This window comes from Fistularia commersonii, chromosome 33, assembly GCF_037954325.1.
Source record: "Fistularia commersonii isolate RoL2024-O1a breed Wild chromosome 33, RoL_Fcom_v1.0, whole genome shotgun sequence".
In the NCBI taxonomy this organism is placed as follows: Eukaryota; Metazoa; Chordata; class Actinopteri; order Syngnathiformes; family Fistulariidae; genus Fistularia; species Fistularia commersonii.
In genome coordinates, this window is record NC_141316.1 from 2,054,134 (window position 1) to 2,198,312 (window position 144,179).

General features: G+C 40.7%; 7 protein-coding genes, 1 long non-coding RNA gene and 1 other non-coding gene across 15 annotated transcripts; 5 read left to right on the forward strand and 4 right to left on the reverse strand.

Moving 5' to 3' along the window:
- The first annotated feature begins 6,392 nt into the window (after positions 1 to 6,392).
- On the forward strand, positions 6,393 to 15,458 carry mettl9 (methyltransferase 9, His-X-His N1-histidine). 2 transcript variants are annotated; one of them, XM_086140831.1, is made up of 6 exons: positions 6,393 to 6,736; positions 6,935 to 7,074; positions 8,300 to 8,490; positions 8,564 to 8,773; positions 12,914 to 13,098; positions 13,204 to 15,458. In XM_086140831.1, the coding sequence occupies exons 2-6, from the start codon at positions 6,979 to 6,981 to the stop codon at positions 13,455 to 13,457; spliced, it is 936 nt and encodes a 311-aa protein (XP_085996957.1). In that variant the 5' UTR covers positions 6,393 to 6,736; positions 6,935 to 6,978; the 3' UTR covers positions 13,458 to 15,458. The 2 variants fall into 2 exon arrangements, with proteins under 2 accessions (XP_085996957.1, XP_085996956.1); XM_086140830.1 differs by lacking the exon at positions 6,393 to 6,736 and having other exon boundaries at positions 6,755 to 7,074.
- Positions 15,459 to 16,069: 611 nt separating this feature from the next.
- kdelr2b (KDEL endoplasmic reticulum protein retention receptor 2b) lies at positions 16,070 to 20,540 on the forward strand. Its single transcript, XM_086140896.1, has 5 exons — positions 16,070 to 16,309; positions 17,782 to 17,882; positions 18,060 to 18,218; positions 18,825 to 19,077; positions 19,439 to 20,540. Exons 1-5 carry the CDS (start codon positions 16,219 to 16,221, stop codon positions 19,471 to 19,473), a joined length of 639 nt encoding a protein of 212 aa, XP_085997022.1. The 5' UTR covers positions 16,070 to 16,218; the 3' UTR covers positions 19,474 to 20,540.
- A 2,952-nt stretch (positions 20,541 to 23,492) lies between these two features.
- LOC147214656 (uncharacterized) lies at positions 23,493 to 30,157 on the forward strand. The gene is made up of 7 exons (XM_086140794.1): positions 23,493 to 23,630; positions 24,823 to 25,025; positions 25,630 to 25,722; positions 25,828 to 25,926; positions 26,614 to 26,724; positions 26,807 to 26,927; positions 27,786 to 30,157. Exons 1-7 carry the CDS (start codon positions 23,603 to 23,605, stop codon positions 29,708 to 29,710), a joined length of 2,580 nt encoding a protein of 859 aa, XP_085996920.1. The 5' UTR covers positions 23,493 to 23,602; the 3' UTR covers positions 29,711 to 30,157.
- A 1,201-nt stretch (positions 30,158 to 31,358) lies between these two features.
- On the forward strand, positions 31,359 to 40,287 carry LOC147214657 (uncharacterized). The gene is made up of 7 exons (XM_086140793.1): positions 31,359 to 31,531; positions 33,207 to 33,409; positions 35,619 to 35,720; positions 35,904 to 35,999; positions 36,157 to 36,267; positions 37,244 to 37,367; positions 37,955 to 40,287. Exons 1-7 carry the CDS (start codon positions 31,504 to 31,506, stop codon positions 39,979 to 39,981), a joined length of 2,691 nt encoding a protein of 896 aa, XP_085996919.1. The 5' UTR covers positions 31,359 to 31,503; the 3' UTR covers positions 39,982 to 40,287.
- Positions 40,288 to 41,978: 1,691 nt separating this feature from the next.
- trnar-ccu (transfer RNA arginine (anticodon CCU)) lies at positions 41,979 to 42,051 on the reverse strand. Its single transcript has one exon. It is a non-coding gene; the product is annotated as a tRNA-Arg (tRNA).
- A 414-nt stretch (positions 42,052 to 42,465) lies between these two features.
- wdr45b (WD repeat domain 45B) lies at positions 42,466 to 55,348 on the forward strand. The gene is made up of 10 exons (XM_086140814.1): positions 42,466 to 42,644; positions 43,667 to 43,741; positions 45,724 to 45,825; positions 45,904 to 45,991; positions 51,281 to 51,375; positions 51,785 to 51,975; positions 52,059 to 52,144; positions 53,312 to 53,413; positions 53,963 to 54,084; positions 54,746 to 55,348. The coding sequence occupies exons 1-10, from the start codon at positions 42,578 to 42,580 to the stop codon at positions 54,850 to 54,852; spliced, it is 1,035 nt and encodes a 344-aa protein (XP_085996940.1). The 5' UTR covers positions 42,466 to 42,577; the 3' UTR covers positions 54,853 to 55,348.
- A 2,888-nt stretch (positions 55,349 to 58,236) lies between these two features.
- foxk2a (forkhead box K2a) lies at positions 58,237 to 70,195 on the reverse strand. Of its 2 annotated transcripts, none has more exons than XM_086140813.1 (9): positions 69,706 to 70,195; positions 68,314 to 68,508; positions 67,600 to 67,741; positions 66,388 to 66,534; positions 65,126 to 65,319; positions 64,840 to 65,042; positions 64,295 to 64,552; positions 64,015 to 64,212; positions 58,237 to 59,700 (listed from the first exon to the last, which is right to left on the reverse strand). In XM_086140813.1, exons 1-9 carry the CDS (start codon positions 69,999 to 70,001, stop codon positions 59,492 to 59,494), a joined length of 1,842 nt encoding a protein of 613 aa, XP_085996939.1. In that variant the 5' UTR covers positions 70,002 to 70,195; the 3' UTR covers positions 58,237 to 59,491. The 2 variants fall into 2 exon arrangements, with proteins under 2 accessions (XP_085996939.1, XP_085996936.1); XM_086140810.1 differs by having other exon boundaries at positions 58,656 to 59,703; positions 69,706 to 70,178.
- Positions 70,196 to 81,094: 10,899 nt separating this feature from the next.
- LOC147214661 (transmembrane protein 238-like) lies at positions 81,095 to 91,902 on the reverse strand. The gene is made up of 2 exons (XM_086140833.1): positions 91,277 to 91,902; positions 81,095 to 81,377 (listed from the first exon to the last, which is right to left on the reverse strand). Exon 1 carries the CDS (start codon positions 91,820 to 91,822, stop codon positions 91,280 to 91,282), a length of 543 nt encoding a protein of 180 aa, XP_085996959.1. The 5' UTR covers positions 91,823 to 91,902; the 3' UTR covers positions 81,095 to 81,377; positions 91,277 to 91,279.
- A 36,807-nt stretch (positions 91,903 to 128,709) lies between these two features.
- Positions 128,710 to 140,076, reverse strand: LOC147214662 (uncharacterized). Of its 5 annotated transcripts, none has more exons than XR_015104301.1 (6): positions 139,819 to 140,076; positions 138,012 to 138,149; positions 135,792 to 135,938; positions 134,558 to 134,623; positions 129,392 to 132,370; positions 128,710 to 129,288 (listed from the first exon to the last, which is right to left on the reverse strand). It is a non-coding gene; the product is annotated as an uncharacterized LOC147214662 (long non-coding RNA). The 5 variants fall into 5 exon arrangements; XR_015104303.1 differs by lacking the exon at positions 139,819 to 140,076 and adding an exon at positions 138,356 to 138,543 and having other exon boundaries at positions 129,392 to 129,614; positions 135,885 to 135,938; XR_015104302.1 differs by lacking the exon at positions 139,819 to 140,076 and adding an exon at positions 138,356 to 138,543 and having other exon boundaries at positions 135,885 to 135,938.
- Between the last annotated feature and the right edge of the window lie 4,103 nt (positions 140,077 to 144,179).

Here is a 144,179-nt window from a genome sequence, read left to right on the forward strand (position 1 = left end):
ATTATAGCTAATAAATGTTTTATTTACATCTATACAGTATATACAACCCTCTCCACAATAATAGCACTCAAAGTACTTTACAACATTGTCTCTCATTTATATATACACAGGAACTTTGGCTCTATCAACCTCCTCTGTGAGTTGGCTGTGGGACAGCATACTAGTGTAGTTCCAGTTGATCCCAGATGTGCGGTAACATGCTGCTGTAGTTCACTAAAATATTTAACATTAGTTCTTTTAGCATGCATTTGTACTATGCAGATAATTACAAAAATAATATAGTGACTGGAGCCTCCAGAGTTCCACATTTCTCTACAAGTTACATTGTCTGGAAATATCTTCAACTTACTGCAGAACTGAGAACTTGTTGTGGTACATATACCATACCAAAAAACAGATCTTTTCTATTTTCTGCAAAGCGTGATGATCCAAGATTTGAGTAGTGACCTGCCTCCCGAGTGGGCCAGGCTTAAAAGTGCTGACAAAACAGCTTCACCACCCTCCAGAGGGGGGCCAGTACATTAAATTGCATTGAATACATTTCTTTATTTGTATGAAGATTGTAGTTTTACATTTGTATCAAAATAAAATGGATGAAATCCATGTTTTTTTTTCTTTTTTTTAGATTTATAAATAGACCGAACATTTAATGTGCCTCATTTGCATCATGGAGAATGTCAGTAGGCCACAGAGGATCCCTAGAGCACAATGATTCAATCCAAACAGTGCTCGGTTTGGGTTTTTTGGAACTGCGACAGGGATCGCAAGAATGGCAAACTTGAGCTGGGGGCATCGGTGTGCTGTCTTCAAAAAAAATTGGAGGTGCCAGAGATGGGCCAAATATCTGCTGAAACAGAAACATTGTTTCTTCCATCTTGTTGGACTTAGCCTCTTTGGCCAGGCTGGCAAGGATGGCGTTGTGGACTTCTAATAGCTTCATCGTCCGGTAATACTTGCTTTGCGCATCCATGTGACATCCAAGTAGATGTCACATGGACTGGATTGTCGTCTTTGTGAGTTTCTTGCGGCCCGTTGTCATACCAGCGGTGGCCCGTTGTCATCCTTCGTGTGAGCTTTGTCGTAGTGGCTGGTCGTGAAGTTGACCTATGGCAAAGGATCAACCTCTACCCATTTTTGCCTTTTTATCTTCACCTTTACCTTTACCTCCTGAAAGTTCTTCTTTTTACCATAGATTTCTTCTCGCCTAGAAGTTTTTTATCGCTATAAAACTCTTGCAGTTGTTTCTTTGTATTCTTTTTGAACTTTTCTGTCTGTTTTTCATATGTACTTAACAGATGTTGAATGTCCGTATTTGGGTGTATCCTCTTCATATCTTCTTGGAGGAGTGACAAGTCTCCCTTGCTCTCCAGTTTTTCCGGAAGATTGTTTTTTATGGCCATCATTGCCTTTGTGATACCCATCATGAACTCTTCGGGATCGTGCGCAAGCTTACATCCTCTGTGGTAAAACATTAGCGCATATTCAAATTCTCCAATAAAATATAGGACCTGGGCCTTCTGGTACAGTCCCTCGACGAATAATTTATCGCACTTGAGTGAAGCCTCTGCGTCAATCAATGCTTTATCGAACATCCCAAACACGCAGTACAGTTTTGATCGCGCCACTAGGATATACTTATCATTGGGCCTCGAACCGAGAACTTTTGTGAGTGTCTGTAACACTTCTTCGTACTTTCCTTTGAGGGACATATGATTCACATTGTGAAGGAGTGGATGAACACGATTGTCCTGTTCCTTTTCTGTGCCTCTGTATGCCATTTGTACCTTCCTGGTGGTTGTGCACCCGTATCAGATGTGGTCAATATCCGCTCTACATCAAGTACATTGTAGATTTGAGTCCCTAATATGTATTTTCAGAATTCTGATGCCATAAGAAAACACAGACTGCATTGTGATTGAATGGACGACGGCTGTGAAGTGAATTTGATACACTCACACAATCATATGTTGGCACTTGTGAAGTCATAAACTCACTCAGATGTTAACATCATAGGAATATTGCCTTATGATTGAATGCTTTACAGCTGTGATGTAATGATTCATTCTCATAAATCCACCATGCAACTGCAATTTCTCTATGATTTTGGCATGCTATGTGGACAGGGGTGTTATTAACTCAGATGCTGACCATCATCTGTCTGGTGGATGTTATGGGTTGTCAAACCTCACAGAAAATGAAGCATCTGAATCTGACTTTGGAGGGATTACACAGCAAAGAAGGTCTATGAATGTGCTACCAAGCTGTATGTGTTTGTGATAGTTTTCAACAGATTTCATCACAGGAAAAATAACATGGTAAGGAAGACTGGCAGTGGCAATGCCCACACACGACAATTGTGAAACAACTAGAACTTAGTTTCTTGACTGTACTATGTCAACCTTGCTGTCTTGTGTGATTTAGGGCTGGTTTCTACTTCTGATCCCAGTTTTCGCTTGTCCTCGCTGTCCCTGATTTGACCCAACCACACACACATACGTTCGTTAGATAAAGTAGACAACCCTTAACTGGAATGCTTTTGTGTTGAAATTGTTGTGATGGTGCACCCGCCTAGTGACGTTCAATCATGTTCAGTGAAGTGAAAACCTGTGACATCACCATGTCTGCTGCAACAGCATTACTATTGAAGGAGAATTCTTTGCAGGGAGGAATAGCCAACAGGGGAGTCTGTGATGATATTTAGGAACGCAAACTTTCTTTGTTTTTTGGCGGAACCGTGGTGTAGGCAGCGCAACAAGTACAAATCCAGAAAGTATCTTAGCACAGTGGAGAAGGGGCTGCAGATAACCACAATGTAAGATCAGTAGCTTGGATATCACATGAGATCACATGAGTCAGTTTTTGCCAGACTTCAAATTTAATCTGTACTACTTGAAAGGTGCTTTAGTCAGTCCTTTGGCCACTGGTTTTGTCACAGTTGGTGAGGATTTCTTTGCTAAAAGAAAAGCAAACAAAGATTTAAGGGTTTTCTCCACGGGAAGATGTTTTTCCTCCTTCTCCAGCCTTCAGCACTGACCAAGGTGTGCCTGCATTTTGTTACACTTGTAAAAGGGCTACTTTGAAACTAGTACTATATATTATTTCAAGTATCCACATGGGTATAAACAGTGGGGCAAAAAAGTATTTAGTCAGCCACCAACTGTGCAAGTTCTCCCGCTTAAAAAGATGAGAGAGGCCTGTGATTTTCATCATAGGTACACTTCAACTATGATTTTTTAAAGAATTTATTTGCAAATTATGGTGGAAAATAAGTATTTGCTCAAGAACAAACATTTATCTCAATACTTTTGTTATATACCCTTTGCTGGCAATGACAGGTCAAACGTTTCTGTGACAGAAATGTTACACTAGTGACAGGCAAAGGAAAAAACAGCACATAAATATTCATGCTAAACTAAAAACAGGTTGACACAGTTGGAACTGAACTGGGGACGAGGAACAGGTTTCATTGTTGTTTGGTTAAAACCCCTAAACCACCAATACATTAATCAATCAAATCTTGTGTTGAGAAAATCAGGGGTGGTCTGATTCAGTTGGGAGGAACAGAATAATCAGTCTATAATGTGAATTTTCAAAATTGAATTAAAAAAAATTGTGCAGAATTTATTGATATCTGAAGTTATGTCTTGGTGTAATTCTCTGTGACAATATGACAGATCTGCTTTGACACAAATCCTCTCTCCCAAAAGCTGCAAAGTTTGCATAAAAATCCACTCCCCCAAGATAGGACATTTGACATCTGTGTACTTGGGAATCATTACCAAGAAAGCCTTCTTTTGAAATGGATAAATCTCCTAATTTTCATTTGAATGCAAAATAGGTTATCCAGTGCATCAAAAATAAATTCAATCTGTGATAAAAAGATTAGGATCCTAACACTTTGTACCACTTTGTACCTCCCTGGCGTCACAGCTGGATAGGGTTGCTAAAAACTTTACAAACATAAACACACACTTTATTCACAGCAAGACAGATCTGGAACAGGACCGGAAGGCAACTATATGGAAACAATCTGCAGTTGAAACTGATCTCACCTATTCAAACACAGAGGACTCTTTAGAACAACTGGAAATACATTTTTAACACATACCCTTAGCTGTAAGACAGTGGTGCGGGGGGCTGTGGGTGTAACGGAGAAGTTCAAGGTGGAGGTAGGACTCCATCAGGGATCAGCTCTGAGTCCCCTCTTGTTTGCAGTGGTGATGGACAGGCTGACAGATGGGGTTAGACAGGAATCTCCATGGACCATGATGTTTGCAGATGACATTGTGATCTGTAGTGAGAGCAGAGAAGAGGTTGAGGAAAATCTAGAGAGGTGGAGGTATGCTCTGGAAAGGAGAGGAATGAAAGTCGTAGCAAGACAGAACATATGTGTGTGAATAAGAGGAACCCAGGTGATCAAGAAGTTGGAGGATTTCAGATACTTAGGGTCAACTGTCCAGAGCAATGGAGAGTATGGAAAAGAGATGAAGAGACGGGTTCAAGCAGGTTGGAATGGGTGGAGAAAAGTGTCAAAGGTACTATAAGATAGAAGACTATCAGCCAGAATGAAAGGAAAGGTGTACAAGACAGTGGTGAGACCTGCGATGCTGTATGGACTAGAAACAGTGGCAATGAAGAAAAGACGAGGCAAAGCTGGAGGTCACGGAGATGAAGATGTTGAAGTTCTCTTTGGGAGTGACCAGAATGGATAGGATCAGGAATGAGTCTATCAGAGGAACAGTACATGTTGGATGTCTTGAAGGAATAGTCAGAGAAGCCAGACTGAGATGGTTCGGTCATGTACAGAGGAGGGAGAATGAATACATTGGCAAACGGATGCTGGAATTGGAGCTGCCAGGCAGGAGGTCTAGAGGAAGACCACGAGGAGATTTATGGACGTGTGAGAGAGGATGTGAAAGTAGTTGGTGTGAGAGGAGGATACACAGAATAGGGTTAGATGGACAAGGTTGATTCACTGTGGTGACCCCTGAAGGGAAAAGCTGAAAGGAAAAGAAAGGGGAACCCTTTACCCAAATCCAACAGTGGGCTAGCCTTGGTGGGCAATGTTTTGTGTAAAAAAATAAACTCTGGAGGTCAATGAATTTCAGGACCCATGATCTAGAGCGATTCCCTTAGTTGACAGCAAGCTTTTACTGAGCAGTCATGGGGCATTATTCATGGTTGAAAAGGACAGGGATTTAGCCTCTTACTTCTGACTGATTCAGAATAAGCAACAAAAAGTAAGTACACGAAAAAAGGCCCCCAGCATAATAATGAAGCAACTGAAATTCCATCCACGTGAATTGCTCAGCTAGTTTAAATTACAAAGGAGAAGGAAAACAGACAGTATCGAGGGTCTTTATGAAAAAGAGTCCCAGTCTTTAAATTGTTAAAGTCACACAGCAGCACATATCTCCAGTCAGCTTTCTTCACAATGTCCAGCCCAGTGTTCTATGTTCCATGACTGGTTTTGTTTGTTGATCTTTTCCTGGGAATGTACGTTTACAGTTACTTTGTTATGACATGTGCCCCTAATCTATTTAGAAATGGGGACGGGCTCTGGTATTAGAGAAGCTGTCTTGAGTAATTTAAGGGGTTTTGTTTGAATCCCTAGCTGTCCAGGTATGAGAATGAAGCAATGGACAATACAAACCCCTTTGGCCACCACTAAGATACACTAAGACCAGTGACCACCTGAATGCACTATAGTCATCAGTAATGCTACCAAATCCTCTGTTTACTGCTATGTTATTTTAAATAAATGACTTTGAGGAGGGTCTAAAGAGCAGCTTTTTGCACCCCAAGAAAGGCTGAGCAAGTATGAGCTTGAAAAATTAGATTAAAGCAGGCAATTTGTTACCTCCTTCTTCCATTGTCTGTGTGTGTGTGTGTGTGTGTGTGTGTGTGTGTGTGTGTGTGTGTGTGCGTGTGTGTTTTTGCCACATGGCAAAATTGACCTCTTTTGCCCCACATTTCCTGTCACTCAAATGGTCCAATTCGACCCTTTTGTCAATTGGTGCATTGGGAAAGTTAGTCATTATTTGTTTTAACATTGTTTATTTTTTAGTATTCATTCATTAAACGATTAGTTTAATGAGGTGTTACTTTACATAATTCATGATGCAGGGCTGGTTTCTTCTGGTTTCCTTAGCCCATTTGATATGGGTGGTTTGCACCTTTGACATCGGATCAGCCAGGACTGGTTTTATTTTTTTTATATTTATTTTTATTTAGTGTTAGGCACAGGAATTGGCAAGTTTAAGAGAATTCCGGCTTGACTTTTACACCAGTTTAGACAAAACATCAAAATCTATTTTATCTATCGACTCTACTTACAATGTGTTTCAGCCACCGCTTGATGGCGGTAATGCGCCATTTTCGTTGTTCGTCGACTAATTTCATAAAGACCGTAGAGGAGAAAGTAGTATTTACGAAGAAATATTTGAGAAGGACTGGTGTTCAAAGGTGGTATTAATGTAGGCAAGGGGTTGGTAGGGCGTCAAAAATATTTTGACAGCAAAGAAACAGAAGAAGGTGGCGACGCGAACGGCCGTGAAAACCCCCGAAGAAGAAGCGCGGCGTTGAAAAAGAATGCGCTTTTGTGTTTGCGGAAGTGTCAGACGCCGCACCGTGAAAAGAACCCTCCGGTTGATTTTAACGCATTTTAACACAATGGCTTCGCGGGATTAAGATGACGAGTAAATAACACCCGTCCTGCGTCCAGCCCACCGCACCCGTAGGTTCATTTGCTCTGTTTGCTTGTGCTTTGGAGGACTAGAGAGCCGTCCTTGCGTGTTGCTTCACAATTGGCTGGCGTTCGGTTTTTAGCCTCCTGACGTCCCGCCGGTCGGCACGCCGGTCCCTCCGGAACGCTCTCATCCCCACCTGTTGTACGTTATGTGCCAGCTAAAGCTGAGGACTCTGTTTTTTGTAGCCTGGGTGTTTGGCTACGTCGCCTTCCTGCTCGCAATCAGGAGGATGTGGAGCCGAAGGTACGTCCGGAGTCCGCTCGCCCGGTCGATGTTTGCTAACCTGGTGAGCGAAAGCGAAGCGGCCGTCGTGGAGACACAGGAGGTAGAGTTACCGTTTCCTAATTTCACCGATTTCATTGAATCTCAGGAGCTGATGAACAATAATGGCTTATAAATCAATGCAAACCTCTTATTGCTAATGATTGGCATCACTCCGAAAAGCACAATCTGCTATAAGCGGCTCTAAATTTGGTCTCTTGTGTGGATGTTCATATTTCATATAGACTAGAAATGTCAGCTTTCGAAAAACTGAGGGACTCACCAACATCAGTTGTGTTTATTTTAAACGATCTATGGTTGTATGCAGGAAATTACTCAAGATGTTCCCCTTAAGAAAAATCAGTGCTAAGCAAAGTTTGGAAACACAAACACATCTAATTGTCATAATGAGATCCAGTCGGTCAGATCAGTTATATGAGCTCGGTAGGGATCCATGCCAGGTTCATGAAAGTTCACTTAAAAGGTTAGAATGACAGAAATCCTCTATTTTGTCACATACAGTTGTACACCAAGTCCACCCATGCCATAGGGTTGTGTCATTTCCCAGGGGACATAGCTTGATTTACTGCAGCAATTTCACCAGGCGCTCACCATTGTTTTTGTTTTCGTTAATAGAAGCTATCTTTGTATTATTTCAGCTATTGCCATGGAACTGTCAGCGCTACGAGTATAAGTAATAAGAGGTCATTTGTGCCAGTATCTCCCAACCGTCATACCTCATGCTTGGTCTCTATCAGACTTTTGCTGTCTATCTCTGTATCACCCTCTTTCTCTTTCTCACTCTTTCTTTTTACCTGAGCGGATCAAGTCAGAAGGGTTACCCTCTCTGAACTTGTGTCTGTCAAATGTTTCTGCCAAGTTAATAGGCACTTCTTCCTTTCCACTGTCACCAAGTGCTTGCTCATGGGACAATGTTGGGTCTCAGTTAATAATTTAAAATTTTAACTCTACATGTGAAGTGTCATGAAACATTTGTGTTGTGATTTGGTGCTAGATAAACAAAATCACAGCATATCAGCTAAATGTGTCCTAAATTTGGCATTTAACCCATAATGGATGAACCATGGGGAGCAGAGGGCCACCGAGCAGCACTTGGGAATCAGTTAGGTGTTCAGTGTCTTGCTCAACAACCCTTCAACAGACAAGGAGGAGCTTGGGAATAGAACCGTCAACTTCCTTTTCCAAGCCAACTGCGACCCCCACGTGGGCCACACTGCTCCTGGGAGGGCAAGGAACTGAATGAGAATGTTGCTTGTGGCTTGTTCTAGTGGTACCGTTGTACTCCTGACTTACTTGGAGAATCAGTGCTGCCCCTGTTGGTCCAAAGCCATTTGGATTCAGACACAAAGGCTTTTCTGAAGCAGAGCATGGAAAAGTCAGGCTGGATGCTCACACAACTCTACCACTCGTTTGTCTCGACCGTCCTGAGCCCCATGGTGTCCCGAACGTCCATCAATGGGTGAGTCCAGTGGCGGTGTAGACACCTCTTACTTCTTGCATTGTCTCATCAACCGACATCCCCTCGTTTTCAGGTTTCTGGGCCGGGGTTCCATGTTTGTGTTTTCTGCAGAGCAGTTCCAGCGGTTGCTCCATATTGGCCCTGACTGGAGGGCCCAGAGGCTCCTGGACCTCGGGGCAGGGGACGGAGGCATCACAGAAGTGATGCGAGTCCACTTTGCTGAAGTCTACGCCACTGAGGTCTCACCCCCCATGAAGTGGCGACTTCAGAGAAGGAATTATAAGTGAGTGTCTTTGATTGACAGCTTATCGTTTTTGTTATCCCCTATGGGCCAGTTTCGCAATCAGGGATTAAAGCCTGGTTCAAGATAATCCCATTTTAATACAATATTCTCAGAAATTGTTTTCTCAGACATGGATAAAATAGTCTCCTAATTCCAAGTTAAATAATCTAATTTCTTGAAGGAAGACTAGAGCTAGTGCAAGACTGCCGGTAAATGTGGATTTAAATTTAACGTGCCGAGGGGCAGGTTTAACTTAACATTAAAGGCTGTTTTCCCCACAGTGCATTGTGAAAATAGATTATCTTGACTATCTGCTTGACTGTCTGACTGCTTCAGACAATTGTTTTCTGCTAAGGGAACCCCGATACCAGGCGTGTCAAACGTATGGCCCGCGGATCGGTATGGCCTGCCAGGGGGTCCAATATGGACCCCCTGGAATAAATCTAAAATTTGAAAAGATACATAAAAATCACAAACTCCTTTTTTTCTTTTTAAATAAAAATGTTCTTCTTCTCTTCCTTTTGGCTTATCCCTTGAGTGATCGCCACAGCAAATGAACAGTTTCAACCTATTCTCTATATCCTCCTCTCTCATACCATCTAACTTCATATCCTCTTCCACTACGTCCATAAATCTTCTCCTTGGTCTTCCTCTAGACCTCCTGCCTGGCAGCTCCAATTTCAGCATCCATCTACCAATATATTCTCTGTAATTTTTTTAAAATAAAAATGCAGTTCCTATATTGTCTGCTAGTGATGCACTGTTTTAGTCAGTGTTAGCAACATGGCACAACACTATGTGACTCAGAACTTTAAGCAGATGGCAGCAATGCAGGTTCCAGGTCTGTAAATAGAATTTTCACTTCTTGTTAGAAATGTACCTGGTTTTCTGTTGGCCACGACAGCCTCATCGGCAAGATGTTGCTGTCAAGAAAGAGAAAAGTGGAGATCGAGTGTAGGGTTTTCCCAAAAAAAAAACAAAAAAAAAAACGGACCACTTCTTATTTATTCATTGAGGTTAATAAGAAACCTATATGCTTGGTGTGGATGCAGCAAGTTTCGGTGTCACTAACAAGACTCACCATGGTGAAAAATACAACAAAATGCAAGGAGAACTAAGAAGACAGAACTAAGGCATAGAGTTGCTGAAATTGCACTTATTTTTCTTAATGAATCTCAGGTTTTTTGTCATGTATTTTTTAAAGAACAGTTCATTACATATAAAGATTTTTACTCCTTTACAGTAAAACGAAGGAAAATTTTGGACTTGGTATTACTTCTAGGTAATTACACTATGTGGCCCCCAGACCAAAATGAGTTTGACACCCCTGCCCCATACCTTCTTCCTTACTAGTACTTATCACCTTGAGGTTTTTAACACATTGAAACTTCTGACACAGTGGATTTGCATGGCGTAAGTGAAACAATTGTTTTTGCTCTGAATTGTAATTGCATGGTAACAAACATATTTAATTCACAAAGGCATGTAGTTGGGAGGAACATAACCATAATGCTGCTTCTTCATATCGCTCTCTGGCTCTTTGATAGATAACGCAATATTTTCATCTTGAGTTCATGGTCTTCCTTAAAGTATTGTAATTCACATTAATGGAACTCTACAGCAAGTTTCCCATGAATGATCAGCTTTTTCCTTTTTGTCCTACTGCCTGGATTGGAGGTACTTGATGCCATAGCAACAGCAGGCCTCTCCACCTGAAACTGTTGAGATGGTCATCTGGTCATCTGGGTTGTTGGCTTTCAAAATGTCTGTCAAATAGCTCCCATGTCATGGTTCTCTGGTCAAATTGGAGATCATCCACCTTTTCTTGAGATGTTCCCCAAGAACAATGGCAACAACGAACAGCATTCTCACATTCACTTAAATTTTTTGAAAGCTTTTTTTTTTCTCTTCTCCATTCTATATCAGGGATCAAACTCCCATTACACACGCTTCTAAAGATTTTACTGAAATATTCCAACCCTTTGCAACCACCCTTTGTACCAAATGCACATTGTTAATCTTATTAGTTTTCAAGCTAATGATCTGACTATCCTTAATTACCTCAGTCTGAGCCTTCGTAGTCTGGAACTAGCTGATCTGAAATAGAGTAACCTCACAGTCAGCTGTTGGATTTGTGTAGATTAATTAATTCCATACTATTTTAGTCTGGGTTTTGTTAGAGCTGAACACAAAACAGGCCCAATCAATGTAAGATGTGTAAATGCTTTCTTAGTGGTGTCTAAAGACATATTGCAATTAGAGCCAGAGTATTAGAATCAGATCATTGGAATAAAACATAAACCCAAATATGTGGAAATATCACAGGCGCCCCCCTGTGACTGAAATTGTGTATTGCAGATAAAAATATTGATGAACGACATTGCCTGAAATTATGAATACTTTTTGGACACCCAACAAAAACATCCTGTGGCCCACAACCCAGTCTATGGGAAATACTACTATTTTGTGAGCGCGTGTGTGCAAGCAGGGAGAATTGTTGGTGAAAGGGATGCGGACCTATTTCTTACCTGCCATTAGTTGCTGTCAACAACCTGATTTAAACATTGGAGCAGCACCTTGTGTGGCTTAACCAATGACACTTTTCTGTTGCACAGTTCCAGCATGGTGGTTTTCTATTATTTCACAGCTCAGCAACACGCCAGCTTAGAACTGCTGCAGTGTAGTCGAAGGACGATGAGGACATGTACTCGCTGCATGGTCTATGGATTTTTGGCACACACAAAAGCCAGAGACGGGAGCCAGAGACTGCTATAGGCTCTAATAGTAGCCAGGCTAACCTCTTGGGCTCTTGTAGGCTTTTATTTATTTTTTTAATTACAGGTTTGAAGGTCGCACATTGGTTAGCACTTTGGCCTCACAGCACAAAGGACCCCCACAGATGAAGGACCATTAAAGTTTACATGTTCGCCCCGTGTCTGCGTGGGTTTTCTCCGGTTTCCTTCCATAGTCCAAAAACACGCATTTATGGAAAATTTGGAAAATCACCCAGATTTGTGAATGAGAGTGAATGGTTGTCTGTCTGTATATGTGGCCCCATGATTGACTGGTGACCAGTCCAAGGTGCGCCCTGCTTCTCGCCCCATGGCAGCTGGGATAGGCTCCAGTATCTGCCTCAACCCTGAGTAGGATAAGCAGTGGAGATGGATGGATGGATTGCAGGTTTGATCCTTGTGTGGATTGCTGCACTCAGTGACAACATTCTCTGGCCAGTAAGTGGCTGGCAGACTGATGCCATATTTTCATATTGGCTCGGTTTGTTTGGAACCTCACCAGAGGGGGTACTAAAAAGTTCCAGGTACTATCCCTAATCGATATTCAACAAGCAAGTAGAGTCATGCTGTACTATGAAGTGGAACACAGCAAGACCCCTGCTATGCAACCTCATGGCCTTACAATTCAAACAGAGAATTTGAAGCCCTCTCCAAACACTAACTGGTTCTTAGAGCAGAGCAGTCCCTAGAGGTGCAACGGAAGCCACTTAATCCACCAGCCACCACCCCTCTTCCCTAGGACTGGAGTCCCGGAAGACAATGACAAAGTGAGTAAATGCTTTGAGAAACCCAATATATGGGTGTTCTGGCATCCCCTAGCAGCTGCAAAAGGTTGCGAGCAGCCCTCTTATCTGTTGACTTTATCCCTTAAAACCTAGCAAAGTGGTCACTCTTAGGATGTGGGTGTCGTCTGGCTTGCAAAGACCCTTATTAAGCAAGTTTTCTCCTCATTGGAGACTCCAACAAAAGCAAGCTCAAAGACTTCAGGACTTTGCATTGCAGAATGAACATCTGCATCACAGAGTGAGGGGTATAATTTGGAAGTGTGTGTGTGTGTGTGTGTGTCAGACTCCGCAGGGGTCAGTATTGGATATCTGTCACAGGTTAGCAAGCATCAAATAAAAACGCTGCTCTTGGTTTGTGCTTCAGTTGTTAGAGTTAATAAGACTGTTCATTATTTCATAGGCTTCAACTTAACATTAAATTTTATTCCAACAACAGCATGGAAATACACTGCCCGCCTGCATTCTGTTCATGTCTTTCCTGCTTGACACTTAAACTGCGCCGAAATATACATTCACGCCATCTAAAAATGTCTCTCGCTCTGTATTATTCCCCTTTGCATTAGAGTGCTGGGTATAGACGAGTGGCAGCAGTGCGGGTTCCAGTACGACGTAATTAGCTGCCTGAATCTCCTGGATCGCTGTGATGACCCCCTCCGCCTGCTTCGTGATATCAGACGGTCGCTTGTTCCACTCACAGGTCGCCTCATCTTGGCTGTAGTGCTTCCCTTCCAGCCCTCTGTGGAAGTTGGTCAGTCTGGAATCGGCGGGGCCTTGTGGGCTGAGGCTCCTCTTAAAGTTATAATTCCTCCTCGGTGAATGAGGGGGCTAATAAAGCTCTATTTTTGTTTCTCAGGTGGGGGATGGCAACTCCCAAAAGAGCATCTGAAAATAAAAGGCAAGACATGGGAAGAGCAAGTCACTAACTTCTCCCAAGAGATTTTCCAAAAAGCTGGATTTGAGGTGGAGGCTGTTACTCGGCTGCCATATCTCTGTGAAGGGGACATGTACAATGATTACTATGTCCTTGACGATGCAGTTTTTGTTCTCAAGGCCTCTGACAGTACAAACGCAGCAGATGAAGTAACAAGTGCAACTAATGGACACTAGAGTGTCCTATTTTGCCATATGGCAATGTATCTTTATAGGGTGGATGTTTTCTATCATACTTTGTAAACTAATATTTCTGAAACATATTTTACGACCAGACACTTGTAATAAGAGTAAATAGAAGAGTAAATAGAGAGAAAATTCAAAGTTGAAAAATCATGTACCTTGAAAAAAAATTACTTTATTTAAACTCAGGAATAATTTAAAATAATAGCAAGAAAGCTTTATTGCTAGATTTAGAAGCCTTGCACAAGCATTTAAATAAAATTACAATTCAACTACTTGATATGCTGGAGGCAGTATCAGTTTGTGGCATTTTTCCACAACTAAGCGGATATAGTTATATAAGTGATATCATCAAACAGTTGACTAACTATCCTATTTTTTTAAGTTTCCTCATATGGCACAACCCTCTCTGAAAAGCTGTTTGCAACAATATATATGCTGCCAAAGATCCTCAAACATACAACCATGTTTTAGCAAAGGTGTTTTTTATTGAAGTGAAATGTTTTTTGTCAGTTTCCATATTTTTACTGTACCAATGGGTAGATGGGTGGTGGAAACCCAAATTCCATTTTTCTCTGTCTACTGCAAATGATCATTGTCTTTTCTGATTTTTAATATTTGTTAAAATCTGGTTTCATGGGTAAAAGAAACCATGAAAGGAGTTGGATGAAAGGCATTAGGGCAACACAGCTGTTATGATGAAAACTTCTGTTACAATCCATTGATTTTAGCTATACAGACTTTTTAAAAATAAAATTAATCAAGACCATTGTACAGATACACTAACGGAGAGGTGGCTAGCTTGTACACAATGTCAGGTTTTGGAAATCAAACTTGGTACATTGATAAGTAGTTTTTTTTTCTTTTATCCAGATTGTTTTTCATTTGTTTTGCTTTTTTTTGTCCAATTTTCTCTTTTCATTTTGCTCCTCCTGGGTCTCAATCATCTCCATAGTAATACTTATGAATGTCCTTAAGCTGCTTGGTACTACACTTGAGTTTCTAGCTTTTTTTTTTTTTTCCATTTTATTTTTATATTTTTACTCAGCTTTTGTGACATAATCATGTTCAGGGTTGCCACAAATACTATGATTACCACTAACTGGAAGACAATCGTTTTCAAATCCACTATTCAGAAAGTGGTAAGAAATAGTTGTAACACAGCAATATCTTGCTACAGTTAACTAAAATGACCACATTCACAGTGCTATGGCAGCATGGTGGCACAGTGGTTAGCACTTCCGCCTCACAACAAAAAGGTTCCTGGTTCTAATCTACAGTTTCCTCCCCGCAGTCCAAATATGTAGGATGGAGTTGAGGATTGTGTCTCCATGTGTTGCCCTGTCCAGGATATACCTCTTCTGTTGTTTAGTGGCAGCTGGGATAGGCTCTATTACCCACGTGACCCTGAGTGCAGGATGAGCTGTAAAGATAATGAATGAATGGTTTTACGGAGTATGTAAAACAATGACATGAAATGAATACCTGACCTTTTTTTGGTGATATTTGAAAGGCTCAAGAGCCTATCTCAGTTTTTCTTTGAAAAGTCACATGGTCTCACCTTAAATTATTGTTGTACACTAGTTATGTTACCGTGCAACAGTGTGTTTAAAATGTGACAGACCAACTTGAATAATATTTGTACTGAAAGAGTGTAACCTGTTCAACAATAAAGATAATTACATTTTGTGTCCTTTTACTGTAATTTACATGTAAATGTAATTACTTGAGGTTATTTTAAATATTGAAAAACTGTGAGATCTGAGGTACTAAATAGAGTATGCAGGCAATTGTTGCTCATCTACCTCTATATGAAGTTGAGGACTGAAAGATTGTTGTTATTCCATATATAAGTATTTTGCACTAGAGAGTTTCACAGTGACCACAGATGATAAGGCTTGAAGAGACATGTGGCCCAGTGACCCTCACTATCCCAGATTTGCATAAATGTAGTTTTCATCACAGATATACATTAAATTATTGAAAATGCTTTTCCTCTGTCTCATTGTAAAGTGATTTTTGTAATTTTAAATGTCATTTGCATTCTTTTTGCAATACTTTGCACACATTGACAAATTAGTCATAATTAATTCTTTGGTGATCATCTGTGTTTATTGGTTTGGGGTTGACAATTTGGTTAAAAAGGGAAATAAACTTTAATAATAACTAAAAAAAACTTCTGACTTTTCCTCATGGATTTGAAAAAAAAGCTTTGAATTTATTCCAAGTAGTTTTTGTGGCAATGGACTTTATTTATTTGCTAACTGTCCTAAAGACCCTTAATTGCTACCCTGACTTCAAGGTTTTCTATATTTTTCAAAGCATTATTCAGTTTGCCGTCCAGTTAGGCCGTAAGCCAAAGTATAAAGCAAAAGTGGTGCGTTTGTAAAAGGTGTGTTCCCGTTATCCACACTTACAGTACTTGGTATATTAGATTTTACTTTGCATTTGTATTTGAGAGTTCCCATCCCTGCACCGAACCTAGAAGGCATCATTTGCATATCATTCTTCTCCTCTGATTGGCTGCGCCCAGGAGCATTTTGCTTCTCTCATTGGTCACTGTTGTGTCGAACACGTCCCCGAGCCACGTCGCGCTTTACTCGCCATTTTCCCATCTGCCAAACCAGATTCTGTCTAATCTATTGTTACGGTGTTACTTAAACCCTCTTGAACTACAAATTAATCTTTACCGGAGAGGAAAAGTGCTTTTTAAAGAGTCTTCAATCGGCTTGCCTGTGCTGGAGCTCCCACAAACATGAACATTTTTAGGCTAACCGGCGATCTGTCCCACTTAGCAGCCATCATCATCCTGCTGCTAAAAATATGGAAAACAAGGTCCTGTGCCGGTGAGTAGCCGCATGGATTCAACTGCACTTTTTCCTGATTTGTTTCACCAACATAGCATGAGATGCTTCCACAATTCAGTCATACATGACACGCTGTTAGGGACTGAGGTTGAAGATCATTAGCTTGTGCTCTGCTAGTTGCAGCTAGCCTGCTCCTGTAGCTCGCGTCTACGCGCTGTCACATTAGAATTTTTGACGGCGTCAATGTTGCTGCATCGAACATGGCTAATATGTGTTAAACCAGGGCACAGTTTATTACCAAGAGGCGTTTAAGTGAAAGTGTGGCGAGTAGCATCCGAAGGTTTTATGCTAGGGAAGTCAGCCTTGGCAATGATATGGGCCCCGAACTAACGTCGTGATATATTCCCGGGCCACATAGCTGCAGCATTTGTTGGTTTACTTTGGGTCACTGGGCGTCCTCATATTCCGTTATAGGAGGAAAGTTAGTTCGCTTAACGGATCCTGTTGGTCTCCCGTAGTAACCGGCGTAACGTGTTAGCTTCGTGCGCAGTCTGACGTGGCATCAAACTGAATCTGCAAGTTGTCCTGTGAAATGCAAAGTCGGTGACAGAATGCATTACACTATATCAGCAAATGTGGAGTGAGCACATTATTGTTGCACGCTTCACTGATGATGTTTTGCTGTTCTTTGCTTGTTTGTCCTTTGGTCAAAGGTTGGGATTGTATCTCTGCAAGACAATCACCCGAGTTATGTCTTTACTGCTGTGTGCTGGAAACGGAGTCTCCCAGAGCTGCAGGGAAATAATTCAAAACTTTCACTTGCTCGGGCTGTTTTGTCAGTGTGTGTCTGAAGCTTTGAATTGTTCAAATACAGCACCGTTGCGAGACTTTCTTAACTCTGTACTCCTTTGTTGGTTGCATATCAAGTGTTTTGCAACAGTTTTATGCATCCAATGACCTCTTATCCTATCATCTTGTGGCACCAAACAAACCTAATTGTGACTAAATCATTTTTGTGCATGGTGTGAAAATTTGTTTACTGTACATGTACTGCAAAATAACCCACTGTTTGCTGTGATGCAAGGGGAAAGAAAGAATACTGCAAAACAAGTTAGTACAGTTTTACATATAAGAATAGAAAACCAAAAGAAAAACTACATTCATGTGGTGTTACCAAAGTATTTGAAATACTTGTTTGTTTGTTTGTTTGTTTGTTTTGTTTCTTGTCTGCATTTTGTCAAACCTTTCTATCCAAATCTGGTGATTACATGATTTTATCGTTGCTGACCGAAGGAAAAGTTTGTGTTTACTGACTGTCCCTAGATACTATAACCACATTGTGTTGACTGTTCACAATGGGAACATGTCTTAATGCCTAATCAGCTATGTGATAATTACTAATTACTGTTAATACTTCCATGATATCTCATGATACCTTTTTTTCAGTTTTCTTAATATCTAATGTTTGTGATTGTAGTAACATATGAATGTGCTCTGCTTTCTCTTCTCAGGTATTTCTGGGAAGAGTCAGGTTCTGTTTGCCTTGGTGTTCACGACTCGTTACCTGGACTTGCTGACGTCCTTTATCTCTCTCTACAACACCACCATGAAGGTGCAACACGATGCTCACACAGTCTGCAGCATTACATTCATAATTATCTGCTGTTTGAACAGTTTCAAACATCGTTTTATTTACTAAAGGATGAAAGTGTTACACAAGTTGTTACAATGCTGCTAGAAGAGCTGGGACTACTCACTTGTGAATACTCACTTGTAACATGTCTTTCAGATAATCTACATTGGTTGTGCGTACGCCACAGTGTACCTGATCTACCTGAAGTTCAAGGCCACTTATGACGGGAACCATGACACATTCAGGGTGGAATTTCTGGTTGTCCCTGTCGGTGGTCTGGCTTTCCTGGTGAACCATGACTTTTCACCCCTGGAGGTCAGAAACTCAGCATTTATTTAAGCCCCGGAAGTTTAGTTGCACCAATTACTTGTTTCAAAGTTAATTTTTTTTAATGTGTTTTTTAACAAAAAAGGGGTCATCGTCATTTTTTTAACTGCCTGATAGTTCAACCAGACTATTAAACATGTTTTTTTTTCTATTGTTATCATTTTGATGTTCGTTAAGGAAATTTACTGATATTAAATTGACATCCAGTGCATTCAGTCGTCACAGAGTATTCAGTGGTACTGTGTTGAAATTACCCTGACAAAATGTGGGTCTTATATTTTAATATTTCTCAATATTGTATTTTTTAGCTATCAGTTTGTTCTACAATGTCCTATATCTGCTGCATTGCAATCCCGATTAACTTATGGACCACATATTTATCATTACTATACTGTACATTATGCAAAGTAGTATATTTTAGATAGGTTGACAATTTTGATAGCAAACAAAATGTAATTAAATGTCTTGAGAGAATAAAAATTGTAAATTTCAACAACTGAATCGTCCACATCACCAGACTGACAACTTTCACTAGCCAAATCCAAGCCACTGAGTAAATATGCTGTCCAAACTCTCTGCCAACCCCTTGTCTAGATCCTCTGGACGTTCTCTATCTACTTGGAGTCGGTCGCCATCCTGCCCCAGCTCTTCATGATCAGCAAGACTGGTGAGGCGGAGACCATCACTACCCATTATCTGTTCTTCCTGGGACTCTACAGAGCACTTTACCTCATCAACTGGATATGGAGGTTCTACTTCGAGGGATTCTTTGACATGATAGCTATCGTCGCGGGGGTTGTGCAGACCATCCTCTACTGCGACTTCTTCTATTTGTATGTAACAAAAGGTGAGTGTTGGGCATTTTCTGTATCACACATGTCATCAGATCTGTCTCTAGAGCGACATGGACATTTGTATTCTCAACTCATTTTTGTGCTAACCATCTAAGTATGGTAAATATGAAGAAAATCCAATGGGAGAACATCAGTCAATCAAGAAAGTACTTGAAAATTCATTTCAAATCTTATCAGAAATGTAAGAAAATGAAAATGCAGATTAGCAAGAAATAGGGTTGAGATAAAAAAATAATTAACTGATTTTCAAAATGACTTGTCTCTCTGGAGGAATTTAATCTAAAAACACTTTTTTCATAATCAAATCCTTACTGCCTTCCTGTGTATTAAACAGCCACTTGTCTCTGCTTGTAGTACTGAAAGGAAAGAAGTTGAGTCTGCCTGCCTAAGTGCCAAAAGTGGAGCGAAAGGGCAGACTCAGAGGGCGATGGGCGGGGGTGGAGGAAAGGCAGCGAATGCCTCTGACCCCCCACCCAATACCACCACCACCACTTTCTCCTGTCCCCCTCCTGCCACAGTAAGATGCCTGAGACAGAGAGCGAGCGGGACGCAGTGCCAGCTGCTCCACGGCTGACGGATTTCTGTTTGACGCATCTTGCATTAACTTTTTTTTACTCTGTATAAAGGAAGAAAAAAGTGAGCAATGTTTTCTACATAAAAAAATGTGTACTGAAGATTTAACACATGCCAGTTGAAGATGTAAAATTGCCTCTGATTTGGCCTTGTATGATACTGAAGCGGACTACTTGTGGTGGAATATTATTGACTCAGCTGTTTGAATAGTATTTGCAATCGGAATAAATGTGCTTTGTTTTCTTGGAGTTTATTTCAAGGAGAAATTTGTTGTACTTCAAATGGACAAATGATTCATTATTACTCCCTTTTGATTCCCCCTCCCCGCCATATGCATTCCCAAATATGAAGACTATCAATTTTTACTACTTTCATGCCATGATTTTAATATAGATGCCATTACTGATGGTTCGGCTCTGAGATGTAATTAGAGAGACTTAAGAGTTGTTTTTTTTTTTTTTGTTTTGTTTTTTTTAATTTCAAATGCCTTCAAATGAATCGGTATGTCTGTGTCATCTTGTTTCACACTGATGACAGATTCCTTTTTAACAAAAACGAATAGGAAGCCAATTAACGACACAGTGAATGGTTATTTTTTCCGGTTTCACCTGTATTTACTCTTATTGTTCTGCCGGGAGATTTCTCTGTGTTTGTGCTGAAGCACCACTAAAGAAATCTTTCTGGATGCAGGTATATTTATTTTTTATCCTTCTTTAGTCCATAGAATTGTCCGCTTGTTGTGTGTTATTGTAACAAAGAAAGAAATGAAACCTCACAAAACCATCAATGGCTCTAAAGTGCATAAATTTCATGCCAGTCATGACAATTCCCTTTGATTTCTTTTACATTCTGTTGCCACCACAAATAAAGACTCTATGGGAAACCTTTGTCTCCATGTGGTCCCAATCAAGGTTGTGAAATATATTAATCTAAAGTTGTTAGGCTGTGTTACATTTTGTTGTGTTAGTTTTTCCTTTTATCAAATTGTGATGCATTATATTCACCCCCACCCACCATCAAGACAGGGATTGTTAGTTGAAAAAAAAGGATCTTCTTCCTCTTCTTCTTTCGGCTTTTCCCGTCAGGGGTCGCCACAGTGAGTCAACTTTCTCCATCTAACCCTATTCTGTGTATCTTCCTCTCTCACACCAACTACCTTCACATCCTCTCTCACTACGTCCATAAATCTTCACTTTGGTCTTCCTCGAGACCTCTTGCCTGGCAGCTCCAATTCCAGCATCCGTCTACCAATATATTCACTATCCCTTCACTGTACATGACCGAAACAATCTCAGTCTGGCTTCTCTGACCTTCTCTCCAAAACATCGAACATGTGCCGTCCCTCTGATAGACTCATTCCTGATCCTATCCATCCTGGTCACTCCCAAAGAGAACCTCAACATCTTCATCTCTGAAAAAAAAAGGATCTATAAATTCTAAATCCTGGACCTCATACAGTACCTTCCCCCTTAGCATTTTCTGTTTTTATGTATTTTACAAAACTTGTAATTACAAATTACATTTGGAATAGTGATAACTTCATTTGCACATCCAGACAGGATATATGTATGTGAATGAGAAGAACCCAAGTGAAACCATGAGGCTGCATCGAGCGGTGATAAAGAAGGTGGAGGAGTATTTTAAGTACTTAGGGGCAGCAGTGCAGAGCAATGAAATTTGTGGAAAAGGTGAAGAGACAAGTTCAAGTAGGTTAGAAAAGTCAGGGGTAATTGAAAGTATCAGTCAAAATGAAAAGGAAAGTGTACAAGACAGTGGTGTGATGAGCAATGCTGTGTGGTTAAGAAACAGCAACATGAAGGAAAAGGCGTTTTGGGAGTGACTAGGATGGATAGGATCAGAAAGGAGTCCGTCAGAGAGAAAGCTGCTAGATGCTCTGTTGATAAAGTGAGATTGAGACGGTTAAGAAATGTATAGAAGAAGAAATAGTGAATATATGGGTAGAAGAATGCTAATGTTGGCAGGAGGCCTAGAGGAAGACCAAAGAGAAGATTAATGCCTGTTGTGGAAGAGGACATGAAGTGAGTTGGTGTGAAAAGAGGATACAGAGAATAGGGAAGGAAGTTGATTAACCGTGGTGACGCCTGAACAGAGCAGTTGAAAGAATACATGTATTCGTATCTTAAATCCTTTTTAAAATAAATAAAATTGTGACGATGCATCACACTGGATTAAAATTTTGGTTATCCTTAATAACTGAATCTTATTAATGTAACTTTAATGACTTTTGATGCAAATAATGTTATTTGCTTTGTGTAAACCTTAATGCACAATCCCTCTTACTGTTAAATGTCAGGAATATATCACCACTGCCTCTTAAAAAAAAAAATCCAAGCTTCCCACCTTATTGTGAGGTTTATATGTCCTAATGATCCTAGGAGATCAGTTGATAGATGATGGCTTATGAAGAAGAATAACCATGGACCTAGCTATCCCTTACCCAGATGTGGGTCATTGTAGACCCCTACTAGAGCCAGGCCAGACATGGGGTTCAATGGTGAGTGCCTGGCAGCCAGGTCTCCAGAGATAGGGCCCAGCAGAGGACAATTCAAAACGAAAACATCTTGGGTCTTGCTTTTCATGGGCTCACCAGCCATAGGAGGGGCAAGTATGTTGGGTGAAGAGTGAGCTGGGTAATGGCCGAAGGTGTGGGCGCGGAACGTCACCTCTCTGGTAGGGAAGAAGCCTGGTCTTGAGTGCAAAGCCAAGAGGCACTTGCTAGATATATAGATAGATATACTCGCCTCCACATGCTTGGGCTCAGGAACCACTCTTTTCCACTCTGGAGTTGCCCACAGATATAGGCACAGAGGAGATGTGGGCATACCTATTGGCTGCAGGCTCAATACCTAGAAATAATCTAATCTAATCCAGTGGATGAGAGGGTAGCCTCCTTCCACCTTTTGGTTGGGGGTGGGACTGTTGTTTGTGCTCAGAGTACCCATCCTTTCTGGAGAACTTGGAGGAGGTGCTACAGAGCACTCCCGCAAGGGACCCCCACTGTCTGCTGGAGAACTCAGGTACTCTCATATGCAATGACAGAGAGATCTGATAGGCCATGATTAGAAGGAGCCCCCCCCCCCATCTGAACCCAAACAAAGTTTTTTGTTGACGGAGTTCTGTGCTCATCATAAACTGTCGATATCAAACACCAAGTTCAGTCGTAAGGGTGTCCTTATGCAAACTTGGAAACCAAGACACTCTAAGTTGCATTTTGATGACGGACTTAAAAGTTGTGTAATTGGACTTGCAGATGCATGTCTTGGGCACCTGGGTGAAGAGAACTGTCAACTCGACATCAGTTGATCTTGATTTAAGGAATCGGGTTTAGTGGCCTTAGATTTGAATTTGTGCTTTTTGCAGGTGCTGTTGTTCGGTTGGCTTCGTCTGATTGTGATCTCACTGGAGTGTTTCACAGCCCATTGAGAAGTGGCTGGGATGAGAATCAGCACCTCCAGATCCAAGGCCATGGTCCTCAATGGGTAAAGGTGGAGTGATTCCTCTGGCTTCCCCTGGAAGGGCTGGGCGAAGTGGCTGGAGAAGGAAGTCTGGGCCTCTCCGCTGATCCTGCTGCCCCTGTGACCCGCCCCCTGATAAGGAGCAGGAAATGAATTGATGCTTCTAAAAATGCCTTCGTGTCAAGGGTAATCTTTTTTTTTAAAGGACCAGATATTCCTTTTTACAACATAACCAACCCCCTACCCCAGCCAAATGTACTGTTATGTTAATATTTATAAATAAAATGAACGTCATGTTAATGCAGACGAGAGGTAGGAACCTTTGACGAATGCAGCCGGAACAAAAATACGTTCGGAATGAACGTTGTGTTGTCAGCACACGGACACGGTCTTGGCGCCACTCTCACAATAGAGATTGGGAGAATAATTCAACAATATTTCTCCATAATAGGTTGACGATAACAAAAGAATGGAGGACTCTTGTTCAAGGGGAAGTTGTGAGTAAATTTATTCACTTACCAAGGTTTAAAAACACTGAAGTCAGTGGCTAAGCTAGCTAGCAAGCCAATAGCGAACATTGTAAAAGCTGCCGTCAGAACGGAATTTCTCCCGTTACGGCGATATTGAGAAAACCAAACTATTGGTAAATGACAGAAGCAGTTCAGAAGTTTAAATTATCCAAACGGTTGACCAAAATCTTAGTTACTAAAAGTTTGGACAGTAGAAACTTTTCCTCGGAGGGTGGAAGTTTTCGGACTCGGGTTCACGCATCCTGAGTCGATGCTTACGATGATAGGCGTTTCGACCCTCTCTAAATAACGACCCTCCTAAATTATGATTATTATTCATTATAACTGGTCAGATAGGGAAACTAACATGTTGGATACACAACATGAAGAAACTGAGTCGATTTCCAGCTCGACGACTACTTTTAATTCCACTTTTATTGATACGTATTTAAGACATTTCAACAAGCAGCTGCGTCCAGAGGTTTTCTTCATCGTCTGAGTGTAATAAGCTGACATTGCATGACTAATAGTGCATTTTATTTCAAGGTGCCTCTCTAACGGACCAATAGTTTTCAATCGTTTCTAATTTTCGTTTTATACCTCCAGGATTTTAGAAATATCTTGCTGATTTTTAATTAATTTCTGTTTGAATGAGTTTCTTGAATTTCTGATTAACTACTTTTTTGTTTTGATCTATTTCATTGGATAGTAATTCTTGCCGATCTACAGGTCATAACCTGAATAACAAGTTCTTATTGTTCTGATTTTTGAAGGTGACTAGACTCAAATTAGATGATATGACAACTTAACAAATTATTAGCAGAACAATAAAGAACAACTTAAAATGAATCCCAAATCCCCAAAAGTTTTTTATAATCCTTTTCTAGTTTGTGGATATAGACAGTTGAGTAATGTATGTATTGTCATTTTTCAACTTTGTTTTAGTTTTAGTGGATATTTGATGTATATTGACAGATTTGTTGGCCCAAGTTATTTCACTCAGGGCAACTGTCATGAGGACAGATAAATGTAACATTGTATTAGCCACTTATACGTGGAGAGCACTTCGTGCAACATATAGTGTACCTTTTTTTTAAAACTACAAAAAACTAGGTACGACACCGAAAATAAAGTGGGACTGTCCCAGCTGTTCAAATGACCCCTATTCTATTTCCTCCAGGTGCTCCTCTTCCTTTCGCCGCACTGCGCCTCCTTATCCCTCCTATCCGTTTGCTGTCCGCTGTAGCCTGGCAGACCATCCAGCGCCGTCTTGTGGCTGATTATGGGACACTTGAGGAGTTTGTATCCATGATAACAGACATTGTTCCAGAGCTTGTCAGCAGTCGTCATAGGGCTCAACTCATACTGGGCCTCAGAGGGCGGGTGAGAAGCAGCACTTAAACATTATTATTCACAGAGGATCAATACATTGGGCTTGCTGTGTGATTACAGCTGTCTGTTCATTACATTGACGTGCTCTCAAATAGTCTTCATGAGGAATTTAATATTTAATCCTCATCATTCAAAACAGAAAACTTCAATGTACAAAGGCACTCCATGACGGACCATGACGGACAGTATGACTATCTGTGTTAGACATTGTCTAAATGTGATGGAGTAATGTTAATCTCTAAATGATCACAAAATTGTCTAAAAATAAACAAGAATACATGTGAAAACCGAGTTTGAAACAAATAAGTGGCACAAAAAAGGTCAATGAAAGTATTGCAAAAGCATTTTCATATTTTTGATCATTGAAATGGTAGATTTAAAGGTCAGCTCGGTGACACTGTGTCTATTATTTTCAGCATTTTAACACAGAGACTATATCAGTATTTTTCCATATTTTTGAGGTCTAATACTTGTTAATAGTGTTGTTTCCAAAACATCTTTTGGTTTCATATAACTGGTCTGAAAGGCATGTGTTAAATGAAAGCTGAGACCTGGTTGTAACTGCATGATTATCTGTGTGTGCATGGGTGTATAGCTCATCTTGGAGTTATGTCAGTGTGAAGAAACAGCCAATGCTGCTGTAGTTCAGCCCCACCTGGACAGGATGCACACCCTGATGGAGGACTGGGTAAAAGAACATGACACGGCAGTAATTTTGTTTCAAGTATCCATTTTTTTTCCTGCTGCGTTGTGTCGCTTGTGAGGTTCACTGTCGTCCGTGTCCTCTGTACAGACAGGAGCAGCAAACCAGGACATCAAACCATACCCAGAATTTGTGAATATGATTAAGCAGTTGCTGGACAATCCTCTTGAAAGACAGTTATTTTATGAGGTCAGTGCTCTTTGTCTGATTGTGGTCAAGACATCAAGAAAATCCCCAGGCACAAATTAAATCTCCGGAAATAAAATGACTCAAGAGGGTTTTCATTCTGATTTGGCTGTTTTTCTGCTGGCTTTGTTTGATGTGCTGTATATTACAAATTCTTTATATTGATTAGAACATGCCCAGTTCCATCCACATCATCCTCTGTTTAACAATTTCTGACCAAAGTGGTGATGTGGGATTTTTGTTGATTGAGTCGAAGAATTGGGGGTGGAGACAAATGTGTATTTGTTTTTTCTCCCATGATGAGCGTCTAGTGAAATTGCCTTAAATTGTTTATCTTTTTTGTTGATTTTTCTTGTAACATTTAACTGATTTCATGCTCACTTATCCCTTGCTTTTTTTCTATCCCAATTATATAAACTAAATTAATAAAGATATTATTATCAAGGAGAAAGATCAGCATTTTTTCAAGACAGTGTTTCATGTGGTAAAATTAAGTTTCACAGTCGATGAAATGGAAATAAATCCATATTGTCACATATGGTGTGTATGTGTGTGTGTGAGTGTACACACACACACACACACACACACACACACACACACACACACACACACACACACATGCTTGATATAACTTTCCGCCATTTTTGATGTGTTTTGTCAAAGTTAAATATTATCCTCAATGTTCTTTAGAGCACTTTTCCTGAAGCCTTTGGGCCTGAAACCCATGAAGCGCTTCAAAGTTTGATGTGGCAGTTTCTGTCAAGCCTTGAGAAGCTTCTCCCTACTCAAACAATCCACCAGGTACGGGCCTAAGATAAAAAGGAAACAAGAATATTATTTTGGTATGTATTTCTGAGGCACGTTTTCACGTTTTCACTCCAAGGTCGCCTCCATGATTGGTGAGGCATTGGTTCTGAAGGACTGTCTGAATTCAGTGTCTGGATGTGAGCAACTGAAAACTGTTCTACGACACCAGAGGGACTGCAACCAACAAGATCATAATGGTAAGCTGCAAGCACTCCCTAAAATCTTTGAGCAACCGCCCTGGACATTGTAGGGACTTAACATTTGGACAAAACTGCAACCATATCTTGTATGTAATTTGGGAACTGTATCAAGTGCAAGTGTTCTGGAAATGTTTAAAGTTAATTAAGATTTTTTCTTAACCAGTTTATTCAGTTGAGTCCACTTATGTCTTGTTTGCTCACATTGCTCAACATATATATTCAGGGGCTCCAGTTTAACCATTTACATGACAGTCCTTATTTTGTTGTATTGACCCATTTATTATTTATTACATTATTGAAGAGCTGAGGCATATTGGGTCAACTTATAATTGAGATAGTTATTGCTCAAGGGGGCTGTAATGTTGTGCATGGTGAGAGAGGGCAGTGATGTAAGAGAGAATATCCTACGTATCTGAGTAGAACCCTTGAATAAATATGGTAAGATGCTGTGATGTCACAAGGAGAACTGTGTGTGTGTGTTGTGGCGGGGGATTGATCACTTTCTTGGAATTTTTTGTGTCAATCTCTGTAAAGTTGAAAAAAGACAGTTACTGACGGACTTAGCCTTGCATCAGATCATCAATGTTGTCTCAGGTTACACTGTTGAAAAATGACAGCAGATTGCTTCTAATTCCATTTGCTTTTATCATCTCATATTTATTGACAGTCATATTTCACTCAGACTCCTAATATGTCTCTATTACTCTGCTGAATTATGAGTTGACTATTAGCTATAAAGACTAAGGAAATGTGGGAGAGGCTTTGCATATTTTATTATGCCAAGTGATTAAATTAAAAACTGTTAACTTACCACTTAATAATGATTCTTAATTTTTTCTACTATACTATTTTTAGGTTCTTCTGTGGAGGATACATGCACTATCTCCCCTTTTGATATTTCTTCTATTGAAAGAATGGAGACAGAAAATCGACATCCACCAGCTCAGTGCTTGCAAATGGTATCTTCATGTACACAAGGGACAGATAAAAAATCTACTGCATTGTCTTGTCTAACCTTGGTAAAATCTGATGCAGTCCCAGAGAATCAAAACCAGATAAAGACTGACATTGCTGCCCGGGAGGCTGAGACAGTGGAGTCTTTGGAAGAATTCATAAGTGCAGAGCAAACTGCAGAAACTCAACACGATCAAGTTGGTGTCATTAAAGATTGTATCGTTCAGCTTGAGAGACTTGAAGTACCGGTTCTCTCTGAGTCTCGTTCTGCGAGGCCAAATAGAGGCCTTAGAATGAAAAGGATTCTGCTGGAAGTGAAAAGAGGACATCGGCGAGAGGGGGATGCTTTTTCTGGGTTGAATAGCTCTGATGATGAGGATCCAGGCAGCAGAGACTCCTCCTGGTCTTACTATTCGGATGAGGAAACATGCTGGAACACCAGTACTTGTAGTTCAGATTCATGGTCTTACTACTCTGATGACAGCTCTTCCTTTGTGTTTCCAGTTAGTTCCCCTCAACCCTCTTCACTGTCAAGCTCTTTCACTGATGAGCCTTTCTCAACGAGTCTTCATGACGTAGATGGATTTCTGACTATTGGCTCAAGGCAAAAAAATGGTACTCTGCACAACAAAGCCAGCTCAGCCAAAAAGCCTCGTAAAAGCCAGTGCTTCCTGTGCGGCGAGCAAGTGACAAACCAGACAGCTCACATGAAAATTCACTTTCCCAACGGGAGCTATGCCTGCCCACGTTGCGACAGCAGATTTAAACGTGTTGATTCTTTGAAGTTGCATTTAAAAAGGATCTGCTTCGACTACAGGCAGCAGCAGCAGTCACCGCAGCAAGAACCACAGCAGCAACAGCAGATGTGTCAGAATAAAACCCAAGAGCTTTACCAGTGCTCCAAATGCAGTGAGGTTTTCAAGTACAAGCTTTCACTTAAGGCACATGAACGCACCCACAACGAGCTCTATTGCACCGTTTGCCGGAAGGTTTTGCGAGACGAAGCCACATTAGCGAGACACAAGGAATCTCACACGCCGTTTCAGTGCACCCGCTGTAGTGAGACCTTTGCCATTTTCAGGCCTCTGCTCAAGCACTGTGAAAACTTCCACAATATCAGTAGACCCTTCAAATGCAACCATTGCCCTAAGACGTTCTCCCGGCTGCGTATTTTAATCAGACATGAGTGGAAACACACAGGTCACCTCCCCTTCAGATGCGCTCTGTGCTCTCTGAGGTTCAGAAATGACACAGATCTCATTTGCCATCAGAGAGTCCACACAAGAGAGAGACCTTATCTTTGTGCTGAGTGTGGGAAAACATTCACCCAAAAGTCTAACCTGCTGAGACATTTACACTTCATCCACAGCGAGTCTCGGAATGAGAAAAAGTATTTCTGCTCTAACTGTGAGAAGTCTTTTAAAGAGAAAGGTGCCCTGATTAAACACCAGAAGAACAAACACAATAACGGAATGTCCCGCCATCCATGCCCGTACTGTGGAAAGATGTTATCCGCCTCATCACTCGTGCGACATAAACTGATCCACACGGGAGAGAGACCTTATAAGTGTACTGTTCCAGAGTGTGAAAAGTATTTCAGGTCAACCTCTGAGGTGAAGAAACACTTCTTAACTCACCACTCCACTGAGCGGCCGTATAAATGTGACATCTGTGGAAAGGGCTTTATAAATATGTGGATACTCAACACACATTACAAAATCCACTCAGGGGTGAAGCCGTTCGTCTGCCCAGCCTGTAACAAGACTTTCTCCAAGCTCAGTAGCTTGAAGAGACACAAAAAGTTTTTACATACAGTTATGAGTTAATCACATGTACAAAAGAGGCTTGCTTACTCACAGAGCTGATGTTTTATCACCAAAGAATTGAGAAAACATTGAAGCACAGATGAAAAGTTTGTATATATACCTGTGTTCTCTTAACAGGATAATTAAAAATATTGGTCCATCGTGGCATGGTCTGAAGTTTGAGATTAAACTCAATAAATGTTGTGAGCCCTATGAGAAAATATTTTCAATGTCAAGATAATAAACTAATTTTTAATTTTGTGGATTTTTTTGTTGTTAATTTCAGTTATTTTTCATTGTTATGTCTACTTGATTTGCTTTTCTTTGAAACATAAACCTCTTAATGAATTCAAATGCAGTCCTGAGCACATTGAGCAGATTGTCACATGTCAAAGCACCAAAAAAACCTCAGTAGGAGCCATCTCTCATGAATAATCAAGATGGTTGTCTGACGAATTTAAGGCTGGCGTCAAGGTATACTGTTTGGTTTGGAATAATTTCAAAACCACAAATTTTCTCCCAGTCACTTCTCTGTTGTCACAAAGAAAAAATGCAGGGACTCGACATTCTATAATACATTATCTCTAAGCACAGTTTCAAATGCTGTAGACATTATTTAAAAATTAAAATTATGTTTCTAAAAAAATTGGTTGCTGAGATTTGTAGCAATACATTTTTGAACCCAATGACCCCAATCCCCCATCAGGCTATGTTTAATTTGGATTTGGCCTTTGAGCCTGTTTGCTCACACATTAACTCTTCTGGTACTCTGATTTATATTGTCCGGAGAAATTATTTAGGGTTTTAAATCAATGCAGAAATGCAACCTTATACATATTGTCATCAATGCTGGGTTTTGGTTAATCAGTGACAATGCAAACCAGATGATTATTTTTTTCGCTGTTATTATGCACGTTGTCTCGTTGTACAGTGCCTTTTTTCTAAAAGTTTTACAACTACAATATTTAACAAAGTAAAAAGGATAAGTATCTAGTAGAAGAATTTCTAACAACATATTTGATAATGTTCCATGTATTTATCCAGAAATGGATCTTTATGGGAAGAAAAAAAATTAAATTGAATAGCACTTTTATTCCCCAATGGTCAATTAAAGGACACATGAAGTAGCATGTACATACAATGAGCCACACGACTATAAAATGAATGGTACGTCTATATAATAAACAATGCCTCTGTACAATCGACTGTAGATTTATCCAATAAATTGGACATTTGTACAAACATTTATAATGTTCTTGCCAATCTAAATGTATCAATATTATTATTGAAATGAATTTTAACACTGAAACATAAGGGTTCTGTGTTGCAGTTTAACTTTTTTCCCCTGAAATTCTTTATGCATTAATTACAATGCTCTTCTCATACTTATTAAGTAATATCGTACTTCTCTTTACGTCCCATTGACTGATTGACGTTGTTGTCTTATTGATACCACCAATAATAATGTGAGTAGTAATACTTTAAGTGTTATTCGTAATACTGATGATACTATTAAATATGCTACTCTAATTGGCACGATCAAATACATTCAGTAGGAATCAGGAATTGATTTTCTATTTATATGATATTGGAGCGAAGACCCCAGGAGCGATGTAGACGCGGAACTAATAAAAACGCAGACACAGCGTCACTATCGGACTGTTATTCCGGACGGAACGTGAAGGCAACCGCTGACGCACAGTGATACGCTCCTCCGGACTGCCAGACTGGACAGTTTAAACACAACATTTGTCGTCAACTGAGCCACTGACATAATTTCTGCAACTGTTATGTAACTTCAGTGCATACACAGGATGGATGAAGGAATTTCAGATGTACCTGGTGAGTTTAAACTGTTTGTAGACAGCTTTGTTTTGCTAGGCCGCAGAATAACCCGCGCGCGGGAATAGCATTAACAATCCTTGTCAGAAAACCGTCATTATTTTAATTTGTTGCTTTTTTCAGCCCTTCCAACCATAGTTCTGTCATTTGACTCACACTTTTCTGGAAGTAGTGAACTATTGATACGGAAACACACTCAAGTAAGGGGCAGTTTCGTGATGCACGCTAATGCTAAAAGAACGGATCTGCTACCATAGCTAACTGCAGCTAAACTACATGAAGCATATCATCCCAGTCCAGTTTCTCTCCGTTCCGCTGAACTTTAACGCCCGTAAATACATTGATTTTTCACTCGAATGATTTCCCCCCCCCAAAACATACATAAGACACTCAATTTGATACAATATTGATGTATGTATTAATTTAATCTAGTTAGCGTTTAATGGCCTGAATGAATAGCTTGTTCAATATGTTGATCTTGAATGGCGTTGATGTACATTTTAATCAGTGACCCCATTCTCAAATGAAATGTTTGGACGTGTACCGTAAATCGCTTTGAGAAAAACTTAACATTACTCATTATACGATTTTTGAATATGTCAACTCATTTAATTGAATCATGTCTGGCTTTTAATACATTAGCTTTCTTCATGACTAAACATATCAGGCTTTTAGGGGTTTGTCAACATGAGAGAGCGTTTTTCACATGAGTAATACATTGCCTTGCAATTGCATTTTCTCATTTTTTGCAAAAAAAAAACCAGTAAATGTATTTTACCTCTTGGCTTTACCACCTGATTGGCTCAGTCGAATTGAAGTAACAGTATTGATTGCACATGCATACACATTAAATTTGTAATATCTGCCTTCATGACTACCAACATAATGTAAATGTTTTATATTCTCCAGTACTACATTTTTACAAAGTATCAGTAACAGAGTTATTGTCAATCACATAATCATGATCAATTAGGGTGGGTTAATGTGGAAACAGGAACAGTCAGAAGCCTATATATAATTTTGACATATCTTCTTATGCGTAAAATAATTACATCTCAGGCACAGTGTGTTCTCAGCAAGCAGAGAAATAGTTTAAAAAGATGTCCAGGATTCTGCTCGTGGATCTAGACTCCGATCTTAAATGTATATAAAATGCTAAATATTTATATCAAATTAAGCTACCTCAAATGTTCACATGTTCGTTTACTCATTGTTTTCTTTTAGCGGCTTAAAATATGTTAACATGTTAATATTGTTAATAATCATATCATCGTGCTCATTTTCAGGCCACTTTGTTTATTTTTTGGCTTTTGGGGGGGGGGGGATGACATAGGATTTCTGCCTTAATGTCTACAATGATGATGATGGTTTTAAGCTGACTAATTGCAGTCACTCTCATATTTTTTTTCATGACTGAGAACAGTCACATGGAAAACAGTGATAACCCATTATGGGAAAAAAGGAAGAAAAATGATCCATGTTCTCATGTAGTCAGTAAAATAATCATAGAAAAAATCTATGTTGACAGCATTTATTATACATTGATGTATCACTCTGTTCTTGTTTTAGGACAGTTGTACATTCATGTCCCTAATAGCTGTTTTCAGTTTTAATTTTACGTGAGTGTATCATATTGTAAAACAGTTTTCTAAATGTTTATTTCCCTCATTTTCAGGTCCCTCTCTAAATCTCTCCACTCTGCGCCTCCTTGTCTCACCAATTCGACTGGTCTCTGCAGCCATCTGGCAGACAGTGGAACAAAAGATTGTGTCAGATTATGGCCTTCTTGAGGAGTTTGTGTTTATGGTTACAGAAATTGTTCCTCAGCTTCTCTCCATGCGCCAGAGGGCTGAACTTATTTTGGGTCTCCGAGCACGGGTGAGAAATACGAATTAAATATCTCTGAAATGTATCTGTTAAGTTTCTGTCATCCAAATAAAATTAATTCTATAGGACTTTACAACCTATGCAGAATATGATACTGTTCTTGGAGGCACAAAAGATATACTCACAAACTTAAAGTAAAATGCATTGCAGCTATGATTAAAGTTAAATATTTAGGAAAAAGTCAATCACTTGGGCCTTCAAACACTAGTGACCCACCAGTCACCAGTGACCCACCAATCACCAGTGATTGAAGGGCTTGGTTTAACAGTTCTGATATCACACTTGTGGGTTGTGGCAGTTGATCGTGGTTTTATATGCCCTTCCCTTCAACTGTAATTGGATGGCTTAGTAAGAATGAAAGTGGCAAATACAACATTTTATAGTTAAGAGGTTTTTCAACTGTGACCAAAAGAAAATAACAAGGTTGTGTTGCATAGTGAAATACATAGTGCTCTTAATGCTTGATATTGTCAAGACACACTGGACTTGGTAGAAAATGCTTTGGATGGGCAATCTCCAGAAAGAACTTTAACATGGAACAGGTAATAAATAGTGGAGAAACCCCTTCTCCAGTTAAAACGAATATGCATGTTACACAACAGCCTATGTATCAATTAATGTGATTCCATTGTAGCATTTTAATTTCCCACATATTCTTGCATTATTATATGAAATTGAAACTAAAAGTGCAATTGTCCTATTAGCACAGACCTTTTCATTTATATTTTGTGACTATTTTGAAACATAACTGTAGGGAAATCAATGTTGTCACTATTTTAAGGAGTACAATTTTCAAATATTCATTCAGTATGTAAGATGATCAAATTGTGTTATAATTTATGATCATTTTCATTGTCATTAGTTATAATGACTATGGTTTTCTAATAGAAAGTTATGTGTATAAAAAAGGTAGAATTGGTCCACCTTTGTTTTATATTGGTAAAAACTTACATTGAATGTGTGAACTTGTCAGTAATGCATGGAAATGGGAAACATTTGGGCCAATTTATTTGGTATCCTTGTTCTCGTAGTGAGAGAGGATACAGAGAATAGGGTTAGATGGAGAAGGTTGATACACTGGCGACCCCTGAAGGGAAAAGCCGAAAGAAGAAGGTCCAACATATTGTTGTGCAATTCAGCCCAATCAGCAATATGAGACAGTTCCCCTCAGCAGATCATAACCTGCTACATCAGCCACATGAAAAATGTACTCAAAAGTGTAAAAATGACATTGTTTTAGAATAGAATAGAACTTTATTCATCCCAAAGCAAATTCTTTTGCCGGAAGGCTCCAACATTACATATATTCATCCGAAACATGATACTGCTTTTATTGCCGTTTTATTTGTTAGATACTCTATTGGACTGTTATCAGGTCTTGCTGTACTGTAAGTGTCCTCTCACACAGATACTCAAGTAAACTGCTCTTAATTAATTTTAGAAGATGGCAGTAGAGGGTTGATTTTCAAGATGTTGCTTTGCCCAACAAAGCTTTTTACAATTTTCCCCTGCTTATTGCAGAGGTAGTTAGTAGTAGTTACTACTCTAACCTTCTTCTCTTTGGCCTTCCTCACAAATCCCTCCATTAACTCCAACTAGTCCAGAATTCAGCTACCTGTATCATAAGTGGAACACCCTCTCTCCACCACATCACTCCTGTCCTCCCACAGCTGCACTGGTGCCTGCTTCAGTTTCGTATTCAGTTCAAATCCCCCTGTTAACATTCAAGGCCATCCACAGCCTCGTCCACCCCATAGCTGTCCATCCTCCTCCATGTTCCCACTCCCTCCCACTCCCTCAGATCCTCTTGCTCCATACACCTTTCTGTCCCCTCTGCCCATTTCACCACAGTTGTGAACAAAGCGGCTGAATGTTCTGCTCCCTTTCTCTGGAATTCATTACCACCCAACTCAGAAACACTTGATTCATTCCCCCTTTTCAGTTCACAACCAAAACACATCTGTGAAAAGCGGCCTATTCCATCTGGTGCCTACTGCTTTGTGACTTAATTTTTTTTTTTGTACTCTTACCACTTTGTGTCTTTTAAATCTGTACTTTGTGTATATGCCTGGACAGTGTCTGAGTGTCAAGTAAGGCTCTTTAAATAAAACGTACTATTATTATTAAATAGGATGTGTGACCAGTGGTTTTGAGGTGTAACTGGAAACACATGAACATGGTTGCTGTGTTATGATTGCAGCTAATTCTGGAGCTGTGTCGCTCAGAAGACACCGCTGACCTCCAGATAATCCAGCCTCACCTTGACCGAATGCAGAACCTAAGATCTCTTTGGAACGTGGAGGTGGGTCGCAACCTTAGCTACACTCACTGATTAAAGCTTGAACCATTTTTTCCTCACTCTGATTGCTTAGATAAAGTGTTATAGTATTTTTTTTTATCCTTAGTATCAGTTATCTTTGTTTGTATTGATCCAATTCTAGGGGCACCCATAATAGTAATGTCCTGAAATTACCTCATTTTGCAGACTGGCAATACCGAGCAAGATGCTTCTGACTCCCATTTTATGGGCCTTGTGCAGAATTTGCTTCGAGATTCTGAAGAAAGAAGAAACTTTTTTGTAGTAAGTGTTTGTTTTGAAGTGTAACTTCATTAACAGGGAGGTACTCCTTGTTTTTCCACTAATGTGAATTATCCTCAACCAAAGCAAAATCCTTTTGCTTTCTATGTGAGTGCCTGCCTTGGATGTACAACTTTTGGAATGTCCTCGTTTTTTTTAGGATGTTTTCCCAGGAGACTTTGGCCCTACATATGACAAAGCAATCCAATCACTGATGTGGCTGTTTCTGTCCAGGCTAGAAAAGCTACTTCCATCTCGCACTCTCCAACAGGTATATTTAATTTAACACTGAATTTTTTCCCATGCTTTCTTCAAACACAAGATTAGTTCCTTGTGCTACCCTTGTTCTTAAGCCCATTTTAATATAGCCTGTTTATTGGGAGGTATCATAGATTGCAACTATACCCTGCTGTTTGTTAAGTTGTTGACAAAACAGAAAAAAATCAAAGGCTTTAAGCCAGAAGAGAAACTGAATAAAATGTATAAAGTCACTTTTTTATTTATAATATATATATATTCCCATGGATTTCATATCACTAAATATTTTGAGACAGGTATATGAGTGACAGGCTTGTAATTTGTTTTTCCAATCGCTCAAGAAAGATTGCAGATACTTTTGAATTATTAAAGTGAACATTTCTTGTATTAAAAAGTCTTTACTAACAAAACAGTCCGGAAGGATTTAGCCCTGATGTTTTGAGTTTCATATGCAGGGAGGATCTGTCTTGTGGATTTCACAGAATGTAATTATTATCGCTACCTGAGGTTTTTTTTTTCCCCGCCGTCTTTTTCAAATGGATGATTAATTTGAACAAATATATTTCTCTTACACTCAATTGCTGCTGGTGTTTTTCTGAGTCCCTTCGTGGAAGTCACAGCTGATATTTTTGTGATAATGACAACCTTTGTTTGCAAGATCTTCTAGTTGCTATTCTTACCTTAAAACATAATAGTAATTCAAGGAAAAGAGTTCTCCTCAGTTTTTCGAAATCTTTTTAAAGATTCGTCTTGAGAAATGAGTTTGTTGGTTGTTGGTTTTTTTTTAGATCATTTAAGTTCTTTGTCTCAATAGTTTAGTCATCAGTGTACTATTGTTCCTCAGAAACTATTCCTAATTTCAGTTCCATTAATTAATTGAGGTTAATTTTGCCTTGTATCAACCATCAAAGGCCATGTCTGTCATCATTTATGACATCGGTATGTGATCAAAGAAGTTTTACCCCACATTTTGTCATCTCTTTTGTCAGATTGCCTCATTGCTCGGTGATTCCTCCTCTGTTCTGAGCGAGTGCATTGGTTCATTTACATCACCTATGGAGCTCAAGACTTTGCTGGATACTCACAAAGATCTCACTCAGTTGGAGGATGTTGGTAAGATTTTGCACATTTTAGTGATCTGGACATAAACTCTCAATACACTCTTGTTCTGGACAAAAGCTAAAGAATGGTTGAGAAATATTCCAGTCAAAGAAAACGCATGTAAATGAAGGTGGAAAAGTAAAGTTTCTTACGAATCTTTTTTTTTCCTCGTGCATTTCCAGAAAGTTATTGAACATTTTTCATGGCTGCACTGTGATTACAAAATTTGCAGCATGATGCAAAAAATAAATAAATCACAATATCAAGTTAATTAAATTAGAAATGAGAAATAAGAATCTAAGATAAACAAATGCGCCATAGAATTAGGATGGGATTGCTAAAAAATAAGAGGTAAACCGGTACATGCTCAAAAAAGCTTGACCGGTGCTGGAAATGTCTTGGAAAATGATATTTGGGGAAACAGGAAAGCCTGGAAATGCTTAATCATGTCAGGTAGTAGCTAAAGGCTGACAAATTAGTTAGTTTATTCTTCTTCTAAAGTGTCCTTTCATTCTATTTGAAAGATTCAAGTCTATAATTGGCTTTCATGTGAACATGTTTGACCACTCGAACACTTGTTTCTTTCTTTTGGTTTGCAGGCTCTTGCAGTGTGGACAGTGGCATTCTGTCAGCCCTGTGTCTCCCCCCTGTGGAGAGAGTTGTGATTGTCAATGACCAAACAGGAACAAATGCAACAAACAGCCTGGTGTATACAGTCTGCACTGAGATGGAGGTGGAGTCTGACAACAAGGTGGAGTACATGGAGAGAGACGGGAACTCTAACAAATGTGCACAGACCCCCTGGCTAGGAATGGGTGGTGAGCTGAAAGCTGAAGCCGGCACAGAGGGGGTGAGCGAACGCGCAGAAGCCGCCGATGCCAGTGAGTGTGAAATGGCAGAGGACCACCACGAAAGCGCTGCTGGAACTCTGATGATTGGGGAAGATGGTCATGTGACGGTACTCGACGGTGGGGAAAAGAAGCCAAACAGGCGGGGAAGAAAAAAGAAACGAATTGCTGATGAAGACTACCAAGTGCAAAACAGAGCACGGGAGGAAGAAGACGATCCGGACTTTGAAGTGTTTGTGAAGAGACCGGTGCGAAAGAACCGTGGACTAAAGATGAAGCGGTACCTGTCTCAGTGGAGGAAATCAGGAAAGACGCAGGGCACGACGACCAGTGCAAAAAGGTTCTCCAGATCCCATGATTCAACCAACAGCAATGACCTTGATGAAAGAACATGCAAAGTATGTGGTAAAGTGGTGAGCCATGCCAAGTTCTTGGACCGTCACATGCATCAACACTCTGAGGAGATGCCCTATTCTTGTGCAGCGTGTAAACGGATGTACAAGAGCTTGCGGTACTTGCAGCACCACAAATGTCAAATTGTTTCAAAAGTGAAAGTCAGCAGGAAACCGAAGGACCAAGATGGGACTGCCGATGAAGGTGAAGAAGGCGAGCAATCCTCTATTGCAGCTCCCAGTGGCACGAGCCCAGAAGAGCTTGTTGCAGAAAACACAGCTGAAGACCTCGATGCTGAGAAGAGTCCAGACAAGAGTGTGCTGGATGGTCCTTTTTACTGTCCTCACTGCAGTGTGGAGTTTAAGTGCAAACAAACATTCAGGTTTCATTTAAGAAATATTTGCTACAATGAGCAGCAGGTGGATCCTGAGAGGCCAGAGGATGTTAAACATTGTTTCCGTTGCAACGAGTGTGACAAGGCCTTTAAATACAAATCTACTTTGGATTCCCACAAACAAACACACAACCCCCTCTACTGTGAGGTGTGCATGAAGTTAGTGCGGGATTCTGATGCTTTGGCAATGCACAAAGAGTCACACACGCCTTTTCAGTGTAACCAGTGCGAGGAGAACTTCCCCGTGTTCAAAGCGCTGCACAAGCACTACATTGATGTTCACAATCCCACTGAGCCTTTCACCTGCACCCACTGTCAGACAACCTTTTCCAGCTTGAAACGCTTCATCAGGCACGAGTGGAAACACACGGGCTATCAGCCATTCCAGTGCACTCACTGCACGAAAAGATTCCGCTCCTACTCCGATCTCGTGGAACATCAGAAAAAACACACAAAAGCATATCCGTTCCTTTGCTGGGAGTGCGGCAAGAAGTTCAGGCATGGCGTAACTTTAACGAGGCACGTGGAGCGTGTGCATCACTCCGGTGAGCCCATTATTGAGAAACCCTCGCCGATCTTCACCTGCTCTCAGTGCGGAAAGACCTTCACCTCCAGGAGGTGCCTTCTTAAACATGACAACTTCCACCACAAAGGCCTGCGCTTCCCATGCGAGCACTGCGGCAAAGGATTCTTTGGCAAAGACGCGTTAGTGAGGCACACACTGATTCACACGGGAGAGCGGCCTTTCAAGTGCGACGACTGCGACAAGTCTTTCCGCTCGGCGGCAGAACTTAAGATACACAGGAGGTACCACACGGGAGAAAGGCCGTTCAAATGCAACGACTGTGGAAAAGGTTTCGTACAGTCATGCTTTCTCACCCTACACATGCGAACCCACACTGGAGAGCGGCCGTATGTATGTAACATCTGTAGCAAAGGCTTTTCTAGCTTACATGGTCTGAAAAGACATAGGAGGCTTGTTCATGCGTAATTGTTTCGGTTGGTCTCAAGGCTAAACCTAAGAGGGAATGTCCTGGGTCCTTATCGAAGGACTAAGGTTTTAACCTCTCTCATACTCCAAGTGCAGATGCTGACTGAGATGGGGAAGAGATGCCATGTTTCCAAGTGAAAGGATAGTTTTGTTATCAAAGAGGCCACAATCAGTTTGGATTGTTAGTAAATTTTGGAATTGTATAGTGCATTATGAATACCGTAACTGTATTTTTTACAGAAATGCTTAATGTAGTAATACATAAGATAAATATGTACAAATTAAAACAGAGTTAAAATTCCCTAACTCCTTTGGGTATGACTTCTTTTTCTTGAATAAATGTAACATTTCTGTCATGTTATTTACTCAAGAGCATAATCATTCAGATGTTCTTGCCATTAAAAACCAAAGCAACTCAAGAGAAATAGCATTCAGAATCATGGAACATGAAATGGTAACACTTTGAGAAAATTGTCAGGATGTGAGGAAAAAAAAAAAGCAGAAATACGCCCTCTACAGGATGTATAATCTCAATGTACCTTTCCATATATGAACGTTTGGGGCATTCATTTATAGCTTCATGCACATAAATGTTGATCAAAAACGAACTAAAACGTTTTTCAGCTTTACATGAGGCTGTCTAAAGGTTATCTGAAAAATCTAACTAATTTCTACTAATAATTAACACACTGAACAAAGGATGGGTAAAACGGATACATGTCAAAGACATAAATTGCCTTTGGAACAAGTCAATTAAATTCATTAGACCTATTTGTATTGACCACTGCAAATCTTAAATGATCAAGAAAACAAAGCCAGACCTGTGTCTGAAATATATATTACAATCAGTCACATCACATCAAGCTTCCACCTAACTGCTATAATGAGAAAAGGAATTCTCTAGGCTGCAAAAGGTATTTTATTAGTGAAGAATCTGTGGATTGTCTGCTTAATGAGTCCCAGTGGTGAAAATGAAAGTTACAGTTACAATACAACATGTCTTGTCACGACAACAGCCTGCTCTAAGATGCTGAGCTTGCTGTAACTGAAGATTAAATGAGATACCAAGTGCTATCAAACGTTTTTAGCATTTCAAAAAAATCCAAATTCCAAAACAAATTTTTAGTCATGGAAAGAACATTTATAGATGTGTGGAAATTGTCTAAAGTTTCCTCTCCAGAGCCCCTAACTATAAGTATCATTCTGAATGTAGGGGAACAAAAAAAAAAATGAAATATTTTACTTGGACTGAAAAAAAAAATCTGACATAATTAACCTGAACCCTTGTAAGAAAATATCTGTACATGTATCAACGAGGTACAATAAAGTAAATTTAAGATTACTTGCACATCAATATAAAGAAGTTCCTGAATAATTGATCAAAATATATGCAAAAGGAAAGATAATGGTAATTTCCTCTATCAAATTCATAGCAAAAAAAAAATTAGCTAATGACACTGAACTGGACATTAACTGACAAATTCATTATCCACAATCACCTCATGAAAAGTTCCTTGAAGTCAAGATTGCAGCGTAAGATCATAAAAATCCTTCTCCTTCGGCTTTTCCCTTCAGGGGTCGCCACAGCGAATAAACCCTCTCAATCTAACCCTATTCTCTGACACCAACCTCTCTGACACCAACTACCCTCATATCCTCTCTCACTACATCCGTAAATCTCCTTGTGGTCTTCCTCTAGACCTCCTGCCTGGCAGCTCCAATTCCAGCATCCGCCTCCGAATGTATTCACCATCCCTCCTCTCCCTCCTCTGTGCACGACCGAACCATCTCAGTCTGGCTTCTCTGACCTTCAACACATCCAACATCTACTGCCTCTCTGATGGACTCATTTCTGATACCATTCATCCTGGTCACTCCCAAAGAGAACCATAGCATATTCATCTTTACAACATCTAGCTCTACCTCCTGTCTTTTCAGTCATTGTAACTTTAGATCATAAAAATCCTGACATGACGGAGAAGGACTCAAAATATTGCCACCCCAGATGGGACTCGAACCCACAATCCCTGGCTTAGGAGGCCAGTGCCTTATCCATTAGGCCACTGGGGCACAGTGCCCTCACAGTCGGACAACTGCATGATCAATTCGATCCCACCCATCCCAGGATCATGGGAAGGGGTGTTAATTGTATAAACCTGCGGGTTTGTTATGGACTACCCCAACCGAGACTCAGTTGGAGCACTTTTTCTGCTTTTTTTTAGTCCCAAATTGATCAGACAGTTACTTAGTCGCTAAACGCACCACGTGCAGAGCAGAATTCATCAATCATATTCGATTAACAATAGTTTTTTAGTCTGACATATCTGGTAGACTTGAAAAACGCTAGAAGATTACTGGTACACGTCCGTAATCAAAAAAAAAAACGTTTCGGTGTTGAAGGTACCCAAGACTGACGGGAGTGGGTGACATCATCTCGGGAGGCTGAGTCCCAGCCTCAGCTGTTTTCCTGCTGCTATCCAGCTCAGTCTCTCCGGAGGAATGACAACGCTAGCTGTCTAGCTCACAGCAGGCAAGCAGCGGTTAGACCAGCGCAAAGCGTTCATAGAATTTAATCATCGGTTGTTTGGTTGGAAGAATGAATTTACTACCGTCAAATCCTCACGGGAACGGGCTTCTTTACGCGGGTTTTAACCAGGACCATGGTAAGAAGTGGAACTGTCACGTTTTCCTTCCATATGACAACTGGCAGCGTCGCGAATGCTAAGCTAACTTTGCTAACGCCATGTCATCTCCTTTTAGATAAACTTACGCTAACAAAATATAATAACAATATTGTGTTCTATGTTTTACTTCAAAACGGGCAATAACTGTAATTCAACAAATGTTACTCTAAATCTTTGAACAGGACAGAGCATTATGTTAGTGTTTTTAGCTATTTGTAGCCCACCCTCGGCTATCGCTAGCGTCGTATTTTTTGTTTTTTTTCAGCCAGCGAGTCATTTCATTTCAAGTAAACATGACAAGTTTCTAGGATGTGCCCCAAATACTTAGCTGTCATCGGAGCACTTAAATGCAAACTATAAGTTTTCTCTCGATGAGAACATTAGTAGCGGCATATTTAAGCTAACATCTACTTTCCATTGACCACCATATAAGTCGAGACGTGAACCACAACTTCGGAGATGCTAGCTACGTTAGCTCCGCTACATCAACTTTCATACTTACTGACGTGCTACTGGTATAATTTTATACAATTTCAAGAGTAGACTAGTGTTTAGAGAAAATTGTGTTTATGTTTTTTAGTTTTTTTTGCAGCGCAAACTACAAGACACTGCTATTTCAAGTCTCATTATACAGCGCATATATATTCATGGCCCGGTTTTCCTCCGCTGCTCACTTTCACCAATGTAGTGACATTATTCACGCCAACTCACAGAGGTGAGTGTCCTGTAGCACGAAGGGAGGATTAATCAATGACCTGACGTGACCTCCCCAAAAACTGGAGCTGATAACTTCGCCAGTCACCATTTCCAGACAGTCTGCCAGAGCCACTTCTCACTGCCAAATAACGGCTCCATTCAGGCGCTGGTTTTGCTTAGGGCCACTTTATTACAATCAGCTCTCATGTTTGTTTGGTGTTAGACTCTGAAAGGCGCTGGTGCCCCCTGTGACTGATGTTCCTCTTAACTGTTACCCGTTTCCCTCTTCATCTGTGTCTCCCCAGGATGTTTTGCATGTGGAATGGAAAATGGATTTCGTGTGTACAACACAGATCCCCTCAAAGAGAAGGAGAAACAAGGTAACACCTGATAAGCCATGTAATTTATGATGAACACAATTTTTTTACTAATATGTTTTTTTGATGGTCAATAATTGTAAAAGCAAATGTTCACTCTGCATGGAAGCCTTGAGTGATGTCAATCCATGCGTCTTCTGTCTGCTGCGCCTACTGTGGCAGGCTTTCTGGAGCACAAGCTTATCAAGATTTCTTGCATCCCTTTCTTGCATGTAATAAAATTTGCAGTAGCCACTCAAATTATGTCAGATACACAACATTGAAAAGCAGCCTGAATGTGAATGTTACTGATAAATCTCTAAATCCCAATGTTTATTTGAATTTTTATATAAAACCAAGTTTTTGAATACATAGTTTCAGCAAGTGCATCAGAACTAATTGTTTGTCCTACATTATACCAGTAATTAAATTAACTTTTGATCATCTATATTCTTATATTGTTTATAGTACTTTGTTTAAGATGCTTTCTAATTTGACTTTTTTTTCTCACCTCAATTTTAGTTAACTCTGTGTTTTGATATGGTGTATAATCGATTGCTTGTGTTTTTTTTTTCCCGTCAGTCTAAAGTTACTAAAATTCATTTGCTGAGCAAATGAGCAAAAGCCTACCTAATAAACAACTGAGTTTAATGAATTGAGTAAAGAATAGCAAATACGGTGCCATGGTTAAATTGGCACATTTTAAAGAAAGAAATCCCCTTAATAATTAACCAAGAAGTGCCTTAATATATCATGAAATTACCTGTAAGTAAGTAAATGGCAGTTTCAAAATAATGACCAGGAAGTTATTGTTCAAACTATCAGAAAATTGGAAATGAATATTAGGCCTACTTTTTGTTTCATTTACAATAAAACTGCGTCTGTAATTATTGAATTATCTTTGAAGGTCAGTCTGGTGATGCTCTTTCACACTCCAGTTATTGACATCACAACATTTGAAATCAACGTCACATACATTTTTAATTTTGATTTGGACGCTGCTTAAGTTACAAAAAGTCAATATTCTCCCAGTGTTCAAAGCCATTAGAGATCTGTTGAGCTGCCTGAGCCTACAGTAGGGAAGTGGATTATCCACTAGATACCCAGAATTACATTTTCATTGAAGCAATGGCTTTCATAAGTTTGTAAATGTCCAATAGACACAACATGGATGATTATGTTTTTTTTTTAACATAGCTCTGAAATATGAATTTGAATGATATTTGTCAAGTATTATACAAATGAATCTGCATCCTTTACCATGATGGTGAGACATTCTTTGTGGTTGACAGCAACTTAGTGAAACTTGCAATGTGGTGTCAAGCTTGAGACAGCAGAACCACAATGTTCCTGCAGAAACATTTTTGTGACTGACCTGCCATACCTCATATACGGAGCAATATAGGAGAGAGTTATGCTGTCTCAGAATACTTAACGTATAGAAAGAAAATTTATTTTGAAAGCAGGAAGGATTAATTAGTGTATCCAAATGTCACCAGCGCAGGCATTTTGAGAGGGAAGTTGCTATGAGCAAAATACTGGTAAACATTTAGCATTGGGTAACATTGATATTATATTCTATATTTCAAACTGTGATATATAACATTTCAATCATTCATATCCGTTTTTCATTGTTTTCAAATTCATGGGAAAACCCTTGACCACTTCAAAAATCAGCCAACCATTATCTTAAATTTACTAAGAAATATTCAATAACAACCATGAAACAAGTTAACGGTTCTTTATTGAAAGAAGTGTTCTCTAAGTCAGAGCAGTGGTGCTGTGTCAGATTATCTTTAAGTTTGATTTAAAATGCTGAAGTCACTCATTTCTTGGTGTTGTGTATGTAACGTGATTTTAAATACATCAGTAGATACTCGTGAAACATCTCAGTAGATATTTATGTATGATACAGTAAAACAGGCTCATGAATATCACATTGATATTTTTCCATTTTGCCAAGCCCTAAATCATCCCATCACTGAATACGTTTTTTTGACATGCAGAGTTCCTGGAGGGTGGGGTCGGCCATGTGGAGATGCTGTTTAGGTGTAACTATCTAGCTTTAGTGGGCGGAGGAAAGAAACCCAAATACCCAACCAACAAAGGTATGTTTAGTTTACATCACCAGGAGTTGGGTGCTCTTAACTACTGTTCTAACTCCTGCTGTTTTCTCCACGCTGCAGTGATGATCTGGGATGACCTGAAAAAGAAGACTGTCATTGAAATTGAGTTCTCAACCGAGGTCAAAGCAGTGAAGCTGCGACGTGACAGGTGACAAATATAAAGATGCCTTGCTGTTAAAGTCCGTTTGACAAAAGTGCTCTTTTTGTTGCTCCTTTGGTTTGTTAGTGTTGCATTGCAGGATGATGGATGAGCAGTGTCTTGACTCAAGAAGACTCCAGTCACATTTGTCGATCAAAGTGTCAGTTGTCTCTGAGGTCATTGTAATGTAAGGCCAGCTTAGATTGTGACATCACAAATATTTAGAAGCCAGTTGTTGGCCAGCATTCAACATCATAATTATGATGTTTAAGTGTAAGCCTCCTCACCCCGTGTCGATTGAACTTCTCAGAATAACCCAAGACAGAATTAGTGACCTCACTTTTGTTCTTAGCTATGTGTAAGAGATAGTTATCGGCTAATCCCTTTAGGGTTGCCACAGCGAATCAACCTCCTCCATCTAACCCTATTCTCTCTATCCTCCTCTCTCACTCCAACTAAATTCATGTCCTCTTTCACTACATCCATTTTTGTTCTCTTTGGTCTTCCTTTAGGTCTCCTGCCTAGCAGTTCAAACTTCAGCATTCTCCTACCTATGTATTCACTATCCCTCCTCTGTACATGACCAAACCATCTCACCCTGGCTTCTCTGACCTTATCACCGAAACATCTTAATCTCTGCTACCTCTAGCTCTGCTTCCTGTCCTTTCTTTAATTCATCACCATATAGCATTGCTGGTCTCACCACTCATACATTTCCTTTCATTTTAGCTGATACTCTATTGTCACACATTACCCCTGTATTCCGTCTTGCTGTGACTAACCTTGATTCCTCCCCTTTTCAGAGCATACCGCAACCTCGAGATTTTCCTCCACCTGCTCCCTCCTCTCACTACATATCACAATGTCATCCATCATAACATCAAACATCATAGTCCATGGAGGTTCCTGTCTAACCTCATCTGCCAGCCTGTTTACCACCGTAAAAAAGAAGGGGCCTAGAGCTGATGTTTTATATAGTCGCATCTCCACCTTGAATTTCTCTGTCATACCTACAGCAAACCTCACATCCTTCATACATGTCCTGCACTAGTTTAACATATTTTACTGCCACGCCAGACTTCCTCATACAGGACCGTACTTCCTCTCTCGGCATCCTGACGTATGCTTTCGTAGATCTACCAAAGCACAATGCAGCTCCCTATGACCTTATCTGAACTTCTCTAACAGTATTCTTAAAGCAAATAGTGTATCTCTACCACTCTTTCTTGGCATGGAACCATACTGTTCTATACAAGTGCTGACTTCCGCTCTCAGTCTAGTTTCCACTACTTTTTCCCATATCCACATTGTATGGCTCATCAACTTTATTTATTTCTTTTTTATTTCTCTATAGTTACTGCAATTCTGAACATCTCCCTTATTTTTAAAAATGTAAAAAACAATCACACTTCTTATCCATTCCTCCATTCCTTTATTTGGCCTTTGCTACCTCTATCTTTACCTTGTGTTCCACCTCCCTGTACTTCGGTCTGCTCTCTACTGTCCCCTCAGTGTCTTACTTCTTCTTTGCTAACATCTTTCTCTGGATATACTCCTGCACTTCCTCAAACCACCACAAAGTCTCCAGATGACACACCAGTTACTCTCCAGTTACTCTCTGCCTTTGGCCTCTTTATCTTCCTTCCCGCCAGATTGATCCTACAAACCACCATCCTATGCTGTCTTGCTATGCTCTCACCTACAGTCACTGATCTCCTCCAGATTACGTCGTCGAGACGAGATGCCGTCTACCTGTGTGCTTAGCTCTTATAAGTTACTCTATGTGTCTGTCTCTTTTGACAAAAAGTATTCACTACAGCCATTTCCATCCTTGTTGCAAAGTCTAACACCACCTGTCCCGCTTTGTTCCTATCCTGGATACTGAACGCGCCCATTGCTTCTTCATCATCTCTGCTGGCTGCACCAACATATCCATTGAAGTCTGCACCAATTACCTCTCTATCACCTCTGGGGATATTCTGCATCACTTCCTCTAACTCACTCCAGAATTTTCCCCTCTTCTCTAGTCCACATTCCACCTGCAGGGCATAGACACTAACGTCATTGTGCATCATACCTTACATTTCTAGTTTCAGACTTGTCACTATCCTACACTCTTTTCACCTCCAGAACATTCCTAACAAACTCGTCATTCATGATAACTCATACTCAATTTATCTTCCTTTCAATATCAAGATAGTGCAACTTGAAACCTGCAACTAAGCTTCTCACCTTGATAACTTTCCACCTGATCTCTTGGACAACAGTATATCAACATTCCTTCTCTGTATCCTGTCAACCAACTCCAGCTCTTCCTGTCATCATCCCAATATTCAAAGTCCCTATTCTCAGTCCCAGATTCTTGCTTCTCCTCTCTGCTTTGGAGAAAACCCTCCTCCTCTCCCTTTTTCGACCCACTGGTACCCTGTAGGTTGTTTGCACCAATGCCGGTCATTGTTAAACGGGCCTCGACAGATCCGGTATGAGAGTCGTAGGTTTGATTTGCATATTTGGTTTTGGCAAAAGTTTTCTGCCGAATGCCCTCTCTGGTGCAACCCTCTGCATTTATCTGGGCTCGGGACTGGCTCAAAAATTACACGGGCTTGTGCCCCCCTGAGGCTGCATTTACAAAGGGATGCGGTATTCAAACATTATTAGTAGCATGAGGATACTATTGTGCTATTAACATATTAAACAATTGTGTATAAATAGTTCCAAACATAGACAGGCGATTGTAGATGATTTGGTCTCCTGTCAGCTGCACATCGACAAGTGTGAGCCGCCTCCAGGGTAAATTCTTTCCTTTATCTCATTTGCTGCTGTTAGATCATTGTTAGTTCAAATGGCTGCTTCAGGCCACACTGATTCACTTTCTGCAAGTCACGATCTGGTACAGCATCCGAACTATAGCTTAACATGAGTGTTGATGCCCTGTTCCCTCTTTTTGTTCTCACTATCATTGGGGTTTACACTGCTTCAAATATGTTTTGTATATGCCAAGTCATCAGCAGCTATTGCTGCAGCCATCCGAATTAATTCTTGGTTAATCTGGAAGTGCTGTAGGGGGGTATATTAAACTCGTAATTGCCTTAATTGTTTCCAAGGCAACAGGGCTTATCAATGGCTGAAATGCACTGATATCATCAGCACTGGCAAGAGAACAGCAGCATCATCACCATCAGTTCTGTTGAAAGGACGTCTTTGTGTAAAGTCACTGTAGAGATGACGTGACCTACCTAGGCTGTAACAAAGCCTAACTGGTAGAAACTACACTTCATTTAAAAACATTCTGTCCTGGTACGTATGTGTAGGTGTATCCTCTTCGTGCACATGGGCAAACATCTCAAAGGGCCTGAATGTCTTAAAAATAAATAAGTCAAACGTGTGCATCGACCATAAACTACATTACTTGCAATTCATGCCGATCATGTTACCCTCACTGACGGCATCCCGCCATTAGATTGCAGTGTATCCGCATCCGTGCGATTTTCAACAAGTTGAATTGAGAAATATAAATGATCCATAAATGTCCAAGAAGAGAAAAGTTGATGCAGATGGAAGGTTGTTTCAAGAGAGATGGGAAGATGAATACATGTTTATGCTTCAAGGAGAAAAAAAAGTATGTCTTTTGTGTTATAAGCAGTGTTGGTTATCAGAGTACAATCTATGTAGGCATTTTGTCACCAAACACGGAGGTAAGAATGCTGAAGTCAGCCTTCCAGAAAAACAACAAATTGTCCAAGAATTAAAAGTAGCAATGTATTTAGTCTTTGCAAGTTTGTGTATTTATGCAGACAAATCTGCAAGGCTGAGTGCAGCCATTTGTTTTTGTAAAATTCTACATCTGTGACATCTTCTTAGCAGCTCACAGTTGTTAGTTGTACTTATTCTGTTATTCTGCCCCTCTCAATTGCGCCAAAAAGGAGTGGAACAAAGTTAATGTCATAACTAGTGTTGGGTGATATTTTTCTTTATTCAGTTGGATAGTTTGATCATTGATTGATAGAGTAATGTGGGTTTCTTGACCTGACGATATTAAAAGATTTATGTTGTAACAGAGCAACTCATAAACACACACACACACACACACACACACACACACACACACACACATACACACACACATATATATATATATATGCAAATGCACATGTAACATTTTTGATTCAAATGAATTATCTAGTAGTGGTATCAAGTAGTTACATTTATTCTACATTATATTTGGTTACATTTATACTGTTACCGTTACATGTGGCCATTTGAAAGCAACCATTATGCTGATGCAGCCCTCAGTGAAAATGAGTTTGACACCTCTGCCATAGTACATCCAGGCCTTATCACTGTGATGCTGAACACAGTCCAACACATGCTTGGAAAAGATGCCCTGTGTCTCTGCTTAACTGCATGAGGTTGTTTCTCTCCTGAGTTTAACCAGAAATGTTATGCTGTGCTGCTGGCTTCGTATATTTCAAGTTTTTTTCTGCTGATTTTGTGACTTTTGTTTTTTTTTATTACAACATGCATTGCCAAATACTGTATATCACATGCTACCGAGATGACTTAAATGTGCTTTCAAGATCAATGAAACTAAGACTTGCATACTGAACATATCTTAATGTGATCGATACTTGCCAAAATATCATCCGATTTATGTTGAGGCACTGCCACTGCAAAGTGACAGTGGCAGGTTTAGAATACTTTATTCTGTATTTATCATAAGATGTTACTGCCTGTGTAAATCACAAATTCGCAAAAACCGACTTTATACTGAATGTGGAAGATTCTGGAAAACGAAACCATCAAAATATGGGGAAGTATCTCTTAAAAATAGCATATTGTAATAGGATCTGACTCTTTATATTTGCCATAAAAAAATCTAAAATCTAGTCTTTGTTTCCATCATGCCATGATGTGTGTGATGCTCTTAAATCTTGAAAACTTAAGAGTAAAATCAGACTCAGAAAACTTCATTTGTCTCAAAGGGGCAATTAGGGACAATTCTGCATGGCAGTTCTGTGATAATGAGACAGAGTTAGTGTAAATGTTCCTGCTGTCTCACCGGAACCATAGTAGGCCCGGCCAATATGTCTTTTATTTGGGACACAGTTGACTTTTTAAAAGTGTATGTGGTTAATAGTGTTTCTGATGCGATGACATGATTTTCCATTGGGAAGTAGCTGTGGTGATTCATGGCTGTAAAGAAATTGCTTCACCCTCTTCATCTCTGGGTGTATCAGACACTCACTGTCCTGGCACTTTTGCAGTGTGAATGTTAACTTGTGTGCTCTGTGTTCTTAGAATTGTGGTGGTCCTGGATTCAATGATCAAAGTGTTCACTTTCACCCACAACCCCCACCAGCTGCATGTGTTTGAGACCTGCTACAACCCCAAAGGTCAGCAGTTTTTGGGACTTTCAGAGCAGTGTATTGGTGAATCATGGGCAATTTTTCAGTCAGCAAAAAAAAAAGAGGGAAAATGAGCAAAAATATATTATGTTTTAATATAAACCTTCCTATAAATAGGCGTTAGTGAAATTAAATGCATTGAAACAGAAAAAAACTAACCAGATTTGATTTTACCAGCATTACTTGTATTACAAATAATGATATTGAAATTGATAGAAAATGCCCTAAGAGTTTGGAAGGAAACACATTAAATTGAGCAATGTTTTCATCAATAATTGAATGTTTGAAACCGTAAAAAAAGAAAAAAAAAAAAAAAAAACGCTAAAAAATACACAAAAAAATAAACTAAGGTTAGGTGACACACACAAAGTTGATGTGTAAATCTCCCCTCCACCAGGTCTGTGTGTGCTGTGCCCCAACAGCAACAACTCCCTCCTGGCTTTCCCCGGCACTCACTCCGGCCATGTTCAGATCGTGGATCTTGCCAACACAGAGAAACCCCCGGTCGACATCCCAGCGCATGAGGGCGCGCTATGCTGTATCGCGCTAAACCTGCAGGGCACGAGGATAGCCACGGCCTCGGAGAAGGTAAGAAACGCTGTTGTGTTATTTTATGCATTGGGCTGGAGAGCTCATAGCTGACCTGCTGGGTAACTGTGGTGTCTCTGCAGGGGACTCTGATAAGAATTTTTGACACGTCTGCCGGGCAGCTCATCCAGGAGCTGAGACGAGGCTCTCAGGCGGCCAACATTTACTGGTGAGTGTGGAGGAATCAAGTTTGCATCATCAGGCAGACACACACACACACACTGCGCTCCTCCCACAACACTATGAAGTCTGTGCCAACTGGCTGCAAGAACTGGCTTGCGTCCCTCCTTCCCTGGGCTCACCACCCACAGGAAGGGCCAAGGGGGTCGGGGGCAGTGTGAGCTGGGCGGTTGCCGGAGCCGGGGACCTTGGCGATCCAGTCCTCGGCAGCAGAAGCTGGTTTTTGGAACATGGAATGTCACCTCTCTGGCAGGGAAGGAGCCCGAGCTGATGCGCGAGGCCGAGATAGTCTGACTAGACATAGTCGGACCACCTCGATGCACAGCGTGGGGTCTGGAATCAGGCTTCTTGAGAGGGGCTGGACTCTTTTATTCTGGAGTTCCCTCCGGTGTGAGGGGCTGGGCAGGTTTGGGCATATTGATTGCTGACTCCGGATAGGGGGGGGAAGATGGATGGATGGATGGATGGATGAATGACGTTACGCAGCTTTCTTGTCAACAACAAGAGATCAGTTAATAAAATCACTGCGTCTTAAGCTAATCAAAGATGGCATGTTTTTACACTTCTGTGTAAATATGTTTTGTGTGAAGCGATGTAACCATAGTCCTTTATCTTTGGCGTCTAAACAGCAAGAGTTAGGGGCTCACTGATAAGCCTACAGTGCACTCTTGGTGGCTGGAGGGAAGCTTAAAGTGAGCGTCAGCTTACTGTCGATTTGCTGAATGACTCTCGGTGTCGTCTTCGATGCAGGATGCAGGTTTTTATGTAGAGCAGCCGCCAGCGTCCCAGCAGATCTGCAGCACTCAGTGAGTGGCTGTTAGGTCGGCTCTGTATATCTCCAATTTTACTTCATCATGAGAGCTTACGGAAATGTTATCTTATTTTACTCTCCCCGAACAGAACAGATTAACCACTTTTCCTAAGTTCTGCAGTGTTGCTCAGCATACAGGGAAACATTGTCCATGCGGATTGTAAATTGAGGTGAGGGAGGTGGCGTTGTATTACACGCCAGTGTTGTTGCTGTGAAATACAGTTCAGCCGTGTATATTACGGAGGACTTAGGTAAAAATGAGTGAGGATTAATGTGTCCTTTCACTGATCTGAATGACTGAGGCCTTTTCTTCTTTATCTTGGTTGTCTCTTTTTTTCTATTCAGCATTAATTTCAATCAGGATGCGTCCCTCATCTGTGTGTCCAGCGACCACGGCACCGTGCACATCTTTGCGGCCGAAGACCCAAAAAGGAACAAGCAGTCCAGGTCTGTCTGCTCTTCCGGGGCTGTATTTGGCAGCCTTCAGTTTCTGCGAAATGTCTCAATGACAGTTTACGACTGTACATGAGCTCAATATTTAACTCAAGTATGACCTCCAGTGGAACCCTGTAAAATGGATGTCTCCCACCTGCTCTCTGGAGATTGCGAGCAGGGTAAAGTGAACTGATGGGAAAATGAAACATTGGCACCAAGTATCAAATGGATATCCAGTCATGTTGGGATTATGCCAATAAACATCAGCTAGTTAAACCTTTTCAATAAAACATCTGAAATTCATTAAAGGACAAAACATACAAACCAGCTACTATTTATGTAACAAGATTAAAGAAAAATGTGACATCAGCCATTTATTCCTCTAAATGTGTTCTATTTTTGCCAGAATACAAAATGCCTGCCAACTTGAGCAGGAGAGTGCCAGTGTTTGCGTTTCCCAAATAGCCCTGCTGAGTGTCACCTCGGGCACATTCAGCACGACAGCATTTGTCCGCAGAATAAATCCATACTGAAGGTGTTATTCTGACCTTGTCGTTCCAGCTTGGCCTCTGCCAGCTTTCTTCCCAAATACTTCAGCTCCAAGTGGAGCTTCTCCAAGTTCCAGGTCCCTTCAGGCTCTCCATGTTTGTGTGCCTTTGGAACGGAGCCCAACGCTGTCATCGGTCAGTTTATCGATCGGTCTCTTCGCATCTTCTCTATTTGTCTGGCTTTTATTTACCTGCTGTATCTTCCAATGTCGATCTGAGAATCATAGTGATACATGGTTATATAATCTGATGTATCTCATTGTAGATTTCTTCAAGTATGGAAGGTGGTGATACAGTTTCACTCTGTCTAAACCCAAAGAGATCATTTTGAAAATTGACCATCCTTTATATCCATAGTCTAATAATCTGTCAGGGGAAAATGCCATTAATAAGCAGTCAGTGAGGATTCAGAAATAGCTAGATGGTCCATAAAAATCAGGCAAGAAATCAGACAGTTTGGAAGATGATGGAAGCATACAGAGCTTATTATTTTAAAGACCAAAAGGTTTGGAATATTAAGAACTAATCTCTTAGCAAAAAATTCCAGATTGATGAAAATATATATTTGTCAGCTCAGTGATGCCATATTATTAAATATAATTATATAATGATCTACTTATATTATTTGAAATCTTTTGAATTAATTCGAGGACTCGTTGTATTGGGGACACAGGCGTTGTAATGTCTGTGGACAACTTCCTCACAGATGTTTTTCTTTCTGTTGCTAGATTTGGTAAGATTCGCTGTGCACTGTGACAGACTTTTCTATGCCTCTTCCTCTCCTGCTCTCTCACAGCCATTTGTGCTGACGGCAGCTACTACAAGTTCTTGTTCAACCAGAAAGGGGAGTGTTCCAGAGACGTGTACGCCCAGTTCCTGGAGATGACGGATGACAAAATATGACCTTTCATTAACCGTCCCGCAGCCTGGATCCTCTCGTTTGCGCTTCGAGGGACAAGAAAAGACCCCACGTGACTCCTCATGGCCTTTGACAGACTCTGTTTGAGCATCAGATGCCAGAGGACAGACAACAGGCGGATCACCCATGGACTTTTGGAGACAGACCAGACTCCCATGGCAAACTGGAGGACTGCAGGGGGAGAGCTATTTTGGACAAGACAATACTTTTTAAGATGTCTTCCCAGGACTTTACAAGGATGGCTATTTTTAATCACATAGATGACTCTGCTAGATAGAGAATATTGAGATTTTTGTCAACTAACACCACCTAACCTAAGTCTAGGGAGTGCCTCTGGAGAGACTGGAGAAAGTCAGCGTGCACACACGTCATCCTCATATGTTTGTGTAAATACAAATGTGTGTTTTGAAGCAGGGTCATGACGAGCTGCTGCTGCTGTTTACATCTGTAAAGTCGACAGTAAACATGAACAGAAGCTGATCCCGTGTGTTGTGACACTTCATCTTTAGCATCACTAAGTTTTCTTGTAACGGTTATATGAACGCGAGCGCCATAGTGAATTCCATCGATATGTACAGAATGTTAGAAAACCAACACTTTCCACATTTCCTTTATATCATCGTGCAATATTTTTTTGGACCATGTTTTGTTTTTATGTTTGTATTGAAAAGGCCTTGTGGGAAATGAGTGTCATTTCTGAGTAAGAAGGAGCAGCCTAACAACTGTAAATACTACAATACCAAATATTGGGCAACGCTGAGCAGATGCTTAGCATAAAAACACAAAACCGCCAGCCATTCTCAGTCCAAATAAAATACAGCAACCGGGACTAAAGCTCACCAAGTACAGGGTTTCTGCACAACCTGCAAAACAGCTGACTAATGTTGTAGTCAGGAAAGAAAGCAAAATGTTATTTCTTTAGAGCTGTGTGTTGTTCAAGAAAAAAGAATTGAATATTTATTTCAAATCAAAGCATTATCTGGTAAATTTCCTAGAAGAAAAAGAGAATGAACAGAAGATGCTGAATACTGAAGATAGCATAAAAAAAAGTACCGGAAAGATTCTTCTGTGTGTCACCAAATAACTAATTATATTAATATTTTCCTGAAATTAACATTAAAAATACTTGATTATTTCAATTCAGCACCGATTATTTGTGGGAAGGGAACATTTTTCCTGCTGGATGGAAAAGACTGACCCCTGTAACTGCAAAGACTTCTGTTGACAAATAATTGGGGTTTGATATTTCAAACAAAACTTGTGTTAATAGTGGGCTTTTGTGCTGGTTTCACATTTATCTTTATCTTATGATAGTCATGAATACTATTAAGTTTACAATTTCCGAATGGTTTAAGGCCAGTTCACCCCTGCCCCCCCCCAAAAAAAAAAAAAAAAATTCAGCCAACTCTATTATGATGAAGTAGCGGAACGGGAAAAAATTTAACTTTGACAGCAGCATCCTCGAAATTGTGACCCACTTGATTCAAATAAATAGGAAAAACAGTTCCTTGTAATTATAACCTGTGTTTATGTTCAAGTATTAGGTCAAAACTGAAACGATAAAGGTGCCCTTTTAAACATTTTGGTGCAATTTCTCTAGCGATACCTAATTCAAATCTGTTGTGATTAAGAAAAAAAATGGGACATTTCTGGCAGTCTGCAACTTTCATGGCCAACAACCTTAGTAAACTGGTTTCGAGATTTAATAAAATAATATAGATGAAATTCCTCCAAAAGCCAAAGCAAATGTTTAAACAAACTTTCTTTCTCTCAGCAGCCGTTAGGACAACCGGCAGGTCAACACAGGTGTACTTACTCCATTAACAATTTAGCCATAGAAGTTCAATTAAAGTGATCAGTATCACCCATGTTAGCCTGCAGTGAGGAAGGTCTATTAATGTGATTGATTCTCGCTGTGCGTGTGTGTGTTACATTATATGACCCCCTGGAAAAACTTGTTGAATCTGGGAACTGAACTGCAAGTACTGTACATTTAGATCAACGCGAATCAGGGAACCTGTTTTGCCTGCATTATAATCAGGTCTGTTTGGTGTGGATGCACAATGTAGATTGTGGCTAATATGCAGAAATAAGTTTTTTTTTTTAAACTTCAACAATATTTCACTCTTGCATCAGATTGTATGTCTGTGTCTCAGCACTCGCTCACAGAACACAGAGAGATGCTGCACAAACTCAAAGCCAACTCGTATCTCACATGTGGAATGATTGTAAATCCTGCGTTGAATAAATTTGTGAATAAATTTTGCTTTTACATTGAAGCTTTAAGGGCTGTCTCCTGTGCAAGCTATTAGAAACATTTCAATAAGTTCCATCTACATGCAATTTAAGATTTTATGGTAATTTGATGTTTAAAGAAATCCTAAAAATCTCAATTCTTTCACGTTTCTTGTGTGTTCCTTGAAACAAATTTTCAGCTTTTCCCTTCCAATTCAGATATTTTCAAGTAATTTTTGCTAAATATTGACAAAATGTTACTGTTTCTGTTCCTGTTGAGTTCTAAACTTCTTTTCAGTTTTGTTTTAGTGATGACTGACACATTTTGGGGAAACGGGGTTCGTTGCTTCACATTTTGCTATTCATGGCTTCTAGTATTTTACAACAGGTCAACCGTTGCACATTTGCAACCCCGTTCATTTATTTATAAAGGAATGATAGAAACACCAGAAAGGAAGCTCTCTTTCACTGACGGCGGCGAGGTCTGTCACTGTGTGTTGCTGCCACAGAAATACCCGGCTGACACTTTTATAGTTTTCCTTGGTATCTTGTTCTGAGCGAGAGGAAATGTCACACACAAATTTGGCTGGATGTGTACCGAGCTGCGCTCAAACCTCAGGGCAACACTGAGTGGAAGCTCGTCCATACAATTCCTGGAGATCCCTGTAAAAATGAATGATGCTAAATGTCTTTGACAAACTGCTAAAAAAAAAAACTTTGCAGCAGAATATCAGAAATATCTTCCAAATTTACATGAAATTAACAGCAAACTGCCTTGAAATAAGCAGAAAATTACCTACGAGACAAAGGGGGAAAAGGCCAATAAATGGTTTCAGTGATCTTAAAAGGTAACTGCATCAAAAATAAACAAACAAACAAATAAATAAATAAAAACAAGAAATAAGATTAAACACCTCCCATTTAAACACACTGTTTGAGCCTTGTAATGCTGTGAACATATTCAGGGGATTTATTTGCTTTGTGTATTGTATACAAAAATAAAGCTAATGATTTGTATTGAATGAGAGATAAGGTGCACTAACTATTGTGGTATTAGTTTGGCCGCATCAACCAGCCTTTCTCTGTACACGGATGCTGTTTTTCCCCCAACTCAATGAAACACAAACTGGGAGTGTTTTAAATAAATTTATATATATATATTTATATATATATATAAAAAAAAGCGTTTAGCCACTGAAGCAGAACAAACACCTATCATTTTTTTTTCTTCCTGGTGTAACATAGAATACAATCTGGTGAGACGTATTTAGTCGCCTGAACAGAATAAAATAAATCGAGCAAACGGACCGTCAACTTCAACACAAAGAGAACAAACACAGCCAGTGATGACAGGGGTTGCGGGGCGGGACAGGAAGGGGCTGGAGGGGTGATTTAAATTCGAACTAAAACAGGGTTAAGTGCAGCACTGGTCAGAATCATATAGCATAGATTCAGTCTACATTTTCTTCAGTTCCATATTCAGATTATCTGCTCAAGTACATTGTCTCTAGATCCGTAACATGCAGGCAGGATGAAGCACGTGATCAAATACGCATGGGAATATAACGCTTAAGTTCCTTTTTTTTGTTTATTTTTTTTTTTCTTAAATCTTACTGATAAAATATGAAAAACTCTGCAGATGTCAAGTGGTGAAAATTTTTAGTGGCATGAATGAGCAGGACATCCGCGCCGTGGATAGTGTTTTCTTTAAAAAAGGAAAGAGAAGACTACATTCGTTTCACTGAACAAAGTCCACATACAAAAAAAAACAAGAAACAAACAAAAACAAATAAAATAAAAAAACAAACAAAAAAAAAAGGTGATTAACCTAAGTATTGGGCGATGGTTTCAATGTTCATCGGGACCCCACTTATAGCTTGAATTATTACTAGGTCTGGATCTGTTCCTCTGGAAATGGAGCAACAATCAAAAGAGATCCGCAGACACACTTTGAACGACGGAATACTGCATATCTACTCACGACTGAGAAGGGTGGGGTGGCGGGGGCTGGAGACATGGAGGCTAGCTGCCCGAGAGGATGGGAATGTCCACATGTTCACATACACACGCACACACATGACCTTCGGCAGCACGCACACCCCCCGGTGACACACTGTGATGCTAGCAGGACGCCTGTGCGTCCTGGCCGCGGCCGTGTGCTTCTTCTCTGACTTTTTTTTTTTTTTTTCAGTTTGGTCTTTAGTTTTTGCATCACGTTCTCCGAGGAGGAAGAAGAAGAAGAGGGAGGCTGTGAACATTCTTTAATCCGCAAGTCTTCTCTGTTTGGCACCGTGGAGTAGATGACAGGGGAGGGGTCCGAGTGTGGAAGGTGTGAGGCTCAATGCGACGGGGGTGGGTGGGGGAGGCAGGGCGTGTACAGATGCAGGGCTACTTGTCGCCCACCTGTTCACTGGCCCCTCCCTCCCCGGCTCTGTCCGTGGCGGTGATAGCAGCGGATCCGTTGCCCTCTGCCTCCTCCGATGTTTTCAGCCTCTTGGATTCGGGGGGCTCCTGCACGTCCCCGTTCTGCCTCTTGGTGGGGAGCGAGGCGGACACGGAGGCGTGCGTCGCCAGGAGGTGGAGGGGGTTTGCAACGGCTACTTTGGAGAAAAAAAGAAAAAAAAAAAAAACAGAAAGAAAATGTTGAGAAAGAATATGCTAGCTCAGTGTGAGAAAAGTGTCCTTTTTTCCACAAAATGTCAAATCTTCCTGATTGAGAGATAATTTTGTGCAATGACTGATATTCAATTATTTTCTTGCAATATACTGAATGCCAAGTTCTTTCTTGTTGATTTTCAAGTTTAAAAATAGATAGTAAATGACCCAGAAAATGTTCAAAAACAATATCATGTTTTTTTTTCAATTTTAAACCAGACAATACTAAACATGTGCTATCACAATTGTATAACACAAATAAGGGGCGGCACGGTGGCGCAGTGGTTTGGCCTCACAGCACGCAGGACTCGGTTTCGATTCCGACAAGGGGACGTTTCTGTGTGGAGTTTGCATGTTCTCCCCTCGTCTGCGTGGCTTTCCTGCCACAGTCCAAAAAACATGGAGCGGGTTAATCGGAAAAAAAATGGGAAAATTGCCCCAAATGAGTGAGTGAGCGATTGGTTGTCTGTCTTTGTATGCGGCCCTGCGATTGACTGGCGATCCGTCCAGGGTTTACCCCGCCTCTCGTCCGATGACAGCTGGGATAGACTCATAGACTCATGAACCCTGAGTTCAGGATAAGCGGCAGAAGATGGATGGATGGATAACACAAATAGGTACTTTGACAGCCACATAGGGTGATTATGAATTTTTTAATGAATGGTTGGGGTGCTATAAAGTCCTGGGACATTAAATCGAAGGCTAAAAGTTTGAAGAGTGATCGATCCTCAGCAGATTTGTGAAATAAACTAATGTGTTAATTCAATGCCCTTTTTCCTGATGTGGAAAAAAATAAACAAACAAAAAAAATCCACACCCATTCTGTCAGTTTTAGAAACATTTAGAGTTAAGGACCAAGAAAACGTTGGTGCTCCTTAAAGTCTGGGGTCTGTAGTGTGCCCTCTAGAGGTGTCTTCCAATAGCACATGCAGCACACAGGTAGGTAAATTATATTTGCGTCAACCAAAGACTGATACGTCTGGACCCCCGGGCCATTTCTTGATGTCAGGCTTAGCCAAGGTTTAAATTCCCCCCCTCCTGGAAAGCAAGGTGTCTTGATATTAAAAAGATTCACACCACTTCTGGATGCAATCACAGCTACTTATCTCAGAACAGTTGGAAACACACAAAAAAAATGTACGCTACGCACCTATGAAAAATCACGGTATTCCAAAAGCAGATAAAACTTCAGCTAACCAAACCACACCAAGCTCTATATCCATAAAAACATGCTGTCTGCTGCTGTAAACTCACTGTTTTTGCCCTATGCATTTTCTGTATAGTTTTGACTGTAACTTCAGTTAGCCCATGTGCATTAGTGTCAATGGGATACCAAAACAGCTCTTGAAAGTTGTACTTTTGACTGACACCTTCCATGACCCAATGGACAACTGTTTATTCTGCCTGCAATGACACAAAGACATTAGAGGCTGATGCATGAAGAGGCACCAGCTCCTACTCTTATATTTAGGGCTTGGACCAATTGCAGCAAATTTTAAACAGCAACTGCTGCATCAAATAGCCAGTGAAATTCAAAAGACAAAAAATTTCTGGTTGGTAAGTGAATTTTCTTCTTACTGCAACTAAACACACATGCAACAACTTCAGAACCGAAGCAACAGATAGCTTGGAGGAGTTCGATATCTATGGTTGCAGAGTTTTGTTTCCTCCTCTTCCTCTCTTATTCAGCCATTGTCTTCTGCTTATCCTGCACTCTTGGTGGTGGGGATGCTGGCACTTATGTCAGCTGTCACTGGGTAAGAGACAGGGTTTACCCTGGGCCAGTTGTCAGTCTAACACACGGCCACATAAAACAGCATAGAACCATACACTCCCTCTTTCACACATTTGGGGAATTTGGGGACTCCAATTAACCATAGCCATGATTTTGGAGGAAACTGGAGAACCAAGATCCTTCTTGCTGCGAGTTGGAAGAGCGAACTACTGCACCACTGTGCTGCCATTTCTGTTTCCTACGAAGGAAAAAATACATTGCGAGAAGTTCACGGAGCGACGGTATGTTTACGTCTGATATTGACGACTCCGACGAAGTGCATTCAGAGATGGACATTGACGTCTGGAGGTACAGGCACTATTTGAAGAGCACGTTGTTCTTAATAAGGCCTCTCAAGGAAGATTTAGACAAGGACTGGGTCCCGGCTATTGCTTTCCGAGAAAGCAAATGGCCCAGCGTGCAGAGCACATATTCCGAAGAGGAGCTCCATCCCCCAGTTCCTGGGAAAGGAACCTCTCCCTTAAGAGGAACGTGAAGTGGAGGTCATGGGTGCAGCACCAGAGGTAGGGAAACCAGGGTTTTAGCAATCAATGAAGAGTACTGGAATGATACTGGGGTCCAAGATATAAAGAGATATAGTAGATATAGTCAGAATCATCTCTCTCATTTCCATCAATGACAGTACAGTTGCACCAAAGCCAGCCTTGGCCTGAAGATGTACATGAAGAGCCTGCTTGTACGCTGGGGCTACTTGCTATATATTCTTGCCGATTCATCTAACGGTCACACTTGGGACTTTTTTATTTACAAAGAAAGATCACATGAACAGAGCTGGAAAGGGACTAAGCGATGAGTCGAAACAACTACCTAATCTCAAACAACTAACTGGGCACTGGATATTATCTGTTTGTGGACAATTTTTACACCAGTGCCATGTCTCTGTCGAGACAGAAGGCCACCCACCACAGGGAGCGCGGATCAGTCCAAGGATTCACAAAGGGAGTGTTTCCTCGCCACTGTTGCTAAGCGCTTGCTCATGGGGAAATGTTGGGCTTCTGTAAATCATTTTACAGAGTGTGGTCCAGACCTGCTCTGCATGGAAAAGTGTGTTGGGATTTGATACCATATAAATAAAATCTGACTTGACTTTTCCGTGGACTTTTTCAGCAAAAGATCTGGACATGCGGGACCAAACCGAGCAGATTGGCCTCTCCAAAATGACTCCAGATCGTCATGAGGGAACGTCAGATGGCGAGCGACACCGTCCTATTTGTCCAGTCGAGAGCCACGAGGGATGATTTTCAGTGTTGCACTCTGCACACAGCCCACGGACAGAACAGTCCAGTACAGGGGCAGTGGATGCTGAAGGACATCCCTTGTATGCCAGCAGGAAAGGAGCACAACTGGTATGTAACTATTCTATGCCTTTAGAAACCTAACAATTTGTGTGCTGGACATATTTTGATACGGTTTGTCTGATATTCTGGAATAATATTGTCTAATTTGAAACAGCACTTGGTAAGCCTTCCAAAGCCATGGTCCTTTTTTGTGTTTTCCAGTCGACAACTCCAAACTACTGTCATTTTGAAGGCAATTGCTTTATAAAAAAAAAAAAAAAAAAATTAGACGGACATGAAATCCTTCTTCAGCGTATTCAAACACCGACTGGTCAGTGCTGGTACCACTTCATGCTTATATTCCAAGTGTCTCCAAGGAGGGCCTCAAATTTACTTTTGGCATGTTTTGTTGTAGTACAAATTGAAGGAACTTGCTATGCTCTCTGTTCTCACAAATGACAGATGTAGGTGAGGCTCATTTATAGGCATGCGATTACATCAATGTCATTGAACAAAGGGTCCTGCATTTCAAACGGGAGTAAAAAAGAAATAAACAAGAAAAGCAAAACGCATCCTTTTCACCATGATAGCCGTGACACGCAGAGCTGACTGATGCAAAGTATCTAATGGCTGCTTCAGCGCGGTGTTCTAACTTGTCGACATTTACGTGTCAACCATTAGCATTGCGACCTGTATCAGCAGAGTAGTGGACGCTCTGCTTCATTTTAAATATGTTGTGAGTCACTTCTTGATGGAAGTGCGCAAAGAGTGTTCGGTGGATCGAACACTGTCACTGGAAATAAAAAAAAACGCACTGCTGATGCTCATACAGAATAAGACACTGAGTCATCAGTGCTGTATAGGTGGCAGAAGCAGGTCGGAAATGCGGTGAGCAGATGATTTTCAGTGGAAAATCAGTAAAGAAGGGACTGAAAAAGAAAACTGGGGGTAAAATGAACTAACTAGAAAGTCCACATTACTGCTGAAAAATCCCAGGGGGATTTGACACTGCGCTGATAATGGAACAAATTTTAGAGCACCCCGTGAGTGGTCGATGTCGGGTTTAAAAAAATTCTAACTCAGGCCTGTTTCAACAGGCAGTGAAAAATATGTTTCCATTTTAATATTACATATTTCTCATGTCTGAGCTCAAACAGAAGCTTAAGAGTGAATGAGTGAGTCACCTGTACTGGCAGTGGAGCTGATTGGGACCAAGTGTGTCCCGTTCTGTGTGATGGCCTTGATGGGGAGTTGGTGCTGGCCGAGGGGGGTCTGCTGCATGATGGTCACTGTGGTCAGGGGGGCGGCCTGCGAGCTCTGGATGATGCGACTGACTCCACCTATAGACGAGGCCGTGATCGACGGAACCGCCTCCACTTTTACTGCGCACACACACACAAACATAATCCGGTAAAATACAGCAAGCATGCTCGACGTCTGCGAGGGCCAAGTCTGGGGTCTCACCTTTCACCTCTGGGTGGTCCCCTCCTCCGTTCTCCTGAGGTTCTTGGTTCACTGTAGGAGCCGGCTGTCCGCCGACAGTTGCCATCGTGACGGCCGGGATCTGGTGGACCACGTGCACGGTCTGCATGACGGGGGCGGGGCTGACCGTTGTCGTTACGATGGCTGGCGTTGCCATGGCGTAAGTCACAGGCTTCATGGTCGTCTGAGGCAGCTGACGTTGCACGGCGATCAGTACCGGCTGGTTGCTGAGCGGGGAGCCTGAGAGAGGACGGGGGTCTGAGGTCAACTAACCAAGTATGGGCAAGTCTGAGGCGAGGCCTTTACGGGCACCTAATAGACTTGGTGGATAAAAGAAAAACATGTGCCATAATGAAAGATGATTTATATAAAAAGTGTTACAAATTAAATTCGGTTACAGGAAAAGCTGATTGATATCTGAAGAAACACGCTCCTGAATAAAGTGGACATTGCATCACAAATGTAACATACCTAACCATTTGAAATGCTTTCAATATTCACTACGCTTAGAGCGGCAGGGGTTTTACCAGGGGAGTTCTGTGCAAAGCGAGCTTCCTGGATGACCGCGAGTTTGGGCTGGACGGTGGCAGCAGGAGTAGGGGCCGGTGGTGGGGTGGGCTCTGGCTCCATGGGGACCGGGGAACCTTCTCTGGACAGGCTGTCTGGGGTCTGGACCCCACTGGAGTGGGCAGACAGAACCCCTGTGTGGTTTGGTGAGGCTGGAGCACTCCTGGGAAGAGAGGATGTGGCAATTCACACGGAGGAAGATCCCCGCTCTTGTCTGGAAGAAAGCAGAAAAGGGCTGGGACATACCTGGAGGAGAGCGGTCCTACAGGGGTCCTAAAGCAAGGCACACCCCGGGGCCTTCGTTTCCTGAAGGCTTGTTCTATCAGCTTGCCCTCGGAGGCCGGGTCGATCCTCCAGAATGAGCCCTTTCCCGGCTCCTCCTGGGAGCGAGCCACTTTGATGAAGTACCGGTTCAGAGACAGATTGTGGCGGATTGAGTTCTACACGGAGACATGAGGACATGTTAGACACAGGAGTCTTGCTTCATGAAAACAAAGCAAATATTTTTCTTTGCCCCAAAAATTCCGATCGGGTGTGTTTCAAACAACTTAGATCACCATAGATCAACGACTCACATCTAGAGCTGGACTGTGCTATATTCTGTACAAAGTTGTCTCACTTCGAAGAAACATACACCTATACTCTGAACATCTTGAGACCACGATACATAATTTTACTGTCTACAGTACATCCAGACATGGATCTCTGTCATGAAACTCTAGGTTTTCAACAATTATTTTTATTTAACATTCTGCTGGTTTGTCAACCGCTGATTTCCCCTCTGGAAATTTTTGCAGCTTTTTTTCCCCCTCCAGAGAAATCTAAGGAGTGTAACTGGCAATTAGTCACCGTTAAAATTCAGAAAATGAGCATCTGAAAGGCAGCAGGAAATGATCTAATAAAGATTTGCGGGAAGGCTATCAAAAAATCGACAACAAAAGAGAGAAAATAAGAAAGCCTTTAAAAAGAAACTGACTTGGACTTCATATTAAATTTGTGGAAAACTTCACTTTCTGAGTATTGAGCTGATTTCCATAGAATCTTTTAGTTGTAGTTACAGAACATACAACAACATAAACAGGTGAAATGACAAAAAAAATCCCTTTATCAGAGTACTGACATAAAATACTTAATTTATGTCCTTTCATCAGATCAGTGATGTTGGTGGTTTCTTTTGTTTGCCACATCCTTAAATCCTGCTTGGTATAACAACCCGGCATCAAACTCGCACAGCTTGTGTTTTGAGCAGCAGCTCCGGTTACACTTCACTCCACTGGATCCATTGATTTGTAATTCCAGCCCTGCGTGGTGCACATTTTAAACACGCCTCTTACATTTTTGACCACATAACTAATGAGCCCTGGGCCCGGCATGTAGTGAGTAAGACATGCCTCTTGACACATCCTGCAGAGAGGGTAAGAATGCCGGCAAATGGCGCATTTCCTTGAATAACTTTGGTGAAGAAGCTGCCACTGATTCAATCAGAGCAGTGTAACCAAGTCACTGACCTGCCAGCCTTTGTCAGCGGTTCTGTAGTAGGGGTAGTTCTTGGTGATGTGGGTGTAGATTCCATTCAGGGTTAGCTGTTTGTCGGGGGCCATTGTGATCGCTTGGACTATTAGCTGTGCGTAGGAATATGGGGGTTTCGAGTCATCCTGTGGACACAAAGAGACATGATAACTTCAGGGGCGCAACGATATCCTGGTGCATCAAGATGTACTGTCCACATGGATTCTGAACCAGTGGACGTGCAAGGGTCGACCTGAACGACAGAATACTCCCATGCAGAAATATGATTGTGTATAATCTTTTCATATGATAAACAACTTCCAACTCCTTTCTCTTCTCTGTATGCTGATGCTATTTTATATCAACCCCATCACAATGGTCCCCAACATCTGACTATATCAGATGATCAGACACCGCCTATTGATGGTCTTAAGGCATTTGACGAGGTTGTAGTGTCTAGGACGCAGAGAGAGAGAGCTGGCGCTAACAAACACGCGCCACTTACGTTTTCATCATAGACACGCCTAGTTTGAGGCCATGCTTTTCTCCTCCGCATTGGGGAAGATGGAGACAAAATCATATATGTATATACCGTACCAATGTGTTTGGGACATTTACCATCACACACAGATGCTCCAGTACAACAGGGTTCCTCTGCGGCATTAATGTACAAGATTAATGTAGGCCCTACAGGAATCCAAGCCAGCTAACATTCTTTGGCCAAACTATAGTGGAATGACAGTGTGTTGAGCCAGACTTCCCTTTGTTGCATAAAGCAAACAGAGGATAGACGTTTGGATAAAACAGACTAAGAAGGAATAAATCAGTGACTTTCTTGCTGTTTCATTGCTCTTGCATTGTTTCTGCATTGATAATCTTTTATTGATTGTACTTTTAATTTTATTCATTGTGTTGGCACTAGCACACCCATATATGAATGTGTTCAAAGATGCTTGTGCTATGCATGAGACATTTCCTCAGTAATTTGCCTTACACAACAGCATTAGCATGAAACACAAAAAAGCAGACTCACCCAGAAAAGTTCACACAGGGTCTGTATTCCAAAGTCTACTCTGTTAAGTGTTGGGCAATTTTTAGACTTCAATGAGTAACAAGGATGTTCAGAAAATTCAAGGCAGCAGGAGAAAGTGTGCAAAGCCTGCAGCGCACTAACTCCGCAGATTCACTGTGATGCAGACATACACACTCACCTTTGGGCTGTCTTCCCCTGAGGCCTCCTTGTCATTTTCCGACTGCGAGTTATCCCCTATAAGGTCAGAGGTCAGAACACGACCTGTCCTGTAGCTGGAGAGTCCCGCCCCCCGTGGACTTGACGGGCAGGAGTTTGCTGCACTGAGGTTGATTTAAAAAAAAAAAAAAAAACAACAACCCACATATTAATGTTTGTCAGAACAGTATGACAGTATCCGTCACATCCAGACAAAGATACCGCAACATGTAACAGAGATGGACAATATTGAGAGATGTCATATTATATTCGGTAATGTGAAAAACGGCTCATCTTAAAAGTCACGTCAGACAGACATGATAACAAACTGATTTTGTCTCTGGATGATGAGCATTTTAATTCCACTTTGATTTAAATACCCCATAAGGCATCTAAAAAAATTAATCCAACACAGCAGCAGCACTGATCTGGTGGTTACAGCTGTTATTTCCCCAATTAGATATTACATTTCCCTTTTTCTCTCTGGTGTTGTTCTGTTTTAAACACTTCTTAATTTCCTCCCCACTTCCAGCCAATTTCTCGGAATTTCTCCGAATTTTTTTTAACCATTTTGAGCCCCACTCCCTCAGCCCGACATTTTCATGACAATGAGTAACATCGTCCGAGACGGACATAGCAGGGAAAAACAGTTAAAAAAAAGATAATGTTTTAAATCACTGACTAAGGCCTCCCTCACCTGATGGTGCCGGTGGGTGAAGGCAGGGGGCTCATGAGATGGGCAATGTTGTCGGGAATGTTGATGGTAAGCGGGGAAATCTGAGGCTGGACGGGCTTCACCGGCGACTCCGGCACGTTCCTTGTCTCCTTCTTGTCACTGGAAAGGGCTGTGAAGGTGATCTTTATACTGGTGCTGGGGAAGCGAAAGCAACACCTGCAGAGGAGGTGATGGGGGGGTGACTTTGACGCTCACGCCTAAACTTTTATCAGTGATCATAAACAAATCAAATCCCAAATATATTACGTAGAAACTAGGGTTTATTACAAAGTGGATCAGCCACTTGCCCGGCTACATGCAGCTTGGCATGGTTAAAAATGGAGGTCCACCATGACTATTATGTAACGGTGTCTAATATATACTTAATGGGATATTTTTGGACCGCTGTGCTGGCACTTAATACTGAATTAGTACTTTGCCCATGTGGTAATGTGAGTGTGTGTATTCTACCGCAACATGTGTGAGGTTGGGAGTTTGCACAGTCTAGTGACAGTTTCGTGATACTGCAACACAATTGAGGGGCAAACAAGCTGAATCGTGTAAGTTTATACTGACGGGAAACATGAGGGAATGTTGACTCCCCGCCAGCAATGAGAAACAACACCGTCCCAAGAGACTAGACAACCATTGAGTCACTGTTACACGTGTAGATAACCGAGCGTATTTCGAATATTGGGTGAGACTTAATCACATATTCAATGAAAATATCGAGCGGCGAGTCTATTCATCCATGTAACCAAGTCGTTAGCTTGTCCGTGCGGCGGCTATCGTGAGAGACGCAACAGCAGAACTCCAACACCACGAACACACGATGGAAGTCCATTGAAATCACGCCATTTTCGAGATTTTCAGTTGGCTACTGAGACATTCTTACATTGTAAAAACGGATACCAGGCGACGTGTAAATCCTTACGACAGGCACTTCAATTCCGCTAATATCCAGCGCATCAATTCTGTACAAAAATGAGCCATTAACCCATGTTTTGTGTTCACGGAAAATGCTAACAATAGCCACCAAAATAGGGGTACATTATGTATCCTTCGTGATCTTAATGCGAGGAGGAATTCAGGCATTTCAGGCACCGAATCGTCCGGGTAGTGCAAACGACCCCAAAAAGGCCACAAATCACATTCTTTGGGTGTTTGTGTTTGTCTAGGAGCGGCGGCGTGATAACACCAGCGTATCTGGCATGGAGTTTGGCGTGACGTTATCGCCATACAAACCGACTGCACGTATCTCGCCGCCGCTTGACACAACACGTGCAACGACCGCTGCGGGACAACAAAACAACAACAGCACAAGACAACCCAATCTGTTCATTTTCTCTGTACGCCTCAATTCAACAATCTTACATTCGTGGAAGCTGTAGAGGTGGAGCTCCTCTTCTCTGGAACACCCCATCAACAAACACCCCGTTTTTCCCAAGGCATCGGAGGTAGAATTCCCCCGTCCCCGTGCCATCTTCTCCCGCGGTGAATATCTCGAGGTGTCGCCGAGAGATGAAGCTGGAGTGTCCCATGCTCACGTCCACCGAGCCCTGCGATGAGTTCCGGCCGATGGTTACCGACCTTTTCTTCATCAGGTACTCGAATTCTCGGCCCTCCAGCCGGGCTACCGCCGACCCCGACATCCCGCTTACCACCGCCATCTTCTGAGGTTGCTAGTGGAGTTGTATTTGGGCGCTAATGTGCTCTCGGTTGCGGGGAAAGAGAGAGCGTATATTGGGTTTAATTTTGTGAGAAAGGGGGGATCCAATTTTACACCGTGGAGAATTTGGGTAGGAACGTGCCAGACCGGGGTTACAGCGGCTCCGACCCACCGCCGCGAAGAAGGGGAAAAAAAGAAGCGGATCAGCCAATCAAAAGCGGCCAAACCGGCGGAAGTCAAATGACTGACACATCGAGGAACCAATAGAATTCCACAAGAGGAAGGCAGTTATGTCGTGTTTACCAATGACAACAATAATAAAAATAGATGTAGAAATATGAGGTTGGTTGCACCGCAGGCTGACACGCAGAAGGCGGAGAGTGGGAAGACACGGTAATGGCGGTGGAGCGGATTTGATGTGGATCCCTACGCCTAAGGCCTCAAAAACTAATATATTATTATTGTTCTTGTTGTAGTAATAATATGAATATTGTCAGTAAGTATTCTATCCTTTTGGCGTCTTCCTTAAAATGCGACATATTGATATTATCATAACTGTTATTGTAGGTCACCTAGGGTCGTTTCAGGTATAGAAGACAAAAGAAGTGGCAAAACGAATATTAACACCTGCTACGGCATGCTAACTTTCATTCACTGACCCCGGTTTGTCATTTTATCTCAATATCATCTATCTTCTCACACATTTTCGGTCAATCAAGACGATGCACATTTGTTGCCCCTTATACTCGTTGGCGGTTGATGTAGAATCAATGGACGGGATTACGCCCGGGTTTTTTTTTAATTTAATTTTTATCTTCCTTTCAGGACCGAGAGTTTTGGCGTTCAGCTCCGGTTCCACCGGACGATTCTTCCGGAGTTTCCGTGCAGCGGCTTCGTTTACAAACCGGAGACCCAGCGGCCACCGCTTGACAGCGTGTGTGCGTGCGTGCGTGCGCGCCGGCGCGTGAGTCAGCGAGCGAGCCCGACGCCCGGTCGCACGTGTGCGCTCTGGATGACGTCATCACAGCTGGCTGAGGTGTGTTCCTGCTGTCTGAAGGTTCGAGTCCCATGGACAATTTGTATTCCAGACAAAATATAACCAAACACCAAACCATACAACCAAGATTACCCCCACTATCACTCCAGGGAATCTTAATTCTGTATAGAAAATGCAGCAACTCCTTTATTAGGAAATGTTTCACAGAAAACTTATTCCCTGGACGTCAAAACAAAAATAATATTTTAAATACATTTGATTAGGAATCGATTGCCACACTGCAAACTATGTATCTGAACTATCCATACCCCTCAAGGCAAAAGTGACCCACTTCAAAATTAGGAATGATATCTACCCATCTAAGGAATTATTGAGGGTACGCTTTAGTATTGAAGATATTATTTGTACATTTTGTGAAAACAATATTGAAACCACAGACCATATATTTTTCTCAGGCAAAAAAGTACAGGGCTTTTGGGCTAAAACTCAAAAATGGGTTAAAGACAAATTTCCATCGTCACCAGTTTCCTTCTCAAGAGATGATATGACATTTGGTTTACTTTTAAGCAAAAAGAGATGAACAATGTGTCAATGTTATTTTAGGCCTGACCAAGCTCTTCATTCACAAAAACAGAATGCAAAAATGGTCCCCCAATTTTAAGTTCATTTCAAATGATTTTGATGACATATAAAAAATCCTTAAAATTATGGAAAAATCGAAAAAAAAAAAAAAAAAAAAACCAAAGCAGTTTGATGTCTGAGATTCCTTGTGAACCACCAAGTAAAATAGATATTATATTCCCCTTGCAAGTTTTTTTTTTAATTTTTATTTTTTGAATATTTATTTATTTCCTTTTATTTTCTTTTTCTTCTGGCATTAAACATTTTTCATAAACTTTTAACACTGTTAACCTGTACAGTTAAGGGATTACATACAGAACGAATGTGCTTTTGTCCTTTGCTTCTTCATCCCTGGTTGTTTCATTGACATTCGATTCTACCTTGCCATGTTTATTTGTACATATATATATCTGCTTATACTGTTTATGTTCAATAAAAAAAAAGGTTTGAGTCCCATGGACACTTTTCATATCTTATGCGTATCATCCGCGTTTACAAAATGCAAATAAGTTAAAATTAGAAACACGTAAATCACATTCAATTATGTATAAACTAAAAAAACATAATAATTTTAGAGCAACTGACATATAATGTCCCTTTTCCATAAGTACCACTCCTAAAAACAATTAAGTAGAACATCCAACTTCTATAGTACTGATTTGTAAGATAAACTTTATTGATCCCCACAGGAGAAATTCTTTTGTCACAGCAGCGTGACAGTTCAAAGTGTCATTAAATATGAATATATGTATAAATAGAGAGACAAGTAGAAGGCAATTAGAAAATAGCATCCACAAATAAATAGGTAGCAGAGAGAACAAAAACAGCAAGGATCAGAATGGACAACAGAAAAGACAGAGAATAGAATAAATAAAAATAGGCAGGACGTGTGTCAGGACATGTATGTTCGCTGTGAGACAGTGGTGAGGTGTGCTGTAGGGGTAACAGAGAAGTTCATGGTGGAGGTGGGACGTCATCAGGGATCAGCTCTGAGCCCCCTCATGTTTGCAGTGGTGATGGACAGGCTGATGGATGAGGTTAGACAGGAATCTCCATGGACCATGATGTTTGCGGATGACATTGTGATCTGTCGTGAGAGCAGACAACAGGTAGAGGAAAATCTCAAGACGTGGAGAAGTGGATCTGGAAAGGAGAGGAATGAAGGTAAGTTGCAGCAAGACAGAATATATGTGTGTGAATGAGAGGAACTCGGGTGGAACGGCGAGGCTACAGGGAGTGGAGATCAAGATGTTGGAGTATTTCGGGTACTTGGGGTCAACAGTCCAGAGCAATGGGGAGAACGGAAAAGAGGTGAAGAGACGGGTTCAAGCAGGTTGGAATGGGTTTAGAAAAGTGTCATGGGTACTATGAGATAGAAGACTACCAGCCAGAATGAAAGGAAAGGTGTGCAAAACAGTGGTGAGACCAGCGATGCTGTATGGACTACAAACAGTGACAATGACGAAAATACAGGCGGCAGAGCTAGGACGTAATGAGAGAGGATATGAAGGTAGTTGGTGTGAGAGAGGAGGATGCAGAGAATAGGATAAGATGGATATGGTTGATTCGCTCTGGCGACCCCTGAAGGGAAAAGCCGAAAGGAGAAGAAGAAGGATGGGAATTGGCTGAGACCAACAAGGATAAAAAAGACAACAGAGATAGGACATGACATGTGAATTGGTGAGGTAGTGAATGAGTGAGGAAGTATATTTGAGGTATATATTTCCCAATCATAATTTCTCCCTCATAAATGTTGCTAGATTATTAGCAAAATGCTTGATGTACATATAATATAATATAATATAATATAATATAATATAATATAATATAATATAATATAATATAATATTATTGTAGATCCCATTTAGATCATAATGGTAGTATAATAGCAATTATACTTTTTTATGTGTGTTTTTACATTTGACACTTCTTTACAGTTAAGCGTTAACACTTCTGTGCGTTTATGCATTCATTTTTTTATTCAGTTCCAATTTTAGGAATTTTATTAGTATTTAGTCCTACTTAGATTGAGGTTTCTGGCTAAAGAAATGATGTGAGTTCTCTATTGCTACTGCAGTTTGGAAGGATGTCAAGCTGGTTTTCAAGTCAGATCACCATAGAAAAGTGTAGAAATGTATAATGAATGAATAATAGTGAAACACCATTTTATCTTAGAAAAAAATAAATATTGATCTAATACACGCTGGCGTTCAAGGTTCATGGCTCATGGGTCGATACTCCGTGTAGCTTTACATCTCTTTTAGTAGACCCTCGCTTTGGTAAGGGCTGGTAAACCGGTGGCCCTCGACTGTTCCAACAAAGCCCGGGACCGCATTGCCTCTGTCTCCCAGTAGCCAAAATAATGACGGCATCTCACAGGGATATAAACATACGTGCGTGCCGACCTTTGACCCGTGCACAATAAACACACTCTGGACCAGATAAATACTTTGCTGGCACACATCCTAGTTCTGTCAGGCGCGGTGGCGCTGTGATTAGCGCGCTCGGCCCTCACGGCACTAAGGACCCTAGTTTGAGTCCAACCAGGGGACCTTTCTGTGTCGAGTTTGCATGTTTTCCCCGTGTCTGCGTGAGTTTCCTGCGAGTTGTCCAGAACATGCAGGTGAATTGGAAAAAATGGGGAAAATTGCCCTGAATGACTGAATGTTGTCTGTATTTGTATGTGGCCCTGCAATTGAGTGCAAGATAAGCGACAGAAGATGGATGGATGGATGGATATGCCAATTCTTCCCTTCTAGAACAGGTAAATGAACATATTTTCTGGACCAAGGATATGCTGCCATCTACTGGTGATTAATGATTATGCAGGGACAACCTTCTCCCCCCCCCCAAGCTGTTTCCCTATAAATCACAAGATGATGTGTTGAATAGTAACCGAATCAAATGAAGATTTAGAGGACGAAACACTGCACAGACATTGTAGCTGTTTCATTTAAGACTAAGTATTTATAGCTGGCTTTTCCCCATACAATCTTTTACTTGTAGTTATAGAACATACCATAACATGAACAGTTGAAATGACAGAAAAATCCCTTTATCAACTTAAACTGAATGATCATTTTTTGTAAATGTACAAGAAATACTGAGTGAAAATGTTTGTTTTTTCTAGATTATGAATTAATGCAATTTATCACTGATCAAATCATTTACCCATGAAATCAGTTGTGGAATGTTTCTTGTATTTAAAACTAATTTACATAAGAGCCATGACATTATGTTTTAAAGTGGTTATATTTATTGTAATTATGAGTATTATTATTTCTATTATTCATCCACTTTTGAAAAATCCTTCAATTATTTAAAACAATCATGCTAATTCTCTGTCATCACGTCCCATATAGTCACACAAATCTTCAAAAGCACAGAAAGAAACAGAGAAGTATCTGACAGTCAGCATTAATAACTGGAATATTAGCAAGAAATTAAGAAGAAAAAAATTGCAGCTTAAAAAAATAAAAAGAATTATACTTCCATAAATGCAGTAGTAGTCCAACCTGGTTCTAATTCCAACAATGGGTTTTTCTGTGTGGAGTTTGCAAGTTCACCGTGTGTCTGCATTGGTTTCCTCTGGGTTCTCAGTTTTCTTTCCACAGTCCAAAAACACTGGCTCGGTTCATTGGTGACCCTGATTTGCCTAGATGTGTGTGGGAGAGAGTGAATGGTTGAATGTTGGTTTATGTGGCCCTGTGAGGGACCGGTGAGCAGTCCTGTTTGTCGCCCAATGGCAGCTGGGATAGGCTTTAGCTCGCCTGTAACCCAGTACAGGATAAAAGCTATAGATCATGATTGAACAATATATTTGTAACAATTAAAGCAATGTGTTAAGACAGTATCTGTGACCCTGTGCCTTAATTAAAGCTGATGAAAACCTTTAAAAGCAGATTTGGAAGTATGCTGAATGAGTGGTTTACAGCATTATTTCATTAAAAATGGAGTGCATGAGAAACCCGGGCTCTCAGCCCAACGGGCACTGGGCCCGCCGTCCCTGTCAGAAAACACAGCGCATGATTTTGAATGCGGAGCAAATAAGGTTTGGGGCTTTGTGTGTCTGTGGAAAAAGGTTCACATAACTGGGTGATACCAGATCCGTCAACAAACAAGAGCAGCCATGGGAGGTTTGATGGCCATGCCTGGATGATCACCACCGAGTGACACTTCCATCTCACAGATGCAAAATTTGACTTTAAAAGTAATCTAACTTTACAACAACAAGAAGTTATTTCTACCCATTTTTTTTTTCAAAACCTATTTTCTTGCAAATTTCCATTCTTTTTTTTTTTTTGTTCCTGATCGTTGTCATTTAATTGATTCATCTAGTTTTCACTCTATGTCAAACGTCTGAAATTTTTTTTGATGATTTTGATTTTTTTAAAAATCTATTCTGTAAATTATCCAGGTAATAAACTCTTGACTTTAAGGCAAATGTTGGGAGTTCTCTTCTTTCCACTCTTTCTATTTTTCTGCATTTCTTTTCCTTTTTGGTGGAATTTGACAATAATATTATTATTATTGTTTATAACCTTTTGACCATTAATTAATTAATACATGAAAAGTCATTTTTTATATTCATTTAGAGGGTACTTTGTTATTTTTCTTTGATATTTTGCTGATCCTTGGTAATTTCTGTGCGTTCTGGGACATTTATTCCTTTTTTTTTTTTTTTTTTTGTATTTTTGGTGATTTTCTTTACAGTTTGGGGTTTATTACGCCTTCCTTAAAAACATGACAATTATGTATCTTTGCCGGTTTTCTGGTATTTTTCCTCACATAATATCACGACTGTAAATATAAAATTTATAAAATATATCAATGTGTGCAAGTATGTTTTTTTGAGGGGTATCTTTTTGGTCTCATGAATTCTTCGGAATATTAGCTGAATACTTGTTTGCGTCTTATTCAAAAGGGTTCAGTGTAAGAACTAGAATGACATGATAGGATATGATTGAACACATTTAAAGCAGCAGTTGCTGACCTGGTTTCCCGAAGAATTCTATACACGGATAAATAGAAATTCAAATGTAAAAGATAAGCACAGCTTAGCATGTTTGCCGCACAAAGAGGCACCTTTTATCATAACCAGAAATGATCCTGACCTTTGCTTTCACTTTCCCCAGTAATAAAACAGTGTTTCCTGAAGGGAAGCACCACTTCAAACATTTCTGGAAAACAGTGACAACCTGCTGTTCCTTGTCCCTGCATATGAGCAATCCACCATCTTATCAACCAGACATTATTTTAAATTATTTTACAGAAAGCTCTGATCATTTCCTTCACTCTGATCTGCCGGGTAGAATGTTTGCTTATTCAGTCATTCAGTTGTTTGTCCTCCCTCTGCTGTTCCCTCCTAGACTTGCAGTGCAGCTTATCCACGTTGGAGATTCTTGACCTGATTTCTCAACAAAGGCTGTGACGGACCTTCATGCTCAGCCAGCGAGGCCAAATAATAAGGGAGCAAATGAGTTTTTTTGAGGTAGAGATCTTAGTGTAAGATTGGCATCCCATCTTTGTTTGCAGACTTTGCTTTCAAATAATATATTCAAATCAGTCACTGCGGTCAGGTGGAAAAATGTGGATTTACTTGTCACTGTGTATTTCCAAGCTAAATAACTGGTAATAAACCGGCACTTTTATTGTCCCTACGTTTATTAGCCATCGTTTTCCATCCGTCCTTGTGATATTTCTCAGGACATCCGCTTGCGCTGTTTAACAACCCTGTGTTATGACTTCATTCTCGTGCTCTGGTCTCTCTGCATCCCCCTTCACATTTTGATTGACGTATTTTATAATCAACCGTTACTCTCAATGACTTGCGGTTACTCTATAGTGAAGTGAAAAAGACATACATGTGTTAAATAACCATTACAACAACATCAACACTTGTCTTACTAAATTTTTGCAATTTTTTGAAACTTTTTGAGTTTCAGAGGGAGTTTAAACATTAAGAAGCAACTTCTATCTTAGTAGTTGAAGATTTGTTTTTGTGAAAGGAATCATTCTGTAGCATTAGCTCCATTGCTTTTCATCCCTTAGGTACATTTTAAAGCTCATATTTCTGTCCATCTTTTGTTTCTCTAATGCAGGACTGGCAATGTAGCATTGCATTACATTGCTATTTCTTCTCTGGCGCACATTAAAACATCTCAGGTCTCTTCTCAAACACATACACACTCACACGCGCATAGTCACATCGGACCATGAAGAGCTATCGAGCCCCTAACAACCAAACAGAACTTAATCACATCTTCCTTGTCACTGTGGTGCTGAGTCAACATGTCATGTTCAGGTGTGTGTGTGTGTGTGTGTGTGTGAGTGTATGTGTATGTGTTGGCTACATGTCATGGAAAGACACGGTAGGTGTGAAGTGGAAACCAGAGCCCTGGAGACGGACGAGGGGATTGTTTGCGACACCTCAGAATCACGAGTTGATGTTTGAACGGGAGGGACCGAGTTATGAATAAATAATGTGGAGCTGACACATTTTGGAAAAACTCACCGTGGACAAAGCCACCTGGTGGGGCCGTGCGGGGGGTTGGGGTGTGTGTGTGTGTGTGTGTGATGGTGGGGAGTCCTTGCAAAAAGCTGCTTTGAAAAAGAAAAAGAGGCCCGACAATAAAGAAGCTGCATTGTATTCTGAGCAGAAGTAGATGAGATGTCCAGATTAACCTCTGGAACGGTTTTAAAAATACACTTAAAAAAGAAATATAAACGATCAGAAAAATGAGCAGAAATCTTTTGAGCAGAAAAATGTTCCCTGTTATAGACGATGTTTTTTGATTTATATTACTGCATAATTACTTTTCAATTACCAGCCCCCACTCCTTCAGAAAGCAAATAAAAGCTTTTATTTGCCCCTGAAGTCATTTGTCATGTCATGGGCCACAGCATTTTACCAGCTAATTCACTTACCTGGGTACTTTTGTGGGAAGCCATGAAAAATAACCATTAAAATAGGGTTGTTGGGGAAAAACAAAGCAAAAATAGGAGGATAAGAATATTTTCAAGATTTTTCAGAAAAAACTTGCATGTGCTATGTCGTCTGTTGATGCATTTCCCTTTGAGAAACAAATTGAGTTTCGTAGAGAGATGCTCAGTAAATGTCTTCATCCTTCCCTTTATCAGAAACATTTGGAGATCCATGAGTTTAACAATAGAAAGGGGATGCAAATTGTGATTTAACAACATAGTGACAACAGCTATTGGATAGAATCTACAATATTTTCTGTTGGACTGTAGTAGAAGTGATAGATAAAAGTGTAGACTCAGATGGAGATATTCATGTGTAAGGACCTTACTATGTACTCTGGTACTATATCTACTTTGTGAGTGCTGAAATTCATTGTTCCATTTCTATTGTAGTGGGAGTTGTTCTTGTACTGCGATATTTTTTATGGTTAAAGTTTAATTTGCCATAATGTCTAAAAGGGAGTGCCTGCCCAGCGGTAGAAAGCAGCTGCCCTGTAAGCTTGATCAAAGATTATAACAACACACGCCTCCACAAATCTGTGTAAAAAAAAACCCAGCAAAAACACCAAATCTGTACATAATGATAATTTAATTATAGTAATACATCATTAAATTACTATTATAATTACATATTGCGGTATGTTCAACACTGGCTTTCGTGTCAAGGTTGGTTTCATGCGAAGCTTTTTTGTTCCTTCCTCTTCGCTGAAACCATTTCTTGTAAAACGAGAGCGCTCTGAGCTCGAGTTGCTCTCGGACCCAGTTTGACTGGTTTCTGCTGAAGGGCCAGAGCGACCAATTCTCAGATTTCACAACAGGGAAATCACCGGGGGAAGAGAAGGACGATCGTCGGAGACACGACCTCAGTGGCGATTCAATACACACACTCAGTAAATACACCTACGACAGGGTCACTGAAGCGTCAATGGGATGGAAAAATGTAAACAGGGACAAAAAGTGACACATCACGGAGAAGCAATTGGGGGGGGGAAACTACTGTATCTTTATTTGCCCCAACCCATATACTGAACTTCTTGTAATTTTGCTTTTTCTTTGATAGAGATCAGGTAGGGGAGGGGAGGCGGGCATTGGAGAGGCATCCAATTGTGCAGTCCATGAGAATTTTTGGACAGTTCTGATATAAAAAAAGAAAACAGTATCCATAAAATCAGATCCATGTGATTTGACGCGAAAAATATTTCCTTGGGTGTCAGAAAGGTGCATTTCAAGGTTCTCATGAAGGAACAACATAAAGCATTTTTCTTTAATTCCGGAGTGCTACGAGTTTAGCTTAATGTAAAACTAAATAAAATCACGTAACATGATTATACATTAGCAACTTCAAATGTTTCACATTTACTACTTCAATAAGCACAATGTGTGCCTCAAGTCTTGGATGGATTTTAAAATAATATAAATACATATTCATAAATTATGACTTTACCAGGCAGAAAAGTGAAGACTTTCATTGTAAACCATTGTAGTTTTGTTTCTGACGGTTTTAGTCCTGATGTCTTCCTGGGTGGTTCTGACCCTCGCAGCTCCAGAGAGGTGAACGTTAAAAGCCATCGTGGCAAAAAAGCTGTTGGAGCCGTTCTGCAGGCGGAGGCATCACACCCCTATCTGGCTGAGAACCTTCACCTTTAACAGAAAAAAAAAACAAAAAACAGAGTCATATTAAAGAACACTCCCTTCACTAAATGAGGAAAAAAAGTCTTAAAAATGGTTTTGAATATTTCAATTTGCACCTGCTCACCACTCTGCTACACGTTCTGGGAAATGTGCTTCGTTCCGTGAATGGAAATCGCCGCGAACCCTCACAGCAGGGAAATATCCCTCTCCATTTCCAGGTTCCCCAGATACCAGAAGATCCAGAAAACCAGGCTGAGGAACAAGACGACAGGCCCGGTGAAAATAAAGAAATCCCAGAAGGTGATGGGAGCGAAGACCCCCACCAAAAAGAGGAGGAGGCCTGCCAAATCCATGAGACAGGCAATGAAGAAGAAGGCGCCGCAGCGGCCGAGGAAGGTTTTAAAATCCATGGCCGGTGTTCGATTTAGTTGATTGTTTCCCCACTTGTGAGCAAGCTGCTCCTCTTCTTGCAGCACCTGCTTATCTGAAATTAAGAGAAGGAAGTACAGAAATGCTCGGGCTGCATTCCTTTCTATTTACATGTCTGAAATTTTTTTTGGGTTGTTGTTTCTGTAGTAGCCAAGCCCTCTGATGAAGGAAATGCTCCCTAAATGATGATATAAGATTTGTGGCCTTTGCTGATAAATCTCTTACATTTCGGCATATCGTGCAGCCACTGGAGTTATTTATTTATTCATTCATTTTGTAAATAATGGCCACAGACACTTCTGCATAATTCTGAATAAAATCGTAGAGGAAAAAAAATAGGAGCGAAAGGATATTTTTCGTTTCTTTAGTGATGCACTGAGCAGGTGTCACTTTGTTATCCCGCATCAAACAAGAAACAGCAACTGCCTCTAGTTTCTTATAAACTTTATTCACAGAAAAATGAAAATAATTTACATCTTGCGGAAAAAAAATGAACAAGTAAAAAATAGAACATTTGCTATGTACATAATCAAAGGCCGTCTCTTCAACTGTGCGCAGCCCTTTTGTTGGATGCAGGGCGTTTTCCCTGATTAAGAAACAGCTTTTGACATTTTGGAAAAGAAGAAAAAGTGGCTTTAGTTCATAAGTTCAAGGCTTTCAGTCTTTTGGAAGATTGGAGACGCTGCAGGCGATCTTCAACCCGGGGAGCTGCATCTGTAAAGAAGAAGACAAGATTAAGATTTTGCACAAATGGGAGAAGAAATTATTTCAGCACACTTTTCAGATTGACTTGCATAAACAAGAGGTTTCCTTGAACTGAGCGGGGTGGCCCGCTGGCATTTACCTGAACATTAAATAAAATAGACGTCAAAAGAAGATGTTTGTTATTAAGAACAAGGCTACCGCCCCGCATCAAATCCACTATCTGCTCTGTCTGTTCATGTTGAGGATCTCCAATTTTAACCAAATCGATAGAAACGTTCTCAGGCAATTATTAGCCCAGGCTAGAATCGTGCTGTAGGGCAGCGGTCTTCAAAAAGAAGTCTGTAGAGGTAACATTTCTGCTCGATGAGACCATTCTTTTTAACTTGTCTAAAATCCCCCCAATCTGTCAATAAACACAAATCCAGCATATTGTAGCGACTGGATAAATGGAGAGAGTGGACAGAAATGCGCCCATTCAGCAACACACAGGTGTTCCAACAATAGCCTTAAATAAATACAGAAACAAAATAAAACACAAGTACATCCATTATTTTTTATCAGCATTGTAAGCACATTAACAGGCATGTCTATGTGCATTTTGTGTTTTTTTTCCCCATTGTGGAATAAGACAATTTCAATTGAGGTTGAACAACTTTTGAAGCGGTCACCTTGACTAAGATTAATGACATGTGGCCATTCCTTTTTTATTTTTCCTCCAAATAACAAAAGCCACTTCCCGGGTTTGTACCGCATTTGGGAGAAAGGTCTGACAAAAATTCAAGACCCCCTTTGTCAATTTACTTTATGTTGGCTCGGCAACATCGAATGCATCATGTGGCTCTATTATATTTTTGTATTTTTGTCACATTGTAATCACTTATTGTACTTATTGGTGATAATCCCCTCAAACTGAAAGTTGTGAAGTGTAAAAAAAACAAACAAAAAACCTGGATACTTGTTATTAAGGATTATGATACTTTAAAACAAAGCTTGAAATCATTTGACGGCGAAGTGTCAATTATTTATAGAGACCGTTGCAAATGACTTTTCTAAAAGTAAGTTTTCAAACAACTGCCAGTTGCAGTTTAGTAATTTCTCTTCTCCGCACACAGAAAAGCCAGTATCTTCCTTTTCATCCAGCTGGAGGTGGATGTGACTTGATTTCAAGACATTTGTTTGATTTTAACAGACCTTAAAAGGGAAGGAAATCTAAAACCTACATTGGACAGAAGTATAAGAATCAAAATGACTCAATGGTTTACTGACATTTAAACGCACACTATTAGCTTTTAATTAGTTTGTGATGAGAAAATGAATAAATGCATAGGATAGAAAGAGCACACATTGAGGCAATTTTTTAAAGTTTGTTTTTACTTCGTACTCAATCAACACAGGAGAGAAGCTGCTTTGTTTTCCTTTCTATGCAGGATATCCAGGGCAACGAGAAGTCGTAAACTGGAAACTTTCCCTATATTCTTTTACCTGAAGCTGTTTTTTGTCTTTTGTTGGTCAGTGTGGTAAAAATTACCAACTGAGGAATTGATGCGTAATTTTTTCTTAGTGTTTCGGTGGTTCAGGGTAGTCTCAATACAAGATGTGTGGTGATAGAACTACTATTGAGAACCTTTATCATGGGAGTCCCTGCCAAGATAGGCAGCAACAAATACACATATACAAAATAACACGGTTGAAACACGAGCAAAAAGGAAAATAGAATGAAAAAATGTGGTGGAATTGGCCTAAAAACTCTCAGTTTAGATTAAAACAAATGCTCAATGAAATAAACTAAATGAGCATCCAGCTTTTCTGCAACATGTTCCATGCAGAAGGCAAAGAACGGACAAAAGCTCTTTTACTCAATTCAGTGCTGGGACGAAAAGCAACAAAGGATCTTGTGAACGTAAAGAGCAAGGGTCAACACGTCTCTTAACAATTAAGGCACACATGTAGGTGGCCAGTAACTAGAGTAGTGCCTTATATATGAAGATATATCAGTGATGGATCCTTCCGGTGGCCAGAGCGGGCCATCCCACCCCAGGGTTAAACTCAACAATGGTGTGCTGACACTTTGCAATTAGTGAAGCACGATAAACTGTGTCGACCATTCGAAACCACAGAGCAGATGCATTCATTTACGATAAATCTCCATAATTTAGCACAGATGCACAAATTGTTGCAACAAGCTTGTTTTGTTTTCGCATTAAGAGAAAAACTACTTATTTAAAGTTAAAACCCACTGTTAGCCTCAGTTTGCTCAAAAACAGCTCCACACGCAGATTTATTCATGCGAGCCAACTCTGTGTCATTTCTCTCAGGAGTTTGTACCGACAGTTTAATTTATGGCCACTTCCAGGAAATAGAAAACAACATAAACGTAGTCTCCTCTACATTGAGAACAATTCTTTGGTGGAGAAATGAGTATTTGACAGCAAGACAACAACAACAACAACAACATAAGAACCAAACAAGGATGCTGACTTCATACATTTCACCAGGACATGCAGCTGTAAATCTAATTTTTTTTTTTTTTTACCAAAACCTTTAGGAACATATAAAACACAATATGTGTGTGAGAAAATATACATTTCCGCCAGTAGGGGTTTCATGAGGGCAGCAATTGATTAAATGAATGCATTTTGAAATAAAAGCAAGACAGGATTTGTTTGTAGAAGAAGAGAAAAAAAATGGAATATCACCTTGCTTCATTTAAAATCTAAATACATTGCAAAAGTATTTCGCTACTGCCATATTTGTTCAGCACCTTGTGTCAATATGTGTAAACAAAAACTAGAGAGCATGTAAATGAAACAGTAATGTGAAAGCACAGAGACATACAGTATGTGTTGTTTTGACATTGTGGATAGAATATTACACACTACATGTCATTTTCTGCATTTGATGTATGAAGTAACGTGCGCTGAAGTCAAGAAACGCAACATGTCACACAACTGTGAAACACAAAGGCATTGAAAGAACCTGGGTCCGGGTGGTTACTTACGCACGGATGTCCAGCAGGAAAAGAACCAGATTCTCGATTCTCAATTTTTGACTGACAAAATTGCACACATACAGGTGAGTATCTGGGCGAAGCTGTGTACCCCTCATGAATTTCCAGCAGCTTTATATCAGAAAGCTTTGCACGCAAACCTCGATTCTGCTCTTGACGCACGTCAGACTGCAATGCGAACAAGCAAACACTGAATCGCCTCCACTATTTCCAAAGGTGCAACCGGTGAACAGTGAAATGAAGCTTTGATTGTCTGGGAAACAGGTGGCTCTTTTTCTGTTATGTCTGAAAGACTAGGAAAAAAAAGTTTCTTTCTGTTTCTTATCAGTCTGAAGGTGTCCTCTAATAGCCTCCTGGCCAGTTCTGCAGCAAGGCCCAAGGCTTGACTAATATACAAGGATCAACCACTCATTTGATGATGATATAGTTAAAGAAAAACAGGAAAAAAAAAAAATCTGTTTAATCTTTCTAATCTCCAAATAACCTACAGAATCCGCACGCTGATGAATAAGTTCACTGACCTCTATGTTTTATCGTTGTCCTATTTGTTGAGCGTCTATAGCGAAGAAAGACAAATAACACGCCCACGTGCAAATGCTCTTCATTGCCATTTGCTTCCATGACATCCGCAGGAACTCAAGCCTTCAGTCAGTCACTTTCCACCATCATGTTTATCCACCATCCATTACTTTTAGTATCAAACAATCTGATCCTCTGTACTTGAGGATGTTTATGTTGTCCTGTTAGATGTGTCTGCCAGCTGTGTAGCTGGTCTCACTGCATGACTAAAACAAGTTTTTTTTCCGTTGCTGCATGAACCCGACCTGACCAGTTACTGTCCTCCAGAAGCGTGTGTTTATGGCTGTATTTGACACATAACTCAAGAAAACTTACTGGCACTGAGAAAGCAGGCTTTTGTAAAAATTTCACATAAGCCATTTCTTGTTTATGGTCTTTAAGCTATGCTAGGCTAATCATGTGCTAACTCCTCCCCCCATGAGTTAGCACTTCAGCTGGAAAACGAATAATGATTTTACACTAAATTTTCTTTTATTTTTCATAGAAAAAGACTGCGGTGAAACTTTACGGCAACATCCTATTACAGAGAAACAAGAAAACGTGCTGATAAGACAATCAGCACTTGAACTGAACCTGTCGCCCCCCGATGTAAATGGCACCACTGGAGGCATTGTTTGAAATGTGTGTTTACCGTTACGCATTCATTCACTGCTGCCAAATAATCAATATCTCAGGTTATGAGTCATAACGCGGAAGGAGAAGGCTTTTACAGGTGCAATATTATCTTAAGGTGGTGGCCGATGTGGCTAAGTGAGGTCTCAGACAGCCAGGAGTTGGAAAACACAGATATGCGGTGTCCGCATCTGCGACCACACCCAAACAACTTTTTATTGTTCTTCAGCTAGACACCCAAACACAACCTGTGAAATGAAAGCCCTGCTGTGATTCCAGGACATTGTGGGCAAGCTTTTGCAGGATTGGGCAGTTCAAACATGTCAGCGAGCTTTATGGCCTTAAGTCTGGGATTATAGAATTCATTTTCTTATCATTTGTATGTTTTTCATGTCTGCCTTGTAAACCATTAACATATGAAAGCAGATAAACATGAAAGGGAAATAGAACTGTGATGATGGCAGACCGGGTTCAGTACTGCATCACTGCTAATGTGTTCCTCCTCTCCGGGCTACAAATGGAAATAAAACTTCTCTCATACCCCAAAAAATCTGTTTTCCCCCAGCCTCGAGATTCTGAATTCATGTTCAGATAAATGACAGACAGACAGACAGACAACTTCTCAGCGTCAACAGACTCAGGGCTAGGAGCAGAAACACCCACTGATCTATAATTGAGACTAAACTAAGCTGATGAAAACACTCTTGTGGCCCTCTGGGGCGAGGACCTGCAATGCATCTTGAATGCTGTCGTTGAGACAAGCAGCTTGTTCTGAATTTTAACATTTAAAAAAAAACAAAAAACCTACTCAATAGAAACAAAAATAGTTCTGCTGCATCCAACCATCTTTAGGCAATACCACACAAAAATTCGTGGACCACGTAACCCAGGTTGTCAACATTGCGACATCCAAATAAGACACAGATGATGAAATACGCCACTGCCTCTGTTGTGCCACAGGGGCTTTCCCAAAAATGGAGAAAAGTGCAACAACTTGGCAAGGACGAAGCCCGGACATGGTGCCGCAGCCAAATAATCCCCCAAATCAGCGGGGAAGACGGACACGTAATAACACAGCCATCGCGGTGGACACCTTGTCAGATAGAGAAAAATCTACTCAATAGAAACAGGAATAGTTCTGCTGCATCCAACCATCTGAAGGCAATAATGCACAAAAATTCAAAATTCCACTGAGAATGAAAAGACAATACTGAGTATTCATAATCCTACCGAAGGTCAAACAAATAAAGATCGAAAACTAAAAGGGTTGGAAGAAACAAGCGGATAGATGCCAGTGGTAAGTGATAAATGAACACATTTAGATTGATCAAAAACAAGCTGTATTAAGTAGAAGTATTATTAGAATTAATATAAGTATTGACGGTTTCTGAACCGGCACTGTATTCATTAAAGAGACATGGCACCTTTGTCTGTTTTGTAAATACACACGACGACACACAAGAAAGCAGCATCCTGCGCTTCATTCCTATTTTCCGGCTTTGCTGAAAATGTTCTGGATCCAGGGCTCAAGAACACATGGAAAGAACCAACATTCTCTATTAGTGGTTCACACCCTTGAATATGTGTTTTTTTTCCTATTTTTTCCTTACGTTTGCCAGGAAATGGCAATGACTAAATCCTCACGCTGTGAAGATCATAAACTTTTGCCTGCCATTTACTTCTAAACATAGTCAGCTTGTCTGATGTTTATTTGGCAAACATGCCAAAAAGGACAGGGCAGTGGCCAGGACACCTCTGTTTGATGTAGCGATAAGGTGCGATCCCTTGCGTAGGTTTTCTCTCAGGGGCAATGTGACGAACAGCTTTTGTTAATTTAGCTGCTCAAATTCCGAATTACGAGGGTTTTCCATTCTAAATTGTCAGTTGTGAATGTGCGCCACAGCTCAAAGTAAACGGATGTAGCCACACAAAGGTACACTTTAGAAACACTATTCTTTTACACTAAAATTCACAAACAAAATGCATTTCGGCATCGATGCGAAGACGTGATTTTCAGATGGCGGCTAAAGGTATGTTTTTCAATTCCAGAGGCTAGGACGTGAATAAAAGGTAATCAAAACATGTGAAATGAAAGCTGCAAGGTGTCACACAGGCAACCGTCGATCAAATTTGATGTCTTGGATACAGCAACTGCAACCGAGCGTGAGCACAGAAGCTTTTTCTAATTAAAAGAGTAATTTTGAATTGAAATAATTGAAAAAATTAATAAGAGAGGCTCCCAGTGTCATGATTACAATTTCAAACTTAACTGATGCTGTGATAGCTCCAGAAAAACTGTATTAGTTTAATCTAATTTCTGGTTGATTAGGGGACTTTTAATGGTAAGAATAACACAAATCAGCAACTTACTTGATTCATTAGAATTGTTTTGAAAACATTTTGGGAATCTAACAAGGGAAACAGCAAATTAGCTGGAATTGTGATATCTTAGCAACAAAGTGGCGCTTTGCTCTTCCACCTCGTAGCAAGAGGGTCCCTGGTTCAAATTCTGACAGGAGCCTTTCTCTGTTGGTTTCCTTCTGGTTCTCCAGTTTTCTACCACAGTCCAAAAATCGGCAGTAGGTTCATTGAATGACAGCCGGTTAGGCTCTGACATCTTGTGATCCTGAGTGGAGGATAAGGGGCAAGGAAAATGAATGAATCAATTAAATATTTTGTTGCATGCTTTACAAAGGGATTCCACATTTAAGAAAAAAAAAAACAATGTATAAGACTGTGCCGCCTAAATCATCTGTTTTGCCTCAATTTCTAATAGACAATGTTAATTTCTCTTTTGCTTGATTGTTCATGACCCTCTTCTTCTTTCATTGAAGAATTATCTCGAGGACAATGTTGCTTTTATTTCAAAAAGCCATTTATCATCCATATTCAAAGCGGTACCTTAATGACCTACTTGTCTTCACTTGTTTGCCATCAGACGCCAATTCCAGTCTTGTGCCAGGATTAAAAAAAAAAAAAAAGTTAAGTTGCTTGTCAATATAGCGGACAATGTTTTAGGGAACTTTTACCCACATCAGTTCTGTTATGGCCACATTGTGCTTTTGATGACAGTACTGAATAAAAGGAGTGACGAAGCAAAATATCATCCTATGCAGTGCCCCAGATAAGACAAGTACAAGGCAAAGTCATCCTCTGAATTGATTTTGTGTTTTAACCGAGACGTTTAGATAAAACAAAAAGAATATAGAGAAACATGTGCACAAACTTATTCGTTGGGCTGGTGCTGAATATGTGTTTGATTATTTACAGGGTCTAAACTTTAAACTTCGAAACCTGCACTTTCTCTTAAAAAAAAGAAAATCCAGCATGATGTTTTCCCTCCAAAAATCATTGAGAAAAGTTTATTTTGCTACTTTGATTTCTTCTTTCAAATCTTTCTGCATCCTGGGCCTGGACAGAAAGGTTAAACTGCAATGCATAAATGCAAAATTCATCAACTAATGATTTGGATTAATTGGCCCCCCAAAAATGTGAAATCACACAAATAACCACTTAGTCGGTGGTAAAGAAATTAAAATAATTTGTCAGTACGGTTATGTCACAATCTTGACCATTTAAGATTTCCCATCAGGGTGAGTATGGTATTGACATAAAGAAGAAGTTAAGATAAGACTTAGTGCCTCACATTTGCAGAAACATTAAGGCCCAGATATCAGTGTGTTTTCTGGAAGCCTACGCCTCCAAGTTAACCCAGCGTTTACAGAAAAAAGGACACACCCTTGATGTGAAGTGTTTGCGACACACACAATTCCATATCTCATGATCATTAGCCAGGTTAAATAAGAGAATGGGGTTAAGGCTCAATAAAAACCAACCACCTGGAACTGCTTTTTAGAAATGTAAAGAGCATATGACGTGTATGGAGCATGGGTTGCATACATAATGCATAGACTATAGACAGATTACAGAGAGTATTGCGTTTATGCGGTATATAGGGATTACAGAATGTATAGTTTATAGAAATAAGAGCGGTTTGTATTGTATATAATGTATAAATTGCACAGAGATTATAGAGAGTACGGAGTTTACAGTATATACAGTGTCCAGTGGGACGAGTGAATAGGGATTACAGAGTGTATACGGTGTGTATGAATTACAGGGCAGATATGCAGTGTATAAAGGAGGACCCCCACCATCCACATGCTCTGCCCCTGTTGATCAATAAGCTGCTGACTTCCATTAAAATGCAATTTGGCCCACAGCATGTCTGACTGGCCACTAGGCTACAAGCAAACCGAAATAATGCAGGTGGGGTGGGGGTGTCAAGGTGAGCGGAAAACGGTCAGGCTCATTAATAAAAAGCCGCCGCGAGCCACCAAGGATCTTTTCACAACAGCCGGGGGGACACCCCCCCCCCAACAAGAAAACAATTAGTTATTTTCACAAATATTCATGAGCTGAGTGAAGCAACAGGGTCCTGGAGGGGGGACGGCGTTATGTGAGGACGTCCGCCTCTCAAACACTGCAGGGGGGCGTCTGATGGCTGACAATAATGAGAAACATAATAATGAGTGAGGGGAAAGCGGGGGAGGATGGAGGATAGGGGGCTCAGGATGACAAGCGTTTCAGATAATGATGAGCACAGTGGTGGCGGCTGACAGACAGACAAGGTGAAACCGGACCAACTTTGCTGAATATTTATACCTCATTTAGGGCTTTTTGCCCCGACTTCTATTATGTACAACATGTTACATGTCGGGACAGTAAGTCGGTGAGGGGAATAATCTAAATTACAATGACAGACTAGAAAGCAGGACGTTAAAGCTCTGGGTGATAATGAGGAGGAGGCAAAGTGAAGGTGAAGTTAAGGAAGCGAGTCTTTTTTACACTTCCCTTTTTTTCTCCTCTGAATCTCCAGGATACAATTTTTGCCATTTTTTTTTTTCTTTTTTTTTCACTTTACATCCATTTCGCCCCTGTACACCAAATGCATTCATACATACTTTTGTCTTTATTAGACGTAAAAAGTTATGGGTGCATTGACTTGTTTCATTAAAGTGTATTTAACTACTCTACAATTTTACAGAGGTGAAAGAGATTTGACTTGTTGCTGATACAAAAATAATAATCAATAATTTATACTTCATCAATCCCTCCTGGGGTCATGCGTTGCTCAACAACACTTTGACACACTAGGAGGAGCCGGGAATCCAACCAGGAATGTTCGTTTCCAAAGGCCTCCCGCTTCACGTCGCCAAACAAATGATAATTCCAGCTCATAAAATTATATTTCTCTCCTCCTCCTTTTCTTGTATTTTATTCCTTGATTTTTTTTTTGGAAATGTACAACATTTAACCCATTTAACCAAAAAAAAGTTATCCATGCTGAAACTAGTTCATGATACAGTATTGACTTAAAAATTCTAGTATGCATTTATTTAAAGGGAATAATGTGGTTTCTTTTTATGACACGGATTACGATTTAATCAAGGAGACCAGTACTTGTGTTGAATGTAAACTTCAATCTATATTTTGTTCACGGCAAATGAACACCTCTGTGTTTAAAGTAGTACAATTAAAATCCCCATTATGGCTGATCAGCTACTCAGACATAAATATGGCATACTTGAATTATTTATTCACGGTAAGCATGGAATTGAAAAAAGCGAATTCACTTTGTAGCGGTCCGAGATATTTTTGAACAATTTATTTTTGATATTGATTAATAAAGTGGATGCGGGAGCCTCACCTGTCAGAGCAGCCTCTCCGCTTTAGCGGCAGTCTGGAGCGCCAAATCCGAGTTCCTCAGCACCCCCATTTCCACGGTCCTGTGGGCCGCCGCGGCCTCCGTGGCCTCCGTGCTCCCGTCGAAGCCCCGGTTGTCGTGACCCGTGGCGGCCCCGCCGCGGTCTCCCCACGTTACGCGCGAAACGGCGCGCAGCGTTCCGTTCCACTCGCCCTCCATCATCTTCTTCTCGGCCGCTTCCAGGCTCTTCGCGCCGCTCCTGGAGAGCCTCTCGGACAACTTCCTGGCCCAGTGGGTGAAGTGGAAGTCGAGCGAAGCTCCACGCTCGTTCGTGGACAACTGCACGTTTCCCGTGTACCACAGAACCCACCACACCAGGCTGAGGAAGATGATGAGCGACCCCGTGTAGATGAGAAAGTCGCCGTAGAAGCGCCCGTCCATGTGGAGGTTACCGAAAATGCCCACCAGGAGGACCACCAAGCCGGCGGCGTCGAAGAATAAGGCGAGGAAGAAGAGCGGCGCGCACTTTCCCACGCAGCTGCCGCCCATCCCGGCGGAGACGAGACGCGGAGCTCGACCCGACGCTCTTGCCGAGCACCTCTTCTTCTTCTTCTTCTTCTTCTTCTCCTCCTCCTCTTCCTCCGCCGCTTCACCTGCACCTGCACGGCGCTCACCTGGGAGGAAGCCACGCCCCCTCCATGCGTCTGACGTCATCACGGTGGGCTTCCAGGGGCCTCACGTTTCCAGACTAATAGAAATGAAATCATGACAATGAGGAGCCCCAACATTCAATGAGGGGCCTGAGTTTTACCATCCCTGGTGTTTGCATTGTTTCTAATAGGGAGGAACGTAGAGAACCCATCGATGATAGCAATAACTGTCGCTTATTTTACACTTTGGGGCAGTGGGGGACTCTGGAGCGGGGCTCAACCCCGGACTGGTCGCCGGTCACTCCTAGGGCGACAGGTACAGGACTGTCTCAGAAAATCAGAATGTTGTGATAAAGTTCTTTATCTTCTGTAATGCAATTACAAAAACAAAAATGTCATTCATTCTGGATTCATTATAATCAACTGAAATATTGCAAGCCTTTTAGTATTTTAATATTGCTGATTATGGCTTACATCTTAAGAAAACTCAAAAATCCTATCTCAAAATATTAGAATATCATGAAAAAGTAATTTTTGTTTTTGCAATTGCATTACAAAAGATAAAGAACTTTATCACAATATTCTAATTTTCTGAGACAGTCCTGTAGAGACAGACAATCATGCGCTCTCTCGTTCCCACAATTTTTAAATTTTTTCCCAATTGTAAACTCCACACAGAAAGGCTCACCTTGAGAATCAAAAACTAGGGTTTGTGCTGTGAGGCTGGGTGCGCTAACCATTGCATCACTGTGCCTTATAAAAATAAAAACAACAGAAATGATAATAATCAGAATGTGGGGCAGTAGTTAGCGAAGTTAGCTGAGCAGCAGACGATGGATGGATGGATGGATAATAATAATAATAATGATAACAATAATAATAATAATGATAATAATAATAATAATAATAGTTATGAATTTTATTCAAGGCCCCTTACTTGACACTCAAAGATACTGTACGGACTTGTACATATACACAAAGTAGAGATTTAAAAGAAAAAAAAGCTACAAAGTGATCAAAGTAAAAATAAATAAATACAGAAATTAATAAAAGTGACTGCAATTGGCGTCAGATGGACATAATGGATGGATGGATAATAATAATAACAATAATGATAATGATGACAACGATAACCAGATAATTTACTATGGTTATCCTCATGACTCATTATCAGGAATCACTGTTGCATTTTAGTCTACCTGCAATTCTTTTAAACAATCTTCAGCGAGTGCGCACTAAATTTCAACATAAACTGAAGATACATTTTTATTTTATTATCTTCCAATGGTATGTTCTTGAAAGTTACATGCTGTACTTTGCATCAATCCCAATCGATGCAGCGAGTGAAATACATCTGAGGAAATAATAAAACAGATGTAGAAAAAAATCAGCCAGTGAACTCACCACAGGATTAAATATTCATAAATAGTTTTATTTAACGTACAACTATTTTGAGGAAACATAAAGCAAGCAGCCCTCTTGCGGCAGGGCCCTGGGGGTCTTTGCAGATTTTCATTCGCTGAGTCACCTGCACAATAAATATTAAATAAGTGATCATGAAAATGTCGGGTTCATATTTTCCTTTTACTTTTCTGAATCTGTGAAGCTTTGCTTGATATTCCTTAATGATCACAGGAAAATAAACTTCACATTTATTTTGAGAATCATTTGAAAAGGAATAATGGCGGTCATTTGGAAATCTCTCAATGTGTGTGTCAAACACACCGATAAGTTGGTAAATGATAAATGATTGCTGACATAATCATACACACTGATAGTTCCTTTCGTTATCAGCTGTCCGCAGAACACTGTGATCAAAACATGAATCAGGAGTAAACTACAAATAAGAATGGGAAATGACTGCAGTGAGATCTGTGCTTTGGCGTTATCCTCGAGCGGACCAAGAGCAAAATACCAAATGTATTTATACCTGTACAATACTTGTACATGTCACACTACAGTTAAACATCTGAAAGAAAGGATACAAAAAGTAAAGTCAATATTTGCAGCTTAACCAGACATCACTATTCGGGGGACCACTGTTTTTTATTTTTCTTCACATGTGTACTCACATCTTTGAGCAGATATGTCAAAACACCTCCAGGGATTTGGGGTGTGTAGCCATACTGATTTATGGCTTCGACCTCCTGCAAAAGTATAAATCAGACTTTTAAAGCTGCAGCATAAACAGGAGAAGGACGAAAAATTAAGAATATCAAATAACTAGAACAAGTGGGCGTACAGGAGGATGAGTTACATGGAGAGCTGGAGTTAGTAATACAGGTGCTCGGTAGATAACTGAGCTTGTTCCTCTTTCTGTCCATAAATCTGTGGTGAGTGTGTAGTTTGGACCCGAGAGATAAAGGGAGAAGCAGGCGGAGCCAGATGTTTGGGCGGAGTCAGATGGGACAGGTTTCTATGTCACAGCCGGACAAGGTATCTGTACTTGTGTGTGTGTGTGTGTGTGTGTGTGTGTGTGTGTGTGTGTGTGTGGCCGTGAGAGAGAGAGAGAGAGTCTTGGAGGATCAAAGTAAAGGGAACTTGGGCAGGGGGAAATGTTAATACTTGTGGGAAGTGTGTCAGCTGTTAATCAAATTACACAAATTAAACATGCATTCATTAAGGAAATGTTATGATTTAAGTCCCAAGGCTTTATATGAGAGCTCAGTGGTAAATTGAGGGTCCATATTGCTGGCAGAATTTTGATCATTACAGTGATTTGTTTGCCAGATAATGGAGAGGGTTGTTTCAAACGGGTCAATAGATTTCGAATTTAATTTTGAGTCAGATGATTAAGTGTTCCAGACTGTGATCAGGAAAATTTGAGATTAGTTTGGTTGGTAGTTGGCGGTTGGCAGCTAAATTTAGTTAAGTCTACGAATGTTTGGATAAATTGTATGAATAACTATGAAACTGAAATGAAAAATAAAAGCCCCATAGGAAACACTGGCATATGTTAGCAGCGCTGGGCTGGATAAATTCAGGGGGTGGGAGAGGAGCCAAGCGGCGGGGCTTGAGTCCAAAACATAGTTACACCTCCCCGTTATGATTTTTAATAAGGCTGAATAAAACAAAGACAAATATTAAAAAATAAAGGGTTTGTGTACGTTGTAGGGTAAGAATGTATGGGTTGGGGGCTGCAGGGGGGCAGGATGAAAGCGTAAGACAGTAATCAGATTAATTTAGGGTACATATAACATGTTAACTCAAAGTTTAAAAAATTCGAGAGGGATCATGACAGTTCATTCTGTCGGTCGCATAATTTGATATTTGCTATTGGTTTCTTTCGCTGAATAATGAAGTGCATTTGGTTTCTCATGTCCGTTGCTGAGTATGTATTTCCAAATTAGAATGGTTTGGCTGGCGGACATGAGAGCGTCTGGGACTCCTCTTCACAGTTAGAATTAAGATGATTAAAAGCCTGAATTACAGATTAAAACCCTATTCAGTTCTTATGTTTCAACATTTGTGTCTTCTGCACTACTGGTTTTTACTGTGCTGGTAAATTCTTGTTATTTCATTGTCATGTGTCCACCAGTTACTGTCATTTGTTGCCACCAAATTCCATCCTCTGACCCATGAAGTTATAAGCTGGTTGATAAAGGTCAAGGTCTTTGTTGTTGACAAGGGATATGATGTGCCAAACAAAAAAATTATTGATCAAAAGAACATTTTTATAAAAACCGAACAATGTTACCATGCCGAGATTCAACCAGTGAAATGTAACTGTCTTCTAATTAGTTTCATGATATTTATTTCCTTGAAAAGAGTAAAAAATATGTTTGATTTTTGATGAACGGACAGCGAGAAATCTGGATTAGTGAAAGACTGAACATCAGTAATGAAAATTCACAGTATTGGGAGAAAGTCAGAGTTATTGACTACGAATTGGACTGACTAAGCCAAGAGAAAAGTCAGAGCATGGGAACTTGGAACCCACTTTTTTGCTGATTTGCAAATCCCAAGATTTACATGTCTCAAACATCATTGGGAAATTGTACAAGTAAACTGGCAGTCATTGTCCTTGAACTATCAAAAGAGCATCTCCTTAAAAATCAGTAAAATATGAGGAGAAAATGAGTAGGAAATGAGCAGCTTTGAAGAAACTGAAAAGGAAATTAACTACTATGGCTACTAAGGCTTTTGCATGGCTCAGGCCCAGTCTTGCTACACAGGGTTGTCGCTACTCTTAGAACCAATCAGCTTCACCAGAGCTCATCAGTAGCTGCGGTCTTGGGTCAGGCCTTCTGTGTCCTCCAAGTTCACAAGTTCTCCCAGATATTGTAAGTCCTTCTTGATAATATGTAGTTACCTGTTGCAGGGTTTGCCATGTGAATGGCTGCTCTTGGGTCGAGCGAGAGGGCGGCACGTGTGAGGTGTTCCAGAGGGCTTTGGGGGACCTGGTGAAGCCATGTCGCACTGGACGACGGGAGGCGAGGGGGCTGCTTTTTTTGTAAATCAATGTGGATGTCTCGGAGGTGCCATCTGATGTTCTTGCAGGTCCTGAGAGCCCTGCTGTCGAAGCCGTCAATTGTCTTGGCCGGGGTATTGTTCACGGGAAAGGATGGGGCTCGATGTCTGGAGCTGCATGGCTAATCGTCTCTGGTCAATCTTTGGCTCAAGGCCGCCATCGTCATGATGGTGGTAGCCCGTGGAGGTAAAAATAGTCCATAACATGGAAGAGGACAAGTGTCTGGCCCATTGCCTACATGCATAACTTTGCTGCTAGTGCCAACTCACCTGGAGGCCAAGCTTTGCTGCTTCCATTTGGTATAGGGTGAGCGCGACTCTGAGGGGTTGGAGGGAAGAGCTGAGCATCTCCATACTTGAGGTGAGCCTGATAGTAGTCGCTGATTGACATGCCTGGAACCCTCTCGCAAACCTCAATCACGAAGTGATAAATGACACGGATGAAAAGTAACCTCGCCATCTTGACTTGAAAAGGCCCGACAGGTTGATGTTGTAGTAGGGGGGCTCCAAGAACAGCAGTGAGGGGCTTCTAGCATGAAGGATTGTCTTGATATTCCACCTGGCAACGAGGGTCAAAGATGTGGTCGTGGAGATACAGGATACCTGTTGGTGCGGGGAATACAGGAGTCTAGTGCTGTAAGGCAATCTGGTTTTCTTCTGATCTATCTAGATTGCAAGTTTCTTCTGAGTGGGTTGTTGTCCCTTTGCTGGATAGTCAGAGGATGGGGTTGCCATCTTAGCAGCGAGCTGAGGCCCTGCGGGTCCAGGTTGGTCTAGAACCTCCCCGAGATACTGGCCTGCCAAGGGTAAACCTGCCAGGAGCGATCTCTGTACAGTGAAGCTCACGGATCATAGGAACACCAACCCTCCCTGCCTTGACAAGGCCGGAGCCCATCAAGGAGGAAATTAACAAAACATTAAAACAAACTTTTAAATAGATATATAATTTTTTCACAATCATATTGAAAAGGGGAGATCAGTAAAGTAGGGTTTGATGTCTTTCATTTAAATGCTTGCTGATGTCTTGATCTTCATGGGCAGTGATATGAAAGTAGGATTAAATTGAATTTCCTATAATGGCAACAGAAATGTAAGTTCCATTACTGAGTAGATCTGATGATCTCCTTTTTTTTCCCACATTGCCCGTCTCGGGTTTGCGGTGAAATTTAGCAGCAAAGTTGGTTGTGCATGGGGCAGCAGGCTCACAGTAGGAAGGTTCCTCATTTGAATTCAGCCGGGTCATTTCCGTGTGGAGTTTGCATGTTTCCCTCCCGCCATGTCTGCATGATTTACTCCAGGTTTTCTGGTTTCCTCCTACATTCCATAAACATGCACTGGGTTAGCTGAAGGCCCTCAAATAGTGTAGGCGTGGTAGCAGGTGTAATAGGTCTGTAGGTGAAAATGACAGTGTGAGGGGTTGTACTGTTCTATTTTCCACCCTGCAAACAGAAACCAGTCAGTGACGTGCAGTCAGTAGAGGCAGGGGAGGCCGGTCATCACGGAGAGAAAAAAATGAAATAATAAATTAAATGGTTATATTTTTTCAGTGATTTGTACTATAAAGATATTTTCCACGTAGCTTCACCATTTTTTTTCTTTCTTTTCAAAATCGCTTAAAAAAAATATACATTTACCGTTCATATATGAAGAAGAGACGTGCGGTGGCGCGGCAACCAACTGAGCCCACTATGGATTACGAGATGATTCTGCTAGCTGTGCTATCATGCTCTGCACTGAGACCTTTTTTGCTGTCTCTGTGGATGTCACTATTAAAAAAACACTTTTAATATATGAACAAAATTTTCATAGTTTAGCTAAAGCATCTAATGTTTTTCATCAACAACTATAACGTGTTTCTTGTGTTTCTCGTGTTTCTCGTAATCATAAAACGACTGCGAAGAGAGATCAAGTGAGGCACGCAGTGATGGTGCCTCATGCTAGGGGGCACCGCTGAACCCAGGGATCCTTCTTACTACTCGGCTACAGAATAATAGAATTAGCAATAGCAAGCTACAGTAAACAGTTAGCAAGTCAAGTGCAGCCATCCAGCTATTTTTTGCTATCTCATCGGGCTGTATAGCTTACAAACGGTGAGGGATGAATGTAAATCTCCTGGGCAGCTTCTCAACTTTTTGGCCCAGAAGGATCTCATTCAAACTGTTCCTGAGGCGACAAAGTTGCTCTGGCCGGTGGTCACTGTTACGGCTATGACAGCATCGGTGGAGCAGTCATTCTCGGCACCGAAAAGACTCAAAACATAATGTCGGAACAGGACTGATCAAGGACGACTGTCTTCACTGGCAGTGATTTCCATTGAGACAGAGAGACTTTTTAAACTGAAGAAAGACACGGAAGACTTCTACAAGCAACTTATCGATGCTTCAGAAGGAGCGGCGCATGGACTTCATTTATAAGTAAAGGTAAGAGATAATAATGTTTTTTTTACATGTGCTTTTTTTCTATGCTAGGGTTTGTATATGTAAAGAATGCTGATATGATATTTTAAACATAACATGTCAACTGCTGCCAATAAAATATTGAATAAGCTACTCTGTAGGGTTCATATGTTTGTAAATCTGACTGATGACGTCAATGCCTCACCAGCCATGAACCTCACCGCATGTCACTGAAATTAGTCCAGGTTAAATGTCACCTCTCACCCAGTGCCTGCAGGGATTTTCTTAAACCCCCTGGGCTAGTGCTGGATAAGTGGCAAAGCCAATGAACTTTTATTAGTTTTATTAGTTTTCACTAGTTTTTATTACAGTTTTCGCAAAATGAAGAGGCATAATGTTTTCAATCATTTTAGAATTTATCAGATGATTGAAGTATAATGGTCAAAAGGGGATGAAAATCTTAAAATCGAAAAAGAGCTCAAGAAATAACTTACGCAAGCATACAAAACAGGCTAGCCAATGATCAAGGGTTTCAAAAACACAACAACGGATATACTCTTCTATTCCTCAAGATTTCTCATACTTATTTGTGGCCTCAGCGTCAGTTGACCTCAAAGGGATGAATACAATTTTAAAACCAATCCGATGAAAAGAACAAGCAAACAACAACCAATCGGACGGACGTCAGAAAGAGAGCAATGGAGTCCTGAATGACTTCTGGAAGCAGGGGGTGCAGAGGACCTTCAGAGTATAATGACACATTTCAGTGAATATAGTCAGGGAGTCAGGAAATTGTTATGTACTTTATCACTCATACAATGAATCATTTCATTCTGTTGGCTGAAGTAGCAGAGGAGGTCAATGTGGCAAGCGTGATTCTACTACGCTCAGTATATTTTAGGATTTTATTGATTTGATTAAGTGGGTTCGTGCTTTTGTGTCACAGCAAGAAGGATCCCGGTACGATTCCCACTGGAGGTCTTTCGGTGTGGAGTTTGCGTGTTCCTGGAAAGCCTCCAGAATTAACTAAGTGCAAGATGAGCTGTAGACAATGAATGAATAGATTGTGATTCATGAACTTCAGAGGGCGGACGCTGAGATGGGCTCCTTGATATTTTACAAATCTTTCTAACTTTGTTAATGTTATTGGAATCCTTTCAAATCATGAGCAGTGGGATGGTGTGCCACAGGGAAGCGTCTTAGGTCTCTTATGATTTTTATTAAACTCATGACTCAAATCATGCAATCAATTTAAAACTGTTTATGTCAGTTTTTTATTTGTTATGTTTTGGGATGAATCTGATGGACTGAGGTGTTAAGCAATGATGGTGAGTGATCGATTATTGTTACAGTTGGGAAAAAATGATGCCGTCATTTTGGTTCCAACATAAATGTGTTTGTGCTTGATTCCACAATTAAAGCTGTGTGATTTACATTTAAAAATCCTCCCCAAGATAAATCAAAGAATTGAATTCCTAGACATTGAAGCCAGTTCCTTCAAATATCGGCTGGAGCTTTTGTTCAACTTTTTTTTTTCTTATCTCTTTGCTATCTCCTGGGGAACTGGTTTCTAATAACATCTCCAAAACAAAGTATGAGATGCCTGAACAAATTGATAATGGTAATACTAATGAGCCATCTCATCATATTGGTCTTTCTTGAGTGCACTTTGTTCTTTTATGTAAAGACAATGTTCACTTTTTAAATAATTAAAAACAAGGTGCAAAATTGATTTGATCATTACTTCTTACTGGAAAGATATAATCGAGATATGGGGCAGACTTCTTGTCTATTCAATTCAATATACGAACAGGCAAACAGCGGTTAAGTTGAAAAATCATACCACAAATCTTAAAATGGTATTACTGGCCAGGTTTAAAGTGGCCCAGAAGAAACTGTTGGAAATTGAGCATTTTGAGGATTTATTTTTTCATATTTTTATACATAGTCATAACTTATCTATTTAAAGCTTGCCACTCTGATGTTGATTATATCGTCTTTTTACTTGGTATTTCAAACATTGGTATTTATTGGCGATCTTCATTTAAAAGATGTTCTTTGATTTAATTTTTAGTGCAGACATCTATAATGAAATAAAACACAGAACTTTCTCCCGTTTTTACCCTCACTGATTTTAATATATATGAATACCCTATTGCAGTGTTAAGCATTTCAATCACAATATAAATTACATTCAGTTCAGTCCGAGGAAGCAGAAGATATTGTGCACAATTTTATGAAAACTGTCAAATACGTGCTAAAGGAGGGAAACATCCAGTGGAGTTTATTCAAGGAGAGCTTTCAATTTCCTCAGTTGTAATGAAAGTATATCTGTAGCTACTGATATTGATAAACATTAAGAGCTAAAAATATCCCATCGCTGACGTTTGCCTTCACCAATAAGTTGTGTTTAGACCGTGAACTTGGGCCTTGAAGAACCTGACTTTGACTCAAAGTGAAATTGACCCTTTGGATATCACACTTTTTAGCTTTATCCCATTTGACATTCATGTGAGACTATGTTGTACACAACAAAAAGATCTTGTTTTGCGAGGTTACGGCGGCATTGACTGCGGACCGCCAGACTCATTTAATGAGACTTTTAATCTCTGAGGATTCAGCATTTTTACTTGCCAGAGTGAAGTTCTCTTAAACGGAGCCATTTATGACAGGCCCACTGCAAACGTCTTACGGTTGGCTTCTCTCTGGTGACTTAGGAGCCCAGATGGTTTCTTTCCTCTTCAGCCACAGCCAGCAATTGCTGTTTTCTGCTGTTTTGGTCAGGGCTTTCATTGCTTTTTTTCCAAGCCTGTCCTCTAACTCCTGCTTCCCACCGGAGCCACGCTGAAGAAACGGCAATAAAGGCTTTGCAACCCAACATCCGTGGACACACTTCAACCCTCCACGCTGTCGGGTCACCGAAGCACAGCTTCTGCATTCAGTGGCCTCTTCACAGCTTCCCACCAGTGGACGGCTGTAAGTGACAGGAATTGAAATTCAGTGACAGGATAGTTGTTGTGATTTCATGTGAGAATACGACTCTCTGGTCAAAGTCAGCGAGTCCTTTACTCCACACTTTGGGGATTGAGTTAAAGGGCAAGAGGCTGTTTCCCTGACCTCTGATTGCTATCGTGGCCTCAACATCCGCCGCTAAGTACATCGGTGCTTGCTTGCGCTGGCATCTGCCTTTCCGTCAGGCCGGTCTGACCTCCTATCAAGATGTTTTCGAGCTCTGCAAGAAAACCCAAGGGTCAGCCGGATCCTCTCCCGGCCAGGGATTCTGCTTGGTACATATTGGATAGTATTGAGATGGCTATTATGGTTTTGAGATGGCTATTTGGTAGAGTGGTGACTTCTGAATAACGACTGCTGGTACTTTGGATCTTCGGTTATTGAATTACAATATTTGTAAGTCGCTTTGGATAAAAATGTTTGCTAAATGACTGTAATGTTATGTAATGTAATGTAACTCTTGACAGCTCGGTCTCAACAGCATCTCATTGGGCATCCTCGCTTAGCTCGGGGTATGGCTCTGGCACACCAGGACGCTTGGGTTTGAGCCCACAAGAACACCAGCTGACCAGCTCACTTGTTCAGGTGACTGACAGATTGAGCTTGTAGGTTTTAGCGAAACCGAAAGCCCAATAACTTCAGATTCGACAGGAGAGCAGCGGTGCGGCTGTACTCCGTGGCAGTAATTGTGTAACACATCCCACCCATCGCATCCGGAGTTACAGTCAACTCGTCTTTGAGTCAAAGCAGATACTCGTTCATTCCAAGCTGGATAACATTCACACACATTAATTTAAGAGAACTGGACAAATATGAATTTCGCCTTCAATCACCCTGTTCCAATCGGTTAACCTTTAAGCCAAAGCGGGGCCTTCACATGTTACAAGATTCTTGTTCACAAGAAATGTTTGGATTTAAGGTCACCAGAAAGGGTTCATGCTTAAGGTGACGTACGTGCTTTAGCCAAATGTAGTGAAAGTCCCTCCAGGTAACCAAGAAGCAAGGTATTCATTTACTGAATTAAATCAGTCAATCAGTCTCTTTTTTTTTGTCTCTCCTATTAAAAAAAAAAAAGGTTTTTCCGTGCTCCCCATATCACTTTCTATTTTCTGTCTTTCAGCAAATGACTATATCTAAAATCACATTTTCTGAAATGAGCCTTCTACTAAAAAAGATCAATAAAGGTCAAAATGTATTTCTGGGATTTTCAAATTCATGAGAATGGCCGGGCGCATCCCGGCAAGGTGAGTTTGACCTTTGTCCACCCGATCAGTTTATTTCCAACCGGACGTTTGTGCCAAATTTCTCCAAGGTGTTTTAAAAACATTGCGGTCACAAGAACAGGATGGGCAGAAGATCGGAGGACACGGCGCTTCTCTTTGTAAGGCACGAAATATTCGAAAGACATGCAAATTTAAAGCTCGACTCATCACAGCATAGACGAAGTCCGGAAAACTGAAGATTCTCCTTCCCTCAGGTTGTGTTTTCCCTTTCTTATGGCTCCTGTTATCGTTCACCCCAGAACACAGTATTAAATATTTTCTTATTATACATTGCTATGTATTAGTCATGGAATATAATATTCTGTTCATTAAAATGTCAATTTTCCCAGGCAGCATCTCCTGCCTCCACATCCACTCTACTTTTATTGAAACCAGCACCCTCATCACACTGTGAATGATTTCATGACTTATTAAGTTCCATGATTAACTGAAAGATGTAGCAGATTACATGGATTTCCTTCAGTGAAGTCCTTCATGGCTCAAAGTGATTCCTCAGCTGCATGCGCCCCCCTTCCCCACCCCAAAACCCCCTTCCCCCGCCCTCCATCCCCACCGGCAGGAAATTACAAGAACATTTTGATGTCTGTCTCACAGCCATCAGAGGGGAAAAAAAGGGCATTTTTTGGGGGGTGGGGGGGGATTAATACCATTTTATCCTGATTTCCCACTTGCGCGCAGCCACGTTCTGTCCAATAGTATGGGGGGAGAAATGCATGCCTGTACGTGCACGTTTATGTGGTTGCTAGAGGGCGCCAGTCATCTTTGGAAAGGGTGTTCTTTGAGCACTGCAGAGGAAACACTGCATTGCTTAAGTAGCAGCACCGGGGAAGAAAATGTACTCACACACAAATCTAATGTCATTTTAAATGGTTTCACTTAAAATCGAATTAGGTACATAAAAAATTCATGATCCTCCTGGAATGTAAGGCTCGCACACACACAAAGCCGCCGTGCAAGTTGTCCGGGGGTTGTGTATTTGAACTGCTCCTGTGCGTCCATCTTCAATGAAATTAATTTGTAATTAGCTTACATATTGCAAGAGTGGAATCACTGAAGGTCTTCTAGACTGATCCATTTAAATAAGTATATGGAAACAGGACATCGGACACAACTAATCTTTGCATTTGTCATTTTAAAATTATAAAATAACATATACAATTTTTAATTTGATTAACTATTTTCCATCATTTGCTGTTTTTTCAATTGTTTCACTAGATTTGGTCAATTTTCAAATGACAACCTGCCAGTTTTTGTTAATGCAAAACAAACTATCTCTTGATATCCATGGTAATTGTTCTTATTTCCAAGATCTTTTCCCACCTTAGCACGCAAGCATTTACAGTTTTACCATTTTCCCTTTTGTGTTACCGACTCACAGATTCATGACACAGCTGGTAGTAAAGTAAAGATACTTTCACTGAGGGTCAACAGCATATCGGGAGGCCGATCGGTATCCAGGACAATCTCTGTGGATTTTGGACATTTTTATGCAGAAAGTAGAATGCTCATTTAACACATGACGCTGCCATGTGTCCGAAGCGAATGATACCAGCTAAACACATTTAACAAGATTACAAGAAATTGATGCAAGAAATTGCGGAAACACCCACGCACAAGTACATACACACACACACACACACACACACACACACACACACGCACGCACGCATGGTTTGACAGTGAGGAGATTCATTAAGAGATTCACCATGCATTCCCTGGGCCTTTATCCTAAAGCTCAACTCAGAAGTCGGTCCATGGACTCTTCATCCGGAGACTGAACAAATTCCTCCAGCTTTTGTCACTAAAACTATGTGGAAATAATTACAGTTTTAGGAAAAAAAAAAACCCAACCCTGCATTGCAGAACCAATCCAGCATCTTTAGGGGTGTCCTTCGTACTGATACTCCGCAGAAGTTGTGTGCTTGTAATGCTCTTAATAAAACAGAAGCATTGCTCAGGATGTCTGATTTTAATGTATTTAAAGTTTCTATCTATGGCACAAACAGATTCACCGTCCTGTTTGTCATAAGAAAACAAGAGGATCCTAATATTTGGATTTGTCCTCGAACCAAATGCGGTATTATCTTTTTTTCATTTGTCTCAACCACCCAATTCTCCACCCCCTCAACACTAACCAGGTTACACCTCACCCTAACTTTACAATAGCCATAAGCCCAGCAATTCATTTTCCACGTACACACACGATTGAGGATTGCTCCGGGGGGCCGTCTCCGCTTCATCTGACGTGAGCGGCAAACAAAATACCCCCCCAGACACTCTGCATGTACTGCAACATATATATGTGAAGGGAATATGAGCCAGTTAGAAAATGTTAACATTAAGTTTTAACCGCACGGCGAACATAAATGTTGTAATGTGACCATAATGTTAAAATAGCCACGCTCCCTCCAGGGGTCACTGTGCGTAAAGGGGATTTCTGCTTCCCTTTGTTGCTATGGTTTTCTCTCGCCTGTAGGCTTAAAGCGAACTCTGTAATTGTTCACCTGTTGTTTAGTAGATGAAGTTTCTGGCAAAGAACTTTTCCGGAGAGGCCCTTTTAAAAGTGGGATTCATCACAATAAGCACAGAAATAGCAGTTTAATTCACATAAATAACTGCGATTGAGCGGTGACCAGTCCAGAATAAAACCCTCCTCTCGGTCAGTGACAGCTGGGATAGGCTCCAGCATTCCCCAAAGACCCCAAGTTTAGGATAAGAGGATGGAACTGCAAATACAATGATATTCACCTCTGCCATGGAAATCAACAACAAACAAAGAGTAAGGGATAGGAGATGTAATTTAAAGAGAAAAGTGGGACATTATTGAAGGAATGTGTGTGTATATGTATACGGGCGTGTGTTTGTGGATTGAAGGTCAAATGTTCCATGGATAGACTCCGGAGGGAGAACACGTTGGGTTAATAGCATGTGACAATACACCGATTCTTTGTGTTTATAATACAATTCGTGTCATGCTGTGAATTACGGTTACAGCTGCCCTGACCGCAATTCACTCCTCACCGTTAATGTTTAACTGGACATTTGACCGCATTACGATAGGCAAAAACGTCTCAGAGGGGACAACAATGTCCCGACAACGTTGATGTTTGTACTGGAAAAAGAGGAAACGTAGATACACAGAACTACATTCGTTCAAAGCTTTTCTAAATAAAAACCTCAGTGTTAAAACAAACAATGGCAAACAAACAGCGGTCAATTGGTAGTCTGTCAAAGGGGGGTGTGGCAGGCTGTTAGTATGTCTGCTGCTTTGGTCGACCGTGCACGTACACGTTATGACACTAAAGGTTTCTGTCTTACCTTGCTTTTCAACACATTGACATTAATTCATTGATAATAAGTGTGATATCACTCAATACAACCTGAGGGTTTTGTCTCCACAGAATTTCTTACTTCCACTCTATGATTTCAAGGCTGGCGTGGAAAGATGAAAACAAACCAAATAAAATGTTAATATGCTTATGAGACAATGGCAGGCAAAACAGCCCCGACTTGTTTTTCTTCGCTCGGCACACCGAGCCCCGAAGACCCGACGACGTCTTTGCGTTGGTAGATTTTGATTGACTGCTGAGCAAAGGAGGTTGGTGCTACAGGGGGGCTCTTTAATTTGGGCATTTGTCTTTAGCGTGCAGAATTTCAAAAACGTCAAGCATCACGATAAACCCCGATTACCGTGTCATTACCGTTCCAGTTTCTTGCTCGCAGGACTCGGCGTATACTAAAATTGCATTTCTCATTCCTGTGATTTCACTCTCACACCAGGAATCACCCATTGGTGGGATTTTTAGAAAAAAAGGGTTATTTGCATTAAGCATTAGCAGTAGTGCGTGAATACACATTCTTTACATTTTAATGTCGACATCAGTGATTGTCAATATTATTGATGCTCTGGATCCCTAAATCCCTGGATTGAGGGACCCCTGTATTCACAGTTATGTTGGCTGGCGTACAGATATGATTCAAAATAATTGAAACATTAAAAAAAATGAAATACATTCACTTGCCTGAATTTCCAAGTATTTATCTATTGTAAAATTATTCACTTAGAATATGAAGCTGATCCTCTCCAATGCCTTTGTTTAAAAGGTGCAATTTGGAATTGTTATAATTATTTTGTATACATGTTTAGTTGAAAATCCTTTCCTATATATTGATGTGTGTGTGTATTCTTATTTAGTTTTATTTTATTTAACAAATATTTCAAAGACCCTAAAAAATAATATACAAGCTTTTGAAAATAATAAATCTTTTCTACAATCATTCCTTTGTTTTTTAATTGTTAAGCGTAAACCGCAATCATTCATTTTCTTTTTGAATCTAGCACAGTTCATGTAATTTCTTTTTCTTTTTCCATTTTGAAATAATAATTTTATGACCTGAAAAAATAAAAAAAAGAATAACAATAATTAAAAAGGTTTCAATAAACTTACCAACCATCATCAAACCAGGCATGGCACAACACCAATAATTAAATTGGTTCTAAAAGTTCCATAGTTTGGATTTTTTGCATTTAAATCAGAAATGTAGAGCTTCAGCTTAAAGCATTTAGTAGCGTTTCACAAACATTTGAACACAAATTCAATTAAATCGATTGCACAATGCATGCAGTCCTACTCCAAACAATCATTATTTTCCTACAAGCAGCGCGGAGGCCTGTTTAATCATTTCTGCCCCGGAACGAGGCTCCAGTCGTACGCACCCTGTTCATTACTGCACATCACTGTGCGAGTCCCACTTTCTGTCACATAAAACTGAAAAACAGACGGTCCAGTGACATTACAGTGCATTCGCTCTAAAAGCCTGAGACACGGTCACCTCGGTCCGGGGGGAGAACTTTAGAAATGCTTGCCTTACCATCCGACACTCTGGAGGCAGCATTACGGTATTGAATCTATCAGAGATGGCATGTAGTGCTGGAAAAACTTTATCTTTGAGGCACCATCGGAGACTTAAGCCATCTTCTTTTCCCTTTGAACAACTTCTGGAAGCAAAGGAACTGGAACTGTATTAAATAATTGAGAGTTGGAAGGTAATTGAGGACATAGATCAATAATATCTGGGGGGTTGTTCTCATTACAGAGATACCCAGACACTTCCCAAAGTTATTGCTCAATGATGATGAATCTGAAGACAGAGGTACAGAGAAAGAGAGGATGAAGTAAGGGGAGTAATGAGATCTAAAAATTTTTACAAACGAGATCCCCTGTCTGTCTCTTTAGAGACTCATATCAAGCCACTCAGTGTGGCAGGTGGTTCGGCCGCCTCGCATTTCAAAATGTCAGATCTCCGCGCTTAGAAACGGGGGATCTTTCCAGGGGAGCCTGACGGCTTCCCGGGCCCTGATTTCCCAGAGGATTGGCAGTCTCGACACGCATGGGCGTCTGTGAGTGTTTAAAGAGTCGGCCCCCTCCCGAGCCTTTCCCAAACAGCGCCCGGCTCCCTATTACGGCCTCTCCTATCTCTCTCACGCTTCATTTCTGTTTCTATCACCTGTTGGCGATGTAAAAAAGACATGAGCTCCAGTTCCGAAAGCGTTTAAGGAACTTGCCGGATTAGTCATTTCATTAAATGTTTACAGCGCTTTGTCCACATGTGAGAGATGAAGCCGGGCTTTCAAATCGGGGACGTTATCTCCTCATCACCTCAGGTGGAAATTGGAGGGCTGCATTTAATCTGATAGAGTGTATTCCAGGGGATCGGTTACATTTCTACTTGTTTATCCCTGAGGGGCTGAGTATGGAGAGGAAGAACTGCTATTCATGGTGGCACACGCGCACACACACACACACACACACACACACACACACACACAAACACTTATGTGAACACACATTTGTTTCCTTGTGCGTATTAGCACCTCGGACCTGTATTACTTTTCTGTATTTCTCTTGAATCTCAACTTTTGTCCTCACTTACTAACAAATCTCAAAAAATCCATATCTTGACACCAAACTATACTTTCACTAATATATCTTTTCTATTGTTTGTCTGACACATAAACAATCTCAACTTTTAACCCTCATATTATGTTAAGGGTCAATTTGACCCATTTCACCCATTGACCCAATGGGTCAAATTGACCCTTGACATAATATGAGGGTTAAAGGATTAATGTAGATGATCAGACGATGTCTTGTGCTGTATTCGCAGATCGCAGCCTCTCGCCGCAGCCTTCTTTTGACAAGTGCGAGATGAAAAACCTACCGCAGCCTGCAGGATGATTGGCTCGAGATTCCATGTTGATCACTTTTAGCGTCTCAGACACCCTTGCAACATTCATAAAGCGGGGCAAGCCGTTCAGAATCGGAACAAAATGAGAAATGCATTGATTTTGACTCCCATTACTGACGTGATATCTATCCAACGACAAAAACGGGTGATCAAATTTTTGCATCCATTTCCATATGAATCGTGAGATTATTTCATTGATATACAGCTGCTTGATGGATGAACCCTTTCAGATAACCTTATTATTTTAGGATAACCAACAGAGGGGGCAGAAGACCAAAAATGAGACATACAACATACATGCATTGACTAAGTAAGTTCAAAATCCCTAACATTTGAAAGCCCTACATTATGTTGAATGTGCTGAAGAATACAATATAAAACTTGGAAGGTTTTCATTGTTATTGTGGGATTTCAACAATAATAGTGCACACCAACCACAGAATCACAAAATGGAATGATTGGGAGTCATCTAAACTGAAAATGAAGCATTGAGAGAACAAAAAAAAATGCTTTCTTTCTCATTTGTTTGCTGAGTGAATGAAATGATAAAGTGTTGTGAGCGCACCTTGGTTGTCTCAGGTATTTTCTGGCGGGAAGTATTTTTTTAGTCTTTCTGATTGACTGTGTAAAAAAAGGACAAACAAGTCAGTGTGAGTTTAGAGAAGCAATTCGTTCAGCACAAAGTGTCAGCTTTTAACCAGAAATGACTCTTCTTTGTTAAATACATGCAGGCTTTTATCAGTACCAGGTTCCAGTGTTGTTGAAGTGAAGTTCAGAATCAATAAAAGCTGATTTTGTTTTATAAACGTTATGCAGGGAGGTCCCGTCATTAAAACTTTTAATTAGTTCATCTGATTAAGTTCTAAGGTAATGTCCAGTATTTATGCCAAAGACCATAAATTAGGATTTATTGAGCGATAGCTCATGGTTAATAGCCATTTTTGTATGGTATTGAAATCAGATTCAAGGGCAGTTCTGTTTAAATTAGATGACTTTCAGATACTTAAATTGCAAAATCAACCAATATTTGAACATAAGGATGTGATCAAATAAAAGGTACATGAATTAAACAACAAATTAAAAGCAGACCTCGAATTGCACTTTTACCTGCGCAAAAAAAAAAAAGTTTTTAAACCCTGAAATAACAGCATATTGTTGTATACTATGTAAATATAGATGGAAAATTATCAGACACTTGAGAAGAAACAAAAAAACTATCTTTTTAAATCAAGCTGAGTAAACTTTTAAGGAGTGCCAACCCCTCAAAATTAACTGTAGATGGGAGGAGAGGGTGACTTTAAATGCACACTGAAATTTGATTACGATCTTGCGGTCTTGGCATACTGAAAACCACGTTATTTGTATATCTTAGTAATACATTTGATTATTTTCTATAATTACTAGGTGATCGTTGTCCCCGTGTCTTGAAAGTAGAGCAATACATACATTTTCTCACATGTGGGTAAGGATGATTTGAACAAGGTGGCAAGAATACTAAGTCAGTATATCTGGATGTAAATGAATCCAGTCCTGTCTCACTAGTCCCATTAAAATGGTTTTGTGAGCACTCGGAACTCTGACACATGTTATTTTGCCAAAATGAAGAGGCCTTGGGACAAGCAGAAATGTTATTAAACCTATTAGTGGAGGGCGAGCCAAGTGCAAGGTTGGAGCAGACAGAGTAATAGTAATGACCAAATACCTTGGCAATAAATTACAGGATCATAAATAATTTAATTTCCGTCTCGTATTAGATTCATGAAACATTTATACGGGGTATTTACCACTGGTTTTGATAATATTGCATTTATTTTTTATTAGCGACACATGAATTATTATGGCCATATTTAGCATGGCTAGTCACGATCTTGAGATATTTCTTAATTGCCTGTAAGTATTGCTTCAACATCAACTGACAGAATTTAGCCTTCTCCTTCCCCTTCTTCTGAAAACATTTTCAGAAGGTTCTGCACTAATCCAAGGTAGGTGTCTTCTGTTGACCTTTAAGATTTTCCAAGGTGCATGTCTGCGTATTACCAGAATGTGCTCCGAATGTAAAAAGTATTCTGTTACTTGGAAAGCAGAAATAAGCTGGTGACTGTTACAATTAACCCTTGTGTTATCGTCCTTCGGCCGGCCTCTTTGGTTTCTGTTTTGGGTAAAATTGATCAGGAAATAGTGGGGGGTTCATAACCAGTGCAGTGAAAAACAGTCATTGGCAAATTCAAACTGCAGGAGCCCTTTTTACATGGATATTGATTAGTTTTTCTTCCACAGAAGTCACATTTTACGTGAATAAAAAAAACAAACACAAATAAACCCCAAACCAAAAACTAAAGCAATGACTTTTGTGGGAGGAATAATAAACCTAAAAATCCTCAAGAACTGTCAAATAAGTAGAAGAAACGATGCTAAAGTTTACCAAGACGTTTCCAAAAAGTGGGGAGGAAGTTACTTTGCAGTGGTTTGCATCTCAATGCAATTCTCACAGCCAGAGATCAAAACTCTATTCTACATATATGAACCCTCTACAAACATTTCTAACACATAGGTATCCAAAGTTCTGTTTATAGCAGACATTTGTGCTTTTTGCATCACGAAAAGCAGTTAATTGAGAAACAATAGCATAAAATCCCCCATAAAATAAGGCATACATCAGGGAATGAGATACAATGGTATTACCTTGCCACCATTCAAAGTGTGAGTGAAAGAATATATATTTCAATAAAAGTAAAATCACACTCTTCCATTTTGGTTGAAAACAATAAACTGATTTCCTGTACTAGCTCTTCAGAGACCTTTGTGTTCAAATTATGCCCAAAACATCTTGAATGTTTTTAAGGAGTTAATTTGGAAAGGATCATTTCCCGCCAAAATGTGCATGCGTGGCTAAGAAAACAAAAGAGGAATTGCGAGTGAGGACACAATTGTGGTGTAAAAAACGTTTTGGAGAGAGAATGTGTACATGTCCAGAAAGTGGCCCGGGCTGAATGAAACAGGGCCGCCATGATACCAATGTCATCAATATGAATATTAATAGCAAACGTCTCCTTTGTTTTTGCTGCCCTGATGATTCACCGGTGAATCGATAATCCGTCAGTAATGTGTCAAAAAGTCCTTGAAAGGGCCTTCACTTTGCAAAGATCCCAGCTGTTTATACTACAGTGTAATAAAGGTGCATCTGTTTGTGTACAGTAATGAGGCACCAAAGACCAATCGCGTTTCTCTGCTGATTCTTCCGACCGTCTTTTCGAGAACTTGACACGACGCCGTAATGCGAGTTCAATTTGTGTCAAAGCCTTTCCTCAATGCGGTTGTTTGATTATTTTCCGTCTCTCTCTCTCTCTCTCTTTCATTCTCTCTGGCTTTTCTTTTTTGCACAGTGAGCTGCGAGATGCGAGCCTGGAAACCTCTAGGCAAACACTCTGCCAATTAAAATAAAGTACATTACCAGACATTACAATCTGTTCCTCAATCTGGGACAACAAGCTGCCGGAATTGAATACAAATACATTTAAACTGTTTGCCTGCGACTGACACAGGATTATCAAGTAGACGCTCAAACAGAAAATTTGCAGACAGAAATTACAAATATAGGATGACTGTTTTTGGTTGTGAAGCGTTTGAAACATCTTAATGATGTATCCTGCGTAGGCAGGAGCGTCTCACCTCAAGTTTCTCGAACGTCTGAATTTAAACATGCTTTTTACGAAAAAAAAAAAATGGGGCTGCTTCATTACAGCCATATTGGCCCTCCTCCAGCTCAACTGCCGCCGGAACCTCGGCGGGTGTCGGCGTTCTCCCCAAGCCGACGCCGCGCCCCGGCGACCAGCTGTTCTGGAAACCAACTCCACATCAGCGCTGTCGTCAGGGAGACTGCTTCACGTACCGCGGACAAGCTTATTGTCCTTTTCCCGCTGCCTGGTAAAAGACAGGACTCTCCGCCGACTGAGGACGACCCGATGAGTCACTTGTTGGCCAGTTCCTGCCTCCGGTAGTTCCCGATTCTGACCGCTCATTCTGATTGGTCTGGATTCTGTTATTTCTTTCCAATAGTTATGGATTCTGATCTCTTGTTCTAAAAGTTCTGGATTCCAATTTCTCGTTCTGACAGCTCTGATTTCTGAGTCCCTAGTACAATTCCCCGTTTTGGATTCCGATTCTGATTTCAGATTCCGGGTTCCAATTCCACATTCCGATACGTCCGATTCCTCATTCTGGGTTCTGACTCCTCGTTCTGATAGTTCCGGATTCCGAACGTCCCAAAGGCTCAGTGATTTTGAGCCCATCTCCCAGTTGTCTCCCCCTCCGCCCTCTTGGGTTTGTTGGATTGTTTTTGGGGACATTGAGTTCGACTGAACTCATGGCTGGCAGTCATCACTGGACTCACGGCTGTGGCTCATTGACGGCAATAAGTGCCTCTTGACTTAAAGACACGAGTCCATCTGATCGCCGGGTCGTCTTCTCTTTCAACTTGTTGTCTCACCCCCAACTTAATTTGATCTCACACTGTTGGCACTGAGTCTCGGTGTTGCATTTGTGTCCCTACCCCACCCATCACCATCAAAGTATATATAAAATCTATAACGCAAGCGAGGCACTTTCCTCTCCATATGTCTTTCCGCATATTAAAGTTTTTTGTAATAAACACACACATGCGTCCGCAGGCAACAAATGACCTCTGGTTGAGGTCAAAAGATCATCTCCCATCAAACGTCGTCCTGAGAGATCTGCCCTCCAAGGACAGAAGTGGCCGTTTATAAAGGCTGGCCTCGCCGCCTCCAGACCCCCCCACCGCAACACCGGCCGCGAAACAGACGGGGAAAGCGGTGACGCCAATGAAGGCTCTCCCCCTCGGCTCCCGTCCTCCACTCTGAGTGGCTATTGTCTTCGCCCTGGTCATATAAATCAGAGACTGTGCAGGAGCGGAGGAGGATTAAAAGAGGAACGGGGTGGGAGGGACAGGGGAAGATGGAGTGGAGCAGAAAAAAGAGAAACAGGTCTTATGGCCAAACTGTCCTCTGCAAGGTCGTCACGGTGATTGGGTTGTTTGTGAGGAGGATGGGACTCAAGGAAATGAGAAAGCACACAATGTCCAGTCTGCAGTGTGTGTCATTTGCTCCAAAATAAATTTTTATATCTGCAGCCCATTCCTGACAAGAATATCAACACAACATGATGGTGAAATATACATGAGTGGGTGGGGAGCTGTCAACTCGCGACAATGAATTTCATTATGAGGGCTCGGTCGAGAGTTTTCACTGCCAGGGAATGTTTCACTGCCACTTCTAATGCAATGTTGTGTGTGAGGTGTGCTTCGTCACGTAGCCATTCCATGTTTACGTCTGTCTTCTAATGCATTCGTGGTGATCTCTACCTCGTGAGGGGAAGCAGATGGCTGTCGCTCCTACTCTTGGCTCTCATTAGATTAAAAAGAGGTGTAAAGTTACGTACGTATGACGGATATAGTAAATGACCTTTCCAAGAAGGTAAGATGACTTTTTTATGTGCAAAAGCCAATTAGTGTCCTAAGTATAAGGGCCGGAAACGTGTGGGAACAATATGCAGATTTTTTTTGTAGGTGTATTGTGTTTGATGTAATGTATGAAGTCAAGCGTAATCGACTCCCACGAAAAGATATCTTTATCATCGTAACTTTAACATAACCAATAGAAATGTTTTCATTTTATATGTGTGGTATTGTCATCTAGCAAATGGGTCGTGGGATTGACGGATGGGATTTCTGACCATTTGCAGAAACGACGAAAACGAAAAGGATGATGAAAACCTGGCTGAAAAACGTCTTTTAAGAAGAAGCGCCATAACGCCAGAGCTTTATGGGCCATCAGGTAATATAGGCAAATACTACGGGCACTGTGGCCTCTGGGAGGCGAGGCAAAATCGGAAACTAAACCCTTCAATATAATTATCTCGTTATCTAGTTAAACTAGTTACTAGGCATGGTGGCGTAGTGATTAGCGCTTCAGGCTCACAGCATGAAGGACCCCGGTGGATTCCGACATGGGGACCTTTCTGTGTGGAGTTTGCGTGTTCTCTCTGTGTCCAGTTTCCTCCCACAGACCAAAAACATGCAGCAGGTTAATTGGGAAAATAAAATATTGTGAAAATTGCCCCGAACGAGCGAGTGAATGGTTGTTTGGCCCTGTGATCGACTGGCGACAAGTCCAGCACCTGTCCCTGACAGCAGGGATAGGCTTCATGATACTACCCCTTTTTTGTATTTTGTATCTTTTTACAACTATAATTAATAATTCTTAGTTACAGGATTTTATTTTGTGGTAAGGGTATTTATATTTTATTTCAGATTTATATTTGTTTATTTGTAATTTGTTTAGCATGTGTATTGAGTGACATGTTATCTTATGAAATAAAGACGGTTTTGATTTATTTTGTAAGCGTGTGTAAAGGTGGTGGTGGGGGCTCTGCATGAAGCTTTCTGGATTTTCTTGGTCATGGCGGAAACAAAACGGCAGCCAAGAACACGTTCCAGACCAATTGACATTGGAAACACTGGCCAATGTCCTCAGTCAAGTCACTTATAGAAATGAAATATCAATGTTTGGCTTGGGCGAATCATCAGGATTTAAAGTTCAGCCATGTTTTTTGTCATTCCAAAAGACGGTGTTAAATCAATGTCGGGAATATAAGACAACTGACTAACTCTGGTTAATGGTCGGAGAGTCGGCCGGAGCGCCGAAGGGGTTAACCAATGCCCGTGTTGTCATTTTTTTTCAAGCTCTGGTTTTAATGCAACGCAAAACGGACAGACATTTTAAGATGAATGGAAATTAGGTTTCATTCATTAGTTCGGAAGTTTTCCGAGTGACTGCCCGGAGAGACTTTTGATGGATGAGATCCACTCAGACAAGCTTTGCTTTGAACACCGGGGCACCCCAAGGCTGCCTGTCTCCACTGCTGTTTTCCATTTGCGCAAATGAAATGGCTGTTCACTGCTGGAATGTCACTTTGTCCAAATTTTCTGATGATATGGCCTTGTTGGTCTGCTCTCTGAAGACATTGCCAGACACAAAGAGGCTTGCTTCCTCCAGGTCGCTGTAATGCAAAATTGGCGTCAGACAAAGCAGTCTGGAAATGAATGCGGCCAAAACAAAATAACTCTTAATACAAACAGAACCGGAGAGGCTGTCCTCTCTGTAGTCCTCAACCAGGAGCCTCTTCCAAGAGGTAAATCAGTGCAAGTGCCTGGACATAATCACTGTTTGGAGCTGGACTTTTAAATTGCAGAGTGACTACTGTTTTAGATGGGGAAGCTACACAGACTTTGACCTGATGCGACACACTCCACAAAATGGCACGCCAGAGCTCGTGGAAAGTATGACATAAAACGTACAGTGACAGAAGACTTTGAATTATATGCAAAAAAAGCCAAACGCAAATCTCCTCGGAATACTTGAAATTGGACGGAGGGTGACGGGCGTGCGACAAAATCCCCCTTTGCTCAGGGAGGGCAAGCATACAGCTGCAGACGGCTCACTAAATTCAGAAGATGAAATGCTACTCCCTGGCTGTTGATGCAGGCCTAAAAGACCAGCCAGGATTTACGTAATAATTCTTTTATCTTACACATCATATAGCAATTGAATACAGAATATATGTATACATCAAAAACCAGTCTATAATCCCCCTCCCTATTTGTGTAACTGTGTATTCTCTATTTCACAATTTTTCAATGATATACCGTATTACGTATGATTAGGTACTTTACCTAACCCTTCTTTTTTTTCATTTGTGAGCAGCTTTAACAGATGCCTGCCACTCTGGACAATTTCAACTGGCTGGAGACCATCCCCTAAAGGATTTCTCTGCTCAAGTGTTAACTTTTTTTTTGTCTTCTTAGGAGCAAATAAACGTAGAGTAAGTCAACTTAACTGTGTTAAATTTGTCCGCGAGCTACTGCACAACTAAGTAGGAAATAACAACTATAATCACAGTTGAAAACAGACAATAAACTAACCTTTTAACTACACAAACCTAATTATCCGTGACAGGAGCACTATAATCGGGAAAGCGATCAAATCAGTAAGTTTGGGGTGAGAACTCATTCGGATCCTGAAAAATAATATATATTTTTTCTGATTTTCAAAACTCCTCAGTAGCGCCGCCGCGCTTTGTACACAAATGATCTGAATAAATCATGTAGTGGATGAAAAACATGTTTATTGATCATGATTTCACCCGAACATAACATCAAAAGGGTGTATAAAGTGAATCATTGAGTGAGCGCATTGTAAACTATAATGCGGGTTTATGGGATATTATCATTCATGGTTAAAAATACATTAGGATATTGGGGTAAAAAACAATAACAGCTTAATAGTAGAAATGAAATATAGCAACCGTGAGTATAGTGGTAGAATCGTATACAATAAATAACACTCGCAACAGCAGCCAGTGTAGACTTTGAATTAAAATAATTCATTTCTTCAAATTAATGAGACATGGCCTTGTTGCCCCACAATTCATTTTTAAAGGGCTATGCTCAGAGGTTTTCTGTAATTCACTCATTTGAGAAATGTAATGACTCCGTACATCTGGGACATGATTTATAGTGCTTATTTTCCCCGCACAATGTGGCCTCGACATCAGAATAGAAATCACGCTTCATCCAGACCTGCGCCACGCTCCCATCGCCCATCACTATTCATCTGTGCTCCCCATAAGTAATCCAATTGTTCACATCGGCTCCTGCTGGTGATGTAGCTGATCATTTTTTTAATCAGGTTAAGCCTTTCAACTCGCTCCTTTGTTTGTTTCTAAATAATCCCGGGAATGTAAGTTTTTTGGGGGGAGGAAAAAGATAGTGAACGGCGAGCTCCTCAGTCACAGGCTATTTCCCGCCGGTCGTTAATGCGAAGATAAATGATTGACACATGGTTGGCGGCTTTGGGGCTCGATTTAAAAACAAAAAATGGATGGACGCAGAACCAAGCTTGGCAGGAGAAGCAGGCTTCTTGCTCAATTTAGGATCAGATTGTACATTGTGTCGGAGTGTAAGTCAATACGTGAAGGCCTTCCCGAGGGTTCCGGATGGGGTAGCGGTCAGAAATGTTGACAAATAGATAATCAGGTAAGCGCTGGAAGGCGCGTGCCTCACATGCCCCTCTGCCAGATAAAAATCTGTTAAATGTAGCAGCGGTGAAAGATAAGGTTGGATATCCTCCCCGTCTTCTTTGTCGGAAAACAGCAGCTGGTGCTTATATCTCCTCCTTCTAACCTCGTCTCTTTGTTTCAGGTTCTCCCTTTGAGGTAGCAGTTCTCCCCTCTGCAGACTTCAATACACACACACACACACACACACACACATCCCGAATCACATGTACAATGAGGTCACGCAAAAGGTCAAATTATTACACGAACTGTGATACATCCCGTTGAAGGGTCCTTAAAAGAACCCCCTGACCTTTTAGAAAATCACCTTTTTTGCCATTATCCTGCTGCAAAATACAATAGATGTCGTTCTCTTTCCTGTATACAGATCCCCTCATGCTAGTTAGCTTAGCATAAAGAATAGCAGCATATAAAGCATGCCTGCCAAGACTAATGGTTGGCCCAGAGCTCCCTTTGGACGACTATCATTTTATCAATAGTGTGATTGCCAAATTGCATTTAGATATGGCAGAGCGGGTTTTCATATTAATCATATTTATTAGCATCAAGATGTTATGACCTCCAAATCATTTTGATTAATCGAACAAAATTAAAAACCCTAACCAAGATAATATGTCAAAGTCAGCCTTTCTATCAAGTGAGAGCTTTGCTGGGGAAAGTAAAGGAGTTCTTTTTGTATTTTTGCTTTGAAAAAACAAGAAAAAAAATAGGATAATTTGTTCTCGTTGATTGAATTTGTGCCCATTTGAAATCAACCTGAATATTAAGTATTTGCTGCCAAAAAAAAAATAAAAATACATTTGAAAAAACACACTCCCTAAAATGTGACAACTTAAACCAAAGGGTTTTGAAAACAAATGTATCTGTAACTGATATTTCAATAAAACAAAAAACTGGTACATTTCATTTTAAATTACTGAATTAAAATCGGGAGGTTGGCAGTGCAAGGAATATATGGAAGAGGCTGGAAACAGAAGCCGCTCAGATTCCCGGTGTCGGTTACGTAATGCACATTGATTTGTTTGGACCAATAACACTTTCAGAGCTTAGAGAGGCCGTAACATTAAATTATTTTCCGACCGTTTAAGTAGCCAAGGGGTAACCCTGATTTCCTGTCTCTGAAGTTCCTGCTCTACAACCTGGAAGATAAAACATGGAAGTCTGCCCATTTTCTGCATTATCCGCCACTGAGACAATTTTGATCAAATACAAATGGAGTCCTCACCTTTGACTCTGGTTCCACTTCTATTACATATCCACTTCATTTTTTGATGGAGAGAAGTGTTGCCAGATATTGCCGCTGTTTTGCCACTAGGAAAATAGATGTGTTTCTCGATGAAAGTGTGTTCCCGAGACTGTGGCTCAAACCAAATCAAATATTTCCATATATGTCTCGGAAAAATTCCTTTTTGTTATCAGCAGAAGATGTGTGCGGTGAAAAATAAAACCCAATAATTACTTTAGTAACTATGTGTCACGTTCCTTTATTTGACCCTTACTTTTCTGTTTTTGACTCCCGTGTGTGGTAACAATTTGGTTATTCCACTGTTTTTGCCGTATCATATATGTGACCCTTGTTTCTTCCATCACACAGCAAGTTCATCGTACCCAGTATCTCAGACTGAGATCTCGAGGGAATGAACGAAACAAGCGCTGCAGTGGATAAGCGTATCGCAAAGATGTTATCATCTTGTTAAATGAACCTCGGTTCATCATCCTGAAGAAATATGAGGAATATAAATCGATAATATAGACTGAATAAATGGTTGAAGCCAAAGTCAAACACAAATGACAAAAATAGATAAATAAAAGTGCAGACAGCTTGAATTTGTACAAGTAAATGGACTTGTCAGACATAGCATCAAGAAACAGCTTGGTCTTTATCAATATATATATATACATATATATATATATATATATATATATATATATATATATATAGAGAGAGAGAGAGAGAGAGTGAGAATTTGCCACAGTTTGTTACATTTTTCCTAGAGTTAAAAGGTTGCTTGTAGTGTATCCTTTTGGTGTGTAAAACATAATTGGCATCATTCTTCCTACTGCGGCCCAGGTGCTGCTAAACAAGTCTCTGGAGCGAGTGAAGAATAAATATAAAATCAAGATTCAAAATGATATATACGCTTATTTTGCAAATGCAATAAATTCTACAAGGGCAAGGGGGTTTAGTGGTTTAATCAGTCTCTGTTGGCCCCAAATTGCTGTAGAAATGCATATAGAACAAGGAGATGCCTGTGAAATTTATTGCAGCCAAAAGAAAAGGAGAAAGTATTCAGGAAGTTTGCCTTGGAGGGATTGCGGGGGATGTCGGTGATATTTAAAAACCCAACTGATTTTGAAATTGTGTTGCCTCACGCATGTAATTTGAATCAGCGCAGATTATCTTCCCTCCCATCGAAAAAACAAGCAAACAGTACAAGATTTGGAAATACGGGTGCATCACGCACCACGGGACATTATTATAAAACTCGTTCTGCAGACGGGTCCTCACTGGGAAGCAGATACAAGGATAAACATGTTGGAAATAAAATTATAAGGCTAAATGAGTTCAGATAACAAGCTGGGATAGAGTTCTTCAGTTTGATAACTGGAGCTAATAGTGGCGAACGTTAGCCACTGCTAGCTAACTGCTTGTGGCCGATTCCCCTTCACCAGATTCCTGCCTTCCGGATGAGCAGACGTGTCCTTGCTGGGAGGCAGATATATGGAAAAACATGTTGGAAATAAAACTAAATGGCTACATTAGTTCAGATGAAGATGTGAAATAATGTTGGTTCTTCAGTTTGACCACTGGGGGTAATGGTAGCTAACATTAGCACTGTTAGCTAACTGCTAAGATTAGCTGGTAGATTTATATCTTCCAAATTCCAGACTATGTTTCAAAGTCTCAGTTATCATCTTGTGGTATGATGTACTGACTCCTTCATATCAAAATTCATATCTCCAAGGTTGTGCAGATTTAGAACTGAACCTCACATGTTACCGGATGATCTACGCTCAACATTAGAGCGAGAGATGAATGTCCAAAAATAATATTTCTCCCTCTATTGTTTTGACGGATGGATGCGGGTCAAAGTGGCATGAAAATTACCTTTAATCGGCTCCAGAGCGATGAAAGGTAACAGCGGGAGTCACCATGGTGATGTCCCTCAAGTAAACGGACATGGCTCAGTTGTTCGGAGCGGCCGATGTCCTGGTCGTTTTGCAAAGAAACATCTGACTCGAACCTCATGTAGAGATCTGCTCAGAGTATAAACGTGTCACTTGTCAAGACTCTGTGAACACTCAAAGAGGATTTTAATGTGTGACAGATGCAGAATCCACCGGATGATTGACTGACGAGTGACTATCTGGAGAGCGAGGCGATGGTTTATTCTCGCATCTTTGTCGGAAGGCAGACTTTGGCGGCATCGTCTACATATACAGTAACAGACACCTATGCTGTTGCCATAGCGACATAATGCAGATGGCGGGTCTGCCTGCGGAGAGTAAATCCGATCTGATCGAAACCAAAGAAAAAGATCCGATTTAAGAATCGAATCATGTCTGCCTGCCGTCGCAAGAAGGCTGCCTGTTACTCCATTAAAAAAAGAAAAGTGCCCCTCCTGCATTTATGTTTAATTTGCGAGGCCCAGAATCAGATCGCATTATGCAAAAGGACGAGAACAGAGAAATTGTGGCTTTGCTGTTTGCCCGCAAACACAATTCTGGAGAATCGCTATGGATTTCTGCTGATCATATTGATTCACGTGTTTCTCTGGGAAAAGACGGTGTCACCTACAATCCTTAAAAATTTTTACACTCCAAATGACTTTACTAATCCTATGTGTATTTTAATGAAATATTCCAGCAAAAAGACAAATCATTAAGGCTCAAGTGCCCAAATCTATTTCTTCCACTTTGGCAAGATGAACTTTATTGATCCCCATTGGGAAAATTCCTTTGCCGAAACGACGAAACCTGTAAGCATTGCAACCTGTAGTGATATTATTGTTATGTTAGTTCTTACTCCCCGTAATTTTTTTCCATCGTGGCCCTATGGGATTATCTAAAACACTGGAAAACGGACGTTTATGTGGTCGCCAAGTGTCTTGCCCACGGACACTTTGCTCGCAATTCTATTGGAAGGGTGCTCGCTCTGCCAACGGAGCCACGATCGCTCCCCACCAGACATAAAAGTGGTAATAAGTAATAATTGGCGGTTGTGCAGTTGCAAAAAACAATGATCAATGACATGCCTGTGCATCGAAATCAATCATTTGATTGTAACTCATGTGGATGAGATGAAATGGCTGTATTTTTCATCACAAGCATATTCCAATTACACTTGAAAATATTGGTTTTCGTTCTTCATTCGTCTTCTCAAAATTCACCGCACGGCGGTCTCCCTCCCCTCGTCGGTCCACGGGTCTCATTATTTGTCCGTTGAAGCAAACATCACAACATTACGGGGATTCTGGGTAATAGCCAGAGGGGTGTGGACTGATGCTGAGCGGTGAGAGGCGTGCATTAAAGGGACGCTCAGGTATTTTTCAACACGGGGGCCCATTTTCAAGGGGGTCGGATTCATTAAAAGCAAAGCCTGACCACTAAAAGAGCTTACTATTGTAGCTACCTGGATCACAATTTGATTTTCAGCATTCCACAACTAACACGCAGGGGATGAAGTTTTGTGAATATTGTCCGCAGCCTCGCTCTGACATCTTCCAGCTTGATTGACATCAGTAGCTTGCTGTTATTTAAAGGCAAAAATGTTCATGTTTGTGTTTTCACATCTCCCATTTGTGTCAGGAACATAATACGCGGTGCTGTATGAAATGTTTGGAGATTACATCTGAAGGACTTACTGGCTTCAAAGGATGCGGAGATGTAGCCCCAAATCCCTGCCTTTGTCAGATTTGACAAGATCACTGCTTGTTTTTCAAACTAATAAATGCATTAGACTCACCAGTGACTGCTTCCCTCTATATATCCTTTTCGTCGACGTGTTTTTGCCACAGTTGTACGCTTGAACTGTAACTCAGCAGCTACGCGCAGATGAAACGCTCCATACGGACGCCGGGTCCTGCAGACGGCTGTGTTTGCAGGGAGCCGCTTGACTGACAGACAAATAAAAGAAATCCTACACAAAAATCATTCTCTCTTGAAGAAAATCTCCCAGAGCTCTGAGACCAGCTGCTGGAGAGGGAAGGTAAGCTATTGTTTTTACTTGTTCGCTGTGTTGACCTGTGGGTAAAGCACAGCAGACAGTGTGTAAATGCCTTGGAGTGAGCACTGTAGCATGTGTGTGTATGTGTGTGTGTGTGTGTGTGTGTGTGTCTAAGTGTGTAGACTTGGCACATTAAACGTTTCAATAAAATCAGTAGGGGTTAGTCTTCAGTAGGTTTGGCTCACTAATTCTGCCGTGGTGTTCAGATGTCCTGAGGACAAAAACTCATTATAGTCTTTTGAATAGAAACTGGGACGAATACATTTCTCTGTAATTATTCAAAAGATCAGTTAACAAGTTGGTGGAACCTATGAAGACTTTATCAAGTGCTCATTAACATGATCTTGTATTTATAAATATTAATTGCTGTGCATAATAATCATGTTTGGCATGGCACTATAAATACTTTTTACGCAGCAGAGAAAATGTCACGACATTTTAAAGTACTCATAAAAATCTGGTGATAAACAAACTATGACACTTGTATCGACATGTATTTGACAATGTGAATGTTAATAAGCATTATAAGACCTAAGCAGTGCCTTAGTGGTGATTCACACATTTTTCTCAACACCTTGGTTTTGGATATTGCGTAGTATTTCCAGCAGCATTCTCTCCCCCATTGAAGTAATTTTATTTGATAAGAAACTTTATTTTTAAATATAACACATTTTTCCATTAACACCAGAGTTAAGAGGATGCCGAAAGCCCGAGTTTTGGGATGTGGGTTCATCGGTTAATCGGCCCGTCTGTAACACTGCTGTTATTTGTCCTCCCAGCAGCTCCACGCCTGCTCTCGTGTTCTGCATGTCTGATCATTTCTGAGGTTTTAGCTCCACTTCCACCAATGGGGTTTCCATCATCCTTTTTTAGTATGCACAAATGCAATTTGTGCATAAACAGAAGAACAAAGCAAAAAATGGATGTAAGAAAAAAAAGAAAACTTTGGCGGACTTGGAAGAGTTGTCCCATTTATAAAATGTTGATAAGATTTCAATGGTAATGGCGTAAAGATAATAACTGATGATGCATATTGCATCACTTCAAGTTTCTCTGCAACTGTCATTGAAATATTCAAAAAACTAACCAAATGCTGTATATCACCAGAAACATACCTTATTGTATTTGATTTTAAAATGACACAGAAATAGCTCGGCGTGCAACTTTCAAATCCAATCGAACAGCCATTCCATGGGTTGTAGCCAATTCCATGATTTGTCTGCTTGTAACAACTGCAAAAATATATGTATTGGTAAAATACTTCCATGCTACCCTACATTTTAAGAAGGCCAGATTCTCTCCTACAGTTGTTAAATAATGGAAAATGACCCGAGGTATGACGGTGGACAGGATGGTGATGGAACTACCTGGCATGTACGGGGAGAACATGAAATAATGGGTATTTGGGGTTAGATGAGAAAAGATGTGTCGTTGTGGTGAGGAAGATGAGGGCCAGAGATTTAGCACCATTAACAGCTTATCATGGTGAAAATAACACTTCTTGTGGAAATAGCGTATGGAAACCAGGCACAAATTTCTTTGAAAACGTCATCAAAAACATACTTGTTGATAAATTTTGATGGAGATCCAATGAATGTCAACCGATATCAGATATTTCCTTGTTTTCTTACTTATCACTCAAGTCAAGACTTTGTTAGTTCTTCGGCTCCTCCAGTTAATTCCGCCTCCGTATAACCTGCGATCGAGCTGCTGTTCTATGCACTCATCTGTCTCTGAAAACCTGACTCAGCGTTAAAAAAGAAGATGCTTTTCATCTGAGCTTGTGATCACTTGCACCATAAATACCCCTCCAACCCCACAACCCCTGCTGGAAAGCCAAACCTTACACATGCAAGACATGATAAAGGACGCCGTTCTGTTTCGAAAACCACCAGAGTCAATAGTTACCCAAACATCTTACCGCTTGAAATTCATTACAATTGCGAAAGTGAGAGTGAGAGTGAGAAATGGCCTCGGTATGATTGAAAATTACCTAAAATGTGCAAAAAAAACCCTTGCAAAAATAGCCTTTCAGTAATATACTGATTGGTTTGCACTGACTATGCAGAAACCTCTGCCACTATTCTCCGACATGTACCATTCATATATTGATACATTCATTCTTTAGACCTTTAAATCCCTTTCATGTTCTCACCTGCTATCATCACGCTGCTGTTGCATTGTATCATGTATTGACTGGTTTTGCACTAAACTATGCAGAAACCTCTGCTGCTACTCGCTACATACAAAATACATATCTTTCCTTTATCTTTTCACCTCCTCACCAGTAAAATGCATCTGCGTGCACTTTATAGTTTAACGTTTATTGTGCACTTTATTAATATTTTGTTTGTTTCATAACAAATACAAGCCACATATACAGACATCCAGCCATTCCCTTTCTCATGCAAACATCATATAAACTATCCTCTCTCATTAACACATCTGGCCAAGTCATTGTCTTCAATTCAACGTTTGCGTGTTTTTGGACTTTTGGAGAAAATGAAGAGCCCGAAGACACGAAAAGAAAACGTAATTAGACCAAAGGCAGTATTCCTGATGGATTATTTCAGAAAGTAAATCAGAAACACACACAAAGAGGGACAGACTGGCTCAGGGTTAATGGTTCTGTCAGTGTCAGTATCGTGTCCATTTCTAGGCGTTGAGTGAAACTGCATTGGGGCTCTGATTGCTCTGAGATGCTTTGCATCATCGGTTGCTGAATATAAAACAAGAGCGTGTATGAGATGAGGAATTATTTACTGGGCATGCGTTGTTGAGGAGGAACACGGGCTTACCATGTTAGACTCTCTACATGTTCACAGACGAGTGGCTCATCGTTGACATTTATTGAATCTCATGCAGCCTCGGCTCAGATGGGTGAGCCGTCCTCCTTCCCGAGGCCGTGACATTGACTCCGAGCTAAGAAACACTTTTACTTTTTTGCTCTGAAAAATGCCCTTTTTAAACAAAATTGCATATATTGGCTCAATAACACGTGGAGCATTGTACGTTTTAGATGAGCTTGGGGGGACAAAGCAGTTTGTTATAGTTCTACTGCAGTACTTAAAACAAAAATTAAACAAATGGCCAAAAACCACAAAAAAACTTTTTTTTACACCAATGACTTTCACTATGAAGAAGTATCATGCTGAAAGACAAGATTTTATTTTATTTTTTTGTCAAAATACACTCATTCACTGGGCAGAAACCATGTTTAACGAATTTCAGGTGACAGTAAAATGCACTTGAAGACTTGGACATCTAGGATGAGCATGGAACACGTTAGAACCTCGGCTTACGAACGTCATTGTTCACAAACAAATCAGCCTACGAGCAGAGTTCTCGATCAAATTTCAAATTGACCCGTGAACAGCCCTCGGTGCATGAACGCATAAACAAACAAACTCTAGGGGCTTTCTGCATTGTGCAGCAGCACATGGCGTTGTACTCTGGGTTGTTTATACAATTCATTGTTGTGTTGTCCTGTAAAATGCTTTGTTGTGCTTTTTTCAGCACATTAGCCGTCAGTACTGCTCTGAAAAAAAATAAATAAAAATGCCAGTGATAATGGTGTTAAGAATGAGTGAAGAAGGAAATAATAGCTAAACTTGAGAGTGTTTGTGTTACAGGTGTCTCTAAGCACTACGACATGGCTAAGTCAACCATCTGTAGAAGCCTGAAGAAGATGTGGCTGAAGGGATGATTACATTACCAAAGGTCTCATGCCTTAGAAAAAGTAGAAAAGTTAATGTTAGTTTGGATGAATGAAAGAAAGCTTTCATTAATCTCATATGTGAGAAGACTTTACCTTTGCATGCTGATACAGTGAAGGAAACACAGAGTACAAGTGCTGGCAAGAAGAGAAAACACCAGAAACTCAGTAATTATCAGGGTTATCTTTAATCCGTTTATTTATTTTTTTTGTTTTCAAACCCATAAAAAAGAGTTTCAAAAGAGTACAGTAACTTTTTGGGGCTGGAGAACAGATCAATGGGATTTAATCATTTATATTTTATTAATCCCTCATGTGGAAATCCATTCCCTGCACTTAACCCAACATGGGTGAACCATGAGCAGTGGGCTGCTCTCCTCCAGCACCAGGGGAGCAGTTAGAAGTTCAGTGTCTTGCTCAACAACACTTTGACACACTAGGAGGAGCCGGGAATCGAATCAAGAATGTTCAACTCCGAAGACGAATATGCCACGCCTATTACACTGGGAAAGTTGATCCGGCTTGCCAACGTTTCGAGTCAAAGAACGAATTAAATTCATAAGCCGAGGTTCTGCTGTACGAGAACTATATGAGATCATAGTGTGAATATCTAAATAATTGGTATAAAATGCGCTTTGGTATATCAAACTATTCTTTTTAAATGGGAGACGCCTGGAGCACATTTTGAATCTGTCACCCTTAAAGCATCTGATAAATTTTACATTAAAAATGTACAAGAATAAACGTAGAAATCCAAATAAAAGATAACAAAAGAGAAGAAATGTTAGCATACCAGGCTGTTGTAGCGTTTTAGTCAGGAAAAACACCTGGTTGATGGTAAATCGTCCGTTTAATAAGCAATACCGTTGTTGGCTACAGCCATGCCACGCAAGCCTGCAATACCGACAATTCCAGGTAAAACCTCAGAATGCCTTTCACCCCAAACTGCACCCACGAAATCTCCATAAACCCCAAAATCACACAGAAACAAGCATCAACATAAACCCCGACATTCGTGACTCGCTACACTGTGATAGAGTAAAGACTGGTATTTTTATTCCACTTGACTCTGCTGTGTTTTTAAATGTGGAGGGGCTTTTTCACATTTTCTCATATCATCGCCTCTATTTCTGCCGTGCTTCTTATTCCGGCAAGAAATGCAGAGCCATGGCCCCCCCACCCCCCATCTCCCACCGACCCCAACTTGCCCATGGGCTGTAATAACCAACAGACATGTTTCCTCTGCTCAGAACCCCCCCGCCCCCTCTCGGCCCCTTCTCCGTGACACCAGTCGTATCATTATCTTCACTCATGACAAAAAATGTCTTTGCAATCTTCAGTGCGGCTTCTGCTGCAGCCGCCTCCCGTCAGCTCACGACCCCCAGGCAATTTTTTTTTTTTTTTTTTTACAATATTTCTTTCTATTTTTCTGATTATTTCCTGTTTTTCCCCAGCTATTTCTTTGACATTGTTTATTCTTTATCATCATCATTATTATTCTTTGGGTATTTCTTGATTATTTCAGATCGTGCATGGCAGCCAAAATTAACTCTTGATATCTTTTGATGATTGTGACAACGGTGTAATTAATTAACAGAAGCAAGAGGAGATAAGAAAATGAACAAGAAAATTGTCTAATTTGAGAAAAAAAATAATTCTCACCCAATGATCCGTCTCTGGATGTTATCAATAGAATCACAATGTCTGTTATTTAATTCATTTTTGTTGTGACTTTGCAGTTCCATGTAATGTCACAGACATACTGCTCTTTTTCTGTTGAACTGCACCACTGGGCTCAAAGAGCCAAATGCTGTGATGATGATGATTCCGCAGGCATCCAGTCGGCAAACTGTGAGTGTCTGTCTGATGGTAGGGGGTCGGGTGATGGGTGGGCACATAGTCAGATGTTAACAGGTGCCACAGGAAGACACTCACGCAGGTAACTCAAGGGTTATTGCTCACTAACCTGGTGTTAGCTCGTGGTGTGTGCATCCGTCCCATCTAGGCGGATAACGACGGAGTAAACAGGGCTTCTGGGCTCTCGGCCTCAGGCTCGAGGCTCCGGTTGTGCAAATGAGAGCTAGGAGTTTCCCACCTCTTAAGGTTTCTCCATCTGATTCATCAGCCCTGCAGACCACAGCCAACACTAGATGGTGCTATTCATTTCCAGTAGAGGTTTAAACTCCCAGCTGAATGAGAAAAAAAAAAAAAAAAGAAAAGATAACACACTGTGAATGTTGGGGCTTTGTCTATCAAATAAAAAACCAAAACAAAAAATAAAAAATTAAATCATGTAAATTAAATGTATTGACCATAAATGGAGAACCCTCACAGGCCTTTTTTTTTGACAATATTAAAACTTAAAAAAAACCAAACAAACAGAAAGGCAATCACTTGAAATGAACAAGTGATCGAGTAAAAGCAGTCATAAAATGTTTGGGAAAAATAATTAGAAATATTCTGCAAATAACTTTAAAATCGATGTTGAGAATTTGTCATTTAGTTGTCATTTAGTATAAAATTAAGTGGGAAATTTTGAAAGGCTGCTGATTTTTTTAGACCACACATCCATGACTCATCCACTTGGAACAGGAAGGGCTAGGTTTGGGTCTTAAATGCAGAAATGCAGTGATGCCAACATTAATAGTTAATCAACTGTTAATAACAAATGTTAATAAATAGATATCGAAGTAATTGGAGGCACCATTTTTCTTTTTTTTGTCTTCCATTTCAGCTTGCACCTTTTCTTAGGCCAGTTGCTGCAGAGAGACCTGCTCCTGGAATGTTGAGCTAAGCATTAGTGAGTTATCTGGAACAACAGATTTTTGGAGTGTGTACCTCCAACCGCCGAGGTGTCGTGTGTGTGCCGTATGTGCATCATGTGTGCACCCACACACACACCCCCAGAAAGACTTCCATGCAAAGTTATGCTCCATAGGTGGGTCGTGAAAGAATGTATATATTTCTGAAGGTTGGATATTGCTGATTACCAGCTTATTCAGTTCAGATTTTTTGAAAGTATTTTCTTTTTTCTTTCAAGCACTTTTGGACTGAAAGGAAAATCTTTAAAATTTCAGGCAAATATCTGTTCCAATTTTCTGTTACTTTTCTAATTCAATATTTAAGTCATATTTTGACATGATTTAACCCAAAATGAATTACAAACAAATGTTTGTCCTATTTATTTATTTATTTATTTATTTATCTATTTATTTATTTATTTATTTATTTATCTATTTATTTATTTATTTATTTATTTATTTATTTATTTATTTATTTATTTATTTAATGTTATTTTTCAATTTATGTATGTATGTATGTATCTGTCTATCTATCTAGAAATCTATGTATCTCTCAATCTAGTGATCGAGCAATCAAGCTATCTAGCTATCTGGCTATCTAGCTAACTATCAATTTATTTTTCTATTATTTCTTTTTGATTGTTCTTGCAGTATCAGTCATACATATTTAGCACATAGCCAGGATAGGACTGACCAAGGGCAGCTTTCCTCCCTAGCAATAATCTCCATTGAGACAGAGAGACTTTTAAAATTAAATGAAGATAAAGAGCACTTTTATGCCAAAGTCATCGAGATGTTTGTCTAGAAGGATAGGCAAATGGATTTCATTCATGAGTAGAGGTAAGACCACACAAACACTGCTGTATAGTTAACAGCAACATTTAAATGATATATTCCACTTTGGCCAAATAATGCGGCCTCAGGGCGACACAGGCCAGTGTCTCCCTGAGGCGGTCCCAACCCCAGATAAATGCAGAAGGTTGCATCAGGAAGGGCATCCGGCTTAAAACTTTTCCAAAACCAAACATGCGAATCAAACCTAATAATCTCATATCAGATCAGCCGAGGCCTAGGTTAACAAAAACGGCCATTGGTACAGATGACCTACAGGTTACCAGTGGAAATTGGGCAAAGAGAAAAGACAAGAGTACAGGAAGATACAGTGTAAGGTAAAGATAGAGGTAGCAAAGGCAAAACAAAGGGCATACTGATGACTTGTATGCTTGGTTGGACAGTAAGGGAGAGAATGATCTACAGGTTGGCGCAACAGAGATAGAGATGGAAAGGATCTAGAGCAGGTCAGGGTGATTCAAGATAGAGAGCGAAATTCATTGACAGATGCTTGAAAAATGATGGAAAGAGTACTTTGAAGAGCTGATGAATGACGAAAATGAAAGAGAGGCAAGGGCAGAAGACATGACTATTGTAGACCCCAAAGTAACAGAGATCAGTAAAAGTGAAGTGAGGACGGCACTGAAGAGGATGAAGCATGGAAAGGCAGTTGGTTCTGATGATATACCTGTGGAATGGAAGTGTCAAGGAGAGGCAGCGTTAGAGTTTCTGGCTAGATTATTCGGCAGGATCTTAGAGAGTGAGACGATAAAGAAGTGTGATGGTGCTCATTTTGAAGAATAAGGGGGATGTGAAGAATAGCGGCAACTATAAGACTACTTGATGAGCCATACAATTAAGTTATGGGAAAGAGTCGTGGAAACTAGACTGAGAGCAGAAATCAGCATTTGTGAACAGCAGTATGGCTTCATGCTGAGACAGAGTTATATAGATGCAGTATTTTCTTTGAGAACATTAATAGAAAAGTACAGAGAAGGTCAGAGGGAGTTGCATTGCATTTTTGTAGACCTAGTAAAAGCATATGACAGGGTGCCAAGATAGCAACTCTGGTATTGTATGAGGAAGTCTGGAGTGGCAGAGATGTATGTTAGACTGGTGCAGGACATGTATGCTTGCTGTGAGACAGTGGTGAGGTGTGCTGTAGGGGTAACAGGGAAGTTCAAGTTTGAGGTGGGACTTCATTAAGGATCAGCTCTGAGCCCTTTCTTGTTTGCAGCGGTGATGGACAGGCTGACGGATGAGGTTAAGCAGGAATCTCCATGGACCATGATGTTTGCAGATGAGATTGTGATCTGTAGTGAGAGCAGAGAACACATTGAGGAAAATCTCGAGAGGTGGAGGTATGCTCTGGAAAGGAGAGGAACAAAGGTTATTTGCAACAATACAGAGTATGTTTGTGTGAACGAGAGGAACCTGGCTGGAACGGAGAGGCTACATGGAGTGGAGATTAAGATGTTGGAGGATTTTAGGTACTTGGGGTCATCAGTCCAGAGTAGCGGAGAGTGTGGAAAAGAGGTGAAAAGATGGATTCAAGCAGGTTGGAATGGGTGGAGAAAAGTGCCAGGGGTACTATGACATAGAAGACTATCAGCCAGAATGAAAGGAAAGGCGCACAAGACAGTGGCGAGACCTGTGATGCTGTATGGACTAGAAACAGTGACAATGATGAAAATACAGGAGGCAGAGCTGGAGGTCACAGAGATGAAGATGTTGAGGTTCTCTTTGGGAGTTTCCAGGATGGATAGGATCAGGAATTAATCTATCAGAGGAACAGCACATGTTGGATGTCTTGGAGAGAAGGTCAGAGAAGCCAGACTGACAAGGTTTGTTCATGCACAGAGGAGGGATTGTGAAAGTATTGGTAGACGGATGGTGGAATTTGAGGTCTAGAGGAAGCCCAAAGAGAAGATTAATAGACATATATGTCTCCTTTGGCCAAATACGTACCTTACCTATATGTGTGTGTGTGTAAAGAATGCTGATCAGGGATATAAAGACTAAGCAGTAGACAACGTTCAAGCAACCAGTTGGTGAATGGGGAATTATGCTACTCTGTTGAATTCATATACAGTATTTGTATATCTGACTTTGAAAGAGTGAGTGCCTCCCCAGCCATAAACCTCACTGCACGTAACTCACATACAAATATATTAGAGAATTGTTAATACACATAACTCAAGTACTTACATATTGAATGATGCAGTTAAAAGAGTCTAAAGCCTTATTGTGTGTTATAAGTTCATTTTGAAATATGGCTTGCTATATATTCATTAATTGTCCATACTGGTGTGTGGAATATAATAACAGATATCCTAAGTCTTACTTACTTTAATAACCGGTTTTATTATTGACAGGATTATCCTATTTATCAGTATTTATTGTGAAATTTGAATTCAGCATTGCCACAAGCTTCAAAATATACCAGAACCCAAATGTAGACATAAGGGTTTAATTTGACAAATTAATAAAAAGAAAAAACAAAACAACAAAAAAAAAACAATAATAAAAATGACAAGCAGACAAGTCACTATATTGATTTTTTTAAACATAATTTTCTTGTTTTTCCATTTAAAATCAATTCTCCCTGCCTAGTGATTAAGTGATTATTTTTCAATTATTGACAATTTTAAGGTAATTGTATAGTTCAGTACCCACGAAATCCCTTAAGTTATATCCTTGTTATTCCTGCTCATTCCAACCCAATTTTTTTGAAAACATTTTAACATACATGGGACTCCGAAATTCAGCAATGCAATTCCAGTTTCCGCCATTAGGGTTTTTTTGGAGCGAGGGCGACGGACTGTTTGTCTGTCAACCGGTGCCCCGTTTCGTTCAAGTGTGAAATGCATCAGATGTCTGGGCTACTTACAGCACCTTTAACCGCTGCTGAAATAATAATGTCTTTTCAGGCTTTCCATCTGCAGAGATTCCTTTCTGTTGCTCCCCAAGATGAAGTGTGGCCTTTGCTCAGCATGTTGGGAAGTATTTAGATTTGCAAATCTGTACTCTTGAAATATGCAGATGGTTCAGCAAAAGATTTAATCATATATGCAGAATATATATCCATCTGCCATGGGCCGATTTTAGAGGGGAATTAACGCTGAAATAATAGGTCCTGCCAAATGTATCTATCTAATCTCAGGTTAAAATAAATGAATAAATAAAAAAACTTCACTTAATGGAGGACAGAAAAACTAAACACACAGCATGTCATTCAGATAAAGTAAAAAAAAACAAAACATCCTGCTGACATATGTTCCTTTTTAATAAGCAAAATAATCTGCCAACTCAGTAAGGAAAATACACCCATTAGGAAGGCATTAAAATACAGATACATAGTTTTTAAATCCAAGCCAACTCTGTGCGACTGAACACTCGGTGGTTCTTCTCTTGAAATTTGATTTAAATTCATTTGGCACCTGGGATTTTGCAGAGCGACAGGTGCAAGGTCACACAAGGTCACACGTTGTAAACATTACCTCAAACGGGTTGCGTGAGTCCGGGTGTCCTCTTCGGCCATCAGAAACCAGAGCTTGCCAGCGCGGCTGAAGGCAGACCAGAACGGAGAAGAGTTACACGCACACACACACACACACACACACACACACACACACACACACATGCACACACACGCACACACTCACAGCCAATTATATATGAGACTGATGAGATAACGTGCTGGAAATGCGAATTCCATTACTTGAGGGACCTCTTCTGTGGAGGCGATAATTTAAAAAAATCACAGGATCAGTCAGCGGTGGCAGTAATGACCACGCCGTCGGGCCTTGTTCGCTGACGCAGTCTCTCCTGGAGATATCCTGGCGCTTTCCCTTGCGTTCAGGTGGTGACGTGTGAACGGAAGCAGGCTGCTGCTCCCTCTGCAGCACTTTTTAGCGAATTCAGGAGAAGTAGAGAACAAAAGCATGTGATTTTCCCGTTTATTTTCACGGGTGACAACATTTTGTGTACGTGGCGGTGTTTCTGTGTGCAAGAATCGTGCCAGAGAAATCTTGTTTATCCTTAGTCTTGCTAATGAAAACAATAGCAAGAAGTCGCGCCCTACCAGTGCAACGACAGATCACTGCATATTTGTATGCATTGTGAATGGCAAAACCTCCAGCCTATTTTTTCCAACACTCCACTTATTGACCCGGGTGCATTTTTTTTTCTTGTTCACCTAGACAAGGTAAAAACACATCTTGTCTCGCATTAAACACCAGCGTTAAAAAGAGAATGGTATCCCTGGATATTTTAATAGAACTGGGTGGGGTATCGGAGTGCATCCGGAGTGCTCACAATCACATTATGCAAACAATCGTTGATGTCTAGGCTCATTCTTCACTGCTGTGGGTCTTTAAAAACAACAGCGCTCGAGAATTCTACTACCAAAATCCACTGTCAACTTAGCTGCCTGAATGACTATTTAATAGCATGTTATAACACCAAAAAATAATTGAATATGCATAGTCAAAAGGTTGATTTCCACGCAACAAAATGCAGTCCCACGCTCACTCTCACACACTCACACTCCCCTGTTTTTGCTAAAACAGAATTTTCATCTTTGACTTTTTACTATGTCTGTTTTGAAAGATTTCTTCTAGATTCAGGAGATAGATGTCACATCTCCTCTCTGCAAACAAAACAAACACACACGCAAACTCACACAGAGGTGGGCAGTTATTATGAAGACAGGGACGTGACCATGCGTTTCACCTCTGCCACGTGTTATAGACAGAGAGACATGGCTGCTACATCTCATTCCACTCCTTTTTGACCTCCCATCATCGCCGCCAACATGGCTGTCACCTCGTTCTGAAAATGAGACGTTGCTCCCGTGGCCCCTCGGCGTGACGTTGAGACCTGGAAAAAAGAAAAAAATAATACAAGAGGCGATGCAGAGGAGGGAGGTATGAAGAGGTGAAGGAATGTCTCATCCCCTCCTCCCCTCCCTCTATATTTCATCTCAGCAGGACTGCAGTATCGCTCAACCCCGGACGGCAGAAAATGGAGCGAGCCATTTATCTGTGTACAAGAACTCAGACGGCCAGAGGAGAAATCCCGTAAACTGCGATCGGGGGTCAGCTTTCTCTCTGAACGGTACAGTTCAGAGGTGGAAGATTGAAAAAGTGGTACTCTCTCCGCACGCGCTACGGCGGACGACTGGATCAACGACATACCAGGGCAATTTGTCCGTTAAATTTGGTCCAAAATCTTGACCATAACAAAAACAATTGGCATATTCCAAATTCTACTATCAGTATTTATTTGAAATAACAACTAACACATCAAATGACTTCTTGTGAGGTTCCCACTGCATACAGAAAATGATAAACTAATGCCAAGGTATCACGGTGGCTTTCAGCTCTTAAGCCTCTTAAAGGCGGGGCTATTTTCAGCTTGTAGGGGCTTCTTGCTTCTTTATTATTTTCAAATCGCTTACAAAAGGAAAGAATGTAATGTGGATTAATAATGACACATCCGCATAATGTGAGACTTTACATTGATCGCTGGCTCCGTAAATACCGTACACGTCATCCAAAACGTAATTCTGACAGGGGAAAGCTGTGACTAACAAATCATATAATTGTATAATCCGGCGGACAAAATTTAGGCCTTCGCGTTAGTTATTGCTGATCTTTTCGGTTTCATCTGAAAAATCATCTGAAATATAAAATCATATAAAAATATAAACCATGTGTGAAATTCTCATTCAACCAATCATGAGATGAAGACCGTCCATATGATTTTCCACAATGATTTATGTGCATGCATCTCACCTTGTTTATTTTTCTTCATATTTAATCCACCAACACATCCAGGTTGCAGTACAATGCCTGGATAATATTCTAATGATTCCAAGTCCAGTCATTCTTTCCAAATACACTGAACGTATTCGATTATTTTTCCATATATTGTGATATAATAAGTAACCAAAAAGTGTATGTGGATACATTTTTCATTTCTTAACCTTCAAGAACTATTTCTTTCAGTGTCACGACACAGCAAGGCTGTTTCTGGCTTTGTGGGGGTCCCATGCAAGACGCTGTTCGGGGTCTCCTGTTTTGCCAAACCATGATGGATAGATTTCTAAAGACATCTGCATTGGTGCAATAATTGATTAATTTTTAGGAGAAAATGGTCTGGACTCCCGAAAACCTTATATTAAAATCAAACATTATTGTCTGCAAGGTTGCAAGTTGAGCTGATAAACAATGATAATACAAGGTAAACAACACGCGTCCTCTATATCTCAGTGAACCAAATTGATTCCTCAAAAATGTTCATTTTAAATTGCAAAAATAAGGGTCTTACAATAAAAGGTGAAAAAAATACTCAGAATAATACTACTGTTGATGTAGCAAGGAACCTTGATGGAAAATTTAAGACAATTTTTGTATTCCGTTGCAGCAGTGCGCAGTGAGCCAGCAGAGGGCCCAAAGAGCTGTACATGGCCCCCGAGCTTCAGATTTTTCTTGCATTAGATGAACTAAGGCTTTAACGCGGGACATCCCTCCGTTCCATTTATAATATTACAACAGGGGTGTGAATAAATTTGTGTATGTCGGACCAAATAGCCTTTCAATCATATCATGTGAGTGTTTAAGTCTGACTTTCAGTGAATATTTCAGTCACGCTAACAGTTCCATTATTTCTTCGATTATTCTTCTCTAATAAGTCCAGTTTAAATAATTCAATTTTAGGAGTAGTTAATAATCCACTCAGAGCAATCAGCAAATGCCATAAATATCCACAATAAGCACAATAGTGGGTGGTGAGTGTTGCTCGGCACACTATACATTAGAAACCTTTAAACTGTTGTCAAAGTATGAATTAATTATAACGTAGTCCTAAAGTAACGTACGTTACGTAAATTATTTATGCTAAACATTCAATAAAGCCCTTACCCCCGCCCACATCAGAGAAAAAACTCACCTTTTAGTCCTGTCAGCATTCTTTGTGCATTTTCTTCTTTTTCATTTTTCTACACCGAATGGATATTTTCTTTTTGACGCCATATTTGATGCTATTTTCCATGCTGTTGACCTGAAGCCGACTCAGCGCTCTTTGCTCCTGTATGTTCACAATAGAAATAAAATAAATATAATACACAAAAAACAATGTGATACGATAAAACAACAATGTAGCACAATAGAACAATAATAAAAATATAACACAAAAAAAAACAATGTAACAAAAAATAACAATAACAATAAAAAAAAAACATAAAAAAACAATGTAACGCATTAAATTGATATAACAATGTATACAAAAATCACCTTCTCTCCTTTGAGGACGCCCCCTGGTGGCGAGGAGTTCCACTGCGTTAGCACATCGTATTGTATGCGATATAATAGTAACGTGAAATCACCGCTTTGTACAGGATCAGGTCATTTTGGTTACAAAAGGACACACAAGTTGGATGTTGCTAAAACTGATTTCAAGGGATATTCCTTTATGCTGACAACATGTCCATGTGCGCACAAATGACCGACCTTTAGGTTACTACACAAAATTTGTTGCCGGTTCTCCTTGAAACTGAAAACCCGGAGCGACAAGTGAAAACATCTGGCACTGAACTTGGATTATTATTAGCACGGGGATCATGCGCTATTTGGGTGAACTGAAAATAGACTGGTTGTTGACTCCAAATACAGGGAGAAGAAATTGGATATGTCATATTTTTTTTTTCCAGGGAGCATCGCCTGGTACCTTTTCGATTCCTAGGAGACGGGGTAAGGTCGGATAAAGATAAATGAAAACAGTCTCGGTGAATAACTGATGATGCATAGAATGGCATCTCTCCCTCTCCACTGGAGATAGAAATATGTCGGTGGAAGAATACCATCCGCGATTCTGACGATGAAGAGGCTGATATCTTCCCTCCAAGGGTTTCGCTGGTCGGGAAACGGCAACCAGAGCCCAACATGAATATTGATTACATCATCCGGGAGTGCCGTCTTGTTGTAAAATTGGAAACCGACTAAGAATAAGCCCCCAAAAAGTTCACACTTGTTCCACATGACCCATTCATTCTTTGTCACGTTTTGTAAAAACATTGCGTCACATTTGAACAGAAGCTCGATGAATCCGACTCTTGAGAATCGAAGCGTAATTTTTGATAAAACTTGGAGTGTTGCAAGTTTGTTGTGTTTGAAATACTCCTGCTTAAGTGAACAAGGTAGTTAAAGTTGCTGAAAAACCAAAGCTAACATTAATCAAAGTTAAACGGAAGAGTTTTTTTTTGAGTTGGTTTTTGAGGACGGTAAAACAAAACGCCACTGCAGTCATTTATGTTTGTGGACGTCGAACCAAGAAGATGCATCATTAAAAAAAAAACAACTTTGAGGAAAGCACGATTTAAGTACGGAGGCAAAAGATGGCTCTGTGTTGGATATGTTTTTTTTTTTTAGCAGTCATCAAGTGTTTGGTTTTTGATCACCAGAATTGCGAGTAGCGCGTTGCATTTGGCGTCGGCCCCGTCAAAAAAACGAAACCGAACCACCCGACTGAATCTTCCGCAAAAAATATAACACTGACAGCCGGCGATGGAAAGAGAATTGGAAATGTGTGAATTGTCTTCAATCTCCCCCCCCCGTCCCCGTTTCCCCTCACAGTTTGTGTTTTTCCGTCCCCTCATAAACACCCTGTATCGGGGAGAGGAGGGGTCGACTACGTTCACGGGAAGTTAGCAAGTGGGGGTCGGTGAGGCACGAGAGCGGGAGAGAAACAAACCAATTACAGGCATTGATTTACTTCCAGGCCGCCTTATGGGAAGTTTAGCTTGCCGGTCAGGTTCCAGGTAATTCAGGGGATTGCGTCCATCGCCGTGTACTTCAGTTATCGCTGCAATCCCATCTCAGCTTCTGCGAAAGCCCACAGTGAGACAGGAATATTAATAAGCATCCGTGGCGTTCAAAGTCTGTGCCTGCAGGATTTAACATGATCCACAGTGACACCTCTTCCCTCTTTCTCCACTCCGTGGGGCCACCATTTCATGTTTCATATTCTCCCGGTGTGTGCGGCAAGTCGAATACAAAGATACCTCGTAGCATGTTCCTTTTATATCCCGGGTCTCAGATGTTTCTGGATGAAATGCTTTCAGACATGCCACATAGCGCACTTCTGCTCCTTGCACTTTTGATTAATGTGGCATACAATCTAATCATTCATGTGAAGGGGTTTTTCTTGTTGGGCATCTCTAATTGTCAAGAGCTGAGAAGACCTCATTCCCCCGGCCCCTCTCTGTAGCAACCACGCTGTTTGATGGTTGAACACACCCTTTAGGAAAAGGGACATTATACATTCCTCCGCTTTGGTTTCAGAGGGTGAAGAGCAACATCTGAAGGGTAAGAAACAAAAAAAGAGGCTCAGGCGTCCTGTATGACCCCCTCCAGCCCAACTCAAATAAATTAAAAAACGCTTCTCCCGCTTTTAACCATCCGCCCGTGTTTCTACATTTGGTCTTAATCTTTTTTCGGCCCAGCACCCCCTCCCCCCCTTCTCTGACTCTTCAATCACAAGCGTTTGGCTGCCAGTGGGATCAAGCCACTTTGAGATGTATGAGCTTGGAGAAAAATGGATGGCTAATTCAATCAAATCTATTATTCCCGAGGCAGCGGCGTGTTATCAGCAGCGCTGCAAAGGCATTTTGATGCATTGCCTTCATGCTTGGTCCCCCCCCCCCCGACACACACACATCCCAAACGCACAGAAATCAAAGTTATTGTGGTCTGTGAGTAGTGAGAAGGCGGAGGGGTGCCGGGGCGGGGGAGACCTTCATGTAGTTATCGGAGAGCAAGTGGGGGGGGCTTGTTTTTAGCGAGGCGATGCTGTTTACCTTCAGGACAAGGACACTGCAGTCACAACGTGGACATGCCGAGGGTGGAAGCCAACATCGTTCACAAACAAGCAGTAATTGTGTCCCGTCCCTAGCCCGGCAACAGGCAGCTACCCAGGAAGTAAATCCGATTTGTCAACGGGCATGGCCGCGTTTTTCGCCCGCCAGAATTTGGATATGCGTCGCACAAAGGCGCTATTTCGATTAATTGAGATGCATTCGATTCTGATTACGTTGTAATTTGATTTCGGCTCAGGCTTCCCTCGTGAATCCCTCCACAATAGTGACGCCCGGCGAGAGAGGAGCATCGACGTCTTCGCGGGAATTGAAAACGAGAGGAAAAAAAAAAAAAAAATTGAGATCCTGTTCCTTGAGACGAGCGTACAGTTGTTGTGACAGCATTGCGCGGAGGAACTTTGCGTCGCTTCCTTTCATTCTGGAAGCCGCAGGTTGTCACTCGCTGTCCCACAGCGGCGCCGTCGTCTCTGGCTGTCAGATGGAGAGATTAATGACTCTGTATTTTATCTGGTGTTTTTCCAACTTTTATATCAACTTTCTGCTGTAGCTTCCTCTTTTCTCACAGTCCAAACTTATTACACGTGTGGCATCAGTCCTTTTGTCAATCAACTTTTAGGGGGTAAAATGAGGGAGGAGAGACCGGTGGAGACAAATCAGAACCAGTAAATGATTTAACATTAAGCCTTCATATTAACGTGTGATCGGCACCATTTATTGCGGATTCACTTTCAGCTTTTTTACCAACGCAGACGCCACAAATCCACCTTGCTACATCTCACTCATTAAGTCAGTGGGAATTTTTACACCCCCATCAGCGAGGTGTTCGGAGTGTGTTCAAGTCAGCTTAACATCTCAAGTTAGAGATGTCACATAATATTGCAATGCCATTTATCGCAACTTGAGATGAAGCAAAAGCTGAATAAGGGCCATCCAGTAGATTTTTAAACTCCAGAAATGGAGATATATACCAGAGCGCCCCCTGGAGGGACCCTTGTATTGCCTAATGGGCCCACTGGCAATGGTATATACTATATATTAATGTTCAGATATCGGTTTAGGAGCTGGATGGGGCCGCAGTTTTGCATTTTCTCCCCCACGTCTTTTTGAGTTGTACGGTTTCCTCCCGCTGTCCAAAAATGTAATAGTTCCATTGGAGCCCCAGGTGTGGCAATGGGGGAGTAAATGTTTGAATGCCTGTGTGTGTGTGTGTGTGTGTGCGGCCCTGTGAACGACTGGCGACACGCACAGGGCGAACCCAGCCTGTCGCCAAATGACAGCTGGGATAGGCTCCAGGCCACCCGTGACCCTAAGTGCTGGATAGTATAGATAATGGATGAATGAATGAAAAGCTGGCGGTATACCTCACCTAACAGCCGGACAAATTTGCCAATTCCAGTTTTATTTCAGTTTGGGAGAACAATTTGGCCCCAATTCCATTCAGTCAGATTTTCACCCGGGACCGGGTACCTCCTGAGAGATAGGAAGATTTAATACGAGCCCTATAACTACTGAATAACAAACTGCATGAGGTGGCCTGAGGCGTCCCTGAAGGCATTTCTGCAAATACAAGATCTCTGAAGCTGAAGCAGAGTGAGGGACCTGGATGGTTTATTAACTTAAAAGATGACAAAAAAAGCACATTTAAATCTTCCTCTAGAAGCAAAAGCATCTGCTGAACTTGTGACGGTCTACCTCCCAACACGGTGTAATGCATGATTACTGTGATTGGTTGTTGTGTTTGTGATTGGTTACCGTGTTGTATTTACCCTGCTCGAGTCTGGGCATCCGTTTCCACGGCGGTGTGCGGTCCGTTGTAAAGTCCCACAGGAAATGTGAAATCTACAGAAGACAAGACTACTTTTCTGTGTGATTGGGTGAACTTTGAAAGATTCTTTTATTGTTTGTGTGTGCTCTTGTGTGTGTGTGTGTGTGTGTGTGTGTGTGTGTCTGTCCACTCAAGTCAACCGAAGGGATTTGGGAATTGTTTTCTCGAAAATGGACTTCAAACAATGTAGTTTGAAAATGTTCAAAGGGCGATCGTTCATAGACACTGACATATCACATGCTGAAAAACTCAAACCTGTATTGTTACCGAGCAACCCTTACAATTTTTTTCTTTCTCCAGGTGGAAGTGTGTCTCCATGCCTCCCCATGTTTTCGGTATGCGACTAAGATGCTACCAGCTTATACAGCTCTGGAAAATAATGAAGAGACCACTGCAAATTTTTCTGTGTTTTTGATTTTGCTATTCATAAGTGTATATTTGCATTGAATGAATAATTTTGTTTTATTCTATAAACCACTGATAACATAGCTCATACATTTTCACTACAAATATTGTCAGTTATTTACAGAAAATGAAAAGTGATTAAAAAAACAAAAACAAAAAAGTCCAGTGTTTTCAGGCCTCGAACAATGCAAAAAAAAAAAAAAAAATCATATTCATTGAACCAGCAAATTACTAATATTTAAGGAAGTGTTTATAAATGAATATTTGGTGGAATCATCCTGACGTACTATCGCAGCTGTCATGCCGTGGCATCTTCTCCACCTTTCCTTCACATTGCTATTGGGCGACCTTAAGAATTGCAAGAATTCAAGCAGCTCAACTTTTTTTGCTGCCTTCTTACCCTCCATCTTCCTCCTGATCAAATTCCTGAGGTTTCCAATGGGGTACAGCTGTGGTGGAAAATCATTTTGGCCGGTGGGCGACCTTTCTTATTTAATTTTTATGTGCGGGCCAATTAGGTAGCATGTAAATTGAACAAAATGAAAATTTAAATATTTAAAATTTGTTAGCATTTTATTTCAACTTTAAAATCATTAATGATCATAGAAATGAACCGACGTTATTTTGTATGTAACCATCCTTACAAAATTAAACAAAAGGAAAAAATGAGGAGTTACTATATTCAATATTGATTGAAAATACTCATTAAAAACATCCAAAGAAAATTGTTTGGCTATGAAAAGGTCCTGATCTGGTTGTTTTTCATCCACATCTTGATCGTTCTAGCTGTGTGGTATGGAGCATTGTTCTGGAGGAAGAAAAAAAAAAACAATCCTTAGAGTTGGGAACATTTTCAGAACAAATGGTAGCAAGTTTTTTTCCTGGATTACCTTTTACGTGGCTTAATTCATACTTCTTCACAAAGACGAATCTGACGGACTCCAACTTTGGTGAAGCATCCCCAGATCGTCAGACGTCCTCCACCATATTTCACATATTTTGCAAGACATTGTGG

Coding starts and splice junctions, on each gene's coding strand:
- wdr45b (XM_086140814.1), top strand. CDS start 42,578: ATGAATTTACTACCGTCAAATCCTCACGGGAACGGGCTTCTTTACGCG. Junction 45,992..51,280: donor GTGAAGCTGCGACGTGACAG/GTGACAAATATA, acceptor CTGTGTTCTTAG/AATTGTGGTGGTCCTGGATT. Junction 52,145..53,311: donor CAGGCGGCCAACATTTACTG/GTGAGTGTGGAG, acceptor TTTTCTATTCAG/CATTAATTTCAATCAGGATG.
- kdelr2b (XM_086140896.1), top strand. CDS start 16,219: ATGAACATTTTTAGGCTAACCGGCGATCTGTCCCACTTAGCAGCCATC. Junction 16,310..17,781: donor GAAAACAAGGTCCTGTGCCG/GTGAGTAGCCGC, acceptor TTCTCTTCTCAG/GTATTTCTGGGAAGAGTCAG. Junction 19,078..19,438: donor CTATTTGTATGTAACAAAAG/GTGAGTGTTGGG, acceptor CTCTGCTTGTAG/TACTGAAAGGAAAGAAGTTG.
- mettl9 (XM_086140830.1), top strand. CDS start 6,898: ATGTGCCAGCTAAAGCTGAGGACTCTGTTTTTTGTAGCCTGGGTGTTT. Junction 8,774..12,913: donor CTTCAGAGAAGGAATTATAA/GTGAGTGTCTTT, acceptor CCTTTGCATTAG/AGTGCTGGGTATAGACGAGT. Junction 13,099..13,203: donor CCAGCCCTCTGTGGAAGTTG/GTCAGTCTGGAA, acceptor TTTGTTTCTCAG/GTGGGGGATGGCAACTCCCA.
- LOC147214657 (XM_086140793.1), top strand. CDS start 31,504: ATGGATGAAGGAATTTCAGATGTACCTG. Junction 33,410..35,618: donor TTTTGGGTCTCCGAGCACGG/GTGAGAAATACG, acceptor TTATGATTGCAG/CTAATTCTGGAGCTGTGTCG. Junction 36,268..37,243: donor CATCTCGCACTCTCCAACAG/GTATATTTAATT, acceptor CTCTTTTGTCAG/ATTGCCTCATTGCTCGGTGA.
- LOC147214661 (XM_086140833.1), bottom strand. CDS start 91,822: ATGGGCGGCAGCTGCGTGGGAAAGTGCGCGCCGCTCTTCTTCCTCGCC.
- LOC147214656 (XM_086140794.1), top strand. CDS start 23,603: ATGGAGGACTCTTGTTCAAGGGGAAGTT. Junction 23,631..24,822: donor CTCTTGTTCAAGGGGAAGTT/GTGAGTAAATTT, acceptor TATTTCCTCCAG/GTGCTCCTCTTCCTTTCGCC. Junction 25,026..25,629: donor TACTGGGCCTCAGAGGGCGG/GTGAGAAGCAGC, acceptor ATGGGTGTATAG/CTCATCTTGGAGTTATGTCA.
- foxk2a (XM_086140810.1), bottom strand. CDS start 70,001: ATGGCGGTGGTAAGCGGGATGTCGGGGTCGGCGGTAGCCCGGCTGGAG. Junction 67,742..68,313: donor TCACCCACCGGCACCATCAG/GTGAGGGAGGCC, acceptor AATCAACCTCAG/TGCAGCAAACTCCTGCCCGT. Junction 65,320..66,387: donor CCGCTGACAAAGGCTGGCAG/GTCAGTGACTTG, acceptor GTCTCCGTGTAG/AACTCAATCCGCCACAATCT.